General features: G+C 42.0%; 2 protein-coding genes across 10 annotated transcripts; both read left to right on the top strand.

Annotated features, from left to right (window-relative positions):
- The first annotated feature begins 47,050 nt into the window (after nucleotides 1-47,050).
- LOC147620277 (uncharacterized) lies at nucleotides 47,051-105,521 on the top strand. 9 transcript variants are annotated; one of them, XR_015261767.1, is made up of 15 exons: nucleotides 47,071-47,450; nucleotides 47,582-48,801; nucleotides 48,978-49,067; nucleotides 49,162-49,401; nucleotides 49,514-49,735; nucleotides 49,838-49,949; nucleotides 50,065-50,244; nucleotides 50,338-50,768; nucleotides 50,869-50,984; nucleotides 51,093-51,193; nucleotides 51,279-51,373; nucleotides 51,496-51,594; nucleotides 54,941-55,000; nucleotides 99,362-99,542; nucleotides 99,706-100,844. XR_015261767.1 is itself a non-coding variant. In XM_086772471.1 (13 exons), the coding sequence occupies exons 2-12, from the start codon at nucleotides 47,608-47,610 to the stop codon at nucleotides 51,583-51,585; spliced, it is 2,865 nt and encodes a 954-aa protein (XP_086628597.1). In that variant the 5' UTR covers nucleotides 47,051-47,178; nucleotides 47,582-47,607; the 3' UTR covers nucleotides 51,586-51,594; nucleotides 51,777-53,849. The 9 variants fall into 9 exon arrangements, 5 of the variants coding, with proteins under 5 accessions (XP_086628597.1, XP_086628593.1, XP_086628595.1 ...); XR_015261769.1 differs by having other exon boundaries at nucleotides 47,051-47,178; nucleotides 99,362-100,844; XR_015261768.1 differs by lacking the exons at nucleotides 99,362-99,542; nucleotides 99,706-100,844 and adding an exon at nucleotides 105,217-105,521.
- Nucleotides 81,388-100,706, top strand: LOC147620278 (uncharacterized). Its single transcript, XM_086772611.1, has 4 exons — nucleotides 81,388-81,575; nucleotides 95,673-95,695; nucleotides 98,161-98,230; nucleotides 98,286-100,706. Exons 1-4 carry the CDS (start codon nucleotides 81,388-81,390, stop codon nucleotides 98,752-98,754), a joined length of 750 nt encoding a protein of 249 aa, XP_086628737.1. The 3' UTR covers nucleotides 98,755-100,706.
- Nucleotides 105,522-144,179: the final 38,658 nt, after the last annotated feature.

Here is a 144,179-nt window from a genome sequence, read left to right as displayed (position 1 = left end):
AAGGAGATCTCCAAAATATAGGTGTAATTCTTCCATGCCCACTCTCTTTCATTTTTACTGTTCAATTAATTGCATGAACTATAATGCATGACCACATGGAATTTGTCAAGCACTACTTAGTTTTTGAAGTTGCCTAAGGTGTTAGTGTAAATCATTAATTGAGTTTAACCTTATTTTAGAAATTCTTGGGAATGCATGATGTCTTTAGTTAACCTTGGAATATGGTTGTCTTAGGTCTAGGGTTAAAACCATCTTAATGCTTGAACAACCTGGCCGTGTGTGTTGACCTCTAAGACATAGCTTCTACCCCTTTGTCGAAAGGATGTAAGAACGCATGATAATTTAGGAGCAAAAATCCAAAGAGATAAATAAAAAATAAAAAGAAAGGTCTACAAAAAATGGCAATGTATGGCTGTTATGTGCTTTCATGTCGGCCTATCGCCCTATTGACACTTGGTAGGTGAGGAGTATTCCACTCCACAACACCAATGCCCTGGGTTGGTAGGGGGTAGCCTTGCCTAAGGTGAGCTAGTAGATTCCTGGAGAAGGCCTTGTGGTAAACATGGCACCACGGTCGATGCTAGTTTTGCTTTAGGGAGATCGCCATTGTTTGTAAAAATTGTCACGCCACACCGATGCCATGGGTTGGTAGGGGGTAGCCTTCCCTAAGGTGAGCTAGTAGGTTCTTGGAGAAGGCCTTGTGGTAAACATGGCACCAGGGTCGATGCTAGTTTTGCTTTAGGGAGGTTGCCATTGTTTGTAAAAATTGTCACGTGCATAAAAGAAATAAAGGCAAAAGACTCCTATGACTCTGATATTTCTTGTGTCCTTAGGCTCTTGGGATTAGCTTGTTCTTAGAATAGACACATTGTGGTCATCTGTTTATTTATTAAGCTTGGTAATTTTCCTTAACTTAGGCCAGTTGTACACCTTAATTAACCTTCGACACCTTGCTAACTCTTGAATTACTTTCAATAGTTTTAAACTCCTATTAATTTGCTACACTAGCTCCTTAATGTGACCTCTTAAACTAGGTTCTCATGGCATACTTCCATTGTGGTCTAACATGCTTGATTTTATTTTTGATACACTCTATATCTTTTGAAGACCAAGCATGCTTTCACTCTACTTCCCTGTTTTGCAGATACAGCCTACCACAACAAACCCTGTCAAGCTTACCATACCATAGCTTCCAAGGACAGAATCTACATTAGGAAGGGGGGCATGTTAACCTATGGCAGACATTGAGATGTATTACTTTTTACGTCATATAATTATTTTATGTATTCTCAGTCATAGGCCGGGCTTGTCGGCACCACATGTAAAGGGTAAGGGGATTGGGTGATCGCCGATGAGAGGTGCACCTCAAATTTCATCAGGATAAGGGTTAGGATCGATCGGACATGTACGAGCGCCCATGTGTGAACGGCCAAGTCACATATAAAAGTCAAATGTAACCTAAAACCTCTCATTCTCTAAGTGTTGAATACAAGGAGTGCTCTTGCTTCATCTTCTCCATCTCCTTCTTTAGCGTGTGTGTGTGTGTGTGTGTGTGTGTGCGAGAGAGAGAGAGAGTGTGTGTAGCGATCGACGAGCATTGTGTGGCGACATGGCGGCAGTAAGGCAGTGGAGTGGCGGCGGCGGCTCATTCTTCATCATGGTGCAAGAATCCTTCACGAGCGACGGCAGTCTGAGCAGTGAGTGACATTGCTCCCTGTTTTGAGCTTGCTGGTTTCCTGGTTGTGTGCTTGCAGCCATTTGTGGCTCGCACACAGTGCTTGGCAAGTCCCTAGCTCCGACACGTGCAGCAAAAGCGCACATTTTTGGCGCCACTGCCACCCGGGATTGAACCCGGGTCACCCGCGTGACAAGCGAGTATACTCACCACCCAGGAAGGGGGGCATGTTAACCTATGGCGGACATTGAGACGTATTACTTTTTACGTCATATAATTATTTTATGTATTCTGAGTCATAGGCCGAGCTTGTCGGTACCACATATAAAGGGTAAGGGGATTGGGTGATCGCCGATGAGAGGCGCACCTCGAATTTCATCAGGATAAGGGTTAGGATCGACCGGCCATGTGCGAGCGCCCATGTGTGAATGGCCAGGTCACATATAAAAGTCAAATGTAACCTAAAACCTCTCATTCTCTAAGTGTTGAATACAAGGAGTGCTCTTGCTTCATCTTCTCCATCTCCTTCTCCAACGTGTGTGTGTGTGTGAGAAAGAGAGAGAGAGAGAGAAAGAGTGTGTAGCGATCGAGCATTGCGTGGCGGCACGGCTGCGGCGAGGCGACAGAGCGGTGGCGGCAGCTCCTTCTTCATCGCGGTGTGAGAATCCTTCATGACGGCGGTCTAAGCGGTGAGTGACACACCATTGCTCCCTGTTTTGAGCTTGCTGGTTTCATGGTTGTGTGCTTGCAGCCATTCGTGGCTCGCACACGGTGCTTGGCAAGTCCCTAGCTCCGACACGTGCGACAAAAGCGCACAAGACATTTAACCTAGTGGCTAAAATGGCTATAGTAAGATCTATGATTTTGTTGGTTGTGTTTAAAGATTGGGAATTGCATCAATTGGATGTCAAGAACGCATTCTTCATTGGAGAGCTGCAAGAAGAAGTGCTTATAGAATAGCCAAAGGGTTATGTACACCCAGACTTTCCCACATATGTAAGCACAATGAAGAAAGACCTATATGGGCTGAAGCACCACAATCATGGAGTCATAGGCTCATCAGGTATCTTGTAAGCATTGGATTTCATGTGGAAAATTCAAATTCTTCACTATATGTACACCCAGACTTTCCCACATATGTAAGCACAATGAAGAAAGACCTATATGGGCTAAAGCACCACAATCATGGAGTGATAGGTTTATCAGGTATCTTGTAAGCATTGGATTTCATGTGGAAAATTCAAATTCTTCACTATATGTGAAGAAGACAGGTAGTATCATCATTTGTGTGTGGATGACTTGATAGTCATAGATGATTGTGGTTATGGTATTGCTCATGTGAAGGTATCATTAAGTAGCCAATTTGACATGACAGATTTGGGAGAGCTAAGATTTTTTCTTAGCATTGAGGTTATCATAAGGACATCATATGGTATTTGTTAGTGCAAAGGCAATATGCCTTGGATATGTTAGCAAAGTATGGCGTGATTGGATGCAAGCTTATGGCAACACAATTGGAGCAGAACATAAAGCTAAGGGATGATCTTGGTGATGAGTTGGATGATGTTACTATACATGGTTGGCATATTGATTTACTTAACTAGTTCTAGACGAAATTTATGTTATGCAGTGGGACTAGTTAGTCAATTTATGTAGAGTCCTAGGAAGCCACATTTGGATGCTATTAGGAGAATCATGAGATTTATGTTATGTAGTGGGATAGTTAAATTTGCAGCAATGTAATGAGCTTTGGTGGATCAAATGCAAGAATCAACATCATTAGCAAGTGATTAGATGATGATTAAATTCGAGATTAGTGAGCAATTAATTGATAACTTAATGTAAGCATGGATACTCAAAAACCAGCAAATACTAATTAGGCCAATGCCTCAATTTATAGTGTTTACATCCACAAGATGCCAAGCATCTAATCCCACTGATTTCTCCGTGATTTGTGCCACCTCCCCTACATCTAGGGAACACCCCATCTTTGATTATCTCCACCTCTTCACTTTTCCCAGAATATCTCCACACATCCTAGATCTTCTCATGCTACCCTTTATTCTCTCCTAGTAGATACCTCTCACCTTTTCACTACCTACTCATTTACAGACTCTCTTTTACAGCCTCTTGCTAAGGTCTTGTTCCCGCACACACCCATTTGCTTGTATATTTCAACACCTCCCCTCAAGTGAATAATCCTGGACCCTATAGCAAGTTTCCCTCTTACTTGGTAGCCCGTGACCAGTGCCTCAAGTCCCTAACTCATAGTCCTTGACACTCTCTCCCTCTATGTGTCCAAGGCTTACTTACAAGTGCTCGTGACCTTGACCAAAGTGCTCACACATACATCTACCACATGGCCTACATCATTGGTGGCTCAGAGGTGGTTTTACTCTGTTGGGGCAGGTTACATTGGGTTGTGGGGTTTCTCTCTCTTTCTCTCTTAGAAAAGATAATCTAACTCCACTTCCTTTTAGGAGTCCCCACCATGAAGTTTGTCGATGTCGATCCTTCTTCACTGGGTTTGCTATAGCAGTCTCTTGCCATGTGTCCTGGCTTCCCACAATTGTGGCAAGTGAAGGTCCTTCCTCCTCCCCCCTGCCTCCTCCTCATCCTCGTCCTTGTCCTCGTGAGAATCCTCCTCGGGTGTGAAGAATGCTTTTTCCTCTCCAGTTGTTTTGGGTCCACCCCTTTCTTCTCTTTGACCTTGGTCTCTTGCTCTAGTAGAGCTCCTTCTATCTCATGCAGCTTCAATTCCGGTACATTCTTTAAGGTTGCCACAATGTTTTCATATTCTCCTTTGTCCACACTCTTCAGAAGCACTGCTAGTGTCTCATCATCCTCTACCTTCTTACCAATGGCTGCCATTTTGCTTAATGCTTTTGTATTTATTCAAATGTGTGGTTAGAGGTTCACTTTCCTTCATATCAAGTTTGTAGAATTGCATTAGCAGATTTATCTTTGAATTTTTTGCTTGAGTGCCAAATAATTTATTGAGTTTATCCCATGCATCTTTTGCCCGTTGTATCCCTGGTGATGTGGTGAATGATTTCATCATTTAAACTGAGTGCAATGAGTCCTAATGCTTTCTCATTCCTTCTCTTTCACTCATTCTCTCCAATCACCTATGGACATTTATCTCTTTCCTCAACTAGGCCCCACAGATTTTTCCACATGAGCAAATACATGTATGAAACTGCTCCCATTAAATTTAGCTAATTCTTGTGCCGTGCTCATGATGATGTGAAGGGGGTATTACCTCTTGATCCAATTCAAGATTCAAAGTCAGTGTCTACCCTTTTACAATTCAAATCTGGTGTTAAATGATGATTACAAGATTTATCAACATAAATTTACTAAAAATTACATAAAGCCAAGTGTAGCTGATCTGTACTGAATGGTTGGAGTATCAAACCATCTCCTAATTGCAATCTGAAGTGATAAGGATCTGTATCAGATACCCAATGGTAATTTTGAACCCTCAATCACACCAAAATACAACGATTAATGCTGATTAATCATTGATTAGTGAAATAATCCCCTGTTTTATGTACAAAAAATAGAGTGTGCAGGGAGGCCAGATCTGGGGCCTTAGAGTTCAAATGAGCTTAGATCCTTTCAAGAGCATCAATAGTAGTTAGTCTAGTAGAGTATCAAGCCAAGAACCAAAGGATTTGACTAGACATTGAATGCTTAATCTTAAGCTTACCAGAACTACTTTCTGTGAGTAATATGGAGCTTAAATCGGTTACTGGCGATGTTTTTTTTGTAATTCTGACCACATAGGTATGTATCAAAAAACCTTTTGAGCTAGATCCTTTGCTCCCAATTGCAAGTAGTGGAGCCAATTTTACAGATTTACTGTCAAAAAAAGGCATCGACGATTTCGCTGATTTCTGCTGCTTTCGGACGATGGTTTGGCATGCTTTCTTGATGAGCTAAAGCCTGTGGGTTGTGGCTCGCTATGGCTAAAGGATATTGAGCCAATTTCGAGGCTGGAGGGAGAGATAGCTCCTCCACCAGCAGGGGGTGCAGAAAATAGTTGAAAAGAGGTTAAAAAGGTGATTATCTCCTAATTAAGATTAATAGGATGATTAGCAAGATAAATAGGCTCAGAAATTGGATGGATCCTAAGCTAGGCTCTGATACCAAGTTAAATTTGTAGCAATGTAATGAGCTATTGTGGATCAAATGCAAGAATCAACATCATTAGCAAGTGATTAGATGATGATTAATACGAGATTAGTGAGCAATTGACTAATAGCTTAATGAAGGCATGGATACTCAAAAACCAGCAAATACTCATTAGGCCAATGCCTTAATTTATAGTGTTTACATCCACAAGATTCCAAGCATCTAATCCTATTGATTTCTCCTTAATTTGTGCCACCTCCCCTACATCTGGGGGACACCTCATCCTTGATTCTCTCCACCTCTTCACTTTTCCCAGAATATCTCCACACATCCTAGATCTTCTCATACTACCCTTTATTCTCTCCTAGTAGATACCTCTCACCTTTTCACTGCTACCCACTCATTTACAGGCTCTCTTTTACAGCCTCTTGCTAAGGGCTTGTTCTTGCACACACACCCATTCACTTGTATATTTCAATAGGAACTAGTTAGTTAATTTATGCAGTCCTAGGAAGCTACATTTGGATGTTGTTATTAGGAGCATCATGAGACTTGTGAAGACCACTGTCCATTTTGGTTTATTCTATGAGCATGGAAAGGATATGATGATGTATGGCTACACGGATGCAGATTGGGCAGGTAGTGCTTAGCATCATGAGACTTGTGAAGACCACTGTCCATTTTGGTTTATTCTATGAGCATGGAAAGGATATGATGATGTATGGCTACACGGATGCAGATTGGGCAGGTAGGCTTATGACCGGAGGCTATGCATTTAGCATGGAAAGTGCTGTAGTGAGTTGCACTAGCAAGAAGCAACCCATAGTTGCTTTAGCACAGAGGTAGAGTATGGAGGAGTTGCTATGACTGCATGTGAGGTGGTATGGCTAAAAAAGTTATTTGGTGATTTACGACAGCATCATGATGGAGTTGTTGGCATACACTATGACAACATGAGTAGTATTCATTTGGCTAGTAATCAAGTTTTTTGGCCTCGCCATGACAACATGAGCAGTATTCAGTTGGCTAGTAATTAGGTTTATCATTCGAGAACCAAACATAGAGGTCCATTATCATTTTATCAGGGAGAAAGTGTTGGACAGTCAGATAGATTTAATATATGTGAAGGCTGAAGAGCAAGTTGTAAATATCTTTACCAAACCACTTGGTAAAGAGAGGTATGAGTACTTCATAGATAGACTTGGAGTACATGAGATGGACATGGTGAGCTTAAGAGGGAGAGTTGATAATGCAAGCTCATCTCGGGAACTGGTTGGATAGCATGGACACTAGACTAGAAGTGTGTGTGCGAACAATAATGGCCATACCCAATTGCCCAAGTGTGTGGACATTAGCATTAGGTTTTTATATTAGTGTGAACTCATTATTATGTGCTATGTTTTGTGGAAGACAATGAAGGAAAGATATGGAGTTTCTCTACTTTGTGTGAGATGATGAATTGAGAGCAATGTGTCTCTTGTATTCGCTCCTAATCTCTTTTCAACATTGTTCAAAGGTAGGAATGTGTCAAAAATGGCATGTGAGCATACATTTTTTTTTGTTTTTTGCATAAACAGATGGGTTAAATTGAGTTCTCAACATATATAACAACCTCCTCTCCCTACCATCACCACTTTCGAATATTCATAGAAGCACATGCACCAGCAGTAGACAACTAGTACAATTATAATATGAATCTATAGATTAGTTATAAATATGCATGCTGGCTCTCTTAATACTTGGAGCCATGGGTGTGGTGGCGGCGTGTATGATGCATCAAAGGGAACCAACATGTTTAGTGAGAGAGTGGGGGGATCAAGTGTCCCCTAACATGCTAAACATGGTCATTGAGAACTAGAGAGCTTGTTCATCATCATGTGCAACAATAATCTAGATGACTTCTACCCACGTAGGAAGTAGCTTCACAATGTGGATTCTTGGCTCCCCTCGGATGCCATCTACATGCCTACACGCAAAATGGAGCTTGCTCACACTGTGACTATAATCTAAGCTCCCATTCCCCTCATTTCCTTTTTGTAGCATTGACTTCGATAACTTTTTTATAACACTACTAGCTTCTCAAACTCAAACATGGACACAAAGTGACCCCTAACATGCTAGACATGGCCGTTGAAAACTGAAGAGCTTTCTCATCATGTGCAATGACAATCTAGATGACTTCTACCTAAGTAGGACGCAGTTTCACAACGTGGACTCTTGGCTCCCCTCTGATGCCATCTATATGCCTAAATGCAAAATGGAGCTTGCTCACACTGTGACTGTAATCTGAGCTCCCATTGTCCTCCTATCCTTTTTGTAGCATTAACTTCGATAACTTTTGTATAAGAGTCACCTAGACAAAGAAGTCCCATAAGCTCAAAGCAAGCCTTGTTATACCTACCTCGTATAAAAGAGGTCACTTCTAAGCAATGGAATGAAGCAAGCTCTCAAGCCTCTCTATGAGTACAAGTCTTAATCTTGTATCCTAATTGTGCTTGATTCTAAATCTTAATTAGGTTAATTTATTCATCATTATGATTACACATAGGTATCATCCACCTTAGCTTAGCTTAGTGCTATTAATTCACACTTACCACCATCACCATGGGAGCTTGGATCCTTAAGTTTCAACAACAGGGGGTTTGACTTCATGAAGATGATGGGGAGGTTAATTTCTTTTTGGCCTTGTAGAAGCTTGAGCCCTAGACTACTTCACAAAACAAAAGTTTCCTCATGAATATGAATATGCCATCGTTACACATTTACATGTGTGCTTGAAAGATAGCTTTATTAAGGAGCATACATATAGTCTCTCTCCCCCCTCTCTCTCTGCTTTGAGAATCAATCTCTCTCTCGACTTTGAGAATCCTCGCTAGCTCTCTTACTCTCAAGATTTCAAGCCCTATTAAGCTCTCTTTTGCTACCCACCACAAATGCACTCTACTAGTGTCAAGCTCGCTTCTCAAGCCTGCTCACTATCTCTAAGGGACTACGCATGTTGTTATCATGTTGACATCCTGATGAGCATTAATTATCCGTGAGAGTGAAGAAAATATCACGCTCTTTCTCTCTCTTTCTATACATAGACATACACTCTTCCTTGCATTGGGTATATTTTTTTGAGAAACTAAATAAACAAGGAAGATAGTTGATGCATTGAGTATAATTTTTTGAGAAACTAAGTAAATAAGGAAGATAGTTCATGCATTGGATAACTTCACCATTGCTTGGATGCTTGGAGATTTTTGCTCTTCCATTAAGGTGTCATTTACTCTCAAACCATTAAGCTATTATTCCATCTTTCAACCTCTTACCCCAATTCTACCTTCAGAATTATCAGTACTACCACCCATCAACAACAAACAAGAAATATTGACAAGCCAAAAAACGGGAAAGCTTTGAAGTTATTATAATTTCACATTTAAGCTTTCATGAGGTCATTCAACTAACTCAAATTTCTACTCTCATAAGCTAAAATTAAAAAACTTATGTTGCTTCTCAACATTTCCTTCTTTTTTTTGGTTGTTAATAAATAAAAAATATTAAAACTTGAAAAAATATCTAAGTCCACTAGTAGGAAGTCCATAAATAATTAATGGAACATTATATCTAATTTCGCTAGTAGGAAGGATAATGGAAAAAGAAAATTAAATAAAATCGACAGAAATGAGGAATGGAGATCGAGGGATGGATTTTTCATAGGAATCAATTCATGTAGAGCAAAAAGAAGGAGATAACGAAGGTTTAGCGATCTTCTATGTGGAACACCTTAAATTTTAAGTTCATACAACTATAGTGAAATGTACTTACGAAAAGAAGGAGATGATGAAGTTTAAGTGATCTTCTATGCGGAGCACCTTAAATTGCACACTCATATAACTATAGTGGAAATGTACTTTTACAAGAATTATTGGCTTCTTTTAATTTTTGACTAAGCTAGTTAAAAATTTAATAGAATCTCACACTGTAGTTAACCCAAAACTTCCTAGACTCCTAAACCTTTAATCTCAATTCAAAGACTTAGTAAAGGAGCTCTGTAGACACTATGACACCTTGTAGTTCAAATAAGAATTAAGGCCTCCAAACATTAATGGAGGATAAAAACATAAAAATAAGGTTTTCATTAATACCTTTTTACAAATAGGGTGTTATTACAAGTATATATTTATTCATATTTTGATGAATTAATAATCTTACAAAAATATGTTTAATTTAATTTGTGTCGGATTCAGTTTAATGGAATATGCAAATAGGCACAAGATTACTGTATAGGTGTAAATGTGCATATAGTCATTTATGTAACAAGGCCCAGTAGCAATTATATATTGGGCAAGGTTTATTTTTGATGAAATGCTTTAAAAGCATTGGACTAAGGTTCAATTTTGTAAAAAGCCCAATTTTGGAAAAGCTATGCTATTTATGGTTCCAAGGGCTAAATTTATTAATATGATTTAAATACTGTGTGTGGGAGTGGAGCCACACACGTCAGGGGGGAGATTGCACCCAATCTTATCTTGATGGTGATGCTATTCTTTCTCTCTTGCTTTATTTTATGCATATGTGATTTGATTTCAATTTAATTCAAGTGTTTGTTTTAATTTATGAGTTTTTAATTATTTCTTCAAGAAGATTAAAGGGTCCCGTGACAATGGTATCAGAGCTTTGGTTTAATTTAATCTTCTTGAAGGCGGTCAAAAACTTGTGGACAAAGAGGTGAAAGAGACAAAATCGAGGTGATTTTGGTAAATATTTTGAATTTAAATTGAAGAAGAACACGTTTATGGATTTATGTTTATATATGGTTGAAAGAAGGCTTGTTTTTAACCATTGGATAATCAATCTCCATCAATCTATCACCCAAAGGGTAAAATTGGGTAGAAAACCATTAGTGGGTTTCCTAAAACCACAAAACCACCTTCCTTAACACTAATCCTCTTCATAATCTATCCGTACGGATTGAATCAGCAAGGAGAGGAGCATGGAGAGCCATAGCAAGATTGCTAAGTCAGTGTGGAAGTGTAGAAAATCTATAATGGATGGTCTTCAATCTCCCACAATTAGATATATTGAGAAAACTATTTGCAAGTTTTTAATATTTATTTTTTTTGAATTAAAAGCTTCAAAAAGAAAATTTCACTTCTCTTTTCTTCTTCACGGCGTTTTCTCTATGTGTTCTCTTTCAAATTGAAATAGGCGATTCATTGAGGTGATGGACAATGTGTTGAATTTTTCTCCCTTCTTCCCCTTGCGCTCTGTGCACTGCCGGGAGTTCTCGAGGGAAGAGGTTTGAAAATCCAAGCTTATAAAAGCTTTGATAAAGCTTTAATAAAGCTTGATAAAACAGGCATAAAACTTAAATTATATATATATACATATATTTGTTGCTTAAATTTTTTTTAAAAAAATTATATCTCCCTCCTTCAGCCCAGATGCGCTGCACTGATTATGTGCCTGAGTGGGCTTTCAAAAGCTTAAAGAATTTCTATTAAATTTTATTTTTTTATTGATTTTATTGATTTTTTAAAAGTCCTTTATACTTAACCTTCTAAAAAGGTTTACATTCAAGCTTAGCTTTCAAAGCTTTTTTTTTACAAAAGTTATCCTAAAGCTTCCAAGGATTTTTACTTCCTATTTTAAAAATAATATCTAAGTTAAATCTCCCATCCTTTTATTTTATTTTATTTTTCTCTCACAAAACGTAAAAATTACTCCAAGGCTTTCCTTCAAGGCTTAGAAGACACCTAATTTCTTTGCTCTAGTCTAATTATTTTTGTGATGCAGAGATTACAATATTTTCAGGCTATATCAACAACAATAAAGTGCAAATCGTTGAGAGTTTTCATATTGTTATAATATTTGAACACCACTCTTATTGTTTTATTCTACTGATCATACCTTGAGGTAAACTTTCTTATCCATGAATATTAGTTGCATCTGCCAAGTCCCCCAAGGAGGCATGGGACACCTTGGTAAAACTCTATGAAACGAATACCAAGGTGTGAAAGATACAATTGAAGAATGAACTTCATACTGTTGTGGAGAAAAAGAGTATGTTTGTGAATGACTATGCAGCATTGAAGATCAAGGGTATTGTGGAATCCCTTGCATCTATTGGCATTTCAGTAGATGATGATGACAAGGTGAAAGTCTGTCTACATGGTCTCAGGCCACAATACAAGGCATTCAAGATGTCTATTCAGACTCAGGAAAACATTCCCAATTTCACAGATTTGGTGTCTATGTTGATTATAGAAGGGAAGAGCTTGGGTGAAGACCAACAGTCTTCACAAAACAAAAACAGTTCATAGCAACAGGTCTTCTACACAAGTTCAGGAAGAGGACGAGGTAAAGGAGGTCGTGGACGCGGTCAAGGAGGTGGCCGAATAGGTAATCAGAATTATGGCCAATAGAGCAGCAACAACAACAGTCCCAGAATTCACAACAACAATACGCAGGTGGAAGAGGCCAATTCAGAGGCAGGGGGAGTCAGATTGTTATAAGAAGCACGCTGTTATGCAAAATGGAAAATTTCAGCAAAACAACTACGCATCCTCGCAAGCAGAAACAATGAGGATAATGAAAGGTTGTTTGTTATGCAGCATGTCGTTAATGCCATGTATGAAAATGTTGAAGCAGCACATAAAGATGATGTATGTTATGGTACGTTGATTCAGGTGCTTCGAACCACATGACAAGTCATGGGGAGTGGTTCAAGGAGATGAAAAACCTTGAAAGACCAGGTTTTGTGGAAACAGGGAATGACACTGCTTATCCAATTGCCCATGTTGGAGATGTGCCATTGTCTATGCAGGATGGCAAAGTGAAGTACCTTGCAGATGTACTCCATATTCTAAACATAACAAAGAATCTGGTTTCAGTTGGTCAGATGATTGAGCAGGGTTTGCAGGTTCGGTTGGCTGTTATGTTGAAGACTTTAAAGACAAGTGCAGGTTGGTTGCAAAAGGCAACAGAGTGGGCAGAATGTTTACATTGAATGTAAACATGCCTGAAGTGAGTGCTGCGATGTTTGCAAATGATTCAGGAATTGTTGCAGACACAGACCTTTGGCATAAAAGAATTGGACATGTGAATGTACAAAGAATGAAGTCTATGCAGACTAAAGGAATTGTGACAGGGCTGCCAAAATTTAAAGTTGAAGGTATGCAGAGAATATGTGAAGCATGCCAATTTAGAAAGTAAACAAAGCATGTATTTCCATGTAACACAAATGTGAGCAGGAATGCACTAGATGTTGTGCATTCAGATGTATGGGGTCCTACGAAGACCATGTCTATGGGAGGCTACATGTATTATGTGACATTTATTGATGACCACAGAAGGAAAGTGTGGGTATACTTCATGAAGGAGAAGAGTGAGGTGTTCACTCACTTTCAGAATTTCAGAGTTATGGTTGTGAAAAGCAAACAGGGAAATATGTAAAGTGCCTAAGGGCAGATAGAGGGGGAGAGTACTTCAATGAGTTCTCTGAATTTTTTAAGAAGAATGGTATTCGGAGATAGTTTACATGCAGATACACTCTGCAGCAAAATGGAGCTGCTGAGCGAAAAAACAGGCACATTGCTGAGATTGCACGAGCATTGATGGAAGAGAAGAATATGCCGCATAGCTATTGGGCTGAGGCTGTTTCTACATCAGTTTATATCATGAACAGGACTCCAATTGGAACCATGCATGATGTAACTCTAGAGGAGAGGTTTACTGGCAGAAAACGTGATTTGTCTCATCTAAAAGTCTTTGGATGCATTGCATATGTGCATGTGCCAGATGAGGTGAGAACTAAGCTGGATCCAAAAGTTGAAAAATGTGTGTTTATTGGATATTCCCTTGAGCAAAAGGAATACAGGTGTTATAACCCTGTTACACGTGAGTTGAGGGTAAGCAGGGATGTTGTCTTTGATGAGATGAGCAGCTGGTATGCTGCTGAAAAAGAAGCTGTTGGGACTGATGTGAGTGGAAATGTGGTTGCACAGAATGCAAGTCAGCAATCACAGTCTTTGAGTGGACCAGGAGAGTCCTCATCTAGTGATTTAGTTGATAGACCATGGAGTGGCAGGCTGCATCGTCATAATACCAGTCCTACAAATGTGATTAGTACATCACATAAAGGCAAAGAGAAAGTGGTTGAGCCCCTTAGTATGCCTGACATTTCTGCAGGGCATTCTCATGTTGATGGAGAGTCTAGTGGCTTAGAGATGAGCCTTGATGAAGAGCTTGGGGTACCAGCTATGAAAACACCTGGTGTAAAGAAAGCTATGGAAGCCATGAATACAAAGCTGCGAAGATCTGGGAGAGTGAAGAATCTTGTGCAAAGGTTTACGTATGATGGTTATGTGGCACATCACTATGCATACATGGCAAAAGTTGTACAGGTTGTAGAGCCCACATGCATTGATGAGGCTATTAGAAATGTGTGTTGGGAGAAAGCTATGGATGAGGAGATGGATGCACTATATGGAAATGAGACGGGATTTAGTGCAATTGCGTGAAGGCAAGAAAGCCATTGGATGCAAGTGGCTGTACAAAGTAAAACATAACAGTGATGGAAGCATAAGCAGGTACAAGGCTAGATTGGTAGCCAAAAGATATGCGCAGACATATGGCATTGATTATGACGAAACTTTCAGCCCAGTTGCCAAGATGGCAATAGTGAGAGTTGTTATAGCAGTGGCTGCGTCAAAGCAATGGTCTTTACATCAGATGGATGTAAAGAATGCATTCTTGCATAGGGATTTGCAGGAAGAGGTGTATATGTTGCAGCCACCTAGTTATGAGGATGTGAGTCACCCGGAGCATGTTTGCAGGTTGAAGAAAGCCTTGTATGGCTTAAAACAAGCACCAAGAGCATGGTCTGACAAGATTTCTGAATATCTTATCACTATTGGCTTTCATGTAGCCAATGCAAATTTCTCGCTATATGTGAGACACAGTGATAGAGGGGTTGTACTTGTTTTCATCTATGTAGATGACTTGATCATTACGGGGCACCATGATGAAGAGATCTTTGATGTAAAGATCTTGCTTAGACAGAAGTTTGAGATGAAGGATCTGGGGGAACTTAGATATTTCTTGGGCATTGAGGTGATTAGGTCACCACATGGTATTGGATTACTACAGAGACAGTATGGATTGGACATATTGTCCAAGTATGGTATGACAGGCTGTAAGCCTATCTCAGTGCCATTGCATTAGAATGGCAAGTTGAGTGCAGATTCAAGACAGATATTGGAGGATCCTACTATGTATAGGTGCATAGTAGGAAGCTTGATCTACATGATGATCACCAGGCCAGATTTGAGCTATGCTGTTGGGTTGGTGAGTCAGTTTATGCAAGTTCCTCGGAAGCCGCATTTGGATGCATTGAGATGCATACTGAGGTATGTGAGGTCTACTTTGCATTGTGGACTATTTTATGAAACTGGGACAGAGATATGTGTACATGGGTACACAGATGCTGATTGGGCTGGTAGTATCTCAGATAGAAGATCTACTAGTGGCTTCATGTTTTCTTTGGGGAGTGCTACTGTGACTTGGAGCAGCAAGAAGCAGCCTCTACGGTTGCTCTATCTAGTACTACAAAGGCCGAGTACAGAGGTGCTACTATGGCAGCATGTGAGGTAGCTTGGTTGAGAAAGCTACTTGCAGATTTGGGTCTATCAGTAGATAGACAAGTTGTCATTTTCTATGACAACATTAGCAGTATACAGTTGGCCAGGAACCCAGTCTTTCATGCTCGCACGAAGCATATAGAGGTCCACTACCATTTTGTGAGAGAGAAGGTTTTGGCTGGAGACGTTGACCTTGTTTATGTCAGCACACAGGATCAGGTCGCTGACATCTTCACCAAAGAATTGGGTACAGAGAAGCGTCGCAAATTCAGGGCTTCACTTGGTGTACATGAGATGGAGTTGAGCTCGAGGGGGAGTGTTGAGATCTCAAGCTCATCTAGTGAGACGATGGACATTGATGACCTGCCTGGGGGATAGGCCCCACACTTACACCATTGGCATGGTTGGTGAGATCATGGGTGATATGCGGCCAGTGGGATGACAGGCTATGTGACAGCCATTTTGGAGATTGGCATAGTTATAGCGCCAGCTCATTTAGTTGGGTTCACACTATAGAGAACCCTAGTATGTATTTGGTTGAGTACCTTTCATATGGTGTGACTCTTATCTTTGTATAGTGTGTGTTGAGTGTTGTGTGAAGAAGAAGAAGATTTTCAACCTCTCACCTTGTGTGTTCTCTTTTAGGGTTTTGTGAGTGTGTGTGTGCTTGCAAGCTCTCTTCTCCCCTACATCTTTTCATTTCGCACCTTGTTTTTACTTGTTTTTGTCTTGTTTTCAACCCGTTTTTACTCCCTCACTTATGGTCAAAACTGGACTAAGGCATGTGATAGCTCAAAGACGAGCGTATCATTCAAGGGATCCTAGCGTGCTTTACAGCACAGTGTTCACCTATCCGGAGCTCCCGTGGCCCTCAAAACACTCTATTTGTGCCTGTGGGGGCAAGGGTGAAGGCTTTGTCCCACATGCCCACTCCACTCCTTGGGGGGTAGACTATATAGAGAGCTTCACTCCCCTTAAGCTTTCACTTGAGAGAAAGCTATGGAGGCTCACTCTCCTATATATATATATCAAAAGACCGAGGCCGGGGTCGGGGTCAATTGGGGGTTTTTTCTTTTTCATTTTTTTTTTCAATAAAAAATTTCTTTCCACGCGGGTTGGGTTGATTTAAATTTTTTTTAACTTTTTGTTTTTTTTAATACTTTTTTTTTTGCTTAAAAAATGTTTCTAGAGAGGAATAGCCCTAACTAACTTGTTAACTTACTGCTCTAACAACTAACACACAGAGCTAAAATGTGCAAAAAATGAAGGAAACAGAACAGAAAAATGACTGCAGAACAGCAGCAGTAAACACACAAACACGCCTCTCTTTGTCTTTCCTGCTAGATAAATTAGACTTCAAACAGCAGCCCGAGCTGCATCTGGAGCTTGGTGCTAGACAATTCCCCGATATCGGTGTCAAAAATGTGCACTTTTGCTACACGTGTCAGAGCTAGGGACTTGCCAAGCACCGTGTGCGAGCCACGAATGGTTGCAAGCACACAACCAGGAAACCAGCAAGCTCAAAACAGGGGTGTGTCACTCATCACTCAGACCGCCGTCGTGAAGGATTCTCACGCCGCGATGAAGAAGGAGCTGTCGTCGCCTCGCCATGCAATGCTCGATCGCTACACTCTCTCTCTCTGTCTCTCTCTCTCTCTCTCTCTCTCTCTCTCTCTCTCTCTCTCTCTCTCACACACACACACACACACACGTTGGAGAAGGAGATGGAGAAGATGAAGCAAGAGCACTCCTTGTATTCAACACTTACAGAATGAGAGGTTTTAGGTTACATTTGACTTTTATATGTGACCTGGCCGTTCACACATGGGCGCCCGCACATGGCCGACCGATCCTAACCCTTATCCTGATGAAATTCAAGGTGCGCCTCTCATCGGCGATCACCCAATCCCCTTACCCTTTTACCTGTGGTGCCAACAAGCCCAGCCTATGACTCAAAATATGTAAAATAATTATATGACGTAAAAAGTAATACGTCTCAATGTCCGCCATAGGTTAACATGTCTCATCATAATAATAAAGACCATGTGTTTGTGCATAACCTTTAGTGACCAGCCTTGTCTTATACCTTCCAGGTATCCATATGAATTACATTTGACTTTGTAAACCCATTTACATCCAATCACATTCTTTTCTTTTGGTAACTTTAGGTTAATAATCAAGACCATGTGTTTGTGCATAACCTTTAGTAACCAGCCTTGTCTTATACCTTCCAGGGATCTATATGACTTACATTTGACTTTGTAAACCCATTTACATCCAATCACATTCTTTCCTTTTGGTAACTCAACCAAATCCCTTGTATCATTATGTGCCAAAGCATCCATCTCTTCATCCATAGCTTTGTCCCATGCTTCTTTGCCAATAACCTCATCAAAAGAAGAAGACTCTAGATGCTTAACCATGGATGTCATATATGCATAATGCATAGCCTGCCCACTATACGTGAATCTTTGTACTAGATATCTCACCCTTTGTGGCCTCCTCAATGACTATGGGTCACTAAGGAGCTCTCGGAGCTCTAGCATATGGCGGTACATACCTGTCATTCCTTACACTTGGAGTTGTTACCATTAGGGTTCCTAACTCATCATCAAGACACTCTGAACTGTATAAGTCATAACCTACATTCCCATTGCCAATGCCTTCAACTTTCATCTCACCTTTCTCCGATGCACTACTCTCAGTGCTCACCTCATGTCTCAATATTTCTGACCATGGACTCACAATGCCACTACTAGATGTCTCATGTGGGCTAGACATAATACTACTAGACTCCTCCAAAGGTAAGTGTACATCCTCACTGGCATCAATATCATCAATCATGACACTCTCGCTTTACTTATACCAAACTAGCCATCTTATCAAATATCACATCTCCACTTATGAGAACCTGCTTTGCCATTGGTTGTAGCATTTGTATGCTTTTCTATCTTCTGCATACCCAATGAACACACATTTTTTAGCTTTTAGCTCTAACTTCCTTCTCTTCTCATCTAGCACATACACATAAGCAATACATCCAAAAAATTTCAAATGTCCAATGTTGGGCCTAAAACCTAACATCCTCATCTGATGAGTACTGTCATGTATAGCATCTATAGGTGTCTTATTCAAAATGTACATCATTGTAGCACATGGCTATGCCCAATAATATAATGGCATACTCTTCTCATTCATCAATGCTCTTGGAACTTCACCTATCACTCTATTCTTTCTCTCAGTAACTCCCATTTTTCTGAGGAGTATATTTGCATGTGACTTGCTATCTAATACCATGTTCTCTCAAGAACCCATCAAATGCATGTGAGGTATACTCACCACACCACCATCTATCCTCAAACATTTGATCTAGTCCATATTACTTTTTGACAAGTGCTTTGAACTCTTTAAACTTGCCCAATGCTTCTATTAACCCTTTTTGGAGATCCATATGTCATCGATGGCCAACCACCTTACCATCTTCAACAATTTTGGCCGAAGTCATTGGAAACACCAAATTTTATTAGAATGTACTTATAGTGTATTAATTTTTGTGTGTGATCGCTGCTTGTCTATTAAATGCACACCACGAGATATTAGGGGGAGAGTACTATTTGTGGATTAGGTGTTTGCACAAGCTAGAGTGGCTGAATGAGCCCTAGGATCTAATTGTTAACTTTGGTAGTCCAAGAGTGTAAACCCTAGCAGCCACACACATAAGAGGCAAAATGTAACTCCCACCACTAATTCTTTTATGCATGATGATAGAGTGCTCTTCTTCTCTACTCTCCTATTACTTACTCTCTACTCTCCTATTACCCACATAGAGTGCTCTTCTTCTCTACTCTCCTATTACTTACTCTCTACTCTCCTATTACCCACATAGAGTGCTCTTCTTCTCTACTCTCTACTCTCCTATTACCCACATAGAGTGCTCTTCTTCTCTACTCTCTACTCTCCTATTACTTACTTAAATTTTTTTTCTTGTTTGAGCTCTTATGTGGGCATGGTGCTTACATGTGTGTGAGTGAGTCAATGTGTAAGATTGAGTGGTGAGAGTAGGGTCAAGTTTCCATTGGAGTGCGGTGGGGCTGGCAGAGCAGTAGAGTGGAGCTTTTGGGTGCGGTTGCATGGCAACATCACATCCTACAAGAATCCTAGGCAATCGGCTTTCACGAGGTGAGTGACACACCCCAACCATGAATTTGTGTGTTAGGCCATGGTAAACTAGTTTCTTGGTTGAGTTGTTTATGCTCTCGAGTGTGGTTGGGCAAAGTCCCACGACATTGGGTTGTTCCCTACATTCTTTCCATGGTACCATGGCTTCATAATTAGGCTTTGGGGGCTTCTTCTCCAAAAGGCTAGTACCCACTCTAGATGCCTTCTAAGAACTCATCAAGGTCCTCCTCCTCATCTAAAGGCTTACTGCTTTGAAAAAAGAGAAGGCCTCCTACACCTTGTCCATAGATATGTCACATGGGTAAGTCACATGGATGGTCTGAATGGTGGCTTCATCGATGGGGGGCGAGGGCTTGTTTGAGGTAATAGTAGACTATATGATATAGTCAAAGGATGGCCAATGGTGGTTGTCCTAATTATTGGACATATTGTGGAATTAGTGGAAAGAAGATTTCACTACTCGGTGAACAAGGGTTTTTATGGCTATCATGGGGCCAAGTGAAGTGAGTCTGCATGGATGGGGAAGTTGAGGCCAGGTGGTGTCGTAAGGTCAAGAAAATGATCTTCCTTAGTAAAGAGTGTGGAATTCAGGACCAGATGACACCAGGTGTAGCCAAGTTAGACACAAGAGGATGGGATTCCATGGAGTGTAATAGTGTAGTGTCCATGAATGAGATGGCTTGGTTGAAGAAGAATAAGGTAGCGAGGGTGGATTTCCATTTGGTATTAACGTGGGGTAAGATGGTGTGGAAGGTGGGGTTGGAAATAGGGTAGGATATTGAACTAAAGCATATACAATTCCAGGGTGTAGTTGATGTGGGTAAGTGTATCCATGAGATGGTTGGAAAAGTGTCAAGTTCTAAAGCCCATGAGAGAAGCATGTCTAGCTTCTTTTGGTCCCAAACTTCCAATGGAGTATCATCCAAGTGTAATGCTCCTTGCATTATAAGCTTGACGACTTGTAAGACTAGTGCTTTGATTATCCACCCAACCATATCCCAAATCAATCCTAAGCTCATGGTTATATAGGCCCTAACAGTGCATGACCTTTCGGCTTCAGCCCCTTGACCCTTCATTGGCTAATAGTGCCTTTTCACTAAAGCTAATGTCACTTCAACTACCCTAAAGAAGGGAGCCTTCTTTTGTGTCTATTAGGGGTTGAACACCATTCACCTTTTCTTTTACTTCACTTAATACCATTTAACCATTCCTTAGGTATTTCTAATTTCAAATCCCCTAAACCTTATTTATATGTAAACCTTTTACATATAAATTAACTTTCCTAGTCTTACCTTTTAGTGTTTCGTGTCAGTCTCATAACATTTCTTCCCCCTTGAAAGATAAGTTTTCGTCCTTGAAAACAAACTCAAGAAACCTTTTCTTCAGTGTAGCCACTCTTTCCCAAGTTGATCCTTCTTCTGGTCTATCTTTCCACTTTACTAAACATTCTTTAAACATAAAATGTCCAATTTTATTATCTTGATATTCAAGAATCTTTTCAAGCTCTCGTGGAAGAATAGGTGGTTCTATAAAATCAACTATTTCTTCTTTTCCAATGACATTTTCATTGTTTCCCATCTTACATTTTAGTCTACTAAATGAAACACAAGATGTACTATGGAATAGCTACCTTGTAAGCTACACTTCCAATGTTTTTAAGTATTGTATAAGGACCACAATACCTTGGACTTAACTTTGGAACTTTTCCACTTTTTGAAGTTTCAGACTTTTTAGAAACTTTTACATGAAATAAATCACCTTTCTCATGGTCTTCTTTTACCTTTCTCATAACTGATAGAACGATCTTGAAGTCTTTTAACATTGCTTCTTATAATGTTTGGCATGTCTTACATGTCTTTGAGAAATTCTTTTATACTCTACAATTTTTCTTTTTGTAACCTAATTGCTATGGGTGCTCTTGAATTTTCTTTACTCTCTATTTGAGAGTTATCTTTTCTAATCAAGTAATTCCAAACTACTTGATAGCTAGGGTCATTAGCACATTCTCCTTTTAAGTAAGCCAACAACTCACTTTCTAGTTGAGTGAAACTCAACTCATTTATCATGGTGCTCATCGACTTAGAGCATCACGACATTAAATTTTCCTTTTCTATATCTGATTTGAAAACCGAACTCTTGTAGGATTTCAGCCCATCTAGCCTTCCTACCTCTTAACTCCTTTTGAGTATTTAACCATTTAAGACTTTCATGGTCAGACAATACTTCAAAATTGGCACCATACAAATAATGACTCCACTTTTTAAGAGCATGAACAATTGCAAATAGTTCTTTTTCATAAGTTGAATAGTTACTTTGAGGTTTGTTCAACGTTTTACTTTCAGATACAACTAGTCTCCCCTTCTGCGATAATACTACTACAACAAAATTACTAGCATCTATTTCTAATACAAATGGTTCATTTGGATCCACTATTTTCCCCAAGGCTGCGGGAGATGTGTTGTGCCTTGTTCTATAGCCAAATAGTTTCTAGGAACATCCTGTAGCATAGGATAGTGGTGGCGTTCTTATGGTTGCCCAGCTTGTGCCCGCCCCACTGACACGATTGCCAAAGTGCCTCGCCAAGTAGTCATGCTTGGTCGGGGTGACATCTATCAAGCCGACCAGTAGGGGCCGACCAGGCTTCAGGTGCTCATCCACCAACTCTTCTATGAGCGTGGTCTTGATGCCATGCAGGCTATGTTGAAATTTGAGCATAATGATGAGCTATGGTGGATCAAACACTAGAATCAACATAATTAACAAAGTGATTAGTAAATAATTAAGACGTAATTAGTGAATAATTAGCAAATAGATTAATGTAGGCATGGATACTCAAAAACCAGCAAATTCTCATTAGGGCTATGCCTCAATTTATAGAGTTTACATCAAGCATCTAATCCCATTGATTTCTCCATGATTCACTCCCAGAATATCTCCACCTTTTGCTTGATTCTCTCCACCTCTTCTCTTTTCCCTGAATATCTCCCAGAATATCTCCACACTCCTAAATTCCCTCATGCTACCCATTATTCTCTCCCAGTAGATTCTTCTCACCTTTTCACAGGTTCTTTCACAATTACATCTCCTCTTTTACAGCCTCTATCCAAGAGCTTGTTCCCACACACCCCCTATTCACTTGTATATTTCAACACCTCCCCTCAAGTGAATAATCCTAGTACACCTAGACCCTATACCAAGTTTGCCTCCCCTTACTTGGTAGTCCGCGACCAGTGTCTACTCCTCCCCTCAAGTTATCTCAGCACACATGGACCCTGTATCAAGTTTCTTTCTTACTTGACAGTCCGCGACCAGTGCCTCAAGTCCCTAAACTCCATAGTCCTTGACACTCTCTCTCTCTCTATGTGTCCAAGGCTACTATAAGTGCCCGCGACCTTGACTAAAGTGCTCACACATACATCTACCACGTGGCCTACATCATCGGTGGCTCAGAGGTGGTTTTACTTTATTGGGGCAGGTTACATTGGGTTGTGGGGTCTCTCTCTCTCTCTCTCTCTCTCTCTCTCTCTCTCTCTCTCTCTCTCTCTCTCTCTCTCTCTCTCAGATTTTCACATGGCTCCTCACTCTTTGGAGCCTCACATCTTCTCTTGTCTTCAGTCTTCTTGTCGTGGCAGCATCTCTCCACGCGTCCGTCTCTTCTTTCAGTCTTCTTGGGGCATCTTCTCTTCTTGTGGTAGCTTCTCTTCTCATGTCCATGTCTTCCTTCAGCTTTTCTTCTTGGTGTGGATCCTCTTCTTGGGAAGAGATATTCTTCTTCTTTCATGGCTGGGGCCATGAGCTCGTCCGTCAGGTCATTTTGCTCCATGTGAGCAACATGTTTCAATGTTTTGCTGACAGTTCCTTTGGGCTTTTTATGTTTATCTTGTATCATTATGCAATGCAAACCCAAATTTATGCGGGAGGTCTTACCTCTTGCCTTAATCTGGACAAGGGCAGTGTCTGTTCCCATTTTTACACTGATGCAATGTGCCCAATACATAATGCGTATAGCATTCATTCTCATGCACATTCCAAATGCAATTCTGGCTGTGAATAATCTTGAATTTGAGTGAGATTTACAGGCATTAACCAAGGGTTAAATGCAAAATGATGATTTTCACAATTTTATCAGCACAATTTTACCAAAAATTACATTAAATTAAGGGTAACCAATTTGTACGGGATGGTTGGAGTATCAAACCAACTCCGATTTGAAATCTGAAGTTATAGGGATCTGTATCAAATACCTAATGATTAATTTGAACCTTCAATTGTACCAAAATACAGTGATTAGCACTGATTAATCACTGATTAGCAAATTAATGCTCTGGTTTGTATGTAGAAAACAGAGTATGCGGGGAGCCCAGATCTGGTGCCTTCCACTTCAAATGAGCTCAAATGCTTTCAAAGGCATCAATAGTAATGAGTCTAGTAGAGGATTACGCCAAGAAACACAAGATTTGACCAAATAATGAAAGCTTAATCTCTGTTTTACCAAAGTCACCTGCAGATTTGATGAAGAGCTTTGATCTCAATGTAGACTTGATAAAACTCAATTCTGTCTTCACCAGCTTGTAGAGCATGCTTGAAAACCCCCGGGGCTAAGAGGAATTAGACCCATTTGATTTGATGAAGTAGAAATCATTGATTTACTGCAGAAAAACGTAGCTTTTTAATCAGCGAAAATCGGGAGCTTCCGTGGGCGGTTTACGCTTCTGATTTGATGGACTGGAGCTCCTATGGGTTAGCTATCTTGGGCTAGAAGGGTTTGGGCAATGGTTGAGTGTGCAAGGAGAGGGAGCTCCTCCACTAGCTGGGGGTACAGAGGCTAATTGAAAAAAGAGGAAAAATTATAATTTTCTACTAATCTTGATTAATTAAATAATGGGCTCATAAATCTGATGGATTCTAGGCATGGCTCTGATACCATGTTGAAATTTGAGCATAATGATGAGCTATGGTGGATCAAACACTAGAATCAACATAATTAACAAAGTGATTAGCAAATGATTAAGATGTAATTAGTGAATAATTAGCAAATAGATTAATGTAGGCATGGATACTCAAAAACCAGCAAATTCTCATTAGGGCTATGCCTCAATTTATAGAGTTTATATCAAGCATCTAATCCCATTGATTTCTCCATGATTCACTCCCAGAATATCTCCACCTTTTGCCTGATTCTCTCCACCTCTTCTCTTTTCCCTGAATATCTCCCAGAATATCTCCACACTCCTAAATTCCCTCATGCTACCCATTATTCTCTCCCAGTAGATTCTTCTCACCTTTTCACAGGTTCTTTCACAATTACATCTCCTCTTTTACAGCCTCTATCCAAGAGCTTGTTCCCACACACCCCCTATTCACTTGTATATTTCAACAGGCTGATGGTGGTGCCTACTTGCAGAGCTACCTTACAAGGTCTTCTACTTCAGGATGCACATGTATCGTGTGCCACAGCATGTTGAGGAAGTCTACTAGGCGCGTAATGCCTAGCCCACTAGTGCACATTAGCGTGCTCGGTGATGATGCAGTTGATGGTTCAAACGTCACCATGGCTGCTACAAGGAAAGTAGGTGTTGCGCAAGAAGAGAGAGAGAGAGACGAGAGTTGTTGCAAGTGAGGTGAAAGCTTGTGAAGGCGAGGTGAAGAGCTAGGCACAAGGTTTTTGCTTCACACAAGAAGAGAGACTGCATGCAAATAGATAGATATAAAAAAATTAATGGCAACAGTGCGTGATAATCAAAAAATAGTTATCATGCATTGTAGGGTACATGATTGCCACGCAGTCATCAAAAAAATATGATAAAGGGGTATCAAATCATTCGACTTCCCAGGCAAATTTGCGATGATCTTTCTTGGAAGTGTGCCCAAATTAATGTGATGGATTCCCAGGTAGTGGGTTAGTGGTGTCGTCACATAAATAAATGGATTAGGTGGCATCGGCTCAATGTACAATCGTAGGTAGTAGCCATTGATAGGGATTTTATGGTCCAAGGGATATGTTTAATGGAGGTGCCTACCCAGTGTGCCCCATGAAGTTAATAAGGCTTGTAGAGTATGCATGAAACCTTAGGAACAAGGGATATTTCATGGCCACCAACCTCAAGTGTACAGTTGTTGCCAACAGCGGCAGTGAAGTGAAGTGTGGGACTGCAGTTGTTACTAGCTGCTGCAAGTGAAGTGAAGTGTGGGACTGTTGCATGTGCAGATGGCAGGAGTGGTTGAAAAAATACGCAATATCTATGAGGCTCAATATGGTGGACATGATTATTGGATATTAGAACAATTGAAGGGAAGAGTGAGAAGAGAGAACATTGAGAAGGGGTGGAGAGACCCAAGATTTTGATTTGTATAGCAGATGTTATGCAGCTTGTTTTTTTTTTGGGTTTGTGTGGACCGACACATGATAGAATTGGGAAGCTCAGCTTGTTTAGAGTGGAGAGTACAAAGGAGATACATGATCTTATAAGATGGTGGGTTCCCTAGGATTTCTGTGGTGGGTTCCCTAGGATTTCTGTGGTGGTACAGCTCTATTGAAACTTGAACTTGCCCGAGGCTTGCTCAATCTTTTTTTTGTTGTAGTTCTTGGTAGTGGCCTATAGGTGTGTGGTTGCAAAGCCTTAATTGAGTCTAGTTTTTTGTGGAATTCAAGAGTTGGGACAATCTTGTTGTGGATCCCCCCTTGCTCTTATTGCCTCTTTTGTTGTTTATACCCCATATCTCATGGATGTTGGGATGCTAATCTATTTAATCTAGTTGATGAAATCTAAGAGTTTAGTTTGTCTCAACTATGAATGGATACAAGTGTTTGTATTTGATATGATAGTTGAGACATGTGTGTGTTGTTTTGAGTGACTTGATGGAGATGAACCACGAGGATGTACTGGTTTGATGTCTGGGTGTTGATTCTAAGACAGTTTTGACTCAGTCAAAACTGTTGGGAAGGTACAAGGTCAGTTTTGTATCAACTGGACATTAATATAGTCAGCTGATGGTGTAGGGATCTTGTTTGGGCTGTTGAGGGGAAGTGATTATGTGTCTCAACTAACTACTAGAGGTCTATCAAAGGATAATTATCACAGCAGTCTAGAAGCCTTTATAGTCTGATAGGGTTTATGTGGCAGTAGCGAGACACTATTTGTCTGCTGACTAATTCTAAGGTTGGGTTCTGGCTTAGTTTAAGAGTTTTCAAGATCTAGAGGTGCTAGTTGACATAGAGGAGAGGATATGTGCATCTGTTGGACCAGCTTAGTTGGTTGGTTGGGGACAGTCAATTCGGAGTTGGGTGCGAGCTATAGTCAGCAAAGAGTTAATTATGTGATATTCCTTTAAGTCGAGAGATACCTAAGGATTTGTGGGGTGTCTAAGGATATTTGGGGAAGACTCTAATTTATTGTAGGCTTCTTAGGTAGACAGTTCTGTGGGAGATTCATGAGGCCTAGGGATTGTGGCTATAAGGTCCGCTGACATTGGAGGATTATAGAGGATACTAAAGGACCCATTTTGGACTGAGGTATGTCATCAAAATTCGGAATCAGGTGGAGAGTTGGTATTTGATTTATTTGTGGCAACAAAGAGCAATTGCTGTCAGCTTTTGGTCAGCTGATGGTATCGCGCCTGTGTGAGCATCCCAAGCAGGAATGTTCCATCGTAGAATCTTTCCATGATCCAAAAGGGTCCAGTCTAGCTTAGCTTTAGCTTCCTTGAATGTGGAGCCATCCGTGACTAGAACAAGAGAACCGGATCTTCTTCTTGGAACAATCAAAACCATGAATTCCAGTCGACCCATTTCTTCCTGCGCTTCTAGATCATTGTAGTGAGACAAAGAAGCTCTTGAATTGATCGTCATCCAATTGGAGGAGCTAATCCAGGTGATGTTGTAGGGATTCCTTGGGGTTTAGCTTCTCGATTATGGAAATCCGAAGGCTCAGCACTAAGAACTCCATGGGCACAACAGCTTCAGTGCCATATACCGATTTGAACGAAGTTATCCTAGTGGAGATTTTATAAGCTGTGCAGAATGCCCATAGTGCTGAGTACAACTTCTCATCCCAAAATGAGTGTGATTCTCATTAACCAACTTCTTGAGGATATACTAAAAAATGAGTGTGATTCTCATTAACCAGCTTCTTGAGGATATACTAAAAAATTTTGTTGGTGGTGGGGACTCCGCCTAAATGTTGGCTTGGGGATAATAGACTGTGGATCTCTTATGGATGAGGTGCTAAGTGACCAACTGACACAGATAACATCATTCACAAAGTGTTTGCCCTAGCCACTAATCAGCTTGATCAGGCAGCCAAACTGGCTAATGATGATCATCTCATAAAGAAATTTGGTGGTGGACTTGGCCGTGTTATCTCGAAGGGCTCTGGCTTCCACCCATTTGGTGCTCTAGTCAATTACCACTAGGATATACTTATTTTACCGGTGAATCGAGCTAGCAGGTTTAATGGACCCACGAAGTCAAGGCCCCATTTCTAGAATGGTTCTAGGGGAAGGAGAAGATTTGAGGCATTCGGTCTCTATCAGTTGGCTAGCTAAGTCGCTAGCACACATCATGTTGTTTGTCCTATTTGTAGGCATCATCGATTACGGTCGGCCACCAGAGACCCGCTTGGAGGGATCTTCCTTCCGGTTACTTCTCTTATGAAATGACCGTTTTGCTAATCCCTTGATGGGCTTCTCTAAGGACAGCTTCTTGTTCATGAGGCAGAATGTAGCTCTGAAGGATTGGGTTTCATGCTTTGCAGGACACAATCAAGCTTCATCCACGGCATCATCTGGAGTCATCTAACTTCTAGTTCTAAGTCTTTCAAATAGTGAACACAATCTATATGGACCAAAGACATCATCCAAGGCATTCAAGAGTCATCGAGTCTTGAGCGACATTGATTACAACCACCACATTATCTCCAAGATCTAAAGGTTGGTCTTCTTTTCACGCATTATCTTTACTTGTGAATTCTATGACTACTTGCACTGAAATCGTTGGCATACTAAGCATGAAGCTTATAAATTTTAATATTTACTGAATAAAAATATTATTTTATTGATTTGTGTTGATGATTTGCACGTGGATCGTCGATATGGTGGTTGGAACACATGTTTCTTCTATTCAATGGATGAATCGACATTGCGGGGGAATTCAGTGAGTTTAATGTTAGTTTTCTCTATTTTTTATGGTTTAAAATAAGTATTAATGGAAATTTTTACCAAAATACAACATATTTTACTGTGGATAGTTTTGGTATAATGAATTTCCTAATTTTTTATAGTTTTTAGAAATTTTTTTCCTAATTTTTAGAAATTTTTTGAGCATTTTTATGGTTAAAATTATATTTTTAATGCATTTTTGCAAGTTTTTCAAGGATATTCTATCCATTTTTTGTCAAAATTCCACCGAAATGCAGTGTGGGGCAGCTAATTGATGCATTGAATGCTCTCCCGTGTGCATGGGACCCTCTTCTCCTCTCAAATCTGAATTTTTCTTCTATTTCTTCTCTCGCGCGTGTGAAGGCACCTTAATAAGCATATTTTTTTATTAATATTAATCATAATTAGGATTTAATTATGATTAAAAAGATTAATTAAAAGTTAACCTCTCTGTTAACAGAGAGAGGGAAGGGGTGGTGAGAGAATATTTTATTAGAGAAGGAGAGAGGAGTGTGGAGAGAGAGACTCTTCTCTCTCTCACTCTTTGCTATGCGCGCATCGGGGGGGGGCAGCCCACCAGGCAAAAATCGCCTCCCTCCCATGAAATATTTTTTTTAATATTGGATTAAAGCTTTAATAGAAATTTAGCTTTTTTTAATAAATATATATATATATATATATTAAAGAGATTTTGAAAAGCTTAAAAAATTTGAGAAAATATGAGATTTGAGAAAAATAATTCTCTAAAATTTCTAAAATTTTTTCTCTTAAAACCTCTTGGCTTTCTGCATTCCCGAGAAACCTTTTAACTTTCCGAATTCCGGAAAATCTTTTGACCTTTCGGATTCCGAAAACTTTTGACCTTTCACATTCCCTTTTTTTTGTCTTTTCATTTTCCCGAAATTGTTGGCTTTCTGTATTATGGGAAAACCATTGGGATTCTGAAATTTTAATAAATTTTTTAATTTTAATCGATTTCCTAATTTTTTGGGTCAAAAAATATATTTTTAAAGGAATTTGAATGGTCACGGGGGCCCGAATGGACACACCACATGCCAAACACCAACCCCACATTTTCCAGAAATTTAAAATAACCATAGAATTTTTTAAAAATTTTAATTTACCCCGAACACATAAGAATACGACGAACGGTCATGAGAATTGTCGGGCAGAATTGGAAATTTCGTGAACGATGGGATTCTCATGAAAAATTAGGAATTTTTTAGAAATTATTTTTAGAAATCCTAAAAATTTGGTATTTATAAAATATCAATGGTATTTTGGCAAATTAAATTGCTAAAAATTTTCTAGAAAAATATAGGTTTGGAATGTCATAAGATAGGTTTGATTGAATTTAAAATTATAAGGCCCTATAAAATTAGAAAAAAATAGGAAAAAAATCATGGTAATTCTTTTTCTCGAGAATTTAATATTTTAAAGGGCTATTTAATGTTGAAGTACGATTTATCGTACGTTGACATTAGATAGATGCGGGTTATTTGCATATTATTAATACGATTATATCTCGTATTAGTAGATATTTCTGTTTAGATTAATTCTAAACGATATTTTCATGATTTTTTACCTTTGTTTAGCCATTCTTTTTGGACATGTTCCTTAAGTTTTTCAATGATGGCTATAATCTGTGTTCAAAGTGTATCTCACCTTTGACACTTTTCCATGATAATTTATTTTACACTTTTTAAAGTGTGGTCTATGCTTAATTTCCTAAGCCTAATACAAATTCTATCATGGGTTAGTTGATCGATTTATTTTGGTGGACTTTATTGGATGTTTTCTAAGTTTTATATGGACTCATCAAGTTCTACCTAGATCACTTGTATCTAGGAGTTTTTTAATGAGTGTTACACACATGTGTTTTCACTTGCTTGCTTTGGAGTTTTGCTTGAACGACACCACGTTCATATACTCCGGATTGATGAGTTGGCCACCAATTTTAATGCTTCTTTTGGCATGATTATTGGCCATTAGATGGCATGCATTGATTGCTATGATCAACTATGGTTTTTATGGATTCGAGGAGCTTCTATGCTTTTATCCATGGTTTTATAAAGATCTTTTGATCTTTTGGATAATATCATGTGCTTTGAAGGTACCATTTGCCTTCGTTTTTTGCACTTAATTTTGGAGTATATTGCTTGTACTTTTGTACATATTCCAACTTGTATACCTAGTTGCTTATGTATCTAGGTGAGTTATTTTTCTACCCTAGCTTTAGTGTGTTTATTGGGTAGTTATCATTAGAAAGATGCCAATAATTCAAAATTATTTTATAATGATATGCTCGAAAAGAGTTATTACTTGATGTGGTCTCAGGAATATAGAGACAGGTCTTAGTATAAGAAAGTCTAGGATAAGGCCATCTTATTCCTTTTATATAGGATTTTATTCATATTTCTTAGACGGCATACTAGGGAGTTTCAAACTAATAAGGTATGTATGGGTGGTATCATGGTGGTATGGGACACTAGTGATCCCTCACGTATATTATCTTATGGGATAATTTGGGCTCAAGATTGTTGCTTTGCTAACATCACTTAGCATGTTGACCTCAACATTCAAAGACAATCTCATTTTTTGAATTCGCTTGAAGTTGTAGTGTAGGTATTCTCTAGATAAACTTCTTTTATCTATAGCCTATATGTTTTGAGTTTAATCTCGTCGGTATATTCACTTATTGAAATCTCTTTCTTTAAAGTTCAACGAGTTTATCTTGTTGTGTTTAGATTAAGGAAATTTGGATTCTTCCTTTGTTGGCATTTCTTTCTCTAGTTCCATCCTTTAGGTGATTTATACAATCAACCTGATGGTTTACGGATAAACATATGTGACTCATCGAGACGTTGATGGCTCTCTATGTTGATATGGATAACTCGGGACACTGATAATTCCATGTGCAGATGTGGGTACGTCGGGTCGCTCGATGGATACCTGGTTCCTGCTTTTATAGTGCCATGTTTTCCTACTTTATTCTGAATGGTTTACAACGAGGAAACTACTTTGAGTATGAATTCCTCTGATCATTCGTAGTTTGATGGGCAAACAGAGTGTATGAATCAGATTGTAGAGGATATGCTTCGTGCATATGTCTCTGGAAAAGCATCAAATTGGGAAAAATATCTTCCAATGATGGAATTTGCCTATAATAGTTTTAAACATATGGCTATTGGTTTTAGTCCGTTCATGCTTACGTATGGGTATCAACCCAGGACACCTATTGATGTCGGTCTTAAGGACATCGAGCTTGATGCATCGAGGGATTTCTTGCGTGATATGCAGGAAATGCTGACCAAAGCTCGGGATTCTATCAGGAGTGCTTAGGATAGGGCATGGTTCTATGCTGGTAGAGGACGCTCAGCTTGGTCTTTTGAACCAGGAGCATTGGTTTATTTAAAAGTTTCTGAAGATTTTCAGACTTTGTGAAAAGAAAAATGCTGGAATTCATCTCCTAGTTATTGTGGTCCATTTCGATTTATACATCGGATTGGCACGGTTGCGTATGAACTTAAACTACCTCCACATGTTAGAGTTCATCCACTCTTTCTGAAAGATCCTTGCCCCCTCCACGCAATGACTTCAGGGGTGCTAGTAGCGGAAGTGGCACTTCTTACGCAGGGCGGCAGAGCCTCTCTCTCAAGGCCTCGCCCACCCACAGATATCCAAACAAGAGACTAATCCCTCGGTTCTTCCAAAACCGGACCCGAAAAAACTTCCCTCGCCCAGAAAGCACGGGCGATTCCTCCAGGATATTTTTATTCTAACGTAGTCAAGAGCCTTAACTAACCAGACTGATCCGACCGAACCCGTAAATCACATGGTCAGATCCAGGAAGAAACTTGCACTTGGATCATAGAGACCAACGCTTTTTTCCTCATCGATAGGCACAGCCATTGATTCTTTTCCATAGAACGACTATCCAGGATTTACTTCATCTATCGTACTATAACAGGATTGAGTCTCATTCTAGGGATCCATCAGTCCAGCCTAACCCCATCCAGCTAACCCCATCCAGTCCCATGGGTTAGCCAACTGCCCAACCACTGTAGTGATAGGATCCATTTAGGAATTTGGTTATGTTTTGTCCCGGGTACCAGGGAAAAGAGTTCCCAGGCCCCCTAGCCGGCGCTTCAAGCAAAGTTCAAGATAGTCACACCACTTACACACCCAATATGAAATTACCTTTTTCACAAATTCGGCTGTCTTTAAAACAATCTTTTAATGAAACCATAATATCACTGATCATAATCCTCCAAAATATCTACCTTGAATTCTAATTTCCAATCATTCCTTCATCGGTATACCTATGGCATCATTGGCAACCAAAACGCTCACCACCTGTCCACTCAGGGGCCTTTTCAATAGTTCCTAGCTCATAGTACTCGGAAATATATTCACTTATAAAAATCCAAATGGACTCTCCGTTGAAGATCAGCAAGATCAACCAACAGATCCATATAAAAGAGCCATGGACTCATCCGTTGAGGACCAACAAGATCAACCAACCAGATCCATGCCCGAGTTCAGAAAACAACTCTAACACCTTATTCTATTTTCTTCCTCGACACATGCATGGGTATCTTCGTCGACTCAGAGCCCGAGCACCGTATGGTCAGCACCCTCTAGGATCCTTTGCAGGTCACCTAGCGCTTCACTCATAGGCCGCTTCCTTGGTCCCTCATCCACCGTACCGGAAGCTCACCATTTAAATCGAACCGAGGCTGGTCAAGACCTCGGCCGACCTTGCTACGCGAGACGTCCTCCATTGACTCTCCGTCAGCTATTGCAACTTTATCACTTAGGTCTCTATGACCTCATTCATAAGATGGTCAAAATGCTTCCCCAACATTCTTGACATAAAACAATCATTTAAAAACAGGTCATAAATACAGTTTTTAACGAACTCTCATCTTTTCACATCGTTCCACATCATTTCTCGTTATTCCACATTCTTCTAAATCAATTCACTTTGCTTAATCCACATCCAATCATATGTATTCTTATTGTCCTTCATCCATTCTCATCCAATTCACTTTGCTTAATCCACATCCAATCATATGTATTCTCATTGTCCTTCATCCATTCACATCCAATCATATGTATTCTCATTGTCCTTCATCCATTCTCATCCAATCACATCTATTACATCTCATCACATCTATCCTCATTATATCTCATCCATTCTCATCTACCCATATCCACATCACATCACATCACATCCATTCACATCCCATCTCATCCATTCACATCTACCCCGATCCACATCACATCACATCACATCCATTCATGTCACATCTATTCACGTCACATCTATCCCGATTCACATTACATCCATTCACACCACATCTCATCTATTCACATCTATCCCGATTCACATCACATCTCATCTATTCAAATCTATCCCGACTCACATCACATTCATTCACATCACATCTCATCCATTCACATCACATCCACATTACATCTATCCTGATTCACATCACATCCACATCATATCTCATCCATTCACATCTATCCTGATTCACATGACATCACATCACATCTATTTACATCACGTCACATTCACATCCATTCACATCTCATCGCATCTATTCACATCCATCACATTCATTGCATTCCCATCCCATCACATACATTCTATCCACATTACATCACATCCATATCCATCCATACATTCACATTCACATCCACATATATTCACATCACATCCACATACATTCACATCACATCCACATACATTCACATTCTATCCACATATATTCACATCACATCACATTTCATCCACATCTCATCACATTCACATCCACATCCCTTTACATCATATCTCATTTCATCCACATCTCATCACATTCACATCCACATCCCTTTACATCACATCACATCCTTTCACATCCACATCCACATTCATTTACATCACATCACATCCTATCATATCTACATCCACATTCATTTACATCACATCTAATCCTATCACATCTACATCCACATTCATTTACATTACATCATATCTTATCACATCCACATCCACATTCATTTACATCCCATCACATCTTATCACATCCACATCCATTTACATCACATCACATCCTTTCACATATCCTCACATCTCATTCTCATCTCATCATTCACATCCACATCCATTCACACTACCTCACATCCCATCCACATTCATTTACATCACACCCCATCTTATCACATCCAATCCACATTCATTTACATCACATCACATCTTATCGCATCCACATCCACATTCATTTACATCACACCACATCTTATCACATCTACTCACATTCATTTACATCACACCACATCTTATCACATCCACTCACATCTTATCACATCCCATTCACATCCTATCACATCCTATCACATCTCGTTCACATCCGTTCACATCTTATCACATCTCATTCACATTTAGTAGCTTTTTCTACTTCGATACCAATGATGGGACTTTTTCTAAATTTCTACCAATTGCTTGGCCTAGGTAAAGGTACTTTTTCTCGATGGATATTTTCATATTCTTTCTCAAATTTCTTAAGTGAATATATTCAATATTCTACTTTTGAGTAAAAGATTTCATGGGATTTACAAAAATCAATTCTACCCATATTTCTTAATAATGCTCAAAATTCTTTTTTTGATAAATACTCGTAATTTGAATTATGCTAAAAATTTCTCTTTTTCCATTTAATTTCTTGGATCTCAATTATCATGGAAATTTCTCTTTTTTTATTTAAATGATTACATTCAAATGTCATGAGAATTCCTCTTTTCCTCTTTTCTTTAATAAAAATATCCATTAATTCAATTATGCCAAGAATTTCACTTTTACCATTTAAATAATTGAATTCCAATTGTCATGGCAATTCCTCTTTTATCATTTAAATAAAATTACCAAAATTTTCTCTTTTCTTAATTATTTAATTATGCATAAACCTCAAGATTACTTTACCCCATGAATTTGATGAAAATCATTCTTTTAGCCTAGGATATTCAATCATAGAATATGGTAGGAAGTCCTCTTTTCATATTATGCATAAAAATGAGTTATGTATTAATTTCTTAAAAATTGTGCCATAGCTTCACTACTATTACTGATAATTTTTAATATTTTTGAAAAGAATAAGACTTTGTGGTACCATTATGATAGAATAACTATCATTAGACCTAAATCCAATTTATGGATTTAAATCATAAGTTTACTATAATTTTATTGACATATAAGCATTAAAAAGCCATTTCTTTAATCTCTAGCTTAACTAGCATAGAGTTTGATTTTTGAATTGAGAGTTTATCAATGAGAAGCATCATTTGAATAGAGAACTGGTCATAGGAATGACCATTCTTTTGGGGAGAGAGAGAGATACATAAAGAACATCCTAAATTAAGCATAAAGATAAACTTTTCTTAATTATTCAGTGCAACTCTTAAGAAAAGCTTGATTTGCATTATAAACACTTGATTAGAAACTTCTCAAGCTTGAGAGGGGTTGAGAAGTGAAAACATTCAGAATAGTAGAGAAAAACCATGAAATTACATCTTACCTCTTGATTTTGCTTGCTTCTTTATCATAGAAGGAAGCCCCCAACCAATCAATTGGTTTAGTGTGTTGAGAAGAAAACCCCAAGGATTGTTGAAGAGAGAGAGAAGCTCCACTCTCTCCAAAAGTAGAGGATTTTTAAGAGATAATAGAAAATATGAGTTTTTTAATGTTATACTGGCATGGTATAGCTCAAAGATGAGAATACAAAATAATGAGGGTCTATTTATAGGTGAGGGAGGCCACTAACTGAGTCCAACTAAGTTTTAGAATTTTTCAGCTTCACTTTGGCTGAATTTGGACAAGATTTGGACCAGTTTAGCTTCCATTTTGATCCAGTTTGATCTTCCAGGAGAGAGGAGAGATAAAAACATCACAATTTTTTTGATTTAAAAACTTATCCACATGTGTGAAATAGGCGCCTACCTTAAAGTCTCCCCCCTCCTTACCAAGGTGTCTTTTTTTAGTAATATCTCGTAGTTTTTAACTAATAAACCTTGTACTCAGTCAACTCTTCATCTTATGTGAGCATTTACTCATTTTTGGGTATAAGAAGATGGTTTGTTTATTTGACTCTACGTGCTTGTGCAAGGATGGCAATCATGTTATTTGGAAAGTTTCATAATCATTTCACTTTAAATGTTATGAAACTTTAAAATGATGATGTGCTTGTGCAAGGATGGCAATCATGTTATTTGGAAAGTTTCATAATCATTTTCCTTAAAATGACAAGCATAAGAAAATCAAGACAAAGTGATGGTATCAACCTTTTACAAGTGTGCTCCAAATTTGAAGAATGAACGCATATGCTCGAGCATCCTTATCAAGCTAAGCGTCAATCTTAGCCCGAGGAGAAATTGCAATTGGCTGGGCATCAACCCCAATAATAAAATAACCCATAGCTAATGATACCAGAGTAAAGTCCAATCAATGTAGTTGGTCCCATCTAGGATGGATTCCTTGGGAAGTTGGGGAATATATGAAGAGATAATAGTAGTCGGTGTGTAGAAGCCATGGAGTCCTCCTCTTGAATTTACAATGAAAAGGTTGTAAGTAGGTACCTGGGGGCTACCCACTCCTCCTTGGATGACGCTAGGTGAGGTAAAAGAAAGATGTTGAACTGTACTCCTTCTGGAGATCAAGGCACACGGGTGAAGACGGGAGCCGACCCGATGCACGATGAAGTAAGGGAGGGAGAGGCTAATGGAGCAAGTGCACGGTGCTACCACTAGTGTGGACAGAATATAAAGATTAGGGATCTTGCAAAAAATGCATTAAACTGTAGGGAGGGAGGGCCAGAGAAAAAGAAAATGCTAGCTGATAGTCTTTTTGTAGAGTGTAGAAGTAAGAGCCTAAGAACCTTAACACTATAATACCATGAGAGAATGTTTGAAGACAACAAGCAAAAGTAGAGGAGAGACTTGGAGCAGCCAACAATGATCCAACACTTGAGCAAAATGATGAATGAATTAAATGGCAAAAAGCATGTTATTATATACAACACAAATAGCCATCGCCCAATAGAAGAAACCCACGACTGGGGGAAATGCCTTAAAATGTGGGAAAGAATACCCACCATGACTAAGTACATCAAATAAATATGCTACATAAATGGTGTAATAAATGGGATAAATGTTGGAGATGAACATAATCCAACATTCTGCTCATAAGCATTGGAGTTATCGGAGTCCTTTCCCTTGCCTTTCTTTGCATTGCTAAGAATACAGTGTCATTGTTATCTTTGGCTTTAAAACACAACTCCTCCACCAACATTGCACCAAACTCCTTAAAGGTAAGAGACGGGTTTTGCATCTACGTGTTTAGTGAGGTCAACAGATTGTCATACTTCAAGGGCAACACTCTAATGCATCTTTTGTTGAGATATCAAGCTCATCTAGTGAGGCGGTGGACACTAATGACCCGCTTGGAGGATAGGCCCCACACTTACACCACTAGCATGGTTGGTGAGATCATGGGTGATATGCGGCCAGTGGGATGATAGGCTGTGTGACAGCCATTCTAGAGATTGGCATAGTTATAGCACCAGCTCATTTAGTTGGGTTCACACCATAGAGAACCCTAGTATGTATTTGGTTGAGTACCTTTTCATATTGTGTGTACTCTTATCTTTGTATATGGTGTGTTGATTGTTGTGTGAAGAAGAAGAAGAAGATTTTCAGCCTCTCACCTTGTGTGTTCTCTTTTAGGGTTTTGTGAGTGTGTGTGCGCTTGGAAGAGCTCAAGCTCTCTTCTCCCCTGCATCTTTTCATGGTATCAGAGCCTGGTTCATGCTAACTGGTTCATGCTAAAGGCTGAGCTGCAAGCAAGAGAAGCACAGGAAGCGGTATGAGGTTAAGAGCTTCATCTACTCTTCCCTATTTGTGTTGGCGACTACACCCTTGTCGGGAGCTCTACGGGAGGCACCGGCAAACGATCTCTGATTAAGGAACTTTCTTCGCGGAAGTAAAGTTATAGGGTAACTATAAAGTCCTAATAGACAAGGTTTTCCGCCTGAAAATGCATTTCGGGCACGTTAGGACCTCCGTTTTTCAGAAAGCAGGCGATTTCAAGCACTGCGGGTAAGTCATCGATTCTATGTTCAAGGATTGGAACCAAGGAGCCAGAAAAGTTATGTATTGGCTCTCTATCAGTATACATGAAACCATGATTGGGCACATACAGGATGCCAAGTCCCCCAAGGAGGCGTGGGCACCTTAGTAAAACTCTATGAAACGAATACCAAGGCATGAAAGATACAGTTGAAGAATAAACTTCATATTGTGGAGAAAAAGAGTATGTCTATAAATGACTATGCATTAAAGATTAAGGGTATTGTGAAATCCCTTGCATCTATTAGCCTTTCAGTAGATGATGATGATAAGGTGGAAGTCTGTCTACGTGGTCTTAGGCCACAATACAAGGCATTCAAGACATCTATTGAGACTCGAGAAAACATTCCCAATTTCACAGATTTGGTGTCTATGTTGATTATAGAAGAGAAGAGCTTGGGTGAAGACCAACAATCTTCACAAAACAAAAACAGTTCTTCAGAGCAACAGGCCTTCTACACAAGTTCATGAAGAGGAGGCCGTGGACGCGGCCAAGGAGGTGGCCGAACAGGTAATCATAATTATGGCCACCCAGCAACAACAACAATAGCAGTCCTAGAATTCACAACAACAACAACACGCAGGTGGAAGAGGCCAATTCAGAGATAGTGGGAGTCAAAGAGGTCATGGAAATTGGCAAAGGCAGTATAATGATACACGTGGATGCTTTCATTGTGGTAAGCCTGGACATGTGCAGGCAGATTGTCATAAGAAGCAGGCTGACATGCAAAATGGAAAATTACAGCAAAACAACTATGCATTCTCGAGCAGAAACAATGAGGATAAAACAACTATGCATCCTCGAGCAGAAACAATGAGGATAATGAAAGGTTGTTTGTTATACAGCATGTCGTTAATGCCATGTCTAAAAATGTTGAAGCAGCACATAAAGATGATGTATGGTACGTTGATTCAGGTGCTTCCAACCACATGACAAGTCATTGGGGAGTAGTTCAAGAAGATGAAAAACCTTGAAAGACCAGGTTTTGTGGAAACAGGGAATGACACTGCTCATCCAATTGTCCATGTTGGAGATGTGCCATTGTCTATGCAGGATGGCAAAGTGAAGTACCTTGCAGATGTACTTCATGTTCCGAACATAACAAAAAATCTGGTTTCAGTTGGCTAGATGATTGAGCAGGGTTTGCAGGTTCGGTTTAACCCTGATGGTTGTTATGTTGAAGACTTTAAAGACAAGTGCAGGTTGGTTGCAAAAGACAACAGAGTGGGCAGAATGTTTACATTGAATGTAAACATGCCTGAAGTGAGTGCTGCGATGTTTGCAAATGGTTTAGGAATTGTTGCAGACACAGACATTCGGCATAAAAGAATTGGACATGTGAATGTGCAAAGAATAAAGTCTATGCAGAGACTGAAGGAATTGTGACAGGGCTGCCAAAGTTTAAAGTTGAAGGTATGAAGAAAATATGTGAAGCATGCCAATTTGGAAAGCAAACAAAGCATGTATTTCCACATGACAGAAATGTGAGCAGAAATGCACTAGATGTTGTGCATTTAGATGTATGGGGTCCTACGAAGACCGTCTATGGGAGGAGGCAGGTATTATGTGACATTTATTGATGACCACACAAGGAAAGTGTGGGTATACTTCATGAAGGAGAAGAGTGAGGTGTTCACTCATTTTCGTTATGGTTGAAAAGCAAACAAGGAAACATGTAAAGTGCCTAAGGTCAGATGGAGGGGGAGAGTACTTCTCCAATGAGTTCTTTGAATTTTTGAAGAAGAATGGTATTCAGAGACAGTTTACATGCAAAATGGAGTTGCTGAGCAGAAAAACAGGCACATTGTTGAGATTGCGCGAGCATTGATGGGAGAGAAGAATATCCCGCATAGCTATAGTAGTTTATATCATGAACATGACTCCAACTGCAGCCATACATGATGTAACTCCAGAGGAGAGGTTTACTGGTAGAAAACCTGATTTGTCTCATCTGAAAGTCTTTGGATGCATTGTATATGTGCATGTGCCAAATGAGGTGAGAACTAAGCTGGATCCAAAAGCTGAAAAAATGTGTGTTTATTGGGTATTCCCTTGAGCAAAAGGGATATAGGTGATATAACGCTGCTACACGTGAGTTGAGGGTAAGCAGGGATGTTGTTTTTTATGAGATGGGCAGGTGGTATGCTATTGAAAAAGAAGCTGTTGGGGCTAATGTGAGTGGAAATGTGGTTGCACAGAATGCAAGTTAGCAATCACAGTCTTTGAGTGGACCAGGAGAGTCCTCATCTAGTGGTTCAATTGTTGATAGACCATGGAGTGGCAGGCTGCGTCATAATACCAGTCCTGCAAATGTGATTAGTACATCACATAAAGGCAAAGAGAAAGTGGTTGAGCCCCTTAGTATGCCTGACATTTCTGCAGGGCATTCTCATGTTGATGGAGAGTCTAGTGGCTCACAGATGAGCCTTGATGAGGATCTTGGGATACTAGCTCTACTATGAGAACACCTGGTGTAAAGAAGGGTATGGAAGCCATGAATGCAAAGCTACAAAGATCTGGGAGAGTGAAGAATCCTATGCAGAGGTTTACCTATGATGGTTATGTGGCACATCACTATGTATACATGGCAAAAGTTGTGTAGGTTGTAGAGCCCACATGCATTGATGAGGCTGTTGGAAATGTGTGTTGGGAGAAAGATATGGATGAGGAGATGGATGCACTATATGGAAATGAGACTTGGGATTTAGTGAAATTGCCTGAAGGCAAGAAAGCCATTGGATGCAAGTGGGTGTACAAAGTAAAACATAACAATGATGGAAGCATAAGCAGGTATAAGGCTAGATTGGTAGCCAAAAGATATGCGCAAACATATGGCATTGATTATGAGAAAACTTTCAGCCCAGTTGCCAAGATGGCAACAGTGAGAGTTGTGATAGCAGTGGCTGCGTCAAAGCAATAGTCTTTACATCAGATGGATGTAAAGAATGCATTCTTGCATGGGGATTTGCAGGAAGAGGTGTATATGTTGCAGCCACCTGGTTATGAGGATGTGAGTCACCCCGAGCATGTTTGCAGGTTGAAGAAAGCCTTATATGGCTTAAACCAAGCACTAAGAGCATGGTCTGACAAGATTTCTGAATATCTTGTCACTATTGGCTTTCATGTAGCCAATGCAGATTTCTCGTTGTATGTGAGACACAGTGATAGAGGGGTTGTGCTTGTTGTCATCTATGTAGATGACCTAATCATTACGAGGGACCATGATGCAGAGATCTTTGATGTAAAGATCTTGCTTAGATAGAAGTTTGAGATGAAGAATCTTCGAGCGCTCAGATATTTCTTGGGGATTGAGGTGATTAGGTCACCACATGGTATTGGATTACTGCAGAGACAGTATGGCTTGGACATGTTGTCCAAGTATGGTATGACAGGCTGTAAGCCTATCTCAGTGCCATTGGATTAGAATGGCAAGTTGAGTGCAGATTCAGGAGAGATTTTGGAGGATCCTACTATGCATAGGCGCATAGTAGGAAGCTTGATCTATATGATGATCACCGGGCCAGATTTGAGTTATGCTGTTGGGTTGGTGAGTTAGTTTATGCAGGTTCCTCGGAAGCCGCATTTGGATGCATTGAGACGTATACTGAGGTATGTGAGGTCTACTTTGCATTGTGGACTATTTTATGAAACTGGGACAGAGATATGTGTACATGGGTACACAGTCGCTGATTGGGCTAGTAGTATCTCCAGATAGAAGATCCACTAGTGGCTTCATGTTTTCTTTGGGGAGTGTTGCTGTGACTTGGAGCAGCAAGAAGCAGCCTACGGTTGCTCTATCCAGTACTACAGAGGCCGAGTACAGAGGTGTTGCTATGGCAGCATGTGAGGTAGCTTGGTTGAGAAAGCTACTTGCAGATTTGGGTCTATCAGTGGATAGACAAGTTGTCATTTTCTGTAACAACATTAGCAGTATACAGTTGGCCACGAACCTAGTATTTCATGCTCGCACGAAGCATATAGAGGTCCACTACCATTTTGTCAGAGAGAAGGTTTTGGCAGGAGACGTTGACCTTGTTTATGTCAGCACACGGGATCAAGTCGCTGACATCTTCACCAAAGCATTGGGTACAGAGAAGCTCTGCAGATTCAGGGCTCCGCTTGGTGTACATGAGATGGAGTTGAGCTTGAGGGGGAGTGTTGAGATATCGAGCTCATCTAGTGAGGCGGTGGACACTGATGACCCGCCTGGAGGATAGGCCCCACACTTACACCACTGGCATGGTTGGTGAGATCATGGGTGATATGCGACGAGTGGGATGATAGGCTGTGTGAGCCATTCTAGAGACTGGCATAGTTATAACGCCAGCTCATTTAGTTGGGTTCACACTATAGAGAACCCTAGTATGTATTTGGTTGAGTACCTTTTTATATCGTGTGTACTCTTATCTTTGTATATGGTGTGTTGAGTGTTGTGTGAAGAAAAAGAAGATTTTCAGCCTCTCACCTTGTGTGTTCTCTTTTAGGGTTTTGTAAGTGTGTGTGCTTGCAAGAGCTCAAGCTCTCTTCTCCCCTGCATCTTTTCATCTTTGTGCTAGTGCTTCACTGGTTTTGGTGATCCCCACCGTCACCAGCTAATCTTACAGATTCTTTATTTGTGATATGAACCACTCTAATGCTTCTCCTTCATAATGCCTTTATGTTGCACGTTGATTCCCAAGGTTTTAATTTCTTATCTCATACTAATGCCTTTATGTTGCACACTAATTCCCAAGGGTTTTGTGAGTGTGTGTGCTTGCAAGAGCTCAAGCTCTCTTCTCCCCTGCATCTTTTCATCTTTGTGCTAGTGCTTCGCTGGTTTTGGTGATCCCCACCGTCACCAGCTAATCTTACAGATTCTTTATTTGTGATATGAACCACTCTAGTGCTTCTCCTTCATAATGCCTTTATGTTGCACGCTGATTCCCAAGGTTTTAATTCCTTATCTCATTCCTTGCCTCATACTATTTCTTAAGAACTTGCCATGCTTTAGAAGCTATGGTAGAATGTTGAATCAGGGTCATCACTGAATTAGCGATGTTAGTGACCATGGCACATTACCATATCTACATTGCTTCACCTCCATGACGCCAAAGTGAGAGCAAGATCTAGTGATATGGGGTCTGTAGTGCATTTTCTGGATCCAGAGTAGGGTTGGCTTTGCATCAATCCCTGTTTGCACTTTCTCACAACTCTTATGAATCAAGAACATACCTAATCTTGAACTTCTAAGAGTGTAACTTGTCCCATCCAACTTTCTATCACCAAATGGTGGAGAATGTGCATAAGCGGCTGCTTGTCGGTTGGATGATCCCTCCAAGTTTGCTTTCAAATGGAAAATTATCAAAACAAGCTTTGTCAAGAGGCTATGCTTTGATAACATGCAAGAATACACAATAGTGGAAGCATGATTAACACATTACAAAGAATTAAATTGCAGAAAGAAGTGGACAGTAAACAATATTACTGCTTGCAAACTTTGATTACAAAAGAGCTAATGGTTGTCCACCCCCCCGTGTGCTCTGGATAAGGAGCTTTGATGGTGATCTAAACAAACTCTGGAAGTAGGATGTCTTGCTTTTTACAAGAGTGCTTGAACATAACGAACTTGATGATCAAGTAAAGTTGCTAAACTAGTCTATATATAGTATCTTGGGTCGGCATGGATGTAGGTTGACCACATTGGCCAACCCTAGACTTGGTCCAAAGTGACCAACCAACCATATCATTTGATTATGACCATATTAGACTACAACAAAGTTCTATAAGAACTTAGCTTAGCTCCCACGACCAAAAATTTAGACCCTCAAATAGGCCCTGTAACTCGAGGATCATGTGTTCTCGGTTTGCTGTCCAACACTCACTAATGTGGTCACATAGCCCGCACAATCATTCATGTTACAGAGTGCCAAGTCTACATAAGTAGTTCCCTAGCCATCTAGCCACATTTGGCCACCCATCCAGTGTCTCAACTAGGAAAATGTTGGGTGCATGGGTGTTCACTACAATGGCTACTCCTCATATAGGGGGCCTTACAAAATAGAGCACATCCATCACTTGAACAATAACAACACGAGAGTGGAGCATTGAGTGAATGCTTTTAGAAAGACCACTACTTATAAAGAAAGCATCTATTCGCTGGTACCATGCCGAGGGACCCATTTCAGCCCGTACAATGCCTTCTTGAGTTGCACACTTTGTTTTTTGAACCGGGTATCTCAAACTAGGGTGGTTGTGCCACAAAAACCTCCTCCTTTGAGATGACCATTAAAAAATGTAGACTTCACATCCATTTGCAATATTGGCCCAAGACCATGAATCGAGACTCTGATACCATCTTGGAAACCAAGACTTGCTACACCTCTCATGGTGTGTCATGATAGCACACCATGAATGACAAACATACATGCACAACGTGCTTTCTAGACCTGTTAGCACCCCTGGAGGTACACACATCTGCATAGGCTTTGTGGAGGCTCTCGTATGCTAAGGCAAGTCCCCACTCTGCCTAACCAGCCCTCCAGTCTTCCACAAAGACAAGCTTGGGGGAAATGAAAATAGGAGGGGTTCATTTGGACTATATATGTCCTTTCATCATCCACACTATCTTTGCTTGTGGGATTACTTGGCATCCCTTTTCCCATCTTGTAATCCCCATTATACCCATGCGAGATTTGTACCTCCAATCGATCACAGAGAGAAGTGGCCCGCCATGAACTGGGTTTCCGATACCATCTTGGAAACCAAGAGTTGCCATGCAGCCCATGGTGTGTCATGATACCACACTATAAATGACATAGACGGCTGGCCAATATATGTGCATAGCGTGCTTTCAAGAGTTGCTAGTAGCCTTGGAGGCACATACATCCGCATGGACTTGCAAAGGCTCTAGCATGCCAAGGCAGTCCCCACTTGGCCTAACTAAGCGTCTAGTCTTCCACAAAAGACAAGCTTGGGGAGTTGAAAATAGGAGTCGTCCCTTTGCAAAGGCTCTAGCATGCCAAGGCAGTCCCCACTTGGCCTAACTAGGCCTCTAGTCTTCCACAAAAGAAAATAGGAGTTGTCCCTTTGGACTATATAGACCCTTTCATCTTCTACACTACCTTTCCATGTGGGATTACTTGGCATATTGACTCTCTCATCTTCCACACTATCTTTGCATGTGGGATTACTTCCCGTTTCCCATCTTGCATGTGGGATTACTTGGCATATAGACTCTTTCATCTTCCACACTACCTTTGCATGTGGGATTACTTCCCTTTTCCCATCTTGCATGTGGGATTACTTGGCATCCCATTTCCTATCTTATAATCCCCACTACTCATGTGGGATTACTTGGCATCCCATTTCCTATCTTATAATCCCCACTACTCATGCGAGATTTATACTTCAATAATATGTCACTCATTTTAAAGGTTTTGGAAACTACAGGATAAATACAAAAATCTTATTTCCAACTAATATTTTCAAATGGCTTCTAAGCTAAAAATAAGACCTATCACAATAGACCGCCTTTTACAAAGGTAAGCAATATGGAAAGAAATCCTTTTAGGAGAGGCGAAAGGGTATTCAACAAGAATGTGGAATGTGATCAGATATGCTTATTGCTTACCTTTTATAAGGTAAGCAATATGGAAAGAAATCCTTTTAGGAGAGGCGAAAGGGTATTCAACAAGACTGTGAAATATGGTTAGATCTGCATATTTGTGGATAATATGGATAAAAAGGAACTTGTGTGTCTTTTAGGGCACGTAGTCAGATCTAGTGCAAGGACTAAGATTGCCTTTGAATGGCAAATGAGATCTGCTGTTAAGGATGCGTGGGCCAAACTGATGGATTCTAAGGCCACTAAAATGGAAGAAATGGAGACTTACCTAGTTAATCTCACAAATGAAGCCGAGAAACAGATAGGGCTCAAGCAAAATGGTGAGCTCAAGCAAAACAATGGCTCACAATCTCAGAGATAATGAGCTGTTACACTATATTTTGGGTTATGTAACCAGTACAAGTATGAGCTTAAGTTAAGCTCTATCCTTATAATTTAACTTTCCAGTTTTCTAAAAAAAAAGGACAAGCATTAATCTATTAGCACTTTTTGTATTTAGTAAAATCGATTTTACTCTTCCTAAGTTGATTAATTCACAAACAGTTTTAGGGCAACAAGCAAGATGGTTAGAGTTAGATTATATCAGTGAATTTTGTTGCTCTTTGGCAGCCCGTAGTCCTGTTCACTGCTGCCGGTACGTTTAGTGTTTTTCTGTGCAGCCCAAGCTTAGAGCTTTCGCCACTATTTACGGCGGTCACCATAGTTCTTGTTTGTTTTCTGTTAGAATTAGGGTTTTTAACGTTGAAGCCTAGAGTTAGGGTTTTTGTCTTACTATTGGAGAGAAACGAGAGATCGGAATTGCGTCCTCTGTCTAGGCTCGCCTCATCGCTCTGCATCTGAGCAACCCTAAATTTTTGAACAAAGAGGTTTCCTTATTAGGTTTTTTCTGCAGAATCAATCTTCAGTGTACGGCAATCTCTCTGAAGAACCGATATTTATTTTAGGGTTTCAATCTGTTTGCTTTTATCGTTTTTGGCCATATCTGTACAGAGATTGTTTGCAGGATCGTTGATTCATTGTCGTGCCTGTAAAAACAGAATCTGCCGCAGCCCGCTAGGAGATTATGAAGACTCCAACCTCAAACAAAGCAGGAGGCACTCCTTCTGTGAGGAAAGTTGTGAAGAAAGTACCTGCCAAAGCGGGAGCTTCTCCTGTCCAGTCCAAGCTTGCTGTGGCTTCGGAGCCAGTCCCCGCACCCAAGAAAGAAGGCGTCCCGAAGATTGCAGCTAGTCCAGTGAAGCCTGTTGAAATCAAAGCACAGGGGCCAGAGCTTTCTGTGGAGTTGAAGGCCGACTTGGTTAATACTTCCAAGGCCCCGGTTGATCCAAGGCCGGCAAAGTTGGATGGAAGCGATGCAGATGAAAGAAGTGCTGCTGTTGGTTCCAACAAACCTAATGAGCTCAATGCAACTGTGGCAAAGCCGAAGACCAAGACTGTCATTGTGAAGAAAAAGGTAGTACTTTCAAAGAAAAGTGCTACTGCAGCAGCCCCCCTTGCCACCGAACCTGTCAAGACTTCAAACGAAGCAAAGGAGGGGGAGAGACACGCTAATGTTGACAAGGAAGCTATAAAGCAGCAGGTGGCTGCGACAGGGAAAGAGTCAACCGCTGAGAATCCTCCTGCAAAGGAAACCAAGCCAGCCAGCTTAGCACCAGAAAAGCCTCAGAAAGGGGTGAGAAAAGTTGTTGTCAAAGGGAAGGGCACCACAAAAGAGGCGAAAAAAGATCTCAAGCAAGAGAAAGAGGTAGTTCCAGAGATGAGCAGTGAAGTGCCTTCTGATGTAGGTAAAGGCCTGAACGCCGAAGAACGAGAATCACTTCTTGAGTACGACTTTAAAGAAGAGGTTGAATCTATTGAAGCAGATGAGGTTGAAGAAGGCGGGATGATGGAAACAGCTGATGAGGAACTGCAACTTTATGATAACCAAGATGCAGAGTTTGACGAAGAGCTAGAATATGAAGATGAAGTAGAAGAGGAAGAGGGTGCAGAGGGTGGGGAGGAATATCATGCAGACATGGTGGAAACAAGGCCTCTCACAGAGAGGCAGAAAAGGAAGAAGCTAGAAGTTTTTGTTGGTGGTCTCGACAAAGATGCCACTGAAGATGATTTGAGGGCTGCTTTCAAGCCGGTTGGTGACGTCGTGGAGGTGCGCCTGATGATGAACCCAGTGACGGGTAAAAACAAAGGGTATGCATTTGTTCGGTTTGGAACTGTGGAACAGGCGGGGCGAGCTGCGAGTGAATTTGCTGTAACACAGGTAGTAAGACAGGAGCATTTGCATGTGATTTGTTAAACCTCATGGGAGCTTGCATGTAGTACGTTTTTTTGCTTCAATCTGGTGGTATTTCTGATCACAGAGCAGCATGATGCAATCTGTGCCTGCAGCATGGAGGTAAAGGAATCTTTTGGTTAATCCTTATGTGTTCTTGGCAGATTCGGGGGAAAGAATGTGGCGTTCTGCCCAATCAAGATAACGACACCTTGTTCATTGGCAATATATCAAGAGATTGGAGATCCTCAGAGGTTGGCCTTTCAGACTGAATGCTGAGTGAGGGGCTTGGTGGAAATGCTGGGTATAGCAGTACCTCAGAACTATCTGTGTATTTTTATGTTTCAGGTTCTTCAAAAGCTAAAGGAGTATGGAATCAATGGTATTGAAGACCTAACTTTGATAACTGACCCTCAAAATGAAGCACTGAACCGTGGGTATGCTTTTCTGGAGTTGGCAACCCATTACGATGCAGTGAATGCCTTTCAACGCTTGCAGCGACCAGGTGTTATGTTTGGCTACGACAGGCCCGCAAAGGTTTCATGGGCCCAGCCCTTGAATGAACCTGACATTTCAGTCATGTCTCAGGTGCAACTGCTTTTTCTGAAAGCTAATCAATTGAGTTTTATCCTCTGCTGGACTCATAAGGAGACTGGGCATTTAAGGTTCTCATCTCTGTTATGTGTTTTTGTGTTTCCAGGTGAAGTCTGTTTTTGTGGATGGTGTGCCACCAAATTGGCCCGATGACAAAGTGAAGCAAAGCTTTGGGAAATTCGGTGAAATCGAGCGCATTGTTTTTGCACGGAACATGCCTTCTGCAAAGAGGAAGGACTTTGCTTTTGTTAACTTTTCAAGTCGCGAGAGTGCATTGGCATGCGTTGAGGCCTTTCGCGAAGTAGAATTACCTGATGGGGACAGAAAAGTAAGATCAAAATCAAATTTTGTTTTTTATAAAGTATGAAAGCAAGAGTGAGGCTGGGGCTTCAAGGCAGGATTTTAATGCTAGGTCCCTTTCTGGTTTTAGGTTAAGGTAAAAGTCTCTCTCACAAGGCCATTACAGAAGGGGAGATTTGACAGATGGAGCACACAAAGAGATTATCCAGGTCAAGGGAGAGGACAAGCAGGAAGAGGTGAAGGTAGCCTGTTGATTTAGCTCCTTGTCTCTTGTTCTGCGTAATATTTTTTTCCTTGCATTAGTAGGCTATGTGAAAAAAGGGTTGTTCAACAGATTTGTGTATCCTGCTCTAGCAGGTTGGTTTGCTGCCCACCGTTTTGGCTCAAGACGAGGTGGTCGCAGCTTTGGGTGGAGTGGCGGCCGGGGGATGACAGGACATGGAGGCAAGCGTCTGTATGATGAGGATGAGGTCCGCATGTTGCTCAGAGCTTTGAGGGAGGATGAGGGTTGGCCATCCACCACTGCAAGGGGAAGAGGTGACTTGTTTGTCTGTTTACTACAGTGGCGCAGCAAGCATTTTACTACAGATAGTGTGCATTTCTTAAAATTGCAAAATGACTGTTTTGCAGGGGGTCGCTATGCACGGGGCTCTAGGGGTACTATGAGAGGTGCTTATTCTCGAAACAACGATAGTCGACACTATGATGCTAGACGAGCTGACACTAGGACAGCAGCCTACAGGCAGCAAAATGACACAGGCTATGCTCGTGGCACATATAATAGGCCTGCTTCTGATCTTGGTATGTCCAGGGGGAGAGTTCTGAGGCCTGCTGCTATGAGGGATGATTATGACGAGCCTCAGCATCTACATCATGGAGGTCCATCTCCTAGAAACAGGGTGGCACATTCAGGACGCTATCCATCCCCTCACCATGAAGGTGTGCATCATCAGAGGTATGAAGAAGGCCATATGTACGGTCGGGATGGTGAAGGTTTTACTGGTGAAGTTCAGGAATACAGTGAGTCAGGTGTTGGAATCAAGCGACCAATTTCAGTCTGGGTATGATTCAGTTGTTTATGTGCTCATGTTTACTACATGCTTCATAAGTTTGTATTTACCCAGTCTTTTCCTTAATCATTGCCTTGTTTGGTTTTTCCAGGACGAGGATTCAAGCTTTTATGAATCTAACCATAGAGGATATCCCAGAGCTCGAGTTGACTATTCAGATCCTGGCCCTCTTCCAGAAAATGTCTCTCACTACCCAAGTCGTGTGAGGTCTGTTTATGATGATTTTGCTCTGCTTTTTTGAGCTGAATGATTTTGGAGACCCTTTTTTTTGTACATATGGAAGTCATATACTTTGTTTGGTGCTATGTGGCCTAGGTCTCCATCTGGACCTGCCACGCAGGCTCTTGGCGTTAGGCAGGGCAGATCAGGCTTATCTGTTAGGGAGGGGCCAGTTTCTTCCTTCTATGACAGTGGAAGTAAGCAGCAGCACAAGCCTTCTTTTGCTCTTTGTTTGCGACTCTTTTGTATTTGAGATTAAAGCTGACTGAGTGAGGCATGCAGGTGGACTTGGGAAGGCAGGGGGTAGCTCAGCATATGATGACCATAGCTACAACACACTTCCTGAGACCTCTGGCTACCTCTCTGGAGCTCCTGAGGTACATTCTATATATGATCTCTTGGCACCTTAGAGCCATGTTGCCGCCTGCTCAGTTTCAATATTTTGTTTACGTGGTTGTCGCAAAATGCTCCATAACCTCTGCTGATCAATTTTTTGCAGAGAAGAGAGACATCCATGTATCCATCATCTCTTTATGGAGGGCATTCAGGGTCTGGGGGCTACGACTTTCAGGCTCCTGGTTATTATTGAAAGCAGCATGTGGGTAAATGTATCTTTTTCCTTGGCAGAGTGCTTTAGTTTACTTTACCAATTTTAGTCTTCATGTACTTCCTTGAAATTTCTGTTTTCTTTAACTCTGCATTGTAAATGTAGTTGACTTAAAGTTCTCACGCCAACATCAAACTGGACGGCTTGATGTTTGCTCTGTATTTTGTATACAGATTGACAACCTGTTGAGATGGACTTGTGTGGAGTTTTTTTGGGCCAAAATCATGCAGCTCAGTTTAACCAGAAAGCTCATAGGTTGATGTAATTATGCAGTTTTAAGAATGGGAGAAGCTGGAAAATATGGCATAAGAATGGTTTATTCTCGCTCAAAGGACTTTCTTCCTATATGGGAACAAGAATTGTGGCAAGTGCTTGTGGTTAATTTCCTCTAGATTCTGCTAAGAACAAGATGAGATTGTGCAGATGAACATAAATACATTCCAATTGTGGGCGATGGGTGGCAGTTTAAGCTTTACTTCAATTTCGCACTGTCATCGCTACTAAGAGTAATGGTTCTTATAATCCATTCAATTTGCCGCCTCTTAGGCTTCAAGTTCTGCGCAATGATTGGACTTGGTTTTTTAAAATCCCAGCTTTGCTCAAAATTTCGCACTGTCATCGCTACTAAGAGTAATGGTTCTTATAATCCATTCAATTTGCCGCCTCTTAGGCTTCAAGTTCTGCGCAATGATTGGACTTGGTTTTTTAAAATCCCAGCTTTGCTCAAAATTTCCAGTTTTGCAACTTGTTTTGAAGAACTATTTATTTACTGGCAAGAATGAAGATTTACTCTCATGAAGTCAAGATTGCAATCTCCTTCCGTTTGTGATATGGCATGAAATTTCAAGAATGAAAATCAAGGAAATAGAAATGTTGGTTTTGTGACTCTGTTGGATGTTAGCTGTTTTTGAAGCTTGCAGAGTTAGCCAAGATGCCAGAGCCAAAAACATTAATTTTTTTTGTTTGGAAGTTTAGGCTGCCTCGTTTTCCTTTGCTGTGGACACAAGGGATGGCTCTTTTAAATCGTGCAGACATTTGGATGGTGGTTTGGTTTCATCATTGTCAAGTGGATTGGGCATTCATCTGATGTATACTTGTGTATGCCACCTCAGGCTCAACATAACATGTCAAAATTGATGCAAATCTAACAAAAGGGGGAAGAAAGGTGTTTTTTTTATCTGTCATACAAAAAGAAGATTAAGAAAATGTTGTGATTTTCTGAAGGACGAAGGAAACACCAGTGGTGAGAGTCCTCCATTGGGATACAAGGCAGATTTGGTGACTTCGGAATTGTGTTGCCTAAACCTCAAAGAGGAACTTGCCAGGGTTACTTTTTGTAGGCTTTTGTTAGATATCCCTAAGGAGGGTTGCATAATTTGGGAATTTAGAGGGCCTGGGCCAGTGACAGAGGTGTGCAATCGCAGGGGGAAGGCCTAGGGGACCCTCAAGGCATTTAGTTACGAAGTTTAGGTGTAAGGCCCAAAAGGGGGTTTTAGCCTTATAAGAGGATTGGCTACATTGCAAACACTGGGCAAGGGGGGATTTGGTTTAGCATGTGATTACTAAGAGGGGATTGAGGAGATAGATTGAAGGAAGTAACCGTATACACCAGCACTCAATCAATTGGCTGAATTTAGTTTTTTGTTTGGCTGCATACCTATGAGATTTGGGCTGAGAACGTTTAGCTGATGTAATAATGTTGCATTTTGGAAACATATTTAGTTGGTCAAATGTAAGTTTTACAGCAGTAGAACTAGCTGTCAATCTGAAGGAAGGTGGTTAGATATAGGATGCTTTTTAAGCTCAATTTTTGTGGTGACAGATTTATATGTGATTTGATCAGCTCTGCCCATAAAAAAAGAGATGAGGCAGGCACCTGTATCGATTTGAGGTCACTTCAAGTGATACTATGGAGCATTTGCCATTGGAAGGAGATGCGAGTGTTACTAGTGGTGACTTACTTTTGATTTTTATATAGCACAAGTTTGTATGACTGCAGTCTTACTCACTAAGGTCCAACAATTCAGGCAACTTGGATCAAATGTGAAGCAGATTTTTGCTTTTTGGAAAGGGCACTTTTTTGCTACCTTGTGTTTTTTTTTGCTCATACATGTAAGCCATTGCAAAAGCTGGAAATTTAGAAAGCTGTGAAAGCGAGCATTTGTCTCCGAGTATCAAAATATGCAGGTTGTGCAGTGCATTGTATCGTGATGCTGCTGTTTCAATGGAGTATTTGATTAGTTTAAGAACTAAGCATACAATTTAAGTCATGGAGTATAGAAGGTGGGGCTTGGAGGGATGATGGCTGTGCGATCAAGATGGGCCCACCAGCGTGGGCGTAAGCATGCCTGCAAAGGGCCCAATTTTTTCTTTTATATAATCCAAGTGTACTCTTGTCTTGTATGAGATGTATCAAACCAATGCATTTTTAAATTCTACACTAGTGGGTGAAAATGAGAAGTGTTAAAAGATGGGGGTGAAATGATGGGAAATTCCAAGTTTATCTAGACTGCAACATGATGGGAAATCCTATCTATTTTTACAACTGGTATTAAGTTTTGCTTGCCTCTGCCAAGTAAGGTTGTATGCAGGAGGGTTACTGATTTAATGTACGCCCCTGTGACTGAGGACTCTAATCAACTCTTCAGATTTATACTACGAAGCATTCGGCACGTTGCATGTTGGTGAGCTTAATAAAGCTGAGGAAGAAATTATACAAAGTGCTTTTTTTGGGGGCAACAAGGAGAAGCTGACCTGCAGCACTGTTTTTCTGCCGAGGTATTAGGTTTAGGTTTGGAAATTTTGCTAGCCTCCACTAGAGGCCAGATGCATATTTAGATGGGGTGTGACCTTGATACTAGTTCTTAGCATGGAAAGGTACTCAGCCTATCACCATCAAGATGTAAGTGCCTGTGCATGTCTAGGCCCTGGAAGTAAGTAGGAAAACTTTGCTGGGTTTTAAGTACGTGGGACAACACTTTAGAACAGGTGGTTTGGCAATTGCCATTTTTTCTCTCTACTGCGCGGTGGCAAATGTCGAATGTCATCGTGTCACCTAGTCATCAATGAGAATCCATTGGTGTATGCTACCTATCTGGGGCTGAGCCAGGCTGCCAGCCCTTCACAAACATGCCACTGGTTATGTGGTCTCAAAAGATCCTGTCCAGTGTCCAAGATGGGATACTTTGCAGTGGCATTGCTCAAAGGTGTCTTCCCCTCATAAAACAAACATGAGTGAGCAGGACCTCAAGCAGATGATGATGAAGTTAGATCATTAAATTTAACAGTGCTACTGAAGTACTCGCTTCATCATAATTGCTAATGATTTCTTGTGCAGAGTCAAATTCAGATCAAGTAAGGCTTTCTATTCAGGCTGCCCAAACATGCGTTTGCCCAGGTAAAGGTGGCCTTGCAATCATGAAGTAACAGATAATGATGCAGTTAATCACTAATAATAATATCTCTTACACAACTGAAATCAGATTAAGTAAGGCTTTCATCGGTGACATGGTCAGTACTATACTCAACAAGCCTGTTAAGTTGCTCTGCTAACTGAATATGGTGATTTATCTCTTCCTTCCTAGGCGCAGTGTGTGAAGTAACTTGAGGCTTTGAGAATTAAATTAAACTAATAGCACCAGAAAAAATCCATCTGCGTCTTCAAGGTTTGGATAACTGCCCACATTTTCTCATCAAAGTGTCTGGACCTTTGAGCCGATGGGTTTCAAAATAGTTAACTGTGCTGCATAATTAATGGAGCTCCAGCCTCCCATGCTTGGCAATGGGAAAGCAGCAGAGGGAGGCACACGTAAGGAAGAATGCTGTAGATGTGCAGCCATGGTCCTTTGATTGGGTGCTGGCGACCCCTAGGGCCGTCTGGCTGTCCCGAAGAAAACTGACCAGCAAAAGTTTGGACTCACAAAATTTGCTGGCTGTGTAGGGGTTGGGTGGTGCTCATGAGTGTTGAATGCTTGCTAAGTGGTTGCACCATGGTTGGCTGTGTAGGACTGGTTGGGTGGTGCTCATGAGTGTCGAATGCTTGCTAAGTGGTTGCACCACAAAATAAATTTTAGATGTAAATCAGGCACTCTTTTGAGTAAAAGAGTGTGGACAGCTTATTGGGCACCCTCTCTGCTTATGGAAGAGGTGTGGCTCTGGTTGAGGCGGCCCAATGGCCACCCTGTCAGAATGCACAGCGGAAAATGCACAGCGGAAATGAAGACAACTGCTGTAGAAAGCAATACACAGATGAAAGAGAGAGAGAGAAGCTTGTGTAACTCTGCTATATACACCAATAAAATCCTGGAATACACAATGAATGAGTGTGAGGGCAAGGGGCCATTATGGCCCCTGGCTGCTGTCGGCCAGCCCAAAACAGGAATACACAATGAATGAGTGTGAGGGCAAGGGGCCATTATGGCCCCTGGCTGCTGTCGGCCAGCCCAAAACAGGCCGACAGCAGCCTGACTGCTCACGACCAGCAGAAAAGGTCAGTCGGCCAGATCAAACCCAGTCGGCCAGCACTGGAAGGGTGGTTGGGTATCAGTAGAGCAGTTGGGCAGTCAGCAGACACAGTCGGCCAGCACCTGGGGGCAGCCGACAGCCCATACACAGCTCCAAATAAATGGGAAAAAATACGGAGAGTGAGGAAAAAATGGGAAGACACCAAATATGGGTGGGCACACCAACAACAGAGGCCCTGACATAGTGTACAGACAGGAGATGACTGCTAACACCCCCTCTTAGCTCCTGGATGTGGAACCAACCCCAGTGAGGTGGAGTGCCATCAGAGCATAGCCTGAGGTAGAGACTTCGTGAAGAGGTCCGCCGCATTGTCCTCCGTCCAACAATAAAGAAGCAAGATGTCACCAACCAAGATCTTCTCACGAACAAAGTGATATTGTATCTCTATGTGCTTGGTCCGGGCATGGAAGATTGGGTTCCGAGCAATAGTGATACAACTCTGGGTATTGCACTGGATGACCGTGGGCTCCTTTTGTGTGGAAACCCAATCTCGCCAAGCAACTTCCGCAGCCACACAACCTCACAAGTAGCACCACAAGCAGCTCGGTACTTTGCCTTTGTCGATGACAAGGCAATAGTTGGCTGCCTCTTGCTGCTCCATGAAACATATCTTGAGCTGAGGGTAAAACTGTAGCCTAATGTAGATCTCCTCGTGTTTGGATCTCCTCCCCAATTTGAGTCACTCCAACCTCGGAGTCGAATTCGTTCCTTCGTTTCACCTCCAGTGGTGTAGAAGAGTCCAAGATCCTTTGTACCCTGCAGATACCGCAAGATCCGCAATCCTGTGTCCCAATGAGACTTCAACGGCGTCTGCATAAATGAGCTCAATAGCCCCACAAGAAAGCTCAAGTCCAATCTGGTGTTAAGTAACCAGATCAATGAACCAACCAGCTTCCGGTACAGAGAGGCATCAACTGGTTCACAAGGATCATTCACTGTAAGTTTTGTGTTTGGGTCCATCGGTGATGTGATAGGCTTGCAATTCTCCATCCCAAAGGCCTCAAACAACTCATGGACATACCGTTGCTGAGAGACAAAGAACCCCCTCTGGGTCTGCCATCCAAGAAGAAGTGTAGTAAGCCTAAATCGGTCATCTAAAACTCCTTTGACAAGGCAGCCTTCATCACTGCAATGTGCTTCATATGATTGCCGGTGAGAATGAGATCATCTACATAAAGGATGATCAATGTGACCATGCCACGGTCCTGAAAGAGATATAGGTTGGGATCTACAACCGATCTTCGAAATCCAATCCGTAGAAAGAAGGAATCAATCTTTTGATTCTAAGCCCTGGGAGCCTGCTTAAGACCATATGAGGCCTTCCGTAACTTGTAAACCATCCCCTTTGATCCTGGAATCTCAAAGCGTGGAGGTTGCTCAACATACACCTCCTCTTGCAGGTCACCATTAAGGAACGCAGATTTAACATCCGTCTAAAATATGGGCCACCGCTAAGAAGAAGGAAGGGCAAGAACGGTCCGAATCGTGGTCATCCTCACTGTCGGTGCAAAGGTATCCTCATAGTCGATGGCAAGCCGCTGAGCATAACCCGTAGTCACAAGTCTCGCTTTGTGTTTGTCCACTGACCCATCTGACGTATACTTGGTCTTAAAGACCCACTTGACACCAATGACAGACCGTTTCGACGGCCTCGGAACCAACTCCCAAGTGTTATTCTTCTCAATGGCATCCAATTCCACCTGCATGGCTTTTCTCCAAGTGAAACCGGCCTTCAAAAATCTGACGGGCGGTGAAACAAACACTCGCACACAAAACACTTTATCACCCATGGGAACCTAGAAAAGGAAAACAAACAGGGGGAGCTAGAGTGCTCCTGCAAATATTACAAGGACATCGATTGGCCCCAAAATGCAGTGGCGTCCCTTGCGGTATTTCTTTACTTGAACAAAATTTGAGTACAAAGTACAACTTGTCGAATCCTCTACCAATAGGATCCCTTTTAGCTTTTCACCCAGGACTTTCCAAATAAGAACTCTCGTTATTACAGCACAGCCTTCCATAGAGAAGGCACATCTGTACGATACCTCCTTGCTTGAAAAGGTCTGTACGATACCTCCTTGCTTGAAAAGGTCTTCTCCATCTCCACCATGGATCCCACAAACCCTTTCCCAAACAGCAGTAGGGCTGTACCAAACCATATGTCCTTCCTATAGTCACAGCCTGCATGTAACCTCGAGAAAACTATAACCTGTTCACATGAATTCCAGAGACATGTTTTCCACATGAAACCAAAGACCTGTATCTGATAAACCATAGATCTGTATCCATAAACCATAGGCATGTTTCCTCGATACCAAAGTCCTGTTTTCTCTCGAAAACCAATGTCCTGTTTCCATGACAAATATACCATCCAAACATGGTTGCCAAAACCTAGTGAGGGAAAGATAGAGGACGTGTCAAGCAAACCATGAATACACATAAGTCCAAGATGAAGAGCAACACACATCTCTTCCAAGAATATCATCCTGTGTATATGTAGCTTGATCCACTGCAACCTATTCTCGTAAACAAAACTTGCTTGCGAAGAGAGAGAGAGAGAGAGAGAGAGAGAGAGAGAGAGAGAGAGAGAGATACCCCTTGGCTGTTAGCCCCTCGGCGCCTCCTTCAGTTCACCTCCTTGCAAGAGAGAGAGAGAGAGTCAAGTGTGCTGTTCAGCCCTTGCGTCTCTGTGGCTGCCTGCAGTCCTTCTGGCTGCCGGACTGGTTGTAGAGAGTCTCCCGTCTTGTGCCCGTTGCTGGCTGAAACCCATACGTGCCCATATGTGCAATCACCTGGTGTAGAGAGCCTCCACCTGATACTTGCTTGGTTGCCTGATTGGCTGCAGCCCACCTGGCGCCCGTTAGCTGACTGTAGCTCAGTAAAGGGAGCAATATGCAAAAGAGGGAAAATGCTTTTCTTGTGGTAGTAAAGAGCACATGTTTAGGCAATGCCCTACCTACAAGCAAAAGCAAGAGGATAAGCCACCCAAGGCTAATGTGCATGCCATTCCCGATGCACAAGGTAACACTGAGCATGATGGCAAAGAGAGGGTGGTATGCAAAGCTTGGGGGCAAATCAAGGATCAGCCTGTCTTATTCATGTTTAATGATTGTGCGATGGATAGCTTCATCTCTACACAGATGACAGCCGCCTTGGGCATAGAGATTAGCGACATGGGACCCCAGATTGAGACAGAGGCTGCTTTTGTTGGCAAAGAGGTGCAGGTGACTCCTCTTATTGGGAAGCCTACATATACAGGGCTATTTGGATCATGAGCATTTCTTGATTGCTCCTTTGAATGGATGTGATGTATTGCTTGGTAAGCCTTGGCATCATAGGCTTGAGTCTCGCAAAGAATATAAACCAACAGGATCACTTTTATGAACAAAAGTCGCATGCATGTCATTGATGCTGGCAAAGAAGGGGATTCCAACCCAGTTTTATCTCACATCCAAATTAATAAGGCAATGAAAAAGAGTGTTCCCGCGTACTTGGTTTTTGTTCGTGATAAAATTGAACAAAGTAATGTGAATGTGGATGTATTGACTCAAGAAAGGTGGAATTTTCTTAATGCATATAAAGATTGTTTTGCCGATGTATTGCTAGGAGAACTACCTCCTGAGAGGTCCGAGGATCATTGCATAGATCTTGTGTCAGGTAGTTTCCTACCTAACAAACCCGCATATCGTGTGAGATCATGAAGGAAGTTAATGAGCTTTTGGAGGAGGGTTTGGTTCAGCCAAGCTCCTCACCCTTTTGTTCTCTTGTGCTTCTTTTGCAAAAGAAGGATGGATCATTCTCCATGTGTGTGGATTATCAAGCTCTAAACAAGCTCACCATCAAGAACCAATTTCCAATCCCACGCATAGATGACATCTTGGATAAGCTTGATGGCTCGGTTTGTTTCAGTCGTATAGACTTAAAGAGTGGCTATCACCAGATTTGTGTGGTATCCAGGATGTTCATAAAACTGCATTCAGCACAACTTTTGGATTGTATGAGTTTTTGGTGATGCCTTTTGGCCTTACCAATGCCTCGGCAACATTCAACCGTATGATGGATATTTCGACCCCATCGTAAATTCACAGGTGTATTCTTTGATGATATCTTGGTTTTCTCCAAGAATGAGGAGGAGTATAAGACTCATTTGGCTACAGTGTTTGAAGAGTTGCGAAAGCATAAACTCTTCATAAATGCTAAGAAAAGTGAGTTCTTTTTCTCTGAGATACACTATTTGTAGCACATTGTATCCAAAGATGTGTAAGAATGGATCCTGCTAAGATTGAAACCATTCGGAACTGGCCAGAGTTGCAAAATGTACATGAAGTGCGTAGCTTTCTTGGATTATGTTCATACTATAGGCGATTCATAAGGCATTTCGCTAGGATTGCCTCGCCATTACATGATCTTACAAAGAAGAAAGCCGTCTTTAAATGTACTTCGAATGAGCAACATGCCTTCTTGCAACTCAAAAATGCTATCATTTTTGGGCCCATGTTGATTATTCACGACTTGCAAAAGCCATTCACGGTGGAATGTGATGCATGTGGGAATTGTATAGGAGCTGTCCTAAATCAAGAGGGTCATGCATTTTTTTTTTCCGAGAAAAGATCCTTTCATTAGTTATGTAAAAAAACGCCCGTAGGGCTACAAAAGAGATCTCTCCTGCTCCTAACAGAGAGAAGAGCAGTGAATACATCATGGCAGCCCGGGAGACTCTCCCTAGGTGCTGCAAAATACAAGCATCAGTCTAAAGGACTGAGCGGCTAAATCATACAATGGGGGGGGGAAAGAGCCAAACAGGTGGCCTGTAATGCCAACGGGGGGATCCCGTGTGTAGGGTGTAGAACGGGCCGCAGCGCCAAGTGGTATGAAAGGCCTGGCGCCGTAAGATCGCCTCATCCGAGTCTCCCCGGATGCGGTCGTACTGTCCTCGCAGGGTGTGGATCAACTCCTGCCAAATCCCCCGAACAGTCTCTGCTGGTGGCTCCAATCTCCCCTCAAAGGCCGTGAAGCACCGGGCCCTCCAGGTGAACCAGATGGTGAGGCTGCTGAGGAGCTCCCATCGTAAATCCCTCTCCTGTGTCCAGCTGGCGGACGAGAAATCCGGTGCCGGAACCAGGCGAGGCTGGCCCCTAATAAATCTGATGGCCTGACTGCCCTGCTCCATCTCATAGCCCATAGCAGGCCCTGACGAAGTCGACCAAGCAGCGGCACCCCACGTAAACATACCCTCTGGAGAGAGGGGGGCCAGAATACGCAGCATCCGCAGCCAAATCTGCTGTGCCTGAGGGCAGTCCCAAAGGCAATGTCTCTGTGTCTCCATAGGGTGGCCGCATCGGACGCAGGCCGCCGGAAGACCGCTATAAACAAGCCAAGTGCCAACTGCTGAGCCCCTGTGGGCGACCAGCCACTGAAAAGCCGAGATCCTGCGGGCCTGTCGACTAGCCCATAGCCGAGCCCAGAAATCCTCCAAGAACTCCTGTGATAGTCCCTGCAATCGCCAATGCCCCGCTGCCGCTGGAGAAACCGTCCTCCTCGCCGTCAAGATATGCCGTCCCAACCTAACAGTATACTGGAAAAATGTGATCTCTGTGGCCTCAAGGGATGCATAAGGATCATGCCACTCGTACTCTCCGGGGTCCCACTGCAGCCGGGCCAAGGGGCGCGCTGCATATGCCCATATGCGCCAATCCGGGAGCACGTCAGCAGGGTCGGGGTCAATATGCCACTTCCGAGAAGCGGCAGCCACTACCCGAATCCTCTGAAAGGTGCACTTTGCAACCAAAGGCGACTCCACCTCCACTCTCTGGAGTCTGCCCTCATTCTGAATCTCATAATAGAGGCATCTGCCATCCTCAGTGCTAGCTCTGACAGCAATCAGGATCTCCAACTGTGTAAAGGCTCCCATCCACCGTGGGGCCACTGGCTCGAGAGGTGTGAACCACTCCTCTGAAAGTGCATCCTGAATATCATCCCTCATAATCAATCCCCCTCTGAAATGACTCAGCCTCTCCACCTGGGTCTCCTCTGGTAGACTGCAGAAAGCCTGCCAGTCTCCAAAACTACGAGCTGGGCCTGCCGCTAAAGGTCCCCAGGCTAGACGAGGCCGAGAACCCAGCATATGACCCTGCTCTGTACGAACCGCTGGGCTCCAGATGAGCGGCTGCCTGGCCCGCTCCTCAACACAAGAAGGAGGCCGCTGAGAGAGCCCCGGTCTCAGCAGCTCCCAAGCTCTCAGGATACTCAAAGCAAATCTGTCCTCCCATCCTCTACTGAGGCCTGTCCTCCTCATCTCTATGAAGATCCAGCGAATCTCTGGTGCCCAAGTACCCCCTGCAGGAGGCGCCCGGACCTGCAGTCGCTGCAAGAGGAGCTCTTTCCAAGGCTCAGCGCCTGGAAGCAACCCCCGAACAATAAGCTTCCCCAATAAGGCTCTACTCTGATCGACTGGATCTATAATGCCCAAACCGCCCTGAGCCAGCGGAAGTGTAATAACTGCCCATGCAACCTTTGCCCGAGCTGGCTGACCGTCCCGCCCAGACCACAGAAAGTTCCTGATCAGCCTCTGTACCTGGCTGATGCAAGAGCTCGAGAAAATCCAGCAAGACGTAATGTACCACATAGTCGCTAACAGCACCTGATTTGCCACCACCACCCTCCCAGCCAAGGATAGTCGAGCTGTACTCCAATACAATAGCTTCTTCCGAATGCTCAGAAGAAGCGGGGCAATCTGCTACTCAGGTGACAAATCGAGGCCAATCTGGCATCCCAAATACCGCACTGCTGTGCCGGGAGGAATCCATCTAAAACCGGGGTCCGGACTCCATGCCGGAGTGGGAGCACTACTGATCCAAAAGGCCACTGTCTTGCGCCAATTGATCAATGCTCCCGAAGCTGCACTAAAAACCTGGAGCGACTGCTCTGCCCGAATAAGATTGGCCTCTTGGCCATGCAAAAATAAGCCCGTGTCATCTGCAAACTCAGCATCAAGCAAATCCTCCCCCCGGACTGGGAGCTGAAGTCCTCTCAAACCAACCTCCTCTGCCGACAAATACATACTCATAGCCTCCGCAAAGAAGAGAAAAAGGAAAGGGGCGAGAGGACACCCCTGACGGATTGATCTGGTCAGCTCAAAACTCGGCCCCCGACCTCCTGCAATCAGCACCTGGCTGCGAGCTGTGGAATACAAAGCTGCCACCCCTCTGATCCATCCTGGCTCAAAGCCCAGGCGTAGCATAGTGCCCTCTAAGAATCCCCAATCAACTCTAGCGTATGCCTTCTCAAAATCGAGAAGCATCACGACCAAGTCCTCGCCAAGAAACCTAGCTCGGGCCGTCGCCTCCCAGAAAGTAAAGATGTTGTCAAGGATACTGCGCTCCTTGACAAATCCTGTCTGAGTAGCATGAATCAACTCCCCCAGGAAGGGCTGGATCCTCAAACTCAAGGCCTTTGCCAAGACCTTGTAGACAGTATTGAGGATCGTAATAGGCCTCCAATGCCGAATATCATCTGATACTCCCTCCCCCTTGGGGATAAGATAGATCAAGCCCTCTGAAAAGCTCTGCGGCATCACCCCAGTGTCCAAAACATGCTGAAAGCCCCTGCGGAGGCCTGGCCCCAAAAGGTCCCAATAGCGCATAAAAAAGGCCGGCGTCAGTCCGTCCTCCCCTGGGCAACTATGTCGCGGCAGGACCCTCAAGGCCTCGGCAAGCTCAGTCTCTGACAGAGGCGCACCTAAAACTGTGCGCATATGGTCTGTGACCCTCCTCTGCACATGGGCCCACACAGTCTGTCTGCATACATCTCGATCCTCAGTGGCTGGCTCCGCTGAAAGCAAGTCACTATAAAAAGCAGTGGCAATGTCTCTGATCTCCTCGAGCTCAGTAGCTATCGATCCATCCGGTCTACCAAGCTGGCGAACCCCTGCTCGCGCATGACGGGGTCCAGTGATCTCAAAGAACTCCCCAGTCACTCTATCACCAAGCTGCGTCCACTGAGAGGCCTGACGACGATAGTAAAACTCATGTCTCTGCTCCTCTGCCTCTCTAACCTCCTGGCGGGCCTGGCTCAGCTGGGACGCCACCCACTCACATGCTGGCTGCTGCTCCTGAAGGCGCTGTAGCGAAGCAAGGCTGCGTCTCAGCCGTTGCTCCCGCTCTCGAATCTCTCCCAGTCGTGTCAAAGCTGCAGCGTGCAGAAAAGAGCTAAGATCAATGAGTCCCTGGGCACACTGGCCCGCTGCATCCTGGTCAGAGCACTGACTATCATGCCAGATCCTCTCAATGTCCTCAGCGAGACTGGGGTCTGCAAGTACCCGCTCTGGGATCCTCAACTGCAAGCTGGGCTCCCGTGTCCCCTCCTCCAAAGTCAATATAACTGGCGCATGATCTGAAAATGAGGTGCCAGCAAGAATGCCGACGGAGCCCCCTCGCTCCCCCACCCAATCGCCCACATAAAAGCGATCAATCCGAGATAGATTAGTCCCTCCCTGCCGGCGATCCGACCGAGAGAAACTAAGACTGTCCTGAGACCGGGAGAAAGCCCCATGCTGCCATGCATCAGTGATCCTCAGTGACATGCAAAACCGGTCCCAAGCTGCAAGCTCCGTGCCGTGCACTGTAACATGACTGCCTCCCACCCTATCTGCCGGGTCCTCAATGAAGTCTCCCCCAACACACCAATGTGCGGCCTCTGGCAATGCATCTGTAACCTGAGTCCAGAACTCTGCTCTGGCACTAGCATGATTGGGCGCATAGATGTTGAGCACACCCAAGAGCTCATCATGCATCCGCAGAATGACATACTGTGCTCTACCAGGCACAATGATCCCTCGATCCACAATGGCCTGCCGCCATGCATCTGCAATAACCATGCATACTCCTCCCTGTCCACCCAAAGGACCAAACCCTGCAGACCAGAAAGTGTCCCATCTACCAGGCATCACCGAACCATATCTCCGGATCCTGCTCTCACCCAAGTGGTGCTCCTGCATCATCAGAATGTCAATGCTGCCACCAACCAGGCATCTCTGTAGCTCCTGCCTCAAGCAGCCTCGATAGCGTATAAAGTGTGCTCCGCCAAGGCCCTGTACATTCCATGAGATGATCCTCATGGATGTCCTACTGAGGTGGATGCTGTCTCAGCCGTGCGGCGAGCCTTCGCAAGCGGCTTGGATGGAGAGTAGTCCCCATCCGAACGGCTGCGAGTCTGCCCACCCGGTGTACTGCAAGAATCCCGGATCAGGCGCCAGTGGCTGTGACCCATGGCGACTGCCTCCTGCTCTGACATAGTAACCTCGTGTATACTCACATATCCTGGGTCGTGTGCCAAATCTGCAACTATGCGCACGACCAAATGCCGAATCCCGGATGAATCCACACTCCCGGGATCCAAGAAAAAATGAGCCAACTCCCAAAGTCGGCCTATCACATCTGTAACCTCCAAATCAATCATGTGATGAGAAAACTCAACTGCCTGAGTCTTCAACGTGCTGAGAGCGAGCTCTAGAGTCCACTCCCGGTCACAAGGTCCACATAGAGGGAACGAGAAGGCCACCGATGAGTCTAGTGCCTCCTCCCCGCGGGCCGGAGGTATCACTACATGCACTCGGATGGGTGCTGGCTCATGGGGGCCCTCGGCTCCAAAAAGCCGTGTAAAGGTATAATCAAACGCCTCCGAGCGCTGACGAATGCCGAGGCGACTCAGCCGACTGCGGATAGATGAAATCCGTGAGGCCCTAATCGGCATAGGTCTCCTCTGTGATGCTCGAGCGAGGTCAGTGCTCAGCGCCCTCCGGACTGCAGGTGAGCGCCAGGGAACTGCCTGGACCTCCCGGGAAGGCGAGGCGGGCGGAGGGGGAGGAGGGGGAGGCGAGGGAGGAGGAGAGGGAGCCGCTGCCGAGACCGGAGCGGGGGCGGGAGGAGGCGATGGTGGACGCGAGGCGGTGGGAGGGGGTGGGTGTGGGGGAGGTGAAGGAGGGGGAGCTGGCATCTCCTGGTCCTCGGTCGCTGCAGGGGTCTCCTCCTGAAGGGGGGCAAATCTGTTCCTCACGGGAACCCAGTGAGGCTGAGACTGTGGCTGCTGCTGCAGCGGTATCTGGGCGTGCTGCTGTGGCTGTCTCCCTCGACGGCGCCCCTGTCCAGGCTGCCACTCCGAGGTCTCTGAGGCCTGAGCAGGTGTCCCTGAGGCTGCCTGCCGAGCCGAATCTGTGGGCGGGCCATCCGTGGCCTGCTGCTGTGGTGAGGGCCGAGGTCTCCTGCGAGGGCAGGCCTTGGCCAAATGACCGACCTGCCTGCAAATGAAGCACTGGTTCGGGAGCCCCGAGAACTCCACTCTCTGATCTATCCACCCCCCCCCCCCTATCCTAGGTAGCTGAATGACCTTAGGAAGGGAGGAGATGTCAGATACCAACACTCTGACCGAAGGTAGCCCAGCTGCTCTGGCCACCACTGAAGCTGCTGAGGGGCCCGTCTCAAGAACCGAGCCCACCAATGCTCCGAGCCTGGAGAGGAGCGGAAGATACTCCCGGCGGAGACCAGGGAAACAAACTGTAATATGGAAGAGGCGCTCTCCCTGCTCCGCCGCTGCTGGGTCAAATCCATGCTGCCAAGGCCTGAAGAAAGCCCGAGCACCCCTGATATCCAGAGGACTCATGGCAAGGACCTTGGCAACGCTCTGGGCGGCCTCGAACTCGATCTGATAATGTCCCCGGCCCAAGAGCTGTACATCCAGGATCTTGCCCACATCTGCAAGAAGGCGGGCCTGAAGAAGATCCCTGATCTCCCCTCTGCTGGGGCGAGTGCCGACTATACGGCAGATGGTGGAGTGAGCCTGAAGGCGCTCCACCTCTGCGGTGAGGCTCGCTTCCTCTTCCGGCGAAAGAGAAAGCCTGATGGGGATGACCTCGGGGGCGGGCGAGGGGGCTGCAGAAGAGTCCCTCTGAGGCGAGGCGGGAGGAGTCTCCATCAGAGTCTGAAGCTCAAGTGAAGGCGAGGCGAAAGCGGAAAACCTGCAAGAAGCGGGCTGCACACCAAGAGGCGGAAGGACGGATGACGATGAGGAAAAAAACAAAAACCCCTAAGGGGGGAAAACAGCACGACAGAGGAGGGAGGGGGGGGGGCGAAAATCGGAGGAGAGGCCCAGAGGGGGGGGGGCGGTGACAACGCGAGAAGGAAGGGGGCGGGGCGCTGCTGAAGGGCGGCGGGCGTGAAGAAGCGAAGAGGCGGGGGGGGGGGGGCGAACTGGCGGCAGCGGGGAGGGAGGGCGAACAGGCGGCAACGGGGAGGGAGGGCGAAATGGCGAAGAGGGGAGGGGGGCGAACTGGCGAAGAGGGGGGGGAGGCGCAGCAGCGAGGAAGGAGGGGGGGGGGGCGCAACAGCGAGGAAGGAGGGGGGGGCGCAGCGGCGAGCAGAGGGGACAAGCGGGGGGCGGAAGGAGAGAAGGGACGCGAGGAGGGGGGGGAGCGAAGGCGCGCAGAGCAGGGGGAGTCGGGAGCTTCAGCGAGCGAATTTTTTTTTTTCATCAAGAGGGTCATGCATTTGCTTATGAGAGCTGTCGATTGCATGATGCCGAGATCCATATGGACATTTATGAAAAGGAGCTCTTGGCTGAAATTCATGTCTTAAAAACATGAAAGCATTATCTTCTTGGGGCTGAATTTGTAGTCAAGACAGATCATCAAAGCTTGAGGTACTTTCTATCTCAAACAAAGCTCTCGGAGAAGCAAATGAGAATGTCAAACTTTCTTTCTATGTTCCATTTTCAGATCATACATACTCCGGGAAAGAAGAATGTAGTGGCAGATGCCTTGCCCAGGAGGTCATATGTGGCTCTCGTTTCAGTGGCCTCACATGGAGACTTGATTGCCATGCGTGATTTATATCATTTGGATGTTGATTTTTTCCATATATGGACTGATTTTATGGCTGGTGACTTGCATGTCTCTTATGTAATGAGAGAGGGTTATCTTATGAAGGATAACTGCCTATGTGTGGTGAAGGATACGATTATGGAGGAATGTCACGCCCCACCTTATGCTGGTCATAGAGGTATTTTACCTACCACACGCATGATAGAAAGATATTTATTTTGGCCAAGCATGCGTAAAGACATTGAGGTTTATGTACGCGCACGTATTACTTGCCAAAAAGGGAAATTTGATAGGGAAAAGCCTCCAGGTTTACTTCAGCCTTTGCCTATTCCCTCGCAGCCATGGGAAAGCATTACTATGGACTTCATTATGGACTTACTTGGATCCCCGCATGGGAATGATGCTATTTGGACCATAGTTGACAGGTTTAGCAACCAAGCTCACTTCTTGCGCGTCAAGAAAACTATTAAAGCCGATCATATAGTGAAGCTTTTCCTTGCTCACATATTCAAGCATCATAGAATGTCTAAGTCCATTGTTTGGGGATAGAGATCGTAGGACTACGAGTCTCTTTTGGAGAGCTCTATTTGACAACATGGGTACTAAGCTTGAGTTCTCATCTGCTTATCATCCCCAAACAGATGGTCAAAGCGAGGTTGCAAATTCTACTGTGTTGGATTTGTTGAAGTGTTATGTGGCAGATCAAAAGAGTGCCTACTTGTAGAGTTTGCCTACAATAACATGGTACATGCCTGCACGGGAAAGTTCTCGTGTGTGATTATTTATGGTAGAGTGATCTTGCCACCCATCCTTCGTACAAAGGATGAGATTTTTGTAGCTGATGAGTATGTGCTTTGCTTAGGTGCGGACAGTCATTGCACGCTCTCAAGACAAGCATAAGAGGGCTGCCGACAAGCATAGAAGGGACATGCAAGTCAAGGAAGGTGATTAGGTATTACTGAAATTTGAGAAAGCTAGGCTTTGGAAGAGGCCAGGACAAGAGGGATCATATCCCAAGCTCTCTACTCGATATTATGGACCCTTCAAAGTGATTGAAAAGATCAATGAAGTGTCCTACAGGCTTGCTTTACCCAGTCATTGGAAGATTTACAATGCTTTACACGTGAGTCTTTTGCGGAAGTATGTGGAACCAGATCCGGACGAGCCTATCACAGAAGATCCGCCCGAGATTGATGAGGTTGAGGAGATCCTCCAGCCAGAGCAGATTGTATTTCACAAGGAGAGAAAGCTACCACATGGGAAGCTTTCCAGGAGATACCTTGTGAAATTTATGAACTACTTGTCCATTGATGCAAAGTGGGTAGACGAGGATTATTTTACTGATTAGCCGCAGCTTTTGTAGGCATATCTTGCTTTTCAGTTGAGGTCAACTGTTTAGAAGCCGGGGGATTTGGTCCATCCCCATTTCTGGAGCCACTTCTATGGGATTGTCACTCCATAGAGCAGCCAGATTTGTACCACGTTCATATGTGGCCAGGCTAGTGTCCCATGTGAAAGGGTCAATCATCTTGTGTCACATGGACGGGAACTAGTTTTGTGCCACCTATGTGACTAGTATTGTGCCATATGGATGGGAGCATGTTTGTTGCCACCCGTGTATGACGAGGATTGTGTCTTATCCATGGGATTGTCACTCCATGGTAGGATTGATATTTGTGCCAAGCTTTGTCTATGGGATTGTCACTCCATAGGAAGGCCCGTGCCAGGATTTGTGTTTTGCCTATGAGACTATCACTTCATAGGAAGACCAAGACTTCACATTTCTGTCGCGCTAGTTTTTTGCCGACAAGAAATTCTTGTACATGTTTCATGAAAGGGAGATTTCGTCCATTACATGTGCATATGCATTCATGTTTGCATGCATAAACTTTATTTCGCATGACTTGTTTTCGTCTGTTTGCTTGCTATGACGTGCCAGTACAGTGGACGGGGACGTCCCCAATGTACCGTGGGTGTGTTGTGTGCTGACGAGTTGGTGTGGCGTGTGAACAAGTGGTAAGTATTGTCTTTTTGGCCCTTTTTTAGTGTAAAATCTATAAAGTAGTCTAAACTTGAATATTTATAAGGTTGGGTGTTCACACATTTAAATAATGGTCGGACACCTTTCAATGTGGGTGCTGAAGAATTAACATTTGATTAAGGCCTAATAATTTGATATTAAGGATTGCATGGGAAGAATCCTCTCCATACGTGGATGGTATGTGGGGGTGGTTGATGGAAAAGAAGGCGACTACTGTATAGAGAGGTGAGAAAGGTTTTTCACACCCCCACCGGTTGCTGCTCTATATCCGCCTCCTGCTCTATATCCCTCGATTGGCTGTCACTTTGTACTCGCCTGTTGTAGCTCTATACTTGCCGCCAGCTTCATCTACCGATTGTTGTTGCATCTGTACCCGCCTGCTCCAGTCCTTGTACCTGCCTATAGTACCTGTTGCCGCCTACTGCCCTGTACCCACCTACAGTACCTGTTGTCGCTGCTGCCCTGTATCCGCCTATAGCCCCTGCCGGCTGTTGCCTTGTATCCCATAGTCACAGGGAATGGGCATTTTTAGACTCGGAAATGCTAGGGATGGCAGCAACTTCCCGTTCCCATTCCCGTCCCATGTCACTCTATAGTCACAAGGAATGGCCATTCTGAATCTTTTCTGTCTCCGTTTCCCATCCCCGTTTCGCGTCACAGGTGACTATGCTGTATCTGCCTATAGTACCGGCTGCTGTGGTCGCAACAATATCCTCCTGAGTATCCGTCGGTTGCTGTTTGTTGGGGTACCCGATATTCAACTTGTTTGCTGCTGCTGCCTTTGTGCTTGCCATTAGTACTCGCCGACTACGGTTGTCTGCACTGCAAGGTAGGATCAAAACGTACGTACGGATCCAATCCGTACCGTACATCCGTACCGTACGGGGATCCGTACGTACAGATCGATCCGTACGTTTTTTTTTTCCGCGTGCCTGCGTCTTGTGTCTGCATCTTGCGTCTGGACTCTGGAGGCCGTTCAACCTCAACCTTCCGGTAAGAGCTAGCTGCCATGCTGTCCCCTCTCTAAAGTCGCACTCTCTCTCTCTTCGCTACTATCGCCGCTGCCTTCTCCTTGGGCCGCCCCCTGCTCATCGCCACCTCAGTTCGCCTCTGCCCTCACCGCCCCTGTTCGCTTCGCGCCTCTGTGCGTAGCCGCCCTCTCTGTTCGCCACTGGCGCCCAGTACGGCTGGCAATATAACTCACCCACCCTTGCTCAGGCCCCCAAGGCAGCAACATAACTCTCTCTCTCTCTCTCTCTCTGAGCCTTAGCCCACCATCTGTGGACGACTCACTTGTGACAATGTGACTTGTCTTAAGTAATAAGTAATAAGTATTAAGTATGATTAACTTATTAAGTATGATTGACGACTTGTGATTCTAATTTCTCACTTTTGAATTAGTAGGTTTGTGACCTTGTTGTGTCTCTATTTCGAAAGTTTATATATCTATGTGGACATGGACTGAAATTCTATGTAGGTGGCTGAAATTTCTGAGATTTTATGTATTTTTACCAATGGTACGTATTTTTACGTACCTTAAAATTTTTTTCCGTACCAAATAACGTACAGTACGTACGGATCCGTACAGTACATAACGTTTGGTACCACCTTGCTGCACCGACTAGGACCACATTAAAGGGGGGACAGTCTCCTCACCTTAAATTTCAATTTGAATCTAAATCAGGTACTTATTTCTGTATTTCAAATTCAGATGATATTAAATTTAAATGTTGTTTTTCCAAGTCTTGTGTAGGCAATCATCACCACTAGTTGCCTTCACCATGGAAGGCCATTGGGATGGTGATCTTTTCCCTTGAGTACCTTGACTGCGCTCTCACATTCAAAGGAGCCAGTGAAGGTCATTGGGGTTGAAATAGGAGCAAAGCTTACTTGCGAGCACTAGGTATCACTCGCTCCGCAGTGTCTCACCTTGCCAGGTGTTAGTACGGGCGTGCTTGTTGGTGCATTGTCTCGGAAGACCAGTGAGGGACGGGTGTTCACCCAGTGAAGGTGGGAGACTGCTTGTGATTTGGTCTACTCTGACAACCGATTCTTCATCGACAGAAATCATAGTGTTTTCAGTTGTAATCACTCCATGTTATGGAGAAATCTGGCCTTGGGGCCCTTGAACACTTGTACATATAAATACTCGAAGAAATACAAACTGTATTGAGGGGAGGGGGGGCGGCTCTTTCGAGTCCCAGTGATGGTGTCAAGTGTTCTTTGTCATTTCTAGTTTTAATGTTGCAAGTATTGTTCCATTGTTTGTATTGGTTAAGTGATCTAATAATGTGTATTTTATCTTTTGATTTGTAGGCCTCCGACAGAGGGAGCGGTTACAATGGAATGCACTGGACAGATGCAACTTGGTCCCAAAGTTATCGAACAATGTTTGCCCACTTGCTTCAATCTCTGCTTCATAATCTGGAGATATACCCAGTTCCCTTTTTTAAAGTTGACACCTCGTCTTGATTTGTTGGCTTGCCTGGTGTATACTTTCTGTGCTTTGGCAAGGTACTCTTTGACTGATGCAATAATCTTTGAAAATTTTTCGGTGGTCTTGTTGGCCTCCAAGGAAGGTGATACCATTCTTGTCAGAAGTGATGAGAAATGGCGACCAAATGTTGCGTCGTACGGAGTTCAACCAATGCTAGATAAATGAGTGTCGTTGAGGATGGCCTGAACCAAAGATAGATAGTGCTCCCACGTTGATTGCCTATCATGGCAATACGACTTGAGAACATCAAAAGCCAGTTGATTGTAGATTTCTGTTTGGCCGGTCCTGTAGAAGAGAACTCTAGCAAGATGTCATCAGCAACAATCTTTTCACGAACAAAATGCCTTTGGATGACCATGGGTTCCTCCAGTGGAAACCCAATCTTGCCAAGTAACCTCTGCAACCTCACCACCTCGCAAGCAGCACCACAAGGAGCCTGATACTCTACCTCGGTCGACGACAAGGCAAAAGATGGTTGCCTCTTACTGCTCCCTAAAATTGCTCCTGAGCCAAGGGAAAAACTGTAGCTTGATGTCAAGGTCCTCGTGTCTGGCTCTTCTCCCCAATCTGAGTCACTCCGATCGTGGAGTCCGAATCCATCCATCAATACCCCTCCTGTGTAAAAGAGTCCAAGATCCTTCGCATGCTGCTGATACCACAAGATACACAATCCTGCCTCTCCCAAAGAGTCCTCTGCAAACATGAGCTCAATAGCCTCATCAAGAAGCTCCTGTCCAATCTGGTACGCATCGACCAAATCAATGAACCATTCTGCTTCCGAGTCAAGGAGGCATCATACTGCTCACAAGGATCAACACCTATTATGGTGGGATGCCAAGTCCTGGAAATTGCTAAAGACCACTCAAGGCCTTCGGAAACCTGAAACTAACCCCCTTTGAATCCGGAACTACAAAGCCTAGAGAATGTGTAACATCCACCTCCTTCTTCAAGTAATTATCTGCCACTTGCCTAGCCTTCCAATAGGTCCCCGTGGAAAGAACTTCCTCATCTACAGGAGTTTCTTTGTCCCGAATACTACGAGACATCAGAGCATAAGTTACCTGTAAAGTTTCCTCTGACTGACGAACACAAGAACTACCAACATCTGTACTGTAAAGTTCTTGCCAATTGCTGGCGTCAACTGGCAAGCTATCCACCATCTGGTCCCGGGAAGCCTGCACCTGCAGCCTATCCACACTTAAGTGGCCATTACCAGACTGCCACTCATCACAAAACTGAGGACCTGGGAGAGAGAGTGCTGAAAGTTTGTAAACTCCATTCTCCACTCTGCCTTCCCAAACTACTTGGCCTGTTGCCTTGCCACAATCATTACATGTCCTCTCTGCCTTGAGTTTCTCGCGGTCTGAGTCGCACATCTTCTCAGAAGACTTCTCCGATGAAGCCTTCCCTTTGCCCTTGTTGTTACAGCCTTTCGACCGTTGGCCAATTAAGGCCTCCGAACCTCTGCCATGTGGAGGGTTCGTGAATCTTTCCTCCTGGTCAAAGACCACGGGCACAAGCCTCTCCCATGTGATGGTGCTGAGCTTGCCATTGGTAATCAAAGAAGAGTAAAATGCTGAGTATTGAGAGGGTAAATGCGACAGCAACGTGATGGCCATATTCTCCGATGATATCTCTCTCCCAGCCTGGAGAACTTCCTGCTGAAGAGCCTGCAGCTTGTTGATGTGCTCCTGCATCGTCGACAACTTTGTAGGATTCATCACCTGCATCTGTACTTCCAAGGAGATCCTCTTCATGGACTTCCCAAGATTTATCAAGAGCCTAGAGCTCTGATACCATGTCAGAATATGCAGCGGAGATGAAGACAAAATCTGAAAACTCGAGAGCAAGTGCACTACAGAAAAACACAGTAATAGAGGAGGAGAGAGAGAGGCGTGTAACTCTGCTATATATACACAAGAAAATCCCAGAAACTGAATACAAGAATGAAGTGAGTGGGGACCAAGGGGCCATTTTATATGGCCCCTACAAGCAATTGGCTTGCTGTAGAGACAGTCGACAGTAGCTTGATGAAAACCCGACCAACACAATTTTAATCGGCGAGTAAAAGTGTAGTCGGCCAGATCAGTGCATACAGTCCTGCAGTCGGCCAGCATATAGGGGCAACCGACATGCATAGGACAACCTCCCACAGCAGAAAAAAATAGGGAGAGAGGGAAAAAATGGGAAAACACCTAAATCGGGCGGGCACACCCACAACACAGGCCTTGGTGTAAACATATAGACAAGAGATGACTGCTAACAAGATGCAATCCTCAAATTGAAAGATGCAACTACACATGGCCTAGTGTTGATCATTCCGGATTTGCAAAAGGCATTCAATACAGAATGTGATGCACCGTTCCGGCCCATTGTGCGTCTCTTGTCAATTCAACAAATTACATCTTGTATTGTGCTGGTTGTCTATTAAATCTCAATGTAGTTAAGTGTATTGATTAACATTGTGTTCAACCAAGCATTCCTCATTGATCGGTGTGGGATGCTTTTTCAGCTGCGGACAACTGTTTAGAAGCCAGGGGGATGTCACCATTTGGCCACCCAACTGGTCCACATGTGCTTTCTCATTAAGTAAATACATTAGACTAGCGTCCATGGAAGTTGCATATAACGGGGATTGATGCCACTCATGTGATACTGTGGATTTGGCTTTCCGTTGGGACTTGTGCTTGTAATGCCTAGAGGATTGGTGTTTAATTGGGTCTGGTACCTTGTGTACTTGCTTGGAACACATCTATTTTGGTATAGTCTCATGAACAGGGATTTTTCAAGGTGATGTTGCATTGCATAACATCTTTATGTACTTGCTTGCAAATTGAATTTGCATACTGTTTTCATGCTTGCTTGGCCAATGAGTAGTTCTAGGTAAGGTAACTCCCACCCATGAACCGTGTGTGTGAAACTGTCTGTTGTTGGGGTAATCCCATAATAAAGTCCATAGTCAACATGGTACAAAAGAACAGAGTGTGCCAACACACGAACTGTAACTTGGTTGAACACAATGCTAATCAATACACTTAAATACACTAAGATTTGATAGTCACATGCTCAATACAAGAAGTAATTTGTTGAATTGACAAGAGACACACAATGAGCCGGAACGGCCGGCCCCTTTTTCAAATAAAGTATATTGATCTTGGGAGAATCAAGTACATAGTGTCATGGGCATTTCTGACCAGATTTCCATACCATTGCATATGAATATAGTATTGCAAACAAGTGGTTGTCGATGTAGACTTACATCTCACACTATCCCCTCACGTACCCATGTTCTCTACCATCTGCTCTCTGTTGTTCCACCAACACATGGTAGCAACAATCTTCAAGAGAGCATGTAAGACGAGACACTACACAGGGTATGTGATCTTGTAATCCAGTTTCTCCCTCCTGCTACTTGCTTCCATATTTAAGCATAAAAGCTTACCAATTGCAAGTAGAGTCGATGACAGCGGAAGTCTTCGCGAAGGAAGTCCTTGGAGTGATGAGATCTTCGATTTGTCGCATTTCTTCGTGACAAAAGTCTTCAAGAGGATGAAGGGAACCCTGGGAAAGCTTCCCCCATGGTTCAACTTGAGAAAGGAGGGCTGAAATTAGGGTTTTCAGCAAAAAGACCAGAAATTACAGCAATAAAGAAAGCTGTTTTGTTGAATTTCAGTCATTGGGAGTGTGTAAGAGAGTGATTAGCACCCGGAAACACTCTTGGAAGCTTGAGAAACACCTTAGCAAGCTTGGATATGGAGTTGGGAAGAAGAAAGTGCAGAAAATACAGCCCAAATGCTCTCATGAAGGAGGTGCCAATCTCTAGAGAGAGGAGGAGAATAATATTTCAAGAGATCCAACACGGCTGAATTTGAAGCCTCACTTTGGCCATCCGTTTGAGGGTGATAAGCCGATGAGAAGTCCAATTTGGTGCCCATGTTATTAAATAAGGCCCGCCAAAAGAGACTTGTAGTCCTGGGATCTCTATTCCCCACAATGGACTTCGGCAATTCCATGATGCTTGAACACTTATACAAGATATATTTTAACTATATGCTCAGCTTTGATGGTCTTTTTGACCGGCAAGAAGTGAGCTTGCTTGCTAAACCTGTCCACAATTGTCCAAATTGCATCATTACCCTATTGGGTCCGTGGCAAGTCCATAATGAAATCCATTGTAATACTTTCCCATGGTTGCGTGGGAATAGGCAATGGCTGAAGCAAGCCTGGTGCCTTTTGCTTATCAAATTTCACCTTTTGACAGGTGATACATTCACATACATGTGTCTCTATGTCCTTCTGCATACCTGGCCAAAAGAAATACCGCTCAATCATGTGCGTAGTAGGCATTATGTCTCTATGACCAGTAGATGGAGGAGCATGGCACTCATCCAAAATCTTTTGCCTCATGTCAGACACCACATATAGGCAATTATCTTTCATGAGATAACCTTCTTTGATCACATATGAGGCATGTGCATGACCAGCCATCAAATCAGCCCAGATAGTGGCAAAATCAGCATCCGTATGATACAAATCATGCATGGTAGACAAGTCCCCATGAGAGGCAACCGAGATAGCTGCTATATACGGCTTTTGTGACAATGCATCTACCACTACATTCTTCTTTCTTAGGGTGTGCAAGATCTGAAAATGAAACATAGAGAGGAAATTGGTCATCCTCATATGCTTCTCTGACAATTTAGTTTGGGTAAGAAAATACCTTAAACTCTGGTGATCTGTTTTCACAGTGAAATCAGTCCCAAAAAGGTAATGTTTCCATATAGTAAGTGCATGAATTACAGCCAAGAGCTCATTCTTATAAATGCCAAGAGATAGCTCTGCATCATGCAATCTACGGCTCTCATAAACCACCGCATGTCCCTCTTGATTTAGGACAGCTCCTATGCAATTTCCAGATGCATCACATTCCACACTAAAAGGCTTTTGCAAATCCGGAATGATCAACACTGGACCATGAGTAGTTGCATCTTTCAATTTGAGGAATGCATCCCTCTCTACATTAGTCCATTTGAATCATGCAAAGGAGAAGCAATCCATGCAAAGTGCCGAATGAACCTGCGGTAGTAAGAGCATAATCCAAGAAAACTACGGATCTCATGCACCGAACTCAATTCGGGCCAATTCCGAATTGCATCAATCCTTGCAGGATCCATCCGCACTCCATCTTTGGACACAATATGCCCAAGATAATGCATCTCTGACAAGAAGAACTCACTCTTCTTTACATTTATGAAGAGTTTATGCTTACGGAGTTCTTCAGAAACAATGACCAAATGAGCTCTATGCTCTTCTTCGGTCTTCGAGAAGACTAGAATGTCATCAAAGAAGACACTTGTAAATTTCCTGTACCCACAGAATATGCGATCCATCATTCTATTGAATGTAGCTGGGGTATTTGTAAGACCAAAAGGCATAACAAGATACTCATAAAGCCCAAATGCTATCCTGAAAGCAGTTTTGTGTACATCCTCAGGCACTACACGCACTTGATTGAGATCAGTTCGGCTAAAGCATGCCGATCCTTTCAACTTGTCAAGGATGTCGTCTATGCGTGGAATCGGAAATCGATTCTTGATGGTAAGCTTATTCAAAGCTCTATAATCCACACATACGAAAGGATCCATCCTTCTTTTGAACCAAGAGGACGGGTGAACAATATGGAGAAGAGCTTGGCTGAACCAAACCCTTCTCAAGATGCTCATTTACTTGCTCCATGATCTCCTCTTTTTGGGATGCACTTACACGATAGGCTGTCCTATTAGGTGGTGAGCTACCCGGTACAAGATCAATGCAATGATGTTCCGGTCGTACGGGTGGCAACTCATTTGGTTAGTCATCAACAAAACAATCATTGTACTCTTGCAAGAATTTCAATCTATCATTACTAAGAGTGTTTACATGTACATTATTTTCCTTAACATGATCCCGCACAAAAATCAAGTACGCAAAAACACTCTTTTTCATTACTTTCTTAATTTGTACATGAGATACAAGGAGAATGGTATCACCCTCTTCACCAGCATCAATTACATGCTCTCGGTCTTTATGCATGAAGGTGATCCTGTTGGACTTGTAAGCCTTGCACGGATCAATACGTATATGCCAAGGCTTTCCAAGCAATACATCACAGCCATTCAAAGGCGCCACAAGAAAATCCTCATGATCCACATAGCCTTGAATGTGTATGCGCAACTTGCCAATAATAGGCATGACTTGCACTTCTCTACCAACAAAGGCAGTCCCTCCTTCAATTTAAGGACCAATGTCCTCCACTTCAATACCCAAAGCAACTGCCATCTATGTAGATATGAAGTTCTCAGTTGCACAATCATCAAACATGAACAAAGCGGGCTGATCCTTAAGCTGTCCCCAAGCTTTACATACAACCTTGTCTTTGCTATCATGTGAAGTGTTGCCTTGCACATCCGGAACCATATGCACATTAGGCTTTGATGCATTTGCATTATCATGCTTCTTCTTGTTTGGGCATGTCTTTGCAATATGCTTGGTGCTACCATAAGTAAAGCATTTTCCGTCGCTCATATATTACTTTTTCTACTCCGGAGTGATATCATAGTCTCTCATTTTGAAGGGACGTTTCTTGGTAGTGTTATTTTCAGCCTTTGGACCATTTTTATCTTGGTTTTGGTCCTTTTTAGGTGGCTGTCCATTATTTTGCAGGTTTTGGACAGCTCTCTCTTTGCCTTGAAATGAGGGTTTAGTCTTATTGGATCGACTCAATTTGAGTTCCAATTGCTCGGTGGTAGTGGCGGCTGCGATTAATTGGTGTAAGGTGTGACCAAGATACATTTGTAGTCCCGCTTTGTACACGGGTTGCAATCCCGATTGAGACCTTTTCTTTCTTTCCGCCTCAGTGACACACGAGATTTCCATACCAATGCATATGAATAGAGTATTGCAAACAAGTGGTTGTCGATGTAGACTTGCATCTCACACTACCCTCTCAAGTGCCCATGTTCCCTACCATCTGCTCTCTATTGTTCCACCAACACATGGTAGCAACAATCTGCAAGAGAGCACGTAGGACAAGAGATACTACACAGGGTATGTGATCTTGTAATCCGGTTCCTCCCTCCTGCTACTTGCTTCCATATTTAAGCATAAAAGCTTACCAAGTGCAAGTAGAGTCGATGATAGCGGAAGTCTTCGCGATGGAAGTCCTTGGAGTGATTAGATCTTCGATTTGTCGCATTTCTTCGCGGACAAAAGTCTTCAAGAGGATGAAGGGAACCCTGGGAAAGCTTCCCCTATGATTCAACTTGAGAAAGGAGGGCTGTAATTAGGGTTTTCAGCAAAAGACCAGAAATTACAGCAATAAAGAGAGCTGTTTTGTTGAATTTTAGTCATTGGGAGTGTGTAGGAGAGTGATTAGCACCTGGAAATACACTTGGAAGCTTGAGAAACACCTTAGCAAGCTTGGATATGGAGTTGGGAAGGAGAAAGTGCAGAAAATACAACCCAAATGCCCTCATGAAGGAGGTGCCAATCTCTAGAGACAGGAGGAGGAGTGAGGTGGTGAGTTGTCCAGTGTAGGTGACAGGCAGGTGCTTTGTGGAGCAAGCTAGAGTGGACACATGGCTGGTTACTCCCTTTGTACAAAGGGGATAAGGTCTGGGCAGTGGACATTGGGTTTTGTCCACCTCGGGATATCAGTGTGTGTGAACACCGTGCTGGTCATAATTTATAAGTGAGTTTTGGCTGTCCAAAACTTAATGAAGTGTGTACATACTCACTTATAAATTAGTGCGAACTCCTAAGGCTAGGTTTATGACCAATACTTACCACCTGTCACATGCCACATAAACAGCATGCAATTTCAATTGCAAGCAAGTACATAAAGATGCTATGCAATGCAGCATTGGTATGGACAATCTCCGTTCATGAGACTATACCAAAATAGACGTGCTCAAGGCAAGTACACGAGGTACCAGACCCAATAGAACACCAATCCTCCAGGCATTTCCGGGCATGTACTTAAAGGTACAAGTCCCAACAGAAAGCCAAGTCCACAGTATCACATGAGTGGCATCAGTCCCCGGCATATACAACTACCATGGACACCAATCCAATGTACATACATGATGAGAAAGCACGGGTGGACGAATTGGGTGGCCAAATGGTGACACAAACTCTCATGTTGAGCCTGATAGTATAAGAACTTGACCACATTGGACTCTGCATACATCACACTACCAAATACAACCTCTTGGCTCTAAGCAAAGTATGACACAGAAATGATGCCTTTATAGAAACAAGGCATTACATTATAAAAAACACACATTGGATTATTTAATTCAGTTTTTTGGGGACATCCCGGGCAGAGAATCCTTGACCCACACATAAAAACATCAAATGTAGGTTGATTTGGAAGTTAAACAACTTTCCGGGGTATGTTGATGAAGAACGGTCTCTTCTGGTGACAATCCATGCCAATGCAGCTGGCATGTCATCGATTTGATGCGGCATGTTCAATTTTGAAGAAACCCCCAAAATTGAAATGTGCAAAAGCTTCAATTTGTTGATTTTGCTTGATTTTTGGGAATCCTTCAAATTGTTTGCTAAATAATAGCATCAATTTGATGGGAATCATCTTATTGATGAAATGCCCTATATTTTGATGACGTGGAATTTGCGAGAACAAGTGCTGATTTGGACAGGGAGCTTAGTTGATGCTGTGCACAGGTTGGTGCTATGAGGTGATGTCAACTGCAGCGGCAACAAGTGGCGGTGGAGGCAGCTGGACTAGGTGTTGCATTACGAGGAGATGGGCAGAGGCAGCACTGATGGAGGGTGGCGCTAGCAACACTGATGGAGGCTGGCAGTGCCAGCACTAGCAGTAGGGAGCCAGTGGGCGGGAAAAGCTGTAGCAGGCTGCCGCAAGTAGCTGCAGATGTACAGGTAGCTAGCGCAGGTGGAGGCGATGCTGCTGCTGGTGCAGTGAGGAGGCAGAGGCAGCGGCGCGGGAGAAGGGAGCGCCAGGCTGCTGTCATACGGCGGTCAGGGCTGGCACCAGCCTGATGGTGGCAGGCTGCATCAGGTAGCAGAGATTTGAGGACAGGAGCTAGCGTGGCTCTGATACCATGTAGGTTGACGTGGTGCAAGGAGAGCTGGCTGAGAGAGAGAGAGAGAGAGAAAGAAAGAAGAAAGAAAGCTGTATTAACGTCTACTAGAGGCCGAACTCGACCTATGAGACAAATCAATGTACAATTGTCAATGTCTTCTGGATGTCCAAAAAAAAAAGGACAAAATGAACATGAAATAAAGTATGAAAGTACTGAGCTAGTCGGGGGGTGTGATGGATGGAGCACTACTGCTAGAGGCTCAATATGCAACCTATATGCGTAGGGTATACAAGAATGCAATGCAAATCTGTCTAGCTCCAACCAGTACCATAATGGGGGTGTAATATGTGATACATAGGCGATGGCGAGGCAAAAATACCTCGGAGCATGATCTCCGGGTGTGAGAGTAATTGAGCTAGCCGCTCCTGGATATGGTGCTGATGTCGAGCCCGTATCTCTATGATCTCCCTCTGATGTAGTCTGGGAGTCTGGTAGCCTGGTGCTCTCGGTCTCGGAGGTCCGCAGTACCCCCTCCTGTGTCAGGGTAGGCACTGGGATAGATCTCTGGAAGAAATCAGTGAGCTGGAGCTGTCGCCCACCTCTCCTTGTGGTATGAGTCCGTATCAGTGTCTCTCTGTGGCGCTGTGTCTCTAACAAGAACTGGCCAAATTTGCGTGGTACCTGAGATGTCCACCCCGTCTCCACCAACGTGACCAATGAAGTCAGCCACCTCATCGATGTATATAGCCCAAATAGTGTAGGAGAGAGTGGGCATCCTTGCTTCACACCTATGGTGCTAGCAATAACATCAGATAGCCCCCCGGGGCATCGTATGCGCCCGAGGACCTGCTCATATGAAGCATAGATGCCCCAAATCATCTCTGATGGGATCCCCAATGACTGTAGGCGCTAGAAGAGTCTCTCTCGTGGCACCATGTCAAATGATTTGCGGAAATCCACAAAGCAGTAGTATAATCTCTTCTCCCGCGCCCTAGCCTGGTCAATCAGACATCTCAGAGTGAATATATGGTCAATAGTGGAGAAAGCTCGTCGGAATCCAGCGTGCCCTGGTGTCGTAGTCCCTCCTTCTCTGCATATGAGCTCAACTCTGCCTCGAGCATTGCGCCATAAAGTTTGGCCAATGTATGACCAATCATGATAGTCTTGTATTTGCTGGGGTCTAGCATGTCTCCTGCTTTGTGGAGAGGCACGATGGTCTGCATAGTCCACTCAGTTGGTAGGCCCTCCACTAGTGCCCTATTAAAGAGGTGAGCAACACAGGGTCCCAATGTGTCAGTTGCATAAATAAGATGCTCACTCCGTATACCTGTGTGGTCAGTCGATCTCCCATGCTGTAACCGGCGGATAGCTCTCTCTACCATCGAGGTGTTAAAGAAAGTAGAGGTGGTAAGGCGGGACTCCTGTGGCTGTGGTATGAGCGGCTGCTGAGGGATATGGTAGAGGCTCTTTGCATATGTGTGCCATGTGTGTGGATCCTCAATCGGGGTACGAGGGCAAGGCTCTCTCATCCTGCGCCATGCAGTGGCTGCATCTTTGCTAATGAGTAGGTGGTATATATCCCAGTACTGTGTCTCCTCATATGCACACCTCTTATGGCGTGTGAGGGTCCTCATCTGTCGGCTCGCCTGTCTCTGTGTAATGGTCCCCAGTGCTCTCTGGGCACGGAGGTGTCTATATAGCTCTTTGCACTCATCATCATACCACAGATTCTGGGGCATGCTCCCAGATCTATGTGTGTGTGCAATGTGTGTATGACGGGGGAAGCTGCGGATGGCGGCCGTATGTAGTAGAGATGACAGCTGGGTGGTGAGTGTGTTTAGAGGTGACAGGGGATCCATCTGGAATAGCACGTCATAATACATATACATGATGCTCATATATGTCTGCCAAGTCATGGGTGAAGTAGAAAGTTGTATGCGATGCCTATGTGGGCTGTGTGGGTGCTGGTGTGGAGCTTGCCAGTGACAGTAAGAGGTACGTGTGATTTGCACCAATAGGACAGGGGGGGATGGTGAAAGATGTCACTGCTTGTGTGGTCTCTATGGACCCCATGATGTAGTTCACTATGCTACCCCCCCCCCGATCGTGGAAAGCATGTTAGTGCTCCTGAATCCTGCCATTGTCTCATCTCGTTATAAATAATGAGATGGTGTCGCGCTCCCAGCTCAAGTAAGCGATGACCATATCTGGTGTTATCCGGCCCCATGTCCTCTGACACCCTGCAAGCTCGCGTGTCCTCCACCTCTAGTGTGTGCATCATCTCGGGGTGCTTGAAATCATAAATGTTGCACTGTTGGCTCTGTGTCCGTGCATTGAAGTCCCCCATCAGGAGGACTTCCCCCAGGTTGGAGTAGTGTATGATCTCATCTGAAAGGGCTGCGTATGGTGACTCTCCCAATGGCCCTGTGTCCTTCTCCTCCCCTCTACTCTCCTCCTCTGCTGTCATGGCATATCTCGATCCTGTAGGAGAGAAGTAGCATAGAGCAATGTATAACACCCTGTTTGCTGAGAGTTGTAGTCTAATCCACATGTATCTAGCCTCCTGGTCACGTGCTACCACCTGTAGTGTAGCTCTCGCTTGAAGAGTATTGCTATACCTCCAAATCCTCTCGATGTGCTCTACCGTGTGGTCCTCTACTTTGGGTAGCCCCCTCTCTGGGCTCTGGTGCATCTCTGTAAGTATGATGTCCCGCCCCTCCATGACCTCCTCCATCCTCCCAGGATGTGTCCAAAGTGTTTCATTGCAGTTCCAAACTGCTATGTGTATCTGTGAATCTGGATCCTCCATAGCTGATGTCCCATAGGCTGCCTGGCGCTAATCAGTGTCCTTGCCATCGATGATGACATGGCCATCGCGATAGAATGCTCTCTTGCCCTCTTTCCGGGCCTGTAGGACTCTCGGAATGCATGTTTTCCTGTGTTCTATCTGCATCCTTGTAAGGTCGTCATCCAAATAGATGGGATCTCCATGTAATCCTCGTAGAATCACTCTCTTCCTCATGAAGGTGACCCTCTCCGCCTCTCCTGCAAACTGTAGGATGAGGGCTTGTTTGCGTGTTGAGTCTTTCCCAGCTCTCCATGCTTTGGTGAAGGGGAGAGGGTCCTCTTCCTTGTAGCCGAGCTTCATGCATAGAAGCTGTCCATCTTTCTCGGGAGTGGGGTCGGGTGTCTCGGCTATACTTGTGACTCGAATGTTGAGGCGGCGGGCATGCCTCATCTTCTCCTCCTCAATGGTGGTGTGAATGATTTGGTGTTCTTCCCTTTGAGTCTCCTCCCTCACTTCTTTATGGATGTTCTTTTTCACCACTTCAACCCATCCTGACTGCTTGGCTTCGAGTTTTCCCTCCATGTCCTTTGTGATCTCCTTGGAGATCTCTTCTTTGATGGCCGTGAGAGTGTTGTCATTGATCTCCCCTGCTTCCTTCTCGGTGTTCTTGACGGCTACTAGTTCCACTTTCAATGCAGTCACCTCCTCCTTGAGTGCCGTGTTCTGTTGTTCAAGGTCCATGACCCGTGCTTCGAGGGCCATGATGTGCCGGTGTAATTTGTTCTCCACCTCATTGAGGTTGGAATCGAATGTCTTCTTGTTCTCCTTGATTAGTGCCTTCATTGCCGTCTTGAGGGCCTCGAGCTTCTCTTGAAGACTCGGAGCCATTTGTTGAGATTACTTTGAAGCGCTTCCCACAGGCAGGGAGTAGCGAGCGAGAGCGAGAGCGAGAGCGAGAGCGAGAGCGAGAGCGAGAGCGAGAGAGAGAGAGAGAGAGAGAGAGAGAGAGCTATGTTGCTGCCTTGACGAAGGGTGACTGGGATTAGGGAGATGACAGGACCAGCGGGCAGCGTGCACAGTGCGAGCACAGCGTGGACAGGGCAGCGCAAGCAGAGCAGCACGGGCGGGTGGATACGAACAGGGAGAGGCCACCAGCGCGTAGTGCGAGCAGGCCAGCACAGCGGGCAGGGTGCACAGTGTGAGCACAGCCAAGCGCAGCACAATAGGGGGGTGCGCAACACAGCGTGGACAGGGCAGCGTGAGCAGAGCAGCACGAGCGGGTGGATACGAACAGGGAGAGGCCACCAGCGCGTAGCGCGAGCAGGCCAGCACAGCGGGCACACAGAGAGAGAGAGAGAGAGAGAGAGAGAGAGTGTTATATTAACGTCTACGGAAGACCCCAAGGGCTTATAAGACCAAAAGTAATACAATGGTAACATGGATATACTGAGCCATGGAAAACTGAAAGAAAAAGTAAAATGAAAACATCTAACATTACATGTGATCAACATATGATCACGTGTAGAGTGAGAATACCCGCCTTGGCCAGAACTGATCTGATGGTGGAGTGAATGTCAGGCCTTTGTGATGGGAGCGTGTCATGTTGGTGGAGAACCTCACGAATGTCTGTGTGTGGTGGAGGGACCTGATGGTTTGGGTCCGGGACGTTTGGCTCGCAGAATGGATTGAGCTCTCTCGCTAAGAACTCCTTTGGGGCATGGAGCTGGAGCGTGCCATATCCCCCAATGCAAGGGTTTACACACACACTAGACATTGTCGAATGATTCTCTTAGGATGATAGGCACCCGCACCCGACCAAGTTTTCTAATAAGTGCGTGGGAGGATGTGACCCATTTACACCATACATGAGGGTACAAGTGTGCTTGACAAGCATCACACGGTACACTGCACATGCACACACCGACTTGGTGGTACACATTCGACTTGTCCCTACATAAGGGCTGATAATGAATATGCTTGGTGTCCACCTCAAGGCCTTGCACTTGTTGGTGAAGTATGCCTAGGTAGCATCCAAGTGCGGGGATGCACGTGACAAGTACTTTGGTCGAAGGTACTTGACTTTATCAGGAGGTGCTTGATTCTTTTTATGGGAAACAGAAATGGCAATTTTAGAGTCCTGAAATGGAGAAATGCTATGCCAGCAAGGGAGATGTAAGATAAGGAGGAGGAAGTATAAGTAGAGGAAGAGACATTGAGATGTAAGAAATCAAGAAATTAAATGATTGGAGATCAGTAAGGAAGAAGGAACAAGAGAGAAGCTAATAATGCCAGTTTTGGAGGGGAAACATAAGGTGTTACAAGGGAAACGTTTCCCGTGCTGTCATTCTGCAAGCAAAGGGGAAACACCGTTTCATAGATGTAGAGGTGCCATTGTGGCAGTTTCTTGTAACTCTGTCTTGATTGGAGGTTTTCTAAGGAGAAACCTTTGTAGGTTCTTGTATTGATAAGACGAGGGGCAATATAAGCTTCAAATTAGTGGTGCGCTTGGCTCGCGGTCAACCTAGTTTGAGTTTTTGCTTTTTCTTGCTTTTTGGCCAAGATCGGTGCTTTTTCTTGAGCAAACCTTACAGTCCCTGTCCCCATGCCTTCTTCCACGTGTTTGGTGTCCGGACAAGGGTTCTATCATGTGAAATAGAGCTAGGATGGCCAAATAGTTACACCCTGACCTCCTATTAAAGAGGGCTTTAGTCTCCTTACTCATCATTTTCCTCTGAGTGTCAGCAGCCATGTGTGCAGCATAGTGGTTAAGTGCGCTGTGTACAATAAACGAACCAAGGAAGTCGTGATTGGGGATAAGTACCTAAGTACGGTGTACGAGGATGCTGCAACCAATGCAACACATGGCAAAGATGATGGGAGAGAGTTAGGGTTTCATGTGGGAGACATACACAGAGAGAAGAAGGGAGAGAGAGAGAGAGAGACATATGGGGATAAGTCAACTCACAGTATGAGTGTGTGACTCCCCTATCACACATGTATATTTGCTCTAGTACACATAGTGCACTTAGTACATCAAAAGTACTAAGTGTACTATGTACTATAAAACTTATGGGCTAGTACACACTATAAGGGTGGGCATAATGCCTTTACCCCAACAACCTCCCACTTAAAGGCAAGGTGCCCTTAAATGAAGGAAAAGAAAAAATCAGCATGTACATGATAATATACAAGGCCATATCAAGGCTGAAACTGGCCTCATCCAATGTCCATCAAGTGTCTGCAATGAGCAAACCGCTCTGGAGGCAAACTCTTTGTCAACAGATCAGCCGGGTTGTCATCCGTATGAATCTTGACAAGCTGAATTTGCTTGTTCTCTATCACCTCTCTGATGAAGTGATACTTCACATCTACATGCTTCGTCCTTGCATGAAAGACAGGGTTCTTTGCCAACTGGATGGCACTCTGACTGTCACAATGCAACAATGGAATATCCCTTGTATAACCCAAATCAACCACTAACCGAGATAGCCATAATGCCTCCTTGCAAGCCTCTGTGGCTACAATATACTCGGCCTTAGTAGTAGATAAGGCAGTGCACTTCTGCATCCTGGATATCCATGACACAGCACCTCCTGTGAATGTAAACACATAACCGGTAGTAGACTTCCGGTTATCTGGATGACCGGCATAATCCGAATCCGTGTAACCATGCACTAATGCATCCTGTTTGCCAAAGCAAATGCACATATCCTGTGTGCCCTTCAGGTATCTCATGACACCTTTCACTGCTTCCCAATGCTTCTTGCCAGGGTTGGCCATGTATCTACTAACCACTCCCACTGCAAATGCAATGTCCGGCCTGGTAGCAACCATGGCATACATGAGACTGCCACAAGCTGAAGCATACGGAATCTTGGCCATATCAGCCCTGTCACTATCCGACTGTGGACTGTCCATAGCACTGAGTTTCACATATGGAGGCAAAGGAGTACTAGTCTTCTTTCCCCCATCCATATTGAACCTCTGCAAAACTTTGCCAATGTATTCCTTCTGAGACAAATACAACACATGTTGATTTCTGTCCCGAAGTATCCGCATACCCAAAACGTGATTTGCATCACCCAAATCCTTCATATCAAAGGTCTGATGCAGCCTCTTCTTCAAGGCATCCATCTCTTTACGAGATTTCCCGGCAATCAACATATCATCAACATACAAGATGAGGATCAATAGACTGCCATCCAAAGCTTTCTTGGTGTATAAGCAATGATCTATGTCACTCTCCTGAAATCCTGGGATTTCATGAATGTATCAAATTTATGATACCATTCCCTTGGTGCTTGTTTGAGTCCATAAAGACTCTTTTTCAGCTTGCATACAAGCTTCTCTTTTCCATTCACTGCATAATCCTCTGGTTGTTGCATATATATCTCCTCATGGAGATCACCGTGAAGAAAAGCAGTCTTCACATCCATCTGAATCAAATCGAGATCATCATGAAGAAAAGCTGTCTTCACATCCATCTGAATCAAATCCAGATCATCATGAGCAACCAAAGCTAATATAGCTCTAAGTGTGGTCATTTTGACCACTGGAGAGAAGATCTCATCAAAGTCCACACCATATTCCTGCTTGAAGCCCTTAGCCACTAACCTGGCTTTGTATCTTGGCCTTGCATTAGGTGCAACTTTGAGCCTGTAAACCCACTTGCATGGCAAAACCTTCTTGCCTGTAGGCAAATGCACCAACTTCCATGTTCCATTTTTGTGCAGAGAATCCATCTCTGACTTCATAGCACGCTCCCAAAGAGCCTTGTCTGCCCTCTGTAAAGCCTCCTTATAACAAGAGGGCTTCCCACAGTCAGTGAGCATCAAGTAGTCAACCCCTGGAACAAACTTGTCAGGGGCTCTGGAGGGTCTTGTGGACCTCCGTACCCAATGACCATCATTTGCAGGTTGCTGTCCAGCCTGCATATCACCTATTGGTGGCTCCTGTTCCATGCCATATGGTTGAAATATCATGCCCGGTATCTCCTCTAACTGTGGGATATCCATAGGGATATCTTCTGCCATCTCTGGCTGTCATTTTCAGCACCATTTAAGGGCTGGTTTTGTTGCTGTAATGGTTGATTTACAGCCCTTGGTTGTTGTCCATGATGTCCATCATCATCAAAGATGACTCTGCCAGGCTCTTGTTGCCTTGCAAGCTCCTTATACATGCATGTTTCATAAAAAATGACATCATTGCTGCGTATAATCTTTCTATTCACTGGATCCCAAAGTCTATACCCCATTTCACCTCTGTCACCATATCCTAGGAATATGCATTTGTGAGACTTAGGATCAAGTTTGGTGCGTATTTCCCTGCGTATGTACACGTACGCAACACAACCAAACACTCTCAAGTGTTTGTATGACGGAGGCTTCCCTGTCCATACTTCCTCTGGCACTTTCCCACCAAGCCTCGTGTTAGGTGACCTGTTTATAAGATGAACGGCTGTCATAACAGCTTCAGCCCAAAAACCATGAGATAACGCAGCATGTGACAACATAGAACGGACCTTCTCCTGAATGGTCCTGTTCATCCTCTCTGCTGTCCCGTTTTGTGGAGGATCATAAGGAGTAGAGAGCTCCCTCTTGATGCCTTTAGCATCACAAAAGTCCTGAAACTATTTGGACATATACTCTCCACCATTGTCGGAACGCAAAGCCTTAAGTGTTTTGCCAGTTTGATTCTCAACATGAGCAACAAACTTCTGAAACACTGAGAATGTATCACTCTTCAAACGAAGAGGATAAACCCACACCTTGCGTGTGGCATCATCAATAAAGGACAAAATATTTTGCCCCTCCCAAAAAGAAAGCTGAGGCATCTCACATACATCTGTATGCACAAGCTCTAACTGAGCATCTTTCTGTCCAAGAGCTTTCTTGTGGGGGCACTGGAGTTGCCTGCCATATATACAATGCTCACAAAACTGAAAACTTGAGAACTTTAGAGAAGGCAAGTAACCAAAAAGAGACAATTGCTCCATTCCTTTGACACTCATGTGTCCCAACCGGCTATGCCACATAGAGATTTCCGGCAGCTCGGTTGCATTTACATTAACATGGTGACAAACACCAGCATGCATGAAGTAAAGAGTGTCCACCTTAGAGCCTCTGGCAACAACCAGTGAGCCCTTACTAATCTTTCACTTTCTACGACCAAATGTGGTAACATAATCAGTATCATCAAGCTGTCCAGTAGAAAGCAGGTTCTTCTTGATCTCAGGCACATGCCTGACATCATGGAGCATAAGCTGTGAGCCATCTGAAAACACAAGCCTCACATCACCTCTGCCAATAATCTTGCATGCATGGTTGTCACCCAAATAAACTACTCCTTCATTGCCAGCAGTATACCTGACAAACAAGTCTCTGCAACCTGTGACATGAAAGGAGGCACCTGAATCAATGATCCATGAGTGCATACCATGACCATCTCCTGCAAGAAGTGAATGGGCATCAAGTGAAGACGTGAATAGGACTTCATCCTCACTGTCACCTGCATGTGACACATTGACTTCTTGAATCTTGACTCCACTTTTGCCCTTTGACTTTGCATCTTTGGCTTCATCTTTATCTTTATCTTTTCCTTTGCCCTTTTCTTTTTGATCATTCTTCCATTTGTAGCATTGCTTTTTGATATGTCCCTTCTTGCCACAATAATGGCATTCCAAGTCCTTTTTGGAGCGGGACTTGGTCCTTCCCCGTTCTTGGCTTTTACCCCTTTGCTAGGATCTCCCACGTGCATTCATTGCATTGGATTTTCCAACAGAGTTGTTTTTCCTGTTCATCTCCTCTTGAAGGAGAGCACCCTCCACATCTGCATATGACAGCATAGCATTTGAATTGCTAGTGGCTGTCCTGAATGTGTCCCAACTCTCTGGCAAAGTGCATAAGAGAAAGGTGGCTTTGAACTCATTGTCCATTGCCAACTTTTGATTGATTACTTGGCTGACAACACCATTAAACTCATTTAGATGGGTTGTCATAGACGCCCCTTCCTTCATTTGAAGACCTATGAGTTTCTTCAACCAATACACTTTGCTTGAGGCACTTTGCTTGGCATACAAGTCTTGCAATCTTTGCCACATTCCCCAAGCTGTCTTCTCTTCACGTATGCTGAAAAGTAAAGTGTCTGACACAGACAACATGATAGTGGATCTTGCTAGCTCATCCATATCTTCCCATTCTTCAGCAGTAAGAGAAGCGGGCATTACACCCCTTTCTTTGATGGGCTTGTGCTGCTTCTTCTGGAGCAACACATTATAGCACTGGGCTTGCCAAATGTCATAATTATGTGAGCCTTCAAGCTTCTTGATGTGAAGCAATGAAGAGCTCTCATGTCATGAACCTGTGTTTTTCTCTGGACAAGATGCAGATGTGCACGGGGACATGGTGGACAGTGTGAATGGCATCAGGTGGGAGTGAAGATGGAGGCCCATGTGTGGATAACCCCATGTGTGAAAGGGGGCAAAGGAATTTTAACTTAAAAGGTTTTTAAAAACCTTTAAAGTAAATTTTAATGCCTTTTTTGAGGAAAACGTGGCCCATAAGCTATTTTGGGGCCACGTGTGCTTTTTGGAGCAGTGGAAGGAGAAGGGCGACTGCTGAAGACTCTTTGCTGCAGTTTTCCCTGTGCAAACCAGCCGTACAGCCTGTACGGACAGGCTGCAGGCACTTCCTTGGTCCACGCTACACACAGGCGGCTGTTAAATTCTGCTGGATTCTCTGCGCACAGGTCTGGTCAGGCTGTACCAGCAGGTACAACAGGAGTACAGTACTGTACGGCTGCCGTACAGTGTACGGGCAGCCAGGTACAGCAAGTACAGTTGCTGCAGGGGTGCAGACAGGTGCTGGACAGGCCTGGGTACTCAGATTCAGGCGACCAGAATCAGGACAGCCAACTGTTTGTGCAAGTACGATTTTTGGCACGTATCCGGAGGTGGTACAGACGGGTACGGGGCTGTTTTTCAGATCTGTACATTCAAAGTCAGCATAAAGGTGGACAGAGACTGGGTTTTCCATGAACATAGACATCATGTCGATGGCGTTCAACTGATGGAACTTTCAGTTTCTCTTTGCTTTTGATTCAGGACTGTTTTGGGACAGTTTATGGGCTGTTTTTGTTTGATTGCAAATTCAGCAATGTACTTGGGTTTCTGGCTACAAGTACAGGTCATGTGGTTATGTTTCTTGGCATGGGAGTGAAGCAAGCTCGCATGGCTGCGTGCTCATGGAGCAGATTGTTTTCTTCCTGCTAGAAAGGAACAGTGGGAACTACAGCTATGGGCATCTCTATGTTGCCAGATGTTTCATGAGGGAACAGGCAACTAGATGTATGGAAACAGAACAAGAGTTTCAAAGGGAAACAGACCTAAGGGTTTTCATGTGGAAACAGGTCGTAGGTTTTCTCGAAGGGACATGTTTTTGGGTTTCTCCAGGAGATAGGTCACATGCAGGCAGAAGGTACAGGAGTGGACACATGCTTGGTACAGCCTTGCTATTGATAGGACAAGGGACAGGGAATCCATGACAGAGATGGATAGTGCCCTTGGAAGGTAGAGAGGGTTTGTACAGGTGTGTCAACTGTATGGTATGCTGTGCTGTGATACTCTTTTGAGAGACAGTTGGGAGTCTGTGTTGTGATGCAAAAGCACTGGATGTGTCAGGGTGTGATGCTGTTCATAGTGTGAGAGGCTATGGATGGTTGTGGCAGCCTTGATCATGGGAGAAAGCTTCTGTATGCAGACTCAATGTGAGAGTCTTTCGATATGAACAATGGCTGGACTTGTTTGTGGATGCCATGTGGACAAGAAGCCAGATGCAGGTTCTTTGCAGGCTTCAGGAGTTCTATTGGGACGGCTGAGTTCCCAGCCTTATATTGTAATCAAAGCTCTTATAATCAATTAAAGAAATACCGCAAGGGACGCCACTGCGATTTGGGGCCAATCGGTGTCCGTGTACTATTTGCAGGAGCACTCTAGCTCCTCCTGTTTGTTTTCCTTTTCTAGGTCCTCAATGGTGTTGAAGTGTTTTATGTGCGAGTGTTTGTTTCCACCGCCCTTCGTTTTCTGAAGGCCGGTTTACAAGGTTCTGTTTGCCGGGACACATCGTCGACTTTCTCAAGGAGGCGAGTCCGTGGTTGCTTTGGTCGGGACAATCGCCAACTTTCCTAAGGGGGTGAGCTCGTGGTTGTCTCATGAGAGTCACATCAAAAGCTTCAACATGAGGAAAGTGAAAAGGAAGTGCAGGACACAGTACAGGATTTTGTGTCTTTGCCTATATGAGGTGAAGAGCAAGAGCTGAAGATGAAGCTCAGGAGAAAAGACACCAAGGACAAGAAGTAGTCGGCCAAGAACAAGAAGCAGTTGAAGTGTTATGGTGCAGGAGATGCGTTGAAGGCTATGGCTTTCGACAGTTTGTCACCGGTGGTATCTTCATAGAGGCTTCATGGGTTCGGAAGACAGTTTCTTTCTATGTTAGTGGTGATCCACTATGCTTCATCGAGGACTTGTGCTTACCACTTGGGTGGAGTGCAAGCAGGTTTTGGGTGCTTGAGGATGTATCAGATGAGGCTCAGATGGAAGTGGAGGAACTTGACGAGGTTCTTATTCCTGAGCTTATACTGGCACATAAGGAAAGAAAGGTACAGGGTAAGGTTTCCCGTCGCTATCCTGTGAAGTTCAAGAGCTGTTCACTGATGGATACGAAGTGGATGGAGGAGGTTCACTGATGGATGCGAAGTGGATGGAGGAGGGTGACTTAGCAGATTCACCTCAGGAGTTGCAGCTTTATCTTGATGCCTTTGAGTTGGAGTCGACTCTTGTTACGGCTCATTCAGGTTCAGCAGAGCATAGGTCTGGAGCATTGCCTGATGCTCAAGAGGGGGGTAGCACCTCCGCTCTCTTGTTGTTACAGACAGGCTCATTTGTTATCTAGGAGTCGCTTGGTGACATCTTTGTATTCACCCGAAGGTACTGAGGCTGACAGTACATCTGCTTATGGGACTTCTATGATGTTGTGTTCTAGACACATGAGATGGTGGTTGAGTATGGTTCACAGTCGCGCGCACCTGGAACTCTAACTGCAACTATGGATAACTCTATGGAGGACATAAGTCTTGCGAGCAGTCCTAGAGTTGGTTTGGTTCATGGATATATGGATCGAACTCTGTTTGTGCATGTATGCATTCACTTTTTGACGTAGAGGTATTTTTGTATTCTGGTGCCCTTGGATCCTGGTACCATTGAGAATACATTGGGAAATACTCTGCATTGTGTCATGTGCTGCATGTATGTTGGTATGATACATCAAGTGCTTTATTATGTGCATGGATGCACCACTGGGTGTGACTCCTGCGGGATGGCCATGAGACATATGTGGGAAAGTACTTGGTAGATGTAGTGTTTGGATGCATTGAGTGCTTTCATATGCTCATGTTGTACCTTCAGTCGTGGGTCCTGCGGGATGCCCATGGGCGTAAGGCTTGCGAGCAGCCCTTAGATTGTTACTTTGGAGTAGGTAGAGCATTTTGAGGAGCATATTGTTTGCGAATGCATATGTGTGTCATGCATATGTGTGTCATATGTAGAATGATGCATGGTTTCGTTTTTGGCTAACACAGGTAACGTGTTTCCATTTGGTTTTAGACTTTTGCTGTAGGTTCTGAAGGAACAAGCAAGAGGACAGTATGGCTTATTGTGCAGGATGATTATTTTATCACCCAGATGCATTGGAAGGCCATTGTTTTTGCCATATGGGATGTCTTTGCTCATGAGATGCTTTACTGTGCCATTGAGTGCAATCGAGGACGCTTGCCATTTTTCAAGAGGGGGGTATGTCATGAACCTGTGTTTTTCTCTGGACAAGATGCAGATGTGCACGGGGACATGGTGGACAGTGTGAATGGCATCAGGTGGGAGTGAAGATGGAGGCCCATGTGTGGATAACCCCATGTGTGAAAGGGGGCAAAGGAATTTTAACTTAAAAGGTTTTTAAAAACCTTTAAAGTAAATTTTAATGCCTTTTTTGAGGAAAACGTGGCCCATAAGCTATTTTGGGGCCACGTGTGCTTTTTGGAGCAGTGGAAGGAGAAGGGCGACTGCTGAAGACTCTTTGCTGCAGTTTTCCCTGTGCAAACCAGCCGTACAGCCTGTACGGACAGGCTGCAGGCACTTCCTTGGTCCACGCTACACACAGGCGGCTGTTAAATTCTGCTGGATTCTCTGCGCACAGGTCTGGTCAGGCTGTACCAGCAGGTACAACAGGAGTACAGTACTGTACGGCTGCCGTACAGTGTACGGGCAGCCAGGTACAGCAAGTACAGTTGCTGCAGGGGTGCAGACAGGTGCTGGACAGGCCTGGTTACTCAGATTCAGGCGACCAGAATCAGGACAGCCAACTATTTGTGCAAGTACGATTTCTGGCACGTATCCCGAGGTGGTACAGACGGGTACGGGGCTGTTTTTCAGATCTGTACATTCAAAGTCAGCATAAAGGTGGACAGAGACTGGGTTTTCCATGAACATAGACATCATGTCGATGGCGTTCAACTGATGGAACTTTCAGTTTCTCTTTGCTTTTGATTCAGGACTGTTTTGGGACAGTTTATGGGCTGTTTTTGTTTGATTGCAAATTCAGCAATGTACTTGGGTTTCTGGCTACAAGTACAGGTCATGTGGTTATGCTTCTTGGCATGGGAGTGAAGCAAGCTCGCATGGCTGCGTGCTCATGGAGCAGATTGTTTTCTTCCTGCTAGAAAGGAACAGTGGGAACTACAGCTATGGGCATCTCTATGTTGCCAGATGTTTCATGAGGGAACAGGCAACTAGATGTATGGAAACAGAACAAGAGTTTCAAAGGGAAACAGGCCTAAGGGTTTTCATGTGGAAACAGGTCGTAGGTTTTCTCGAAGGGACATGTTTTTGGGTTTCTCCAGGAGATAGGTCACATGCAGGCAGAAGGTACAGGAGTGGACACATGCTTGGTACAGCCTTGCTACTGATAGGACAAGGGACAGGGAATCCATGACAGAGATGGATAGTGCCCTTGGAAGGTAGAGAGGGTTTGTACAGGTGTGTCAACTGTATGGTATGCTGTGCTGTGATACTCTTTTGAGAGACAGTTGGGAGTCTGTGTTGTGATGCAGAAGCACTGGATGTGTCAGGGTGTGATGCTGTTCATAGTGTGAGAGGCTATGGATGGTTGTGGCAGCCTTGATCATGGGAGAAAGCTTCTGTATGCAGACTCAATGTGAGAGTCTTTCGATATGAACAATGGCTGGACTTGTTTGTGGATGCCGTGTGGACAAGAAGCCAGATGCAGGTTCTTTGCAGGCTTCAGGAGTTCTATTGGGACGGCTGAGTTCCCAGCCTTATATTGTAATCAAAGCTCTTATAATCAATTAAAGAAATACCGCAAGGGGCGCCACTGCGATTTGGGGCCAATCGGTGTCCGTGTACTATTTGCAGGAGCACTCTAGCTCCCCCTGTTTGTTTTCCTTTTCTAGGTCCTCAATGGTGTTGAAGTGTTTTATGTGCGAGTGTTTGTTTCCACCGCCCTTCGTTTTCTGAAGGCCGGTTTACAATCTCACTTGTGGTTGCCATAGCAATATGCAACCTTTGTCAATGCCTGACTCCCTGCAAGATGTGCAAACACTGCACCAAAGCAAACAAAGTGCTCACAGTTGTTCTCCCAAAGTTCATCTCCCACTGCGGAAGCACAAATGCAACTCTACACCCACTGTATGTGATAAAATCACCAAAATCTGGTTGCTGCAGATTTAGGACAGCACCTTAAATGTGCTCTGTTCCCCTTCCAAAGTACTGTACAACAGTACTAAGTGCTCACCAATGATGTACCATATGTGTACCGGCAAGTACAGCAGCTGAAAATGAGCCTTTTTCTCACTCAAATCAATGTACAGCCATGCCAAAACTTGTACAAAGTTGTATCAAATCTGTACCAGTAAGTACATTAGCAATAAATGCTCTCTTGGTTGTCCAAATGAGTGAAAATCAGACCTTGACAGTCCCTACCACTGCATACAACAGTCTCGGACAGAAATTGAGCAAAAGCCCCTTGACTGCAAGTGGATTTTTGAGGGTTCAAGGCATAAAAGTCTTTCCTGTTGCTTTGCCAAGCTCAACAAGCATAAAATCTTGAAAAGCCCCTTGATTCAAGATTAATTTCTGATAATGAATGGTACATTAATGCACATGAAGGCATCCATAGTCTTCACAATGCTTCCCCCTGGCCACATATACATCCAATACATAAAAGCCCCTTGATTTACAGGCACATTGAGTGCTTGACAGGCATCAACACATTGCCCAAAGCATCAAATGCCAGTGCCTGCATGCAAATCAACCCAATTGGCACAAAAGCCCTTTGATTTGCACTCCAATTTCTTGCAATTTTGCCCCAAATGTGAGATTGCTCACATCATACAGCATGTATGAATGCCCAATGGCACAATTACATCAAAAGCCCCAAATTTTGACACCCAATTTCCTGCAAATTGACCCGGAATGTGACCAATGTCACCCAATTTTGCCAATTTTGCTCAAAATCTGAGCCATTTGGACCTGTACCTGCTCAATTGATGAAAAAAGGACATGAAAAGTTGAAGCAAAATACCTCAGACAATTTCTGATTTTTGTTTCAGAAAGGGAGGAGTCATATTTGCTCTGATTCGTGAACTGATGATGCTGCTGTTGTGCAGGTATTGAGAGGGCAGCTGTATTCGTGCAGGTGACGTCGGGCTGCACAGTTTGTGTAGTGGCTAAAGGCAGGTAGCGACTGACTATGAAGTGGAAGCCGACGGAGGGGAACGAGTCCGCAAAGTTGATGCGAGCCAATAAGGGAACCCACGTCTCCTGGCGAGGCGAAGAAGGCAGCCATCGTTCACTACCTGCGTGGGCTTATCCGCCTTGTGGCAGTTGCGGACTACACTACCTGGCTTCCAGATGAGTGCCTCGCCTTTGTGTTTCAGAAGATGGGGGCCACTGACCGCAACCAGTGCTCACTGGTTTCCAAGCGTTGGCACTCGGTGGAGGCCCAGGGGCGCCAACGCCTCTCCCTTCTCGCTCACGCCGAGATCATCTCCTATCTGCCCTCAATCTTCACCCGCTTCGATCGCATCACCAAGCTTGCTCTCCGTGGGGACCGAAAGACCACCAGCATTAGCGACAAGGCTCTTTTCCTCGTTGGTCGCCACTGTGTCCACCTCTGCAAGCTGAAGATTAAGGGCTGCAAGCAAATTACTGACGAAGGTCTCGACCTCTTTGCGAGAGTCTGTGGCTCTGATACCAGTTGATGGGAGAGAGTTAGGGTTTCATGTGGGAGACATACACAGAGAGAAGAAGGGAGAGAGAGAGAGAGACATATGGGGAGAAGTCAACTCACAGTATGAGTGTGTGACTCTCACATGTATATTTGCTCTAGTACACATAGTGCACTTAGTACATTAAAAGTACTAAGTGTTCTATGTACTATAAAACTTATGGGCTAGTACACACTATAAGGGTGGGCATAATGCCTTTACCCCAACAAAAGAGTGGGGAGACCGATGCCAAGTGACATGCTGCCCTTGAATTCTAACCAACCTAATAGCCATTCATGAAGTGGGGATTGAACTTGATGGGGCCTTCAAAAAGGTCACCCTGAGAAGAAATAAATACATTGTGGTAGCTTCAGACTACGTCACCAAATGGGCCAAGGCAAAGGTGCTACATGCCATAATTTGGCCAGAAGCGCGGCTTGGTTCCTATATGAAGCAATAAAAATTTAGGTTTGGTTGTCCAATTGAAATTGTAACTAAAATAGGAAACTTAGGCCCATGAATACATGTAACCTTCTGTATTTCCATCCATAAATCAAAATAGAGCATGAGTCTAATGACCTTGGAATTGAAACTTCTGCAGTATGGGTGCGGAATGGAACACACAGTACCTTACATAAGGTACAGGATAGGGGGTTCAGTATGAGCACTGAATACAACAATGCAGTGGAAATCAGCCAGTTCCACCATCTTTCCTCGGCAGCCAGTGCTTGCATTTCAGATGGAGGTTTTGCGCGAGTTGGGTTCAGTGGAAAAACTCATAAGTAGGGCCTTAAGTCATTTCCACAGGTTCTATGCATAGAGCATTTGCTCAAGATATAATAGAAAGAAAATACTAGTTGTAGTGTTTTGTCAAGTTTTTCGTTGCATTGATTTCCTCTTTCGACACCTGCACTTCATCATTAGCCTTACACCGACTGTTTTTAGTGTGGAGGGGGGATTTCTGAAGCCACCTCGAGTAACGGGCAAAGTTCTCGCCAATTGAAGAATGGTGGCTTTATGATGGACTAGGTGTCAATTTAATCATGCCCAACTTGCATGTACGATGGCTACTGAGGCACAGTACAGGGTAGATTTGGGTGAGTGAGGCCATTGGAATTTGTGAGCCCTGTTCTACAAAGTGACAAGGCCATGAATGGAGAACCAGAAGAGAAGCACTAGGGCAGTGAATGGGGAGGCTTATGATGAGAGATGTTAGTGCTGGGAGGCACAAAGGCCTGCATAAAGGTCTATGGGGATGCAGGCCGGGAACAGGAGCATTATGGATATCAATGGCAGCCAAGTTCACTGCATTAAAGATATGGGATGGAGAAGTGCAGGTTTTGGAAGCCGATTTTGGGCTGTTCGAAGCCCAGGGGAAGCTCAAAATCAGCTTTGGCCAAGCACCTGAGGCCTGGCCCAGTGCTCGGCATGTGAAGGGCCCAAAATATTGAGAGCATAGATCATGTATTTATAACTATCTTTTTGAGCCAACCACCAAAGCTATATTGGCCTGATGAAGGGTACCTGGACTGTTATGAAGCACCATGATAGTACTTGTGAAAAAATTGATTTTTCAAGGTGACAATCTGGTCTCAATCTTCCCTATTTGATGGCCATGTTTTCAGCATTTCTTGCTCAGACCCTTCCTGCTTTTTTTCAAGGATTCAATGAGCAAGCAGAAAAGCAAAAGGAATTGACTGAACCATAGCTAACAAAAGAAGGTAGCATTAGCTCCAAAGGAAAGTGCAAGGTTGAGTCCAAATGCACTCCTCCCCTTTGTTCATCTTGACCCACGTTTCTCTCTGGAGACAGATTTGTACTTAGCCATTTTGGCGGTTTTATTGGTAACTAATAGCAGGATCTTCCTGGAAAAAAACAAAAGGCATGTGAGCCCTCTGCTGTTCCCAAAGCCACCACTCCTCATTAAGACTATCTTCCTTTGTCTATGGGTGCTCTTATGCCGTGTGTTCTTCTTCCCCATATCGTGCACAAGAGCCATTTGGCTGTAGCTTTTGTTTTAAGAGCCATGTGATGTTTGATGTTATGTACATGCAGATGGTGCTGTCAGTACTGGAAGCTTCTTCTCTTGCTTGTTGCGGTGGATTTTTTCTTGAAGCTACTGTTGTGGAGTTTCTTTTTAAGCTGCTTGTGTACAATTGCTTGCTGCTTCAGTCTCTGGCTGCTCTTTGCTGTTCCAGACCTGTCACTTGTCTTGTGTTCGGGCCTGTTCTCTTGAATCTTCCCCTTTTAGCCAGGCTGATGACCTTATGCAGGCGATGACTCTTAAACGGAGTCTAGAAGTATTTTACAGGTTTTACATGATTAGTTCTAAAAATGTGCTATCAAGTCTTACTCGTGGGTGGCTTGGTTCAGTAACAAATTCAAGTTTGAAATTTAATTTATATACGTGTATGTATATATATGTATATGCATATATGTATGAATATATACATGTATATGCATATATGTATGAATATATACATGAAGCTTACTTTCTAACCTGTAGCTTCTTTGTGTAATTGTGTGGGCCTCATGAGCTGGGAGTCGTCTTCAGCACCTAATTCAACACTGATTGAGTTACTGATGGGGATTGGAAACTTCTATTAATGTTCTCAAGAACTTGTATACCATCTTTGACTAGTCTTATGGTCTTGTTTGGATTGAGGTCTTGAACGTAACACTTGAATATATGTAGGTCAATGTATATTTCCAGGAGTAGAGTGAGTTAAAGAAGAGAATGTCTGTAGTTGAGAAATTAATGAAGCATATGCGATGCTATTGTTGAATTTGTGCCTACATGGGGGGCAGTTTATGGATGTGTAGCATTACCAACATGCAATTTGTGCCAGAAGGGCCAGCCATGGAAAACTACGGAGACTTGGTCTGTTACATGGCCATCCTTTGTAATGCAAAGGACAAGAATGGTCATGACGTAGGTGTGAGTTTATAAAAGGTAGCGGCGGGTGTCTTCAAGTACAAGGCAGAAGGTCTAAAGAACAGGAGATAAAAGTAAGTGATTTGTGGGAAGTTGATCTTTCTGAAATAATCAGGTCTGCCAATAGAACCTTGGGTTATTAAGGATTTTAGTCATATGAGTTATGTTAGGGACCAGTACATCTTGCAGATCTCACCCCCCCCCCTCTCTGTGTGTGTGTGTGTGTGTTTTTTTCTCCTTTCTTAAACTTTGCTACATGCATAGTACATGTTTGAGTTACACTACCATCTGTTGGGGGCTGATGCTTATCTCATTTTCATGTTTATGCTCTGGGTATTTCGTGATGAGATTTCCATGGACATTTTTGTATCACTCCAATGTGATAGTTTGATCTGTTCTATTATTATTTTTGGTTCCATGATGAGATATGCCATGGAAATTATTCTCACTTTGGTCTCATAGGCCCATTGAGTCTTGAGTAGACACTTAATATGTCTTGCTTTCTCCAACAAAAGAACTCCATTGTAGATAGAATCTTCTTTGTTATTGGCCTCTATGGAGGAGGAATGAAGTGGTCCTTCTTGATATACCTCAAGGAGTTTTGGAAAAAGATTGCAATAAATAATTCTCTATGGAAACTCCTTTCTCTTGTTTCTATGGTTTGGTTCACAAGAAAAGTGTGTCTTAAGAAGAAACACACATCCTAGGAAGTATAAAGATCCTAAGAAGAAACACATCCTAGGAAGTAAAAAGGGCATTTACAAATTTAAAGCCTTAACTTTTTTTTTTTGTTTTTGTCTTTGGTATGTGTTAATGTTAAGAGTTTGCCTTAGCCTTACTGAAGTATGTGTCCTTAGGTTTTTGCCTCCCCAATGTGCAACTTCTCTTGTGGGTGCATTAGCTTGTTTGTTCCATCCTCACTCTGTTGCCAAAGGGGTGAAGGTAGAGCTCTTAATGCTTAGGTGGAGGCAAGAAGAAATCCATCTTCGTTATGGTTCTGTTTAACAAAGCAAGGAGAAGCGGTAGAAGCTAATGCAAGATGAAAAACAACATCAAACCTATCTAGCAAGCAAGATTCAAAAGCATACAAGCAAGCAAGAAGAGGAAAGAAGAAATATTGGCATTTAAACTGTAACAAGAAAATGATTGTCTAGTGCTTATTTTAAGAAATACTTGCATGTAAACTGTTACGAGGAAATGATTGTCTAGTTATCATATAGGGCGAATTAAACTCCAAAAATGGTCCGGTTTCTATTTCTAGTTTTAAGTGAGAAAATGATCTGTATCGAGGTGGTGAAGATAGAGCTCTTAATGCTTAGGTAGGGGTAAGAAGAAATTCGTCTTCGTTATGGTTTTGCTTGACAAAGAAGAGGGAAGAAGTGAGAGCTAATGCAAGAAGTAAACCTAAATCAAACCTATCTAGCATACATCCATCAAAAGTAATGAAGATTCAAAAGCATACAAGCAAGCAAGAAGAGGGAAGAAGAAATGTCAACATGTAAACTATTATGAGGAAATGATTGTCTAGAGCTTATTTTTGAAAATGACCTATATACAAGTGGCTAGCTTTCATACTAGGTGAAGTATACTCGAAAAATGGTCCAATCTCTACTAGTCTTAAGTCGGTTGACGTTCCCTATTTGACAATAAGCCATGGTAAGAATGCTTTATATTTTCCGTCGCCTTATGTACTTTAAGTGTCCATTCTCATTTGTGTAAGATGGCGAAGTACCTTATGTAGGTTGGATTGCCTTATTGGTTGGGAGTGTTCCAATTGTGCTTCATTGCTTCTTAATAGGAGCTCGTTCAATGAGATGATGTTTCCTATAATTACTTATACTAACCCAAAGGTCTTTCGTTTTCCTATGTTTTGTGTTTGTCACTTTCTTAATTATCATTTATCTAAGCGTTTGACATCCCTATTCTAGGAGAGTCCAGGTAACTAGCTTGCTAGAGGCGTGGTAACAGACTTGCTTATGGTTGTGCTTGCAATTGCAAAGGAGCTTGGTGGCCTTTGTGGATCTGGGGATTTGTTGGTGTCAAGCACTTGGAAAAGAGGCATGGTGGGTCGAGTGCGTAATGTGGTCGAAGACATCTATTGAATGTAGGAAGGTCTAGGAGTTGGATGGTGTTACCATGGGCCAAGCTTAAAAAAAAAAGCGCTTGCAAAGCTCACCCAATGCGTTAAAACATCTGCTAAAAAGCGTGCAACGTTTGCAAACAGTTGCAGAAAAAGCATGTTCAAAAAGTATAAGAACCAATAGGAGCAAGCCGAGGAAGCGTTGAATTGCCAGGGTTTCACAAGCTTCCAATGTGCTCCAGTAAGGTATGAGTCCTGTTTTGCTCTCGATTTCGTGCTTTCCCAAGTTCACTTTTGTGCTTTTCCATTTTTGCAAATCAAAGAGTATTTCGTGCTTTCCCATTTCTGCAATCAGAGGGTACTCGCTGTGTGTATGTGTGCTCATGTGCATGCCCACTGTAAGCTTTAACAATCAGAGTGCATTAAATGTGTGGGCGACCTTTGCTAGAATGTAAAGATTCTCGTGAAGGTGGCATCCCGCTTGAGATTTACGAGATCACACCGTCGTTTCAATGGTAGAACGGCATCGTTTGCATGGCTTCATGTTGAGATCATATGGCAATAGTGAGCATTGTAGGAGCTGGTGAGATGCAGCTCGTGAGCTTAGGATTTCCCTACATCAAGATAGGTTATAGCTACTTGCACGCCGCGCTGCTGTGGGCCAGCCACCCCTTGTCGCCGCCCCTCTATCGTGGGCCACCCTCCACCCCCTCGCCACCCTTGCTGCATTGCACACTAGGGTCTCGCCGCCCACGACTCTCCAAGGACTTGACCTCGCACCTCTCGCCACCCTCCTTTAATAAATAGATAAATAAATAAGTAAAAATAAGTAGTTAATTTAAAAAATAAAATTAAAAATAAAAATAGTTATAGTTTAATAGTAGTTTAATAAATTTTTTTTAATGAGTTCATTTTATTAAATTTACAAAAAAATAAAGAATTATTTAATTAATTTTGCACAATTTTGAGTGCATGTTTCTCTTCTCTGCTTGTACACACACACACACATTTTGAGATCTTAGTCGAAGCTACAAGTAGAGAAGCGAAACATGTACTCAAAATTGTGCACTATGCGTTTGGCTAAGCTACGAGGAAAGAGTCGCGCTACGAGCGGAGGAGAGGAACATGCCCTCAGAATTGTGCACTACGTGTCTGGATAACCTGCGAGGAAAGAGTTGCCATGGCTGAACACAATGTCACTCCTCCACGTTCGTAGTGTCTGGATAACCTGCGAGGAAAGAGTTGCCATGGCTGAACACAATGTCACTCCTCCACGTTGTGGATTCTGGCTTGTCAGGTGGTCACATGATCACTCGTGACCATAGCTAAAATTGGAGCTAACAGCTTAGGGCGTGGATGAAAGTGAGACTACTTTATATAGTTAGCAAGTAGGGCCTGTATCTTTATTTTGTTCTTGATTTGGAAGTTTTTTTTTTGGTAGGTTGCTACTTTGGTCACGACGCTGAAGATAACTCATGTGTGCTTCATGAGAGTTGTCGCATCATCGACTTCAGATTTGTACTCACAAAGGTATTCCTATTTTTTTCTCTTTTATATTGGAGTGCTTCAAGATCTCCATCGACCATAAGCTTAGGTGTGCGGTTCATCAATAGCGGACGTGCCTCTAGTACCCTTTCCAAGTATGTTTACAGATTCATGCTTGTTGGATTAATTCAAGATATTTATAACTAAAGCTACACGATTGGATGTTTATTAATTTTAAACTTTGTCTTTGAGATATGTCAATCGAAATGCCAAACATTTGCTATAGGTAATATGGCAAACCAAAACTTGGGAAATATACACCTACGAAGTAGATATGCTGTAGAAATTAGGACTTCGAGAAAAGGAAAATAACTGCTAGTGCCAAATGCGTCCACATGCTATAACGTGGAGATGCTATATGAGCAATGGCGTTCTGAGTGTGATATTGTTGTCGAAAACATTGCACTATGTCTTGGATGTGGTGTGCTCATTTCTGACAAGGCGGCATCGTACTGAATGTGAAAGCTGCATGACTAATGTGAAACTAGCAAGTGCACTATTATTGGATGCTTGAGACAAATACGGTGTTAAAGCATATTGGTGTGCTTGTTATAATTGCAAAAAAAATATGACCACGCAAGCAAGTGTAGTGTCTCTACTTCCAGATTTCATTCATCGGTCAACGAGCTATATACCCAACTTCTTAGCATGATAAATGTGTCAATGAGCATCACTTCCATAGCGAATGTCATCGCAAGAGACATTCTGGAGAGAAGATATATACTAGACAACTCCGTAATCTACTCCTCAACCTAATGTAAAGATTGTCGTGAAGGTGGCATCCCGTGTGAGATTTACGAGACCACACCGTTGTTTCAATGGTAGAACTGCATAGTTTGCATGGCTTCATGTTGAGATCATATGGCAACAGTGAGCATTGTAGGAGCTGGTGAGATGTAGCTCGTGAGCTTAGGATTTTCCTACATCAAGATAGATTATAGCTACACACCTACTTGCACGCCGTGCTCACAGCGCTGCTCTGGGCCAGCCACTCCTCTATTGTGGGGCCACCCTCCACCCCCTCGCCACCCTCCGACCGCTTGTTGCATTGCACACTAGGGTCTCGTTGCCCATAGTCTCCAAGGACTTGACCTCGCACCTCTCGCCTCACTCCTTTATTAAATAAATAAATAAATAAATAAGTAAATAAATAAAGAAAAATAAGTAGTTAATTTAAAAAATAAAAATAAAAATAGTTATAGTTTAATAGTAGTTTATTTTTTTCTAATGAGTTTATTTTATTAAATTTATAAAAAATAAAAAGAATTAATTAATTAAATTTGCATAATTTTGAGTGCATGTTTCTCTTCTCTGCTTACACACACACACACACACACACACACACACACACACACACACATTTTGAGATCTCAATCGAAGCTACGAGTAGAGAAGCGAAACATGTACTCAGAATTGTGCACTATGCGTCTGGCTAAGCTGCGAGGAAAGAGTCGCTAAGAGCAGAGAAGAGGAACATGCACTCAGAATTGTGCACTACATGTCTGGATAACCTGCGAGGAAAGAGTTGCCATGGCTGAACACAATGTCACTCCTCCACGTCGTGGATTCTAGCTTGTTAGGTGGTCACATGATCACACGTGACCATGGATGAAATTGGAGCTAACAGCTTAGGGCGTGGATGAAAGGGAGAGTACTTTATATAGTTAGCAGGTAGGGCCTGTATCTTTATTTTGTTCTTGATTTGGAAGTTTTTTTTTGTTTTTTTTTTGTTTCTAGGTTGCGACTTTGGTCACGATGCTGAAGATAACTCATGTGCGCCACATGAGACTCGTCGCATCATCGACTTCAGATTTGCAGACTCACAAAGGTATTCCTAATTTTTCTCTCTTTTGCTTCAAGATCTCCATCAATCATAAGCTTAGGTGTGCGGTTCATCAATAGCGGATGTGTCTCCTAGTATCCTTTCCAAGTATGTTTACAGATTAATGCTTGTTGGATTAATTCAAGATATTTATAACTAAAGCTATACGATTGGATGCTTATTAATTTTAAACTTTGGCTTTGAGAAATGTCAATCGAAATGCCAAACATTTGCTATAGGTAATATGGCAAACCAAAACTTGGGAAATATACACCTACGAAGTAGATATGCTGTAGAAATAAGGACTTCGAGAAAAAGAAAATAATGCTAGTGCCAAATGCGTCCACATGCTATAACGTGGAGATGCTATATGTGCAATGGCGTTTTGAGTGTGATATTGTTGTCGGAAACATTGCACTATGTCTTGGATGTGATTTGCTCATTTCTCACAAGTCGGCATCGTACTAAATGTGAAAGCTGCACGACTAATGTGAAACTAGCAAGTGCACTATTACTGGATGCTTCAGACAAATACGGTGTTAAAGCATACTAGTGTGCTTGCTATAATTGCAAAAAATATGACCACGCAAGCAAGTATAGTGTCTCTACTTCCAGATTTCATTCGTCGGCTGTTAACTAGCAACCATCTATATACCCAACTTCTTAGCATGATAGATGTGTCAATGAGCGTCACTTCCACAACGAATGTCATGGCAAGAGACATTATGCAGAGAGGATCTATACTAGACAACTCCTTAATCTACTGTTCGAGTGATTTTGACGAGGCTCGCATATCCTCACCCAAGGCTGGGTATATATGTACTTTTGTTAGAGGCTATAACCAACATCATCTAGAACCACGAGCAAGATGACCCATTTCAACTAATGACAGAAGCGGAGACACATAGTGAACTATCATTGTTGCAAAATTTAGTGGAGGCTTCAAAATGAAGAGTGTTCTATACATCTGACAAATACGAGTTCGCCTCGATAGAATTCTGTGATGTTGCAACACTAGTAGAGCGCACTGTAACATATAAATATAATGGCCTGCCTTACACCCGATTTGAATTTGTTGATATCATTGGTGAAATTGTTGTTTTCTCTTTTCTTTTTCTCTTCAGACATGGGAACTACAAAGGAGATGTTTGTTTTAGTGACTATTAAAATGAGGATTGGAACATCGTTCTTTGTCTTCACATTATACAAGCCATACTTGCTAATGATGTATCAATTGAAGTAAGTAATATTGATTGCAAATAGTTCAAACAACACGTTACAGCACGATATTGATACATACAAGAGATTGAATTAGACAATAAGCGATCATGACACTATGAGGAACATCGTGCGCTACAACTTTCCAACATCTTTGCTAGGCACACCATCTTGGCATCAAAAAAACCTAGAAGGCTTTATTGCCATGGTGGACATGTGGGGTCTTGCAGACTTGTTTGTGACGTTCACAGTAGACGAGGTGTCTGAAACGAAGTGGCAAGAGAACATTAATCGAGAACATAGTTCGTGAATTCAATCCTGTTTATTTGGAAAGATTGTCCAATTGAGTGCGCTCTGCTATTTCACACACGGCTTCACAACTTCTTGAATGCAAACTTTTTGGTAGGAAATAAACTTTTTGGCTGTGTAGAACATCACCTGATTAGGTATGAAATACAAAACAAGGGTTCTCAACATGCACATATCTTTCTCTGGGTGGTGCATAAAGACTATGTGCAACGAGTTTCAAATGAGATAGCCACATATATTCTTGCAGTAGTAGACGGTGCATCCAATACCTTCATAATGTGTTTGCGCTAACTCCTCCTCTCCAAACAAATCCACATTTGCAGGAAATCTTGCAAGAGAAGGGCTCATGGTTCTTCATGCAAATATGGTGTTCCATATGAAATGCATTCGTAGACGGAGCCTACATTGCACCCATAAACTTTGAAATGGTCGTATTTTTGCCCAAGCAATGAACACCGTAACGTGGTGCCATATCACCCAACTGCATTATTGCTATGGGGTGCACACATGAATATACAAAGAGTGACAAACTCCTCTCCCACTATTTGTTGAAGTACGTGATGAAAACTGAGCCAGTAGGAATATTGAATATTTCAATAGAGGATGCTACAAGGCTTGGGTTGCAAGGCCTCGACAAAGTGAAGTTGAAGCTCATCGCGTCTGCAATCGCGGCACATATCATTCTCTGGGTACATAAAGACGATGTGCAATGAGTCTTAAATGAGATAGCTGCATATATTCCTGCAGTAGTAGATGGTGCACATCCAATACCTTCATAGTGTGTTTGCGCCAACTTGTTCTCTCCAAACAAATCCACATTTGCAGGAGAAGGGCTCATGGTTCTTCATGCAAATATGGTTTCCCATATGAAACGCATTCGCAGACGGAGCCTACATTGCACCCATAAACTTTGAAGCGGTTGTATTTTCGCCCAAGCAATGAACATCGAATGTAGTGCCATATCACCCAACTGCATTATTGCTATGGGGTGCACACATGAATATACAAAGAGTAACAAACTCTTCTATCTCTCACTATTTATTGAAGTACGCGATGAAAATCGAGCCATTAGGATCATTGAATATTTCAACAGAGGATACTACAAGGCTTAGGCTACAAGGCCTCGACAAAGTGAAGTTGAAGCTCATCGTGGTTGCAATCATGTCAAGACTGACATTAGCTACAGAAGTAGCATTGTATTGCCTTCAAATACCAGTAATCACAAAGAGCGACAGTGTGGAGCACATAGACTAATCACTACCGAAGCTACGCCAAAGGTTGATTTCATGCGGGTAGAATATTGTCATGTATCCTATTGTTCTATACTGTGCACGACCAGCCAGCTTGGGGAACATCACTTTTTGCGACTACCACAAAGTATACAAAATTGGCAAAGATAGCTTGACGTCAATAGAAAACCGGTTACATGATGCACACAAGAATGTTGTAAGAGAATGCAAAAGGGTTGTTAGATTCACATTCACAGAATATTGTGAATCTGACAAGGCCACCAAACAGAAGGTTTCTTCTTCAACATCGTGCTCCAAACAACAGCTTTTAGGAATGAATCAGAGCTATTGTCGTAGAAAACACATCATTGTCGTACTTTGTCGAATGTCAACTACGTCGTCTTGTATTTTTAGAGGAAGATCTTGAAATGTACGTAACAAAGTACACACAACACGGAACATGCTTTTTGACCAAATGGATCACATGCTTAATTTGATTCAGTCGAAAGTGACGTTGAATTGTGAAAACCCTTTGACAACAGTGAATGTCGAGCCCATGATCAACGAGAAACACAATCGGAGCAAAATGTTGCTCATGCTCCATGAGTTTCGCGAAGTTCAAAATGCAGTACTCACATCAGAGTAAGCAACAATCTACAGGCAACTAGTGACAGCATGCAATGGGCTACACATCATCACAAGAACACTGGGCAGTGGAAAGAGTTTTTGTATAAAATATCTGACATGTCAATTTATAATAGGGAACAAAAGTGTCATATGAACAACATCTACTAGAGCTGCAGCTATACGTCTTAGAAGTATTGCTATAACCATCCATTACCAATTCAAAATCCCAACCAGATATCAGCAATACTCGCTGTCTATACACCCAAGAGATGAAAGGTTCATAACGATCAAAGAAGTTGACGTAATCATCATTGACGAGATATCGATGCTAACTAAAACAACGTTTGACATGGTTGTCCGTCAAATTGTTAACGTCACAGATGGTACACTTATGAGCCCTATCAAGGACAAGTTACTTCTTCTTTTCGAGGATTTGGCACAGCTCTCGCCAGTATGCAAGCATTCAACATACCTATGTACGACATGATAGATTACCCAGTCGGCACACATTGCACTTGAAATGTTCAACCCCATTTCGGAGCCTCTCTCCACTACAAGACTCAAACGACTCTAAATTCAAGTATAATGTAGGTATTGTATATTCTTTTTCTTTATTTGAAATCGAAAACATGCAAAATAAGAAATATAAACACAATATTCACTATACCATGTGCATGTAATTCAATCCTACACTGTCATAATGAGTTGCACCTCATTATTTTTAATTCATTTATTGTTAGTTAACTTATGTTTCTACAGATCTACCAAGTCCACACACCGAAGTCATTAACATCTATGGATGACAACAAGGTATGTTTCGAACACATTCATTCATATAATCAATAATATAACAATGTTTTATGTTTCCAAGAATAACATCTAAACTTTTTTAACATGCAGCTATTTTAATTATTTAAGAAAAATGCAACAATCACTCGACAACTCGAACCAAAGTCAAGGCCATCACGTTATCTAACAATAAACCAGATGTGATTGGCAAACTTGATTGGAGATCAATCAATAACATATATCAACGGGTTTTCGAACTAGATCGATCTACGCTCATATATGAACAATTGCAGCAAACAACAAAGTGATGACTAGTAAAAAAACTTGAAGGTGTAAAAGGTGAGCCGCTATGTGTATAAACACAAAGTTCTCCCTCCTCGTACCTAATAATTCTCAATCTAACCAAAAGAATTGTAATATTATCAACGTTCTAGAAGACCACAAAAGGAGATACTGGCAAAGATCGGCATTGAAATAGATGAGACAACTAGATGACTGCTAGAAGTAAAAGTCCGTAAACTTCTAGATAAACAAAGGAAAGGGATAACCACGTACACAATGGAAATTCTCTGTTATGGTGAATACAATGTTGACATTAACCAACTCTTGCATGTTGATAGAAAAATCGCAAGCCAGATATTGTTCTAGATGATGAAAGAATACGACTACACAACTGACAATACTTGACCGTCAATAAATGATGAGAATAACATGACACTTCGATAGTAAGCTATATAACCAACGGTTGGAGCAAAACATAGATCCATACAGGAAGATTGAAAATACATCAGGTAACTAAATGACCAATAACATAAATTACAATACAAAAATATATATATGAAATGTACTAATAAAAAAACAATTTCAGTGTGGTAATCTAGGTCGAGCAAACGGAGATACGAGAGGAGCAACTGACAAAAAGACGACAGACAAAGAGGATGAATACGTAGTCTACTCTATCACGTGCTCTAAGAACGAAAGAAAATACATTGGAGTTACAAAAGAATACAAAAAAAGAAAAGTAACACATATTAGAAAACCACCGAATAGAATGAAGAAAGATGTTGAAGGCTACAAATCCTTCCACACACGAGAATCACATTTTTCATTTTGCTTTCAAGTACAAGCTTAGTTATAGCTAGAATATTAGAGCAACAACAAACAACATTATAAGAAACAACAAATGACAAAGGGCATAACAACTTGAAAGGACATCTGACACATTGCACCGAATACTATGATTTGAAGTATCATAGAAAAATATAGAATTTAAATTTTTGAATGTAATTAGATCTTTATTTAACACTTAATGCGTAAGTTTATCTTTGTAACATGATTAATCAACAACAAATGCAAGGTCTGTTTATATCTTTTGCTTTACATGATATCTTGACATCTAAGAACTGTGGCAGCACAATTAGACAAGAGTGCTAGCGGCATACTCGGCAGACGAAGGTGGCGGCAGGTGAGTATACCTGATGGCGATGGAACACCGCGACTGAAGGAGGCATTGTTGGGATGAGTGCCGGCGGCTGAGATGGGCATTGTTGGGCTGAGCGGGGGGGTGATAGCCTTCCAAGGTGGCTATGGTGTATGCTTGTACGAGAAGCACACAACAAGATTGATGGTGTTCTTGATTTTTTAGAGGGAGTTTCATTCCCTAGCTTTTGCTTTGCCTCCTTGCTTTTGTTTTAATAATAGTCAAAGTTATTGATTTATGTTTTTACAAATTTAGGGCCTTGCTTTTTGGCTCTGGAGCTGCTTTTTGAAAAAGCGGCTTATAGCTTTTTGACTCAGTTCGATGTGCTTTTTCTAACGGTGCCCTAAGCTTTTTGGTCAACAAAGTTTGACTTTTGTTTTTTTTCTTGCTTTTTGACCCAAACAAGTGCTTTTTTTCAATTCCAACTTTAGGAACCTTGTTTCCATGTGTCCATCATTATGTCCATGTGTTTGGGCATGAATTCTATCATGTGAAAAGAGCATGGAGGACCAAATACTTACATAAATCAATAGCACAGTGTATTATAGACTCTGAAAAAATTGAGAAACAGAATAATTGGATACAATAATCATCAGAGCAAGAAATCTCTCACATAGATAACCACAAAGAAATCAGAGAAGTTCTCAAGCCCAATAAAATCATCAACAACCAAACTACACTGCAACCACTGCTTGCAGGTTTTAACAATCTAATACAACTGTGATATGTTATGAGTAATCCTTGATTCTTTCAAATATCTAACAGTGGTGTTTATTGGGAGGTTCTGGGACACCATCCCCCACATAGAACACTCTCCCTCCAGCATAACCCCCTGCTCTAGACTGTGAACCCAAGTCTTCTGCACAAAGTTCTTCATTGCACTCCTCACAAGACCTGCAGATCCTTCTATGCCAAAAAACTCCTCTACTCCACACTCTTGCAACTCTCAAAAAACTCAAACTTCTCCAAAAACTCTTCCATGAACTCACTTCCTTGTTCGATATAGCTTCTCTCCCCCTAACAATAATCCCCGTCTCCTCTTTATTTTGCGTAGCTACCCTCTATCTTCTAATCTTTTCGGCTTTTTTCCATGCAACGAAAGGTAAATACAACTTATTATAGCCTGTGTAGATATCTATGCAAAAACCTATGTTCACTAAGGTCCCTAACCAAAGACGAGCTTAGAAGTGAGAACAGGTGTTTGGATGTCAGGGTTTTGGTCACCAGCTTAAAGACTGCCTGAATCCTGCCATGTCAAGAGGACAGGGAAGTCAAGGACCCAGAGTGCAGAGACCAGCCCCTTCGTATCAGTTAAACGTCTCGTCAAAATCAGGGTAATCCCAAGAGGAATCCACCTCAGCCATCTGCCTCTGTTCAGAGTAATCTTAGAACTCCCTCCCAGAACTGGGGTAACCAAAGAGATAGAGTTTTGCCCCAATCTGCAGCAACAAGCCAGAGTAGTTACGATAGCAGAAGTAGGGAAGAAGAAACAGGTGAGATTTATGCCGCAATTGAGTACCAAGGACCAAATTGTTAATTCTCTGTCATCCATACTCCAATTGAGTATAAGGGTAAGCCATTTAAGCTTTTGATTGATTCAGGCAGTACTCATTCATTTATTTTCCCAGGATGCTTGCGTAAGCTAGTCTTAGAACAGAAATCAGAGAAACCTATGCAAGTTGAATTAGCCAGTGGGAAGATTCTTTTCACTCACCCCATGAGACAGATCGTATTTAGTTTAATCTAGATGGAAATGTAACTGACTGCCAGTTCAGAGTCTTACCTTTGGGAGTTTTCGACGGAATTCTTGGAATGGATTGGCTCCACTCAAATCAAGCTGACATTCACTGTCATAATGGAACCATTTCCTTCCGTGATCTTCACGGCGGGAACAAAGTTCAAGGAACTAGAATTTTTGGATCCCCAGATCTGTAATTAGTAAAAGCTTCTAAATTATTGAAAGGACTTAGAAAGAAGCAGCTCATTTATGTTGTCAAAATGAATCCGGTAGACACAAAGTTAAAGGCTAAAGAACTAGAATGGTTAAGTGAGTATGATGATTTATTCCCAGTAGAGCTAACTGAGATGCCTCCGATTCGGGAAGTAGATCATGTGATAGAATTGATCCTCGGAGCTCAGCCAGTAGCCCAGCGCACATACAAAATGCTAGTCCTTGAAAGCCGTTGAACTCAAGGAACAGCTTAGGCAGCTATTAGAACAAGGGTTTGTAAGACCCAGTGTTTTACCTTGGGGAGTACCAGTTCTCTTTCAGAAAAAGAAGGATGGAACGCTAAGACTCTGTGTGGATTATAGAGCAGGTGTTAAAGCGCTTTTGATAAGCTGAAGACCGCCTTGGTAACCAATCCCGTTCTGAAGTTGCCAGATTTCTCTCTACCCTTTGAGGTAGTAATAATTGATGCCAGTGGTTTTGCCTTGGGAGGTGCGCTCATGTAGTGGCCTGTGAATCCCGTAAACTCAGAACGCATGAGAGGAATTATGTTGTCCATAACCTGGAGCTACTTTCAGTAGTTTATGCCCTGAAGTTGTGGAGACATTACCTACTGGGTCAAAGATTCACTTTGATGTGACAGATCATCAGAGCTTAAAGTGGATTTTCACTCAAAAGGATCCCAACATGCGCCAAAGAAGGTGGATGCAGACCTTGCAGGAATTTGATTTTGAAATCAAGTACTGCCCAGGCAAAGAAAATGTGGTAGCAGATGCCCTCAGCAGAAAAGCCTCCTTGCTTGCAATCACAGTGGTGTCAAATCCATTGATTAATGAAGCAAGAGAGAAGATCATGCAGGATAGATTCTTTGGCCCTATTGAAGTGGAAATGCATCAGTATGGATTTTATTACTGGACTACCTTCAGTGCAATCAGGTTACAACTCCATCTTCGTGGTAGTTGACAGACTAACCAAAGTTGCCCATCTGATTCCAGTAAAACAAACCTACACTGCAGTGGATGTGGCCAGAGTGTTTCTCAAGGAAATCTTTAGATTACATGGCCTACCCAGGAGAATAGTAAGTGATCAAGATCCCAAGTTCACGCCAAGATTATGGACTGCATTCTTCAAAGTAGTAGGAACTTTCTTGGATCTTAGCACAGCTTACCACCCCGAGACATATGGTCAAACAGAAAGGACGAACCAAGTAATCGAAGATATACTTTGGTCATGTTGTGGCAGGGAACCCAAGAAGTGGCTAAGCTATCTGCACCTATTTGAGTTCGCCTACAATGCCTCTTATCACCGAAGTATCGGGATGATCCCTTTCAAAGCTTTGTATGGACAAGACTACCTACTAACACCATTAACTTGGTTCGACCCATTGATTAGGGTCGAGATGTCCAGACAGATGCTTGTTGACAACATGGAGCAGCAGAGATGTAGTCAATCCACAAAGATATAAAATCTGGATAGATAGAAGCAGTATGCAGATAAGAAGAGGTCAGATAGAAAATTCGAAGCAGATATGGTCTTCATTCGAGTACACCCCAAAAGAAGTTCTCTATCTCTTGGGAAGTACAAGAAGTTATCCCCCCCATATTGTGGGCCATATCTGATTACAAAGAAAGTAGGTGACTTAGCCTATGAACTTCTTCTGCCTCCTCATCTCAAAGTACATAATGTATTTTATGTCAGCCTACTTAAGAAGTATGTACCAAGCCCAAATCATGTACTAAATGATGAACTCTTAACGTCTTCAACCCAAGGGCTGATGGAACTCCAACCTGAAGAAATCCTTGATGTTCGAGAAAAGGTTCTCAGGAACAGAATTCTGAGAGAATTATTAGTTAAATGGAAGCTCTATCCTTTTAAAGAAGCCACCTAGGAGAAAGAAGCCGAACTGATATGGGATTACCTCCAATTTGCGAGATGAGGACATCTTGCGTTTTTCAAGTGGGAGAGGATGTAAGATTCCTCCCCAGACCCTCAAGATATCTAGTTTCTTCCCCTGTAATCAATTCCCTTTTCAGAATAATAAAAGATCTTGTTTCTACATATTTTGGCCTAGAGAGAGAAAATGTTCTAGAGAGGTAATTTAGTTTTTAGATAGAGAAAATATTTTAGAGAGAGGTAATTTAGTTTTTAGATATCTTTGGATGGAAAAATATCCTTTCTTATTAAAATAAATTTTTCTGAAATAAAAGTTTAAAAAGAAATTCCTAAGGTGCATTAAAAATAAATTATAATCTACTCAAAAGACCTTAGCCTAAGGGTTTATATTTTCTAAAATTTTTGGATTAAGGTTCTAAGGGATCAATAAGATTAATCCAAATGTAGAGAGGAGATACATTGAAGAAATAAAGAAAAACCTTCCAAAAATAAATAAATGCTCACATAAGAAGAAAAGTGGACTAAGGACCAAAGGAAACATTGAAAAACTAAAATTTTGACACCTCTCAGAGTGGGGATCCCCCCTCATGAAAGAGGCACCTTTTTTCTCATCATTACTTCTCAATATTAAATCAACTAAATGAGATATTTCATCTCTCCTCTCGCCTATTTTTTCAAGTCTAGTTCCAAAAAGTAAGCTGAACTGACCAAAAAATGGTCAAAAATTGACCAAACTGATCTGGAAAATTCTAAAATCAGTTTTCTTGGTTTGAGGCTCACTTTTTTCTATAAATAAAAGTCTTCCCCTTTGTAAAAGCTTAATAGTGTTTATGCACTATTACTCTACTCCTACCTAGAGCCAATTACATTGAATTTTCTTGATAATTCAATTATTTTTGGCTTAATCCTCTCCAAAGTAATTGGTGGCCACTCTTGCTTCAAACAAGAGTAGAACCCTCAATCCCTCAAGCCAAAGGAAAACTTACAACTTCATGTAAGCAAAATTTTTCTTACTTTTTAATTTTTAATCTATGGTTTTCTTGATTTTCTTGTTTTATGGTTGATTAAAGCAAATTCTAATGCTATGCCTTGATGAAAAGGCCACCCCCTTCTCTTCTTTACAATTCAGCCTTTCTTTATCATAGAATATTTAATAAAAAGATTAATTAAACTTTTCTTATTGTTTACTCTCTTGAAAATTAAAAATTGTGTAGATTGGAGTCCTTTACATCTAATTGGGGTTAATTTAAATTGAAAATAGAATGTTAAAAATGAGAAATGATCAGCCATACAAAGGAGGTTATGACAAAATTTTCTAGAACTTTATAGGAAAAATATTTTATGTTACTCCAAAAGAGTAATTCCCACCGTTTGTGCATTCTAAAAGAAATATTCTAATTTACTCCATGTACATATTCACTTATGAATATTCATGGATATCACTGATATTAATTAAAATTAATTTCTATGCATAGAAAGATGCTTAATGAAAATTTTTATTATAAAAGTGTTATTTTCATTGAATTTAATTTCTATGCATAAGATGCATAATGGAAATTTTTTTATTATAAAAGTGTTATTTTCATTGAATTTAATTTCTATGCATAGAAAGATGCATAATGAAAATTTTTATTATAAAAGTGTTGTTTTCATTGAATTTAATTTCTATGCATAGAAAGATGCATAGTGGAAATTTTTATTCTTAAAGTGTTGTTTTCATTGAATTTAATTTCTATGCATAGAAAGATGCATAATGAAAATTTTCATTGAATTTAATTTCTATGCATAGAAAGATGCATAATGAAAATTTTTATTATAAAAGTGTTGTTTTCATTGAATTTAATTTCTATACATAGAAAGATGCATAATGGAATTTTTTTAATTATAAAAGTGTTATTTTCATTGAATTTAATTTTTATGCATAGAAAGAAGCATAAGAAAATTTTATTATAAAAGCGTTATTCTTGTAAAAATTAAATTTTATGTATAAATAGATGCATAAAGAAATTCTTTTTATTTTAAAAAAGTGTTATTCCTATTAAAATTGATTTTATGCATAAAAGGATTTTCTTTTATATAAGTGTTATTTCCTTTGACGTTGATTTTTATGCATAAATAGATGCATAAAGAATTTTTATATTAAAATTAGAATTCTCTTTAATTCTATGTTTAATTTCTTTGAGTATTTGATATTTGAATAAGTAAATACTTTGAGAGAGAAATTTCTATCGTTTTATATTCACTCGGATTGTAAAGAGAAAATTCAAAAAATCTATCAAAGTTGAAATATTCAGATAAATGATTAATTTATTTCTCATCAAAATTTATGATTAATTTAGAAATCAGTTAAGTAAATATTCAATGAATGAAATTCAGTAAAATAGTAATTGAAATATCATCCCCTTTTCGAGAAAGATAGTTCAGGAAAAATCTTATCAGACTCGAACCCTGAATCAAACTATGACCAAGACCAAACTCTTTCGTCAGTTTCGAGGAAAGAAGATGTGACCAGTTCAAGAAAATACACTCAAATCTCCGGCCAAACGTAAAACTAAGTTTGAGACCCTTTGAATCGATATGTGGATCAAGGTTACAGAATTCGAGAAATTCTGTTATGGAATTCAGAATTACGATCAAGAAGTTTTGGGGATACTGATTTAAGATATACTCACTGTATTCAAAAGAAAATCAAACTGAACACTTGCATAGAAACCCTATTTTCTTAAAGGACTGTCTTACGCTAGAATGCTGGAGGGAGCATTTGGTATGTGTTTTTCTAAGGGAAGTTCGGTTGCAACAGCTGGCGGGGAGTGTTCAAAGGACAGCTCACGCGGCAAAGCCTACCCCCAGAGCCTCAGTACGGTTAAAATGGTGCGCTTCCGGTACGATGGATGAGGACCGACAAAGCGGTCCCTGAGTGAAGTGCCAAGACACCTAAGGAGGATCCTGGAGGGTTTTGACCAGGCGATGCATGGGCTCGCAGTGCCTAGGACACCCATGTGTATATCATGGAAGATTGTATGATGGACAAATGATTATTGTAATCTGTTACTAGATCTTGTTTTGCTGACCAGCTGGTCTCATTGGAGAGTCCAGAGTGATACTGTTTTTTTTTTGAGAAACAAGGGACTGGATGGAAATTTTGAGTTATGACATCTGTAACCAATAACTATTTGTTAATGGATTGTTTTATAAGTTAAAGTTTTAAAGAGGAGTATGTGCGTATCTGTATTCAAAAGCAAAAGTTAAGAAAGGCATTTAATTATGGGTGGGTGAGTAATTGTCTGGTTCTACCAATTCCAGTGGTTGGGTGGTGGCTAACCCATGGGCCAGATAGGGTTAGGCTGAAATCAGTGGAGTTTTAATAATGAAATTGAATAATAGGAATACGCTTAAAACTCAAGTAGTTAAATAATAACCTGAAGACTTCTCAAATGATTAGATCAACGGCGGCTGTGCCTTATTGTGGTTAGGAAAAAAGCGATGATTTCTTCAAGTTAAGTCTGTAATAGTTTTCCTTCTATCTTGTTTAATCAGGTGAAGGATAATCTAGCCTCTTGACCCCGTTAGAAAATTCGTTAAGAAAATAAAAAAGGTGGAATCATCCCCGTTTTCTGGGCAAGGAAAAATTTTTCGGTTTCGGTTTCAGAATGACCACCAAATTAGTCTCATGCCCAGACATTCGAGGGCGAGGCCCCGAGTGGGAAACCCTACCCTGCGCAAGAGGAAGCTACTTCTGCTGCTAGCAATCGGGAATCCGGTGTGCGGAGAGGACAGTGGGGTCTCACAAGAATGGAGGAAGGAAAAGGAGAGAGCTAAATGGAGAAGGGGAGAGAGGGGCGGGCAAGAGTGTGTGTGTGTGTGTGTGTGAGTGAGAGAGAGAGAGACAATGGGTGCGCGGGCGGGCGGGCATGAGAGAGTGAGAGAGAGAGAGAGAGTGAGAGTGAGTGAGTGAGAGAGAGAGGGTCGGGCGCCATCACCCCTAGCCCCCTCACTAAGGGTGACATCGCCCTTAGTGAGGGGGCTAAGGAGCCCACCCCTCTCTCCCCCCCCCTCTCTCTCTCTCTCTCTCTCTCTCTCTCTCGCTCTCTCTCTCTTCTCGCGCCCGCTTCCTCTCTTTCTCTCTCTTCTCGTGGCGTCTCTCTCTCTCTCTCTCTCTCTCTCTCTCTCTCTCTCTCCTCTCTCTCTCGATAAACCAACTTTAACATGGTAATCAACTTTAACATGATAAATCAACTTTAACGTGCTTTTTAGATCTTTTTTTATTATCTTTGTGGTAATTAACTTCAACGTTGGAAATTTATTTAATTAAAGCACTTTGAATTTTATTACAAAAAAATGATTATGGAAGTGAAAATAATTATTTTATTCCACTATTAGAATTGATTATACCTAGATCTCAGAGAAATGATTATTAGATTAATCAAGGTTATAAAAAAGGATATATTTGATAATACGAAAATAAAAAAAGTATTACAAAAAAAGATGTTATTATATAAAATTTTATATATTAAATAGAATAGATAGCTATTCAAAATCATGATTTTAATCATAACAATGTGATCATTACGTATAAATTATATGTATTCATAAAAATTAAAGGTAGTTAGAGAAGTAATTATTAATGAGAGTTAGTTATGTAAGTATTTATTATTAAATATAATTATTGAAAATGAATTTTAAATTTCATATATTAATAACACCATTTATAAAGATTTAAGAATGTTTTTATGTTTGTCAAAATATTTTTTTAAATGAATATATTTTAAAATTAAGTCTAATATATATTTAGATTTAGTGGTTAAAATTAGAATTCGTTTTCATTAGTTTGTTGTGTGTTTGTGAGGTGATTTTGTGAGCTATAGCACTTGATAAATAGAGATCTTTTTCTTTCCTATCTTCTTTTGGCCTATTTTTTTTCTTCATTGACATGGAGAACACAATTTTTCATATTTTTGTGGGAGATTTGGAGAATGATCCTATTGTTAGAGAATTGTGTAGGGATGTTTTTATATTACTAAACGTGATGATTTTTATGGAATGTTATATCCTCATTTTGGATTGAAGGTTTTTGCAATCTGAACCAACAAGATGATGGTGTAGATCATCTTATATCTATCTAGGCAGCTAGACCCATTAGAGAGGAACCATGTTATATATTTGATAAAGATATAATTAAATATCTCGTTGTTCCAATAATAGGAGAGTCAAGCAACACTATAACAAGCACACCAAAGCAAGTCATTATTGATCTTATAATGGAAGATTCTCCCACAAGTACACCACTTCAGAAGAGTGTGGTTAAATACTTATTGTTTGAGGAATCTCATGCAGGTGTTCTTTGTAGAATGTTATTAGCAAGCAGGCATATTAAAAAGGTATAAGATATTCCTCAAATCTATAATGATAATGTGGCTTTTGAGTTATCGAATGTACATGATTCTTCAGCCTCTCAAATGCAAGGAATGGAGTAAGCACATGATGGCCATTCTTGGGTGGAACCTAAGGAGAGCCATGTGAAGTTTCGTGCAGTAGTATGCAAGAGTTCTTGTGGAGGCTTATTTGAGTGCACTTCTGCCTTGTGTGAAAGTAGAACTATGAACGGCACACCGAATACAACATCATGGATTGGTAAGCTTATTAGCTTGGCTTAATTTTAGTAAATCATGATTAATAAGAGTATTTATTGGTAGTTTAATATCTTTCCAAATAATAGGCAAGCTTAAACAGAAACTTCTGTTACCTGGGCTTAACAAATGGATATGGCTCTCTAGCTTGTTTCTATTGCAAGAACAAATATGTACTAGTAGAATGTGTGGTGCTATGGTGTACTATTGTATGCTTGCTGACCCACATATGACCAGATTAAAATACATCAAGGGAAACATTTTCATGCAGTGTAAAGAGGCACATCCAGATAGGCATTGCAAAAGATAAGAGAACTTAGAGGCAGTTTCATAGGTGGCTACAAGTGGTCCAAGGAAGATACAAATGGATATCACCAAACAACTTGTATTGGATGGACAACAATGGTTGCATACGTATATGATCCAAGGTACATTTTGGTCTTTTCAAATTCTTTAAAATTATGAACTTGTTTTTGTCGGTTACTTTCCAACTGTTATATCATGGCATGTAGCTTGCAAGAGCTCATGATAATTGTGACTTACAAAATGAAGGAGGAGCATACAATGGCACAAGTTCTTTTCTGGGAAATGATCAACAATGTTATGGTGCAAAAATAATTTTCCAAACCGGAATTTTTTTGGCTTCATGGGGCTAATGAGACGGGAGCCAATTGAAGGGCAGTGAGGACACTTTATAATAATCGACTAGAGAATATAATGGAAGGTCATGAGTGTTCCTGTCTTTTTCATTGGGAACAAAGCTTGACCATCTATATAGTACAATAGGTAGTTAGGAATTTTCAAGAAAAGCATAAGAGACTATGCTATCAGTGTGGCATTGTGCATTGAGTGAAGAGAAGGCACTCTAAAAATACTAACACACTAGAACGTGGGATGAATGGTAAAGTTGTTGATGCAAACTTACCAGCCATGGATTGTTGGCTTAGTTGGTGGCATACTAGTAGCCCTATTGGAGGAAACACTTTGTAGGGGTAAGTATAACTTTCTTGGATTTGAAAACCAATAGCTTGCATTTGAAATTTGAATTGTAAATCTTGTCTTTTATTGTGGAATGTGGTTGGAGATCACAACTTTGATTCTTATCAGCTACTTTGCCGCACATGCCAGCCACCAATTTAGGGTAGAAATGAAACATGTAAGTTGGTTCAGGAGAGGGTTTCAAGGGAGCCTGTTTCAGATCTCGCTAATGCCCTCTTGCAATCCACAAAGAAGCATGCATTCATGTAAGGTAAATATAATGGAGTAGGCCCTACAATAACATAGTTTTTGATGGGAGAAGGCCATAACATGAAAAGCTCCAAGTACATCAACCACGTGGAGGAAGCAGTGAGTGGCAGTCGAATGCGTGTACAACCAAACTATACTGGTGATAAAACATTACAGTTAGCTGGCGTCAAAAACCCACAGTTATAAATCTTGAGGAAGATAGTCTCATCACATCGTGGACTATGTCACAGAAAACCAACCACACAAGAAACAAGGTAGGAGATCAAACTTTCCACCCACTATTCCTTCAGCTCCTGTGTAGAAGGTGGTCACAATGTAGAGGGATTAGCAATCACAGGTATAAGAAATTTTAGAGAATGACATACACAACTCAATGTGGGCCATATGTCTACATAGCAAGGTCACTTGTTGCCAAGGATGGTTAGGTGGCCAAGATGGCAAGTGTAAGAAGAGCATCAAGAACTACGAGCAAGGTGTTTCAACTCCACCTTTTTGTGGTATGAGAGTGTGGTCAGGGGGGCAGAGGCATCAGTTCATGTAGTTTTACAAATGGCAGCATGGATCATACTTAGAGAGTATGTAATACCATATGTCAATCACCTGCTAGACCACCAGTTGTATGGCCAATTAGACAAGGTACAAACCTTACTGTGGATGAGGCTTGAGCATTGAAAGCTAGTGGATTTGTGTTACACTAAGAATAAAATGGAATACTCTAAGAAGCAAATGATGTAGCTAATCGGTCAACAAAGTACAGAAGTGGCATATCAATGGATATGGTAGCTAAGAGAATAGATTTGGCAATTTCAAACACAGCTACGATCTTTGAGCATTTGGTCATTAAGGTTGGACAGATGGAAGTGTTTGTAATTGAGACTAAGGAATCCCTACTATGCAATGAAAAATACCAAGTGACTATGGGAAATAATCCATCATGCACATGTCCTGCTTTTCAAATCAAGGTAGGAGCTGGTAGACCATATTGTGCATGCAAGCACATTTATTTTGTATATTTTCATATCTTTGGGTTAGATGCGAACCAAAATATATTTATACATCAACCCTCTCTAAAAAAGGAGGACCTAATGAAAATGTTCAGTAGCATGAGAACAATATGAAAAGGACCTTGTACTGTTCATGACATTGTACTGTAGTTTTGAAAAGGTCCTTCATGTTGAAATAATAAAATATCATTTGTCTCAACTCTCTAGCACAAGGACTATTTACTTTTATTTTTTAAATGTTTTAGTGAGACAATTAATATGGTTGTATGTCAATGGTTGGAATATGTTCATTTATTATTTCAAGTTCTTCTCAATGTTGATGTCTACATAGATTTTCTAGAATATATTACTTATTCATGCAGTTCATCTTTTTACACATAGCACTTATCCATGCATCTACTTTTCTAAATTTAGGTAATAGACATGCAAATTATCTTTTTAATTTTAGCATTGTGTATCTATAAATATGACCCTTGGCTCTTACTCTAATCCTCACTTCCGAATCTTATTGCCTCTCTCTCCCTCTTATTGTATTTCTCTCCCTCATCATCACTCTCTTCCTTACCATCATCAACTAACCTTTATTGATCTCTAATGGCTTCTTCTAATGGACCCAACTATACTCTGAAGGATATCCTTGATAGGGTATGGAAAGATTTGTCCAAGAAAATTGGCGGAGATGTAGTAGAACATCTCAGAATCATGATAGAGGTCCATAATATTTGGAGCAAGATGCTAGCATGAGCCTATTGATTCTGGAGATTTGTATCTGTGGAATATGAAGATTGGAAGTGCTATCGGTACTTGGTGGAGTTACAGGTACATTTTTGAAGAGATGAAGGAGTCCCTCCGAGAGGAATTGAAGAATAGAGTAGCCCATAAAAGTGCATAGATGTAAGAACCCTAGGTAGTTATGGTATATTATCAATTTTGTAAACAGTGTTTGATTGCTGTAGCCCTTATAAGTACGTAGTTGTCTTTAGTCCGAGAGGATGATGTAATGACCTTTCTGGAATAAAGTACTATAGCCCTTATAAGTACGTAGTTGTCTTTAGTCCGAGAGGATGATGTAATGACCTTTCTGGAATAAAGTGGTCTCAATTATAGTTTGCCTTATATTTTTTATTAATTGCCTTGTCAAATTTCTGGTTTTTGGTTGTTTTGAGTAAACAATATATGATCTAAATGAAATTTCTTTTCGAGAGCAAAATTGACAGCTATATTAGCCTATTCAATTTTGTATTATTCATTGTTCTTCATGACATACTCACTCTTTCCCAAAAAAGAAATAAAAGATGCCTTCATTATTGGGGTGTAGGATTTTGAGGGAAGATGCCTTTATTATTGACATTAGAAAAGAAGAAAGGCATCTTTTTTTGTTTGGTGCAAAAGGAGAGCACACCTCTCCCACTACTATAAATATATAGATAACTTCCATACAACTTTGTTAACCACCATTTAGCATAGCATTCTTAGTAGAGCACACTACCCACAATCCTCCTTTGTATTATATGTGATGGTCTCACCTCTCCCACTACTATAAATATATAGATAACTTCCACAACTTTGTTAACCACCATTTAGCATAGCATTCTTAGTAGAGCACACCACCCACAATCCTCCTTTGTATTATATGTGATGGTCTCATAACAAATTAGCATTAAAGTTGTTGCTGCACATATCGCTAGGGAGGCCACCAATGTGGAGGTCAAGCAAAATACTGTAGATGGTGCACAAGCATGGAAAGCTCTTACATCCTTACCACTTCCTAGTAGTGATGATGATATTTCTCCAGTGCAGAGACCAAAGTGATGGGATTAATTGCTACATGGTGAGCCCATGGTTCTTTTGATGATGTGTCTGAGTAAAATGGAATCTCCGTTGAAGATCAGCAAGATCAACCAATGGATCCATATAAAAGAGCCATGGACTCATCCGTTGCGGACCAGCAAGGTCAATCAACTAGATCCATGCCCGAATTTAGAAAATAACTCTTACTCCTTATTCAATATCTTTCCCGATGTACTTGTGGGTATCTTCGGCGGCCCAGAGCCCGAGCACCGTATGGTTAGCACCCTCTAGGATCCTTCTTCGCAGGTCACCTAGCGCTTCACTCATAGGCCGCTTCCTTGGTCCCTCATCCACCATACCGGAAGCTCACCATTTAAATCAAACCGAGGCTGGTCAAGACCTTGGCCGACCTTGCTATGCGAGATGTCCTCCGTTGATTCTCCGTCAGTTGTTGCAACTTTATCAGCTAGGTCTCCACGACCTCATTCACAAGACGGTCAAAATGCTTCCCCAGCATTCTTGACATAAAACAATAATTTAAAAACAGGTCATAAATACAATTTCTATAACGAACTCTCGTCTTTTCACATTCATTTCATATAAATTTCCATTCTCATACAATCACATCATTTTTCATCTCATTAATCAACATTACTTAATCCACATTCATTTCATATAAATTCCCATTCTCATCCAATCACATCATTTTTCATCTCATCACTTCTTTCCTCAAATATCCTCATCAGATCTCATCTCACATTTACCCATATCCACATCTCATCACATCACATTCATTCATATCTCATCCATTCAGACCACATCACATTCACTCACATCACATCTCATTCAGACCACAGCACATTCACTCACGTCACATCTCATTCAGACCACATCACATTCATGCACATCACATCTTATTCAGACCACATCACATTCACTCACATCACATCTCATTCAGACCATATCACATTCATTCACAACACATCTCATTCAGACCACATCACATTCATTCACATCTATCCCGATTCACATCCCATCACATCCATTCACATCCCATATCATTCATTCACATCTCGATTCACATGCCATCACATCCATTCACATCCCATACCATTCATTCTCATCGGGATTCACATGCCATCACATTCATTCACATCCCATACCATTCATTCACATTCCGATTCACAGGCTATCACATTCATTCGTATCCCTTATCATTCATTCACATCCTGATTCACATGACATCACATCCATTCACATCTCATACCATTCATTCTCATCCCGATTCACATGCCATCACATTCATTCATATCCCATACCATTCATTCACATCCCGATTCACAGGCTATCACATTCATTCACATCCCTTATCATTCATTCACATCCTGATTCACATGACATCACATCCATTCACATCCCATACCATTCATTCTCATCCCGATTCACATGCCATCACATTTATTCACATCCCATACCATTCATTCACATCCCGATTCATAGGCTATCACATTCATTCACATCCCATACCATTCATTCACATCCCTTATCATTCATTCACATCCTGACTCACATGCCATCACATTCATTCACATCCCATACCATTCATTCACATCTCGATTCATAGTCTATCACATTCATTCACATCTCTTATCATTCATTCACATCATCCTGACTCACATGCCATCACATTCATTCATATCCCTTATTATTCATTCATATCCTGACTCACATGCCATCACATTCATTCACATCCCATATCATTCATTCATCATTCATATCTATCCAATTTACATCACATCTCATTGCCTTTATTCTCGTTCATATTCATCACATTCACATCCACATATATTCTTCCACATACATCCACATCTATACTTATCACATACATATCCACATCTATCCTTTCGCCTATATCTACATCCATCCTTTCACATACATACATCCACATCCATTCTTTCACATACATTCACATCCATCCCATATCATTCATTTACACCCTGATTTACATGACATCTCATCACTTCCATTCACATCACATCTATCCATCCATTCATTCTTTTATAAAAATCATCTTCAGTGGGAATAACACTTTTATAAAAATCCTTTTATACATCTATTCATGCATAAATTCAATTTTAAGAAAAATAACACTTTCGAAATAAAGATAAATCCTTTATGCATCTTTCTATGCATAAAATAAAATTTAATGAGAATAACTCTTTTGAAATAAAAATAAATTCCTTTATGCATCTTTCTATGCATAAAATCAAAATTAATGAGAATAACTCTTTTGAAATAAAAATAAATTCCTTTATGCATCTTTCTATGCATAAAATCAAAATTAATGAGAATAACTCTTTTGAATTAAAAATAAATTCCTTTATGCATCTTTCTATGCATAAAATTAATTCTAATGAAAATAATACTTTTACAATAAAAATATTTTCAATATGCATCTTTCTATGCATAGAATGAAAATAACACTTTTAGAATACACAAACGGAGGGAATTACTCTTTTTTGAATAACATAAAGATAAAACTTATTTTCATAAAATTTAAGAAAATTTTACCATAACCTCCTTTGTAGTATGGCTGATCATTTTTTAATTTTTACACTCTAAATCTACTTAGAATTTATCCCAAGATGAATTTAGCACTCTAATTTAATCAATTTTTATTTTTTTAAGAGAAAATAATACGAAAAGTTTAACTCTATTTATTTGATTACTCATCTTGGGATAAAGAAGAGCTGAATTCAATGAAGAGAAGGGGGAAGCCTTTCCATCAAGGCATAACATCCAATTTCAATTTAAAAGAAGCAAGAAATCATAAAACCATAGAAAACAATTAGAAAAAAGTAGAATTTCTAACTTACATGGAGTTTTGTGAGCTATCCTTTGGCTTGAGGGATTGAGGGTTCTACTCTTGCTTGGATCAAGAGCAGCCACGAATTCTTTGTAGAGAAAATAGTCAAAAACAAGTGAATTATCAATGAATTCAATGTTTTTGGCTCTAGGGAGGAGTATAGTAACAGTGCATAAAACACTATTAACCTTTACAAAGGGGGAGACTTCTATTTATAAGAAAAAAGTGAGTCTCTAACCAATCAAACTGATTCTAGAATTTTCCAGATCAGTTTGGTCACTTTTTTGACCATTTTTAGGTAAGTTTAGCTTACTTTTTGGTTCTAGTTGAAACAGGAGAGAGGAGAGATGAAAATATCTCATTATTTGTGAGTTTAAAACTCATCCACACATGTGGAATAGGCGCCTCCTTCATGAGGGAAATTTCCCACACTGAGGTGTCGAAAAGCATAATTTCCTCTAAATATCTCTTCTTTTTTAACTAATAACCTTGTCCTTAGTCAACTCTTTATCTTATGTGAGTATTTACTCATTTTTGGAAGATTTTTCTTTTATTCATCAATTTATATTCTCCCTACATTTGGATTAATCTTATTGGTCTATAAGAACCTTAATCCAAAATTTTCAAAAAATCTGGACCCTCGGGCTAAGGTCTTTTTTTTAAATCTATTTTCAATTTATTCCAATTGCACACTGGAAAGTTCTTTTTGAATTTATGTTTCAGGGAAAATCATTTTAATAAGAAGGGATATTTTTCCATCCAAAGATATCTAGAAATTGAATTATCTCTCTCTAGAATATTTTCTCTCTCTAGGCCAAACAGATAGAAACAAGATCTGTGTTATTATTCTGAAAAGGGGATTGATTACAGGAAGGGAGAGAAATTGGACATCTTGAGGGGCTGGGGGAGGAATCTTACATAATGCGGGTTCACCCACGATACTAATTTCACTAAAATGGCAAACTAGTGTCCAGGCATCTCCATTTAGCTAAAGGGTGGAGATTATGTAATATTCCTCCTACGTGGATAAGGAACTGACCTCAGTTGCATGTTTTCTTATTGCGAGAAAAGGATATCATTGTCTTACACACTATATAAATTCCAGTATCTTCTCTAATTATATGAGAGATAGACACTGTATCCAAGACTTGTATGTGTAATAAATTCTAGTGTTCGATACTGCTAGAAATTATCCTACATAAATCTAGAGATAAGTAGTATAATCATTCACATAAGATTAATCTTTATGTACCATACCACAAGCCTAATGCATAGTAAAAAATTCATAAAGTATAGTTCAAGATGGAAGGGCCAGTTTCTCTAAAAAGTTTTACTTTTGATGCATAAGAACTCTCCTTGAAATTTACGAAATGTCTGAAATAAAATTTATTGTAAAAATAATAAAATAAAATGAATATATTACCTTAAGAGTCAGAATACTCATCGTAGTAGGGATATTCTTCTTCATCATCATCGATCATGTTTATTCCAAGTGAAATAAACTTTGACTTATGTGGACAATTCGATGCGATATGTCCAATATCGCTAGTTTCTCTAAAAAGTTCTACTTTTGATGCATAAGAACTCTCCTTGAAATTTATGAAATGTCAGTAGAGATATTCTTTATCATCATCATCGATCATGTTTATTCCAAGTGAAATAAACTTTGATTTATGTGGACAATTTGATGCGATATGTCCAATATCGTTGCACGTGTAATACTTCTTTGAATCATCTTTATTAGCTTGTTGTGAATCATCAATCCTGGAATGAATACCTATATGATTACTATTAAGAGGTTCATCAATCCTGGTATGAATACCTATATGATTGCTATTCAGGGATTTATCAAATGATTTTGGAGAGGTTTTAGGTTTCAAGAACTTTGATGTTGAGGTTTGAAGTGTCATTGCTTCCTTGGGAAAGCCATTTTTCTTTTCACAATTCAAGGCTAAAGAAATAACCGAGCTAAGAGAATGCAGTCAAAACATGTACAACTCATGCAAGAACAAAGCAAACATAGAAAGCTACACGAGGAGCTGCTGCTGACAACCAAGTAGCAGTTGAGATCACCAACTCCGCCAGCTGCCACAAACAATCAAGTAACCATCCTTCATCAGCCAGTTGGTTAGAGGCACATCAACGAGAGAAGGCACATGCAACAGAATAGTTGAAGGCCAGAGCTAAAAACTTGGAGTATGCTACCTACTTTCTTGCCAAATTCAAACAGTAGTACAAAGATGAGATTAGGATTTGCCTATCAACCCCTACAAGTTGGACAAATTCCTCCGCAAATACCAACTAGCAGAGTGATCTACATCCCAGGCCCTAGGATCCTCAACAAACAAATTTAAAATGATGGTGCATAGCTATACAGGGTAAGATAAAGAAGAATCGGATCAAGAAGATCGAGAGGCCCTGTAGGCAGGTGAGCTCTAGCCCACAGATACAAATATCTACTAAACTATTCTTTCATTCTTTAATTACCAAGAAGCTTATGCTAATGTAGAAAGAAGTTTTGATATGATTCAACCCCAGGATAATAGGGGGGTTTAGGATGTGATCCACAGGAACTAGATAGATATTGGTGACAGAATAAAGGGTCATCCTGGTTAAACCCCCATTAACCACCTCCACCCATTTATCAAACCTTCTGATCCACCTCTTAGGTAGCTGCTGCCTGGCATAGAGCCACCAGGTGTGCCAGGTGTTGAGCATCTGACAGGAGCTGAGATTGGTGGGACTTGAAGAACTGGTCGAATGACATAGGCCGACAGTAAAAGGTCGACAAACCAACAGTCATGCATAGACGGCAGTGCACACGTGCGCCCACTGTAATCATATGTACTTTATTGTAATAGTTTGTTAATAGAATGAGTTTTGTAATAGTAGGCAACAGTTAGAGGGGAAAAGAAGAAGTTCCATCCAAGATATCAAAGGACGCAGTTAGCAATCAAAAGATAGATATATAGAGAGATATAAGGGATCAATAACATAGAGTTAGATTGGAGCACATAGCATTGTACAAGTTTAACAGTAATATAGAGCCCTTGAGCATTATTTTCATTGTGTGTACTCTCTGAGTGAGAGAGTGAGCTTTGTGGTTCTGTGTGCACTATCTATTTTAGAGCTGATAGCTAGTAAGTTCTAAACCCATTGGGCTTAGGCATTGACAAAATTACCTCTAACACATGGTACTGTCTTGCCCCGTTAGATTGACCCCCTCGAGGTGCATTGTGTTGTGCTGGTGCTAGGAAAGATAGTGTTGGTTACCTTGGATTAGGCAGCTGTAGAGGCCTTGCTCGAGCGGCCCTTTGGTGGTAGTAGTTCGACATTTCATGATTGCCCCATCTTTGATAATAAGCACAATAGAGAGTGAGTTTGGGTCTCAAATGTGGACATTTCATGCTAGTGTGGTTTTCTCGACAAATTGGATACTACACTAGTTCTCTCTTGGGGTGGTAAAGATGAGGTTGCCCAACTTGAATGGCTTTGGCCTATTCTCCATTGTTGGGTCATTTGCTGCATCAATAGCTGCTCCACCTGCTGTCATGAGACGAGGATTCTTTTCCCTTTCCTTCAGATTTAGTGCTTGTGGTTTTGAAGGAAGCTTCAGAAGTGCCATCATGCAATTCTTGAGAATGAGTTCCCTTGAAATTATTTTTGAAATCCATGGCACTTTTGCAGCTTTCTCAAAGGCGATATGCCCAAGAGCATACAAGGAATTATTCAAGGCTACATCTTCAAGTCCCTCTAGGTATCAACAATCAGTCTTTTGTCAGAGAACTTGTCCCTATTGTTTACAGAGCGAGAGTGAAGGTATCTCACCCAGTTGATATAGTCCTTGGGATGGATTCTCCCTCTTTCTACTTTACATTATGCAATTGTTTAATTAGACTCCATCAAGTTCCCTATCTTAAATATCCTACTTTTGAAAGGGGGAAAATCTTCTTTCAAGCTTTTTATCAAGAGATTTTTTGGCAAAAAAATTAAAATTGCAAGATTTTCTTGAGCCCTTCTTAAACCACACATAATACTAACAAAAAATTTGAATGAATTATACCTTTTTCATTGTGGGTAAATACCTACCAACTCCAATTAGTCATCTTAAAATATAAACTATCAACAATTTGAATGAACGACATGAAAACAAACATAGTCTAAATTCTTTCCAAAAGTTTCCAAATGAACATGTCCATACAAAAAGTTCTTCAAAGACCTTACAAAAAGTTTCCATCCATAAACGTTTGTATTCATTATAGGATGGCAAAGTATTGGGCCTACTTGTGTTCTAGAAAGAGTTGGCTGGTGGATAAACATATCCTCATTCTTATTTAAGCCTAAAACATGGAGGAAGATGAAATATATGTGTTTGCAAGCTAGGTAAGGTTTTCTAGAAAGCTCCCTCTTTTGGAAATTAGAACAAGTGCATATGGGCTCAGTTTTGATGTGCACATCATAGATTTGGACACTCTCACTTGCCAATTGAAACACACAATGATGTCCAGACTCGATTGTTCTTTCCCCAAACTGCATGCATAGTCTTTGCACTTTTTATTCTCTTCTTGGCCTCCATTGATATTCCATGCCTCCATTTGGTCGATCTTCTGGACATTGTTGATGTTGATTGTGGTGTATTTTCCTTGAAACCGTGATCATCATCTCTAGGAGTAGGAGTAGCTAGGATGTTCTCAGTTAATGAAGGCCCATGAACTATCAGTGAATGTAGCTCATAACCACCTTTTAATAATTTGCTTATCTCAAAAGATGTGATATTTTTCCCCACAACCACCTTAATGGATTCAAGAAAATTAGGTTGGTATATAATGTTTGGATTTGGGGAAAAACCACATCGTTTGTGGCTTTTGACCACCTGGTCCAGTATGTGGCCTCTCAGAGAAGAAATAAGAAGCCACCACCCCCCTTGAGGAATTTGGAATATTGCAAATTAATTGTTTTATCTATCCACCCTAAGCACTTCACGTTTGTGTTTATTGGAGTTCTTTTTATAGCACACATATATAACGATTCATTTGAAAAATATTCAATTGAATAAAATGGGTCGTCCCGATCCTCGACTATTGGTGAATTGTCTATGTGTGACCTTTGCCGATCCTCAGATGAAGGCGGGAATTTTGCTCTCCCCTGTCCTTGAGTTATGTTTGCATTACTTGGAGCTTTAGCTTCAAACCGCGGATTCTGTGTGGCTTCATCTCCATCACATACCCTGGCCTGTGAGAGTTATTCTCGATATAAGTGCCTAGTGCTTGTCTTCTTTGGCTTACGTTCCTTCATCTCCATCACATACCCTAGCCTGTGAGAGTTATTCTCGACATAAGTGCCTAGTGCTTGTCTTCTTTTCCTTTTCATTGTCTCCTTATCACCATGTAAAGTCCCAAGCTCTTTAAACATTGGTGTTCCTACCATAGCTTCATGCACCACACGTGCTACTTGTTGTGGTGTAGGTGTGTGTCTACAATGAGCCCTCTCTAACAAATCTTCTAGGCTAGGTCCATCTCCAACATGCCTACCTACCATGTATGAATGCTGATTCACACTCTGTAGAGCAATGCATTTTTCATGTCAAAGACACAAGAATCATACAATTTAATCTTTGTCTTGTACCCCTCTCCAGACAGCCATGCATGCTCTTCGGAAGGTTTGTTCTTGGTGTATGTGCTTCTTCCATTAGGAATCTTCATTACCTGGGTCAAAAACAACCTAATGGAAAATTTCCCAAACGTGTGAAGTGAATATTTCACAAGTCAAGTCAATACATTTTTATATTGGGAAAAAGTAGATTACCGCTGCTATTAGATTACCCCAGTGTGCTATGCGTACTTCCCACCAACTCAACCATATGTTCATTGAAGGAATTCCTCCCTTATGGACATGGCCATTATGCCACCAGTGAAACATGCAAGTAGGTTTATGATGCACCATTATCTTATCAGGACCTCCATGGAACATAGTTCACAGTGCAAAGCTAATTTTCTCCTACCTCATTTGCCATGAAACCATGGAAATCTTCTGGTGGGTAATCGCATTGCTTCATTGTTGCATTCAAGATCTCCCAAAATAGAACCTGGCTTTGAGTTTCTTTCTCCTTCATTTCGCACATAGTGATCATCATGAGTTCCTATACACTGAAGAGAAGGATAATGATTTATGGATGCAAATGGTCATAACCTAGAGGCCATGTCATACCTTGGATCATATATGTGACATGCCATTGTGTTCCAACTGATGACTCGATGCATATAATCAAACTACACCCATGACTGACACAAATCTCTAGTGCCTCCTCGCCTCATGCAATTCACAAGATTCACTCCTGATGCGAGACCCTTTATCAATATTTTGAATACAAAACACTTCTCATTAGGTAGGCCTTGCCCAAGAAATCTACTACTATGAAAGAAAGAGTACATTGATCTCCTTTTAAGCATTAGGATGTTGGAATTAGGGTTGCAGAAAAGCACACAAAGCTTGGAGAAGAAGAAGCAAGAATGCACACAACATACAATGTATTAGATTGTGTCAATGTACAAAAGATAAGTTAGCCCTAGAATGATGGGCGTATATACAAGCAGGGGGAAAAACCTCCTAAAGAGGGAAAAAGTACCCCGGCAGTCCTAAGTGTGTTCACACACATCACTGCCTATATATATGGTAACAAATCCCCCTTGGGGAGTGATGGTGTGAACGAGAGCTGGCACTCATGTATAGGGAAGTGCCATGCCTGAAGTAGATCAGTCCACAAAGGGTAGCAAGCCCAAAGCTTTGCAGAAATCTTCGAACTTCTCATGAGGAAGCACCTTTGTGAAAAGATCGGCGAGGTTGTCCTGCGTTGGCACATAGGCCAAGCTGATCTCTCCTTGTGAGAGTCTCTCCCTGACATAGTGATAATGCACCTCAATGTGCTTTGTGCGAGCATGAAAAACTGGGTTTCTCGTAACTGCCAATGCGCTCTGACTGTCAGTGTAGATAGAGGTGACAGACTCTTCCAACACCCAAGTCAGCCACCATAAGCCGTCTGAGCCACACACACTCAACCGTAGCTGTGAAAGATGCCCTCCTGTACTCAGCTTCACAAACTAGAAGTGGCCACAGTAGGTTGCTTCTTGCTCAACCAAGATATGCATGAGCTACCGAGCATGAAACAAAAACCACTTGTGGACACTCTTGTGTCATAGCAACCAGCCCAATCTGAGTCCAAAAAAGCATGTAAATCTGGTGACAACGATCCCCCCTTGGGATAAAACAACCCAAGATGTATGGTGCCACTCAAGTAGCGAAAGATGCATTTAACTGCTTTCCAATGCTAAGACCCTGGGCTATGCATAAACCTACTCACCTATGAGACTGCAAACTGAATGTCCGACGTCGTAATGCATACATAAATGAGGCAGCCACAACAGCTATCTGATAGAGTGTGATATCAAAGTGATCTCCAGCATCATGAAGACTCAACTTCAAACTTGTCTCCATTGGAGTAGCAATAGGCTTGCAGTCTTCAAGGCCAAATCTCTGCAACAATGTTTCAATATACTTTGTCTGACATAAAGCAATACCTCCATCACACTGCTTAAATTGTATCCCCAAATAATGATGCAAATGCCCCAAGTCTGACATCTCAAAAGAGGCATTCAAATCAGCCTTAAAATCAGCAATATGACTCTCATTTGGTCCTGTGAGCAGCATGTCATCGACATAGAGAGCAATGATTAGATGTACATTATCCGCACATTTAACATACAAAGTGCTTTCTGTTGGACTATTCTAAAAACCATGTGCAGTCAAATATGCATGTATCTTTTCATACCAAGCTCGTGGAGCTTGCTTTAAACCATATAAAGCCTTTTTCAACCTGCACAATTTGTTTTCCTGCCCTCTTTGAACAAAACCACGAGGCTGCGATACATACACCTCATGCAAATCTCCATTCAAGAACGCAGTCTTTATGTCCAACTGATGTACATTCCAACCATTATGAGCTGCCAATGCACAAATGCTACGAACGGTAGTCAAACGACAAGTGGAAGCAAAGGTCTCATCAAAATCAATGCCCTTTTCTTGAGCATAACCCTTTGCAACAAGTCTAGCCTTATAGCGATCAACACTGCCATCTAGCTTCTGTTTCAACTTAAAAACCCACTTACATCCAATGACCTTTTTACCAATAGGTAAATCACACAAAGACCATGTATCATTCTTCATTATAGCATCATATTCACTCTGCATTGCACCCAACCAATTTTTTGATTTTTGCGCCTCATCAAATGAAAGAGGTTCTTCCTCTTCACACATACTCGACACAGCCAAAGCATAACAGTCTGATGCATAAGAGGCATGCTGAAAACCTGAACGAGTACGACTAGACATAGGTGCATCAATTTTTTTATCACGCAAGGTTTGCACCAGCCATTTAGGCATACCTCTAGCCTGCTCATTTTCAGCCCTATTCTCATAAATTACATCCTGTAAATCTGCATCAGAAATAGGCTGATCTATGATATCGTTTGAAAACTGCATAGGCTGAATATTTGCCTCATTAGGACATACATTTGAATTTCCACCTATAAACAGAGGCAACAACGTATCAAATACATCCCGTGAGCTCACACCTGTCTCTTTGGTACATGATAACAAAGGCTGCACAGCATCTTCCACAAAAACAACATCTCGACTAATCAAGATACGCTTTGACTGCGGATGATACAATCTGTAACCCTTGCTCTCAGCACTGTAACCAACAAAAATGCATTTGACAGCCTTATCATCCAATTTTCTATGTTGTTGCACAGGCACTAAAGCATAGGCCAAGCAACCAAAGACACACAAGTGACCAATAGAAGGCTTTCTACCATGCCAAGCTTCGTATGGAGTAACAGACTGCAAGGCCTTAGCGGGACACCTGTTGAGTACATATGCAGCACACATGACAGCCTCAAGCCAAAACGCATGTGGCAAAGCTTGGCTCTTGACCATACATCATGCCATCTCCATAAGTGACCTATTTTTCCTCTCAACAGTAACACCATTTTGCTGAGGGGTACACGGCACTGTACATTGGTGTTTTATCCCACGACTAGCCAGAAATGCATCAAACTCTTTAGACATGTACTCCCCCCCTCGATCAGAACGGAGGGTACCCATAGTACAATTGGATACATTTTCAACCATGCATAAAAACTGTTTGAACCACAAAAACACTTCAAACTTTGCCTTCAGTGAATATACCCATGTATGCCTTGAGTAATCATCAATGAAAGTCACGAAGTACAAGTGTTTACCAAATGACGAAGTTTGCATAGGCCCACATACATCACTATGTACAAGTTGTGATTTGTTGCGAGTGGCCCGCACAGAACCATCCTTTGGAAACACAGAACGCTGCATTTTGCCCAAAATACAGCTTTCACAAACATGTTTCAATGGTGCCTCAAGAGGGGGCAATGAAGCAACCATATCAAATTTCTGCAAACGCAGTAAACTAGCAAAGTTCAGATGACCAAAACGAGCATGCCATAGTTTTGCATCTGAAACTGCCTTTTCATCAGAAACTGCATTTGTTGAATCTTCCACACACTTGTCATAAGAATTGAGCCCACGGAACAAGGTGCCAGATATAATAATCGTATCACCAGAAGTCAAATCATGAACAGTACATCTGTCATCCCACAAATTTGACTACAAGTCCAAGTCCAGCAAGCGCAGAGATAGACAATAGATTCTTCTTTATCCCTGGTACATACAAAGCATCTGAAAGTGTGAAAGCAGTGCCATTTGCAGCAATAAGCATAATTTTACCAATGCCCTTCACTGGGTAAGTAGCATTATTGGCACATGTGACAGTATTCCCATTAGGGACAGCCTCAAGACAAGTGAACATATCACAATGCGAGGTAATGTGCTTTGTAGCACCACTATCAAAATACCATACATCAGAGTCAACAGAAACTGCCAAACATGCATCATGTACAGATGGGTCATACTGGCAATACACGCTAAATGCCCATTCTGTATTCTGCACAACATTTGTAGAATCTGCATTTGTAGAAGCATCCGCTATTGTGGCTGCATTTGACTCTTTCTTCTTTGCCTCTTTAGCCTTTAGCTTAGGGCAATTCTTAATGACATGATCAGTTGTTGCCTTACAATAGTTGTACCTGATCTTTTTCTTACCTTTATCAAGAGCCTTCTCAGAAGACCTATTGTTGCTACCTGTGGAAGGAGAAGAAGTTGCAGACCTACTAATAGGAGAAGAAACAGTGGAAGGGGCTGCCTTACCACTTCTTCTCTACAGGGCAGCAACAAATGCCTGATCAACTGTACGATGCTGCCTAGCCCTGTTTTGCCTAGACTGCGCTTCTTGCAAGAGCTTATTGACTAAAGAATCATACTTGATAACATCAGGTCTGTCTCCTTAGTAACAAGTCTCCACGTGGAAGCAAAAGTCTGATATGACTCAGGTAAAGCATCAAGAACAGTCTGATATGACTCAGGTAAAGCATCAAGAACAGTCTGATATGACTCAGGTAAAGCATCAAGAACAGTCTGCACAAGAGAATGATCAGGAATAATCTCACTTGCAAAAATCAATTGTTCCTTGAGATCTTTAATCTCAGCAAGAAAAACATTCATGTCATCATCTTCCTGCATAATCTTCGATTCTAGCTCTTTATGCAGGTAAGAGATTTTTGCCTCGTTATTACGATCTGCATACAAACCCGCTAGAATATCCCAAGCCTGTTTTGCTGTTTTAGCTGAACGAATATGTGGAGTGATGTTACGTTTGACAAAAAGTGCAATTAAGGCATGAGCCTGCACATCTTTACCATCCCAAAACGAGCTTGTTCAGCAGTGGGTAAAACAGTAGCAATAGTAGAGCTGCTAGAACCTGCAACATCCTCAACAGATCCTACATCCATAGAACCTGGACGTACATCCATACCCTGCACAATGTTCCACACTCCTTTTGCAAACAAAACATGCTGTGTCATGTATGCCCAAAGTGGGTAGTTGCTGTCTCCATCCAGTTTGCTGTCTCCATCCATATCCTGCACAATGTTCCACACTCCTTTTGTAACCAAAACATGCTGCATCATGTATGCCCAAAGTGGGTAGTTGCTGTCTCCATCCAGTTTGTCATCAGCAGACAACATGTGAAATATATCATTTGCTGTTATCCACCGACTGAAACTGATGCAAAAGCTACCTGTAATGAAGCAAAGACTGAACAGAAAACAACTCGTGCTATGTAGCACGGTCCACAATAGAATACGTATGCTTGTTTTGTAGAAAATTGTATTGTCGAAATTTCTACACAAAGTGACAAAAACACCTGTACAGAACTTGTAATGCAAAAACGGAGCCCGAAACGACCTCAGATTCAATTTTTGAGAACGCCAAGCCCTGTGGGCTTATTTGCAGAGTATAGGGATCTACAAGTGCTCGTGAAAGCTCACCTCAATCGGAGAACGTGAGTCGGAGGGCGCTAGCGGTGTAGCCCTGGGAGAGAGCCGATGCCTGCTCTGATACCAATTGTTGGAATTAGAGTTGCAGAAAAGCACACAAAGCTTGGAGAAGAAGAAGCAAGAATGCACACAACACACAATGTATTAGATTGTGTCAATGTACAAAAGATAAGTTAGCCCTAGAATGATGGGCGTATATACAAGCAGGGGGGAAAAACCTCCTAAAGAGGAAAAAAGTGCCCCGACGATCCTAAGTGTGTTCACACACATCACTGCCTATATATATGGCAACATAGGAGGCTATCAGAGTCCTCACAAACAGGCATCCTTGCTTTTTTTTCTTGTGGGACATTTCATTGAAACCTATGTACGTACAATATTACACTCAAGTAGTATTCATGAAAACTATTTCTTTAGAAAGAGTCTATTTATCACAAATGTGCATACCTTTGGTTCTCGACTAGTGGCACAAGCTCCTCCAAGAAGTGATTTAATTCTGCATCTCCAACAATGTTGTTATCATCAAAGCTGTACCTGGAAGACATGGGCATTAGTCATTTGCACTTTGCAAGGATCGGCATTTTTATCCACTTTTACAATGTTCGCTACAAGCTATTTTGTTTTTTCTATCATAACCTTAGATGTTCCAGGTTGTATCAAATGAAGATGATCACCAATGTGAACCATTATCCTTATCATGGTTACATCGTGCGGCATGACATAATAAACTATACAAGGACAAGTGCAGTCCCAAAGGGCAATCCCAACACCGTAGACAAACGTCGATAGTTGGTTGAGTCTCAAAGGGCAGATGAGTCCCTCTTGGATTACCCCAAAGGGTAGAGTTGTAGCCTACATCATAGTTCATACAGTTCTTCGAGGAGGAAATGAATCTATCCCTTGCATCCCAACAACTACGAATAAGAATCAATCATTGAATGAGCATCAATGATTCAAAGATTATCGTAGAATAAGAATAAATTTGAGAAAATGGGACATAGGATGATCCGCCTTGTTGATGGCAACAGCCAATAACTAACCAAGAGATCATCAACAGGTTTCATTTTCATTTTAAGTAGAAATTGATCAAAAAATCGAGTTTGATACTGGCTCAGAATGAACACTAGCGATATGCTTATAACACATGCAAGTCGAATGTTGTTTTTGCCCTGAGTCTATAGAACAGTTGAAAACAAAGTGGTGAACGAGTGCGTAACGTGTGGGAATATGCCAAATAGTTTGGGCCGAATCCCAAAGAAACGAAAGCAAAAAAAGCTTTGATAAAGCTAAAAAGGCGTTTGATGAGCTTGCGTAATATTAGGTAAAGTGTCCATACAATAGGTAGCCCTATGACAATAGTGGCATATTATTTTGTTGTTTCCTTCTTTAGCTTGAAGGCCAAGTGCAATATTCTTTTGCAAACTTCCTCTGAAGAAGGATGTGGTGTATTTCTTATTATTAATACAATAAGGACAATTCACCCTGTGACACTCCAATGCTCCTACACAATAGCTGAGTCGTCTGGATAGACATATAAGTTGTTGAAGGCCTCGTCCATACATGCCCATCATATTTCTGCTCCATGCCATCCATTCCATTAGTTTTTCCAAAGGTAGGAGGAAATTTCAAAATAAGATTTTTGTTATACTCCCTTGGTATCTCTTTTTTATGTTCATAATCTTGGTTTTCAAGATATTATTTTTCTTGCTCTCCATGAGCAAAATACTTTGGCTTGACTAACAATCCTCATTGTCTTTTGAGGGTTATGAATCATTGTCTCTAGTGTCTCCAATGGTTACATGCACTATATTTTCCCTCACAACAATTGATAAACCTACCAGTGATGCTCCAAAGTTGTGAGGTCTTGCTTGTGAAGCTCCAAATATATCATCAAGGTTGACATAGCAATATTTTGAGTCTTCACATCTGATACTAACTGAACCCTCATCTTCATCTTTGCACCCTATACCTTTCTCAATGCACTCCACCTCATCCTCACTTTCGACAATAACAATTGTTGGTTTGACATAATCCCTATCTACATAAACACCCCACTCTTCCTCAAGTATAACATTAGCACTAGCACCCCCTATTGAAGGCCATGTCTCTTCTAGATCATCCATTAATGCTTGCATCATGAAGAAAAATAAACCTCTTTGACAATGTTGAATCAAGAAGATAATGCTCATTGTTCTATATCCCAATGTGAGAATACCTTCACCCTCCATTGGTGGGACTCCTTCTATAACTACTTTGAGGCTCCCAAACTGATGCCCAGAAGGAAGAAGAGTTTGTACAAAATGTGAACTTACAATTACGCTCCCACCTCTCAGTGGGATAGAGCGGCTCAACTTAACACCATTGACAATCCATTCTATTATTATGGCCTCTTGTTCAGAAACCATCATGCATTTGAGGAGAGCCGAGATGAGCACAGTGAGGCTATTGAGCAAGCAATAAGATGGTGGAAAATAAGGGCACTATAGAAACAATGCTATCTATTAGAGGTTATTGAGCCAGAAAAAGTTATACAAGGTGATTGTCAAAGAGAGGTCGGCCATATTCACATAATCATCCCATGAGGTCGTGGGCATATTTACCATGTGCATTTATTACATGTAGTAAAAGTTCTGCAAGGTGGTTGTGAAAGAGAGGTCATGGCCATATTCACATAATCATCCCATGAGGTCGTGGACATATTCACATAATCATTCCATGAGATTGTGGCCATTTTGTCTTCTAAAGCTGATAGCTCCTATTGAATTCAAGCCGCGCTTAATATTTGATATCATTATTATTGATAATTGCTATTAAAGATCTTAGAACTAATATATATTACTAATATTACGATTATATTAATATATTAGTAATATTAACATAGTACTATATTAATATTAATATTACTAATAATACTATTAGTAATATTAATATTAATATTATTAATGGTACCATATTAATATATACCCTAATATTATTATCTCCATCATCTACTTTCTCTCATCCTTGCTTCTCCGCTTCCTCGAATCGGTGGCTCATTCTTGAACCAGGTATACTCGCATCTCCATGTTGTGAAAAGCAAGGGCCCGATTCGTTGAATGCAAATCAAGTATACTAAATACTGGTAGTATCATATTATTTTTTCCACATGAAAAGCTCGTCCTCTTCTCTGATCAACCATCCCCATTTGCCTCGTGAGGGAAAACGCAGACCACGGGGGGCTTCGGAGCCCCCCCCCCTTTTTTTCCCTCATGAGATCAAGTGGTGGGCTGGCCTGCGAGTAAGTTCTAGCATTATTCTCATGAAGAAGGTGTTTATATAGTTAATATTAATTAGTAAGTTAGTATGTAGTATTATATAGTTTATATAGATAGTATTATATTGTTAGTATAGTTTGTATGTAGTATAGTTAATTATACTTAATATATTTTTAGTATATTATTATAGGTATTAGTATTAGTATTAGTTAGTATAGCTTTATTAATATAATACGATATATAAGTATTATAGTTTGTAGTTATAAGTTATAGT

The sequence above is a fragment of the Cibotium barometz genome, chromosome 32 (assembly GCF_041138505.1).
Source record: "Cibotium barometz isolate CiBa-2024 chromosome 32, ASM4113850v1, whole genome shotgun sequence".
Taxonomy (NCBI): domain Eukaryota; kingdom Viridiplantae; phylum Streptophyta; class Polypodiopsida; order Cyatheales; family Cibotiaceae; genus Cibotium; species Cibotium barometz.
This window is presented reverse-complemented; position numbering and strand designations above follow the sequence as displayed.

Bases quoted from the DNA above. Each gene is read 5' to 3' on its own strand.
- LOC147620277 (XM_086772467.1), top strand. From the start codon at position 47,608: ATGAAGACTCCAACCTCAAACAAAGCAGGAGGCACTCCTTCTGTGAGG. The intron at 49,402-49,513 runs GTGCAACTGCTT...TTGTGTTTCCAG, and splicing joins ACATTTCAGTCATGTCTCAG to GTGAAGTCTGTTTTTGTGGA. The intron at 50,769-50,868 runs GTATGATTCAGT...TGGTTTTTCCAG, and splicing joins AGCGACCAATTTCAGTCTGG to GACGAGGATTCAAGCTTTTA.
- LOC147620278 (XM_086772611.1), top strand. From the start codon at position 81,388: ATGGAGGCTGGCAGTGCCAGCACTAGCAGTAGGGAGCCAGTGGGCGGG. The intron at 81,576-95,672 runs GTCAGGGCTGGC...CTCTGCGCACAG, and splicing joins CAGGCTGCTGTCATACGGCG to GTCTGGTCAGGCTGTACCAG. The intron at 98,231-98,285 runs GTAGCGACTGAC...TCCGCAAAGTTG, and splicing joins TGTGTAGTGGCTAAAGGCAG to ATGCGAGCCAATAAGGGAAC.